The sequence below is a fragment of the Etheostoma cragini genome, chromosome 19 (genome assembly GCF_013103735.1).
Source record: "Etheostoma cragini isolate CJK2018 chromosome 19, CSU_Ecrag_1.0, whole genome shotgun sequence".
Classification (NCBI taxonomy): domain Eukaryota; kingdom Metazoa; phylum Chordata; class Actinopteri; order Perciformes; family Percidae; genus Etheostoma; species Etheostoma cragini.
The window spans coordinates 9179867-9291493 of record NC_048425.1 but is presented as its reverse complement, the minus strand read 5'-3'; the positions used below and the strand labels follow the sequence as shown (position 1 = coordinate 9291493).

The window sequence follows — 111627 nt, the reverse complement described above, 5'->3', positions numbered from 1 at the left end:
AAGGCAAAAGGGGGTCCAACCCGTTACTAGCATGGGGTACCTAATAAAGTGGCCGGTGAGTGTATATATATATATATGCTTTTAGTTCTTTTTTATTCTTTGACTGCTGTTTTTATGTTTCTTGTTTTGGTTCATGTGTTTTGCCTGCTATGTAAAGCATTTCTGTTTTTAATAAGTGCTATAAAAATAATGATATTATTTTGATCAGGTTGCCTGAAACTTTCCTCCAAACGATTGCTATTGTTGCTCCATGTTGGCTGGATGTGTAAATGATAAACTTTGTGCAAATATCAATTGTGTAAGGTTTGTTTCTCCTGCTCCCAAATGGCTTAAAAAATCATTAATGCAGGTTTGATTTCCTTCATTAAATCTGTTAACTTAAAGGTGAATTGTGCAAAAGAAGCCCAGAGTATATTTTATTTAAAACATATTTGTACATATTCCTATTCTTAAAAATGGTAATAAAGGTAACACTCTTTCGTCGTTTTGTCCAACACTTTAAGATCGCAACATCTCAACGACCATCGAAGGCCTCCCATACCACGCATTCCTTTCCCCTTAGAGTCACAGCAGCTATTTCTGTCAAACTGGAGGCATCTATCTGTCTGCTTTGAAGACTAAAGTCCTGTGTAAATCATACATGTAAATGATGAGCAGGCTTAAGGAATCAGGTAATATGCACTGGTTCCATCGAACAAAGTAGCCTAATAAACTGAACTAAACTCAACCTGTCAAGTGTGAAGTTGTTCGGATGAACGGTTGTTCGTAAAATTAAAGCACAGAAAGAGACAGACAGGCAGACAAGCAGGCAGACAGACAGACAGATGTCTTCCATTTCAGTTAAAAATGTTGTTAGGCTGTTGGAACCGTGCAAAATGAAAAATGTGGTTGAATTTCATTTAGATTCATCTCCTTAAAAGAGTTTTGTCTGTTAACCAGGCTCTGATCAAAGAGAGATACAAATAATCAAAAGAGTTTGAGCTCTGTCTGACCGGGAGCACTTTGTGGTGCTGTTGAAACTATCAGTGATCAATTCATTGCTGCAGAAGTGCAGACAGCAGACAGGTCAACAGAGGGCTGTTGTTATTTGCATTGGGAGCACATTCATGCCTGCACTGTGCTGATAACAGGCTCTCTGTGCAGAGACGCCAGCAGCATGATGTAATCCACGTTCTCCTACTTAACAGCCACTTGCCTGTGATGTAAGTAACGTTTGTGCACTGTACTGATGCAAACAGGCCTTCTCTTTGTGTTATCTCATATTCGCACGCACACGCACACACACACACACAGTAACACATGACAGGGAGATGTTCTTTATCGTCAGCAGCCCAAGAAAGTCATTCAGCACACACATTTACACATTGTCAGAGCAATAATCTTGACCTCAACCACCACCAGCTAGCACATGTCTGAATTCATTCAAAGCTCTTAGCACCCATAGAAATCCTTTAATGTTCCCCAAAGGTTTTCTCCCACTGGATGGGGTTTCAGCAGTTAGATGGACATTTAAAAATCCTGGACATCCTCTAGGATTTGGATCATTTATTATCGAGGGGAGATACTGTTGATCAATGGGGAAAATATTTTGAATCCAACAGCGGCTGTTTTGTGGGCGGTTTGGTGTGTGTTTGGCTTGAAAACTAACAGAACTGCACGAAACAAACCAGAGGAGCTGAAATTAAGTGGTAAACTTAATTAGGAAAACAAAAAAGAGACTAAAATAAATGTTTATGTTCACATTTCTATATCATGGATGCGTAGATGTATTCAGTGGCATTCATAATCTGTTTTATTTTATTAAAGAAGTTGTCTAGTGGAAAATCTGAATGCCTGGTAACTTTAGGAATGTACCATCCATGTTTCCTGGTGATTAAAAAAATTCATGTAAAGCCCTTACTGCATGTGTCTCAGGTGAATTAACAAAAAAACAAAAACAAACACATGAGCGGAAGTGTTCTAGAGGCCCTCCCCTTAACTGGCCCTTGTGCGCAAAAGCGGCCAAAATGGGATGTCAGCTTTGATTGACAGAGTAAAATCAGCTTATAAGGTTGTGTAAGGACACAGAGACAATGTAATAAGTAGGCGTGTACAGTACACCACATGTCTATAGTTATCTAGCTCGTGAGCTGTGTCTAATATAGGATTCACCTCAGTGACCCAGTCCGCGCATGATGACCAGCTTCCCCTCACACAGCACTGTGAACTCGCTGTTAAGGTGCATGAAAGCCCCACTAAAGCTTTGTGAGACACATTTCTCTTTCACAACCTTGCAGTGAAATCCCCCCACAGAGGCCTTTTACCCCATCCCTTCCTCAATCTCCCTAACCTCCTTTTCCTGGGACAGGATTACGGAGCATCTTTTAACTGTGCCAGCTGCTCCAAATTGACTTTCAGGTTAGCACTGGCAAACGGGAATGCTGTCAGCGCAAACAGCATTGCAGATTTAAGGTGCCGCTCTTGGCTGAGGTTCAGATGAGATCCTATCAGTCACAGGCTTAGACAGAAGATTTGTCCCCCCCCCAATATTTAGAAGAGGTAGATTTGTCCACCTCAAAAAATGTGAAAGACAGTCCATTCCCCAAAAAAGGTAAAAGCAACTGGTCAGGGACTTAAAACATGTATGGAAAACAAGTGTTTTCTTGTGCTAAATCGGTGGAGTTAAAGGACACACGACAGGAGTGTGAAAAAATAAAGGTGTGATTTCTTGTGATTTCATGTCTTTTAGGTAGATGTAAACCTGGGAGCTTATGGCTTGAACAAGGTATCTTATGTCATGTATTTATCTCATGTACTTTGTACATGATGTCTTCATGGCCATCCCATAACACATGTGATGTTTTGAAAATGAGAGAAAGTTTGGAACAATACAGAAGAATAGTTATCTGCTTTATCCTAAGAAAAAAGACATTTGCCCTTAACTTGATTCACAAAAGGCTCATGTTGTTGCATAAACAGTCACCATGAATGCAGAGAGTGAAGTGTTTGACTCTCCAAATTTTTGGAGGAAAGCCCCCAGACTACCCGGATAAAGCTGAATGTGTGCCTCCGCCTTCCAATCTTGAAACAAAACCTACGGTGTTACTCTCAGTAAAAGGATAATGGTGAAAAATGCAATTTTTGTCATTGATCAGGCCTCAGTGTTACTGAGGGTCATTTTGGGTTTGGCCTTGGCCTTCAGTGCTCTGGCTTCAGATAAAGATCACAAGCAGAACTCATAATTAGTCTACTGACTGGCCCTGAGGGACCCTGGGACCTGTAGTAAAATAATATGTAAATATAACATGTAAATATCTTTATAATAAATATAAAGATATTATATCAGGTCGGCTGTTAGATACACACTATGTCTCTCACTCACACTAAACGTACCCCCCCCCCCCCCCCCCCCCCCCCCCCACACACACACACACACACACACACATACTCCCTTTTCTTTTGGCTCTCACGTGCACAGCCTCAACACACATCAGGTCCTGACCTCTTTTGTTTTCTCCACACACACACACACAAACACACACACACTGCGATGCAAACAGCTGGCCAATAGGCCATAGGTCAGAGGGCCACACTTTGGACCCTTGATCGAGGCAGGTGGTAAGTCTAAATAAGTAGTACCACCCCCAACACACACACACACACACACACACACACACAGGGGTTAGTGACAACGTTGAGAGGTAGAAACAAGTGGCTGGTTAAAGTTACAGGATCTCACTCACTGTACAACTTTTGCTCTTGACGAGTAGTGGCACTACAAAAAGTAGGTCTACTAGTAATGATAACTGCCCAGTTGTAGTGATAAGGAGTTAATGGTACAGTTATAGGAGCAGTACTGATATTAGTGATGGGAATGTGTCTCTGTTTTAACCAAACACTGGCTCACAATAAAGAATACAAAGCCCTGTGATACTAAATTAGTCAAAACAAGCAATACCTTGGAAAGTGCATCTGCATCTTCCTGAACTATAACGGCAATGTAAATTAAAATAAAAACAAATCAATCTAAAATGGGTTTTGGTCACTTTGTCAAAACTATTACTGAACAAGGGGCATTTTCTAAAGAACAATAAGCAATAGCGGTTCATGCTGACTGGTCCCTTGTCTTGTGTCTGTTTCTGCATGTGTTGTTTTGTCTCCCTCTCTCCCGTTTTTCCTCTCTGTGTTTTTGTAGCCTCAGACACGTACCTATGTCCCAGTGTGCTGTTTGTAACTGTTTACAACTGTTTGTAAATGTTGTTTTGTGAATAAAAAAACGTTAAAATTTGATCACCAAAAAGTATTGGTTAATGCAAGAGTATTTTTTGCTGTTTTTAAATTTCTTATGTATGCCTGTATGGTGTCCTTGAGTGCAGAGAAAGGCGGCTTTAGATAAAATATATCATTATTATTATTATTATCATTATTATTATCTCAACACTATGTTCATTTAAATGGCGTTATTGCACAGAAATGTGATTCCTTGTTTGGTTTCTTTTATAATGTTGACTATGTTGATTAGGTGTGTGTAATAAAGCAAAATAAAAATTATATAAAAATACCATCATAAACATATTGTAGAGTAATTAATGACTGAATGAGTAAATAAACTGTTTTGATCAACTATAACGATATTATACCATAGGCTACCATAGTATTGTGTATATTGTGCCTCTTCCATAACATGCTACAAGAGTTTTTAAGTTGGTGTTTTTGTTTTTATTTCCTAATAATTCCTTAAACTTAAACCCAAAGGAGAAGAATGAGTCGCTTATTTATTTTTTTAGTTTTGAGCATTAATTTACTCAATGCCATTTATCATATGGCTTTAGTTTGAAGAGTACTATTTGGGCTTCTGATGCAATACCCTAGCGGAGGAATTAAACCTGAATAGGACAGGGGAGGTTTGCCTTGTTGCCTAGATACGAACGCGGATGGTGGCGTATTTAGGAGTCTTTCTCTGAATGAAACTGGCTTTTCGACAGCGGACATTGTGGTTCTGGATGTAACTGTCATCGAGGAATGACCTTCCTCCTGCTTGAGCCGGAATGTCGCTGTTTTCCTTGACGCCGTTGAAGAAGCACTGGATGTGAAAACAGCGCCATTTCTGTCGGCGTCCATGATACGCGATGCTACCGCAGCGGATTCCAGAGCTCGAGCTCGGAACGGCAGCGGAAGAGAAATAGCCGCTCCTCTTTCGCTGCTCCTCTTTACTTCAGCCCGCGGCAGGTTTGTAACTAACTGGGAGTTTTCTTGTTAACCTGTGGTGTTTTGTCCCTGTTAAGTGTTCCTTGTTCAGTCGGTTTACTCTTTCGCTGTATGACGATATGGCGTACATTTTGAAGGGAAAACGTCTGACAGTCCTCCGGTAGCCCGAGGGGGCAGCCGCTCCTCCTCCCCCTCGGTTCCAACAACAAACGTACGTGAAAGCTAACGTTAGTTTAAATCTGAATCTCTCATCATTGCAATATTGTGTTGACGTTTGGCCATTTTGGGTGCTACGTTTCCGACCGAAAGTTTAGACTTGGCCTAACGTTAGCGTGTTGCTGTTTGCTAATTAACTATTTAATGGAGAACCGTCAGTGATCTAATATCACTCTGCAGCCTCCGTTCACTGTCCGACATAAAACACCAACTTAACGTTAGCCAGGTAGCTAGTCTTCGCGGGACGGGGAGACCTCGTGATTAGCGTTAAAATCAATTAACGCTGGACTGCAATGTAACGTTCTTATCTCACCTGAATGATGCACGTTAGGTAAACGTAAAAATAATGAACTGCCTAATGACAGGAGACAAGCAGCTCTCGGTAGCTAACTTAGCCAGCTAGCTAGCTTATTGGCTAACGTTAAAGGTCGGTGATCCAGCTAACCTTGCCATTTGACTGCAAAATGACGCTAGTAAACCGATGTTAATACCAGAAGTCAGTACAACGCTACTTGACACCTCAGCCGTTACCATATCATCAGTGACATTAATGCGTCATCTTAAATATCGGTCCGGGTTGTTCTGTAGCTGGTTGCATTACCGCACTCGATAGCCGAGCAATGTAACATTAATGTCATTAAAGCGTAACGTTACACATCTGCGCAACGTTACAATGCACCCGAAGTAGGCTAAACTCGGTAACTCTGTAGTTAACACTGCACAAACTGCACTTATGTTATTTTCCATGTCAGAGAAATTGACATAAGAAATGTGTTGTAGGATAAAGTTGATTTGTGGGCAGGGCAGTCAAGAGCTAGCCGGCCGGGGCTGGTGTGCTTACAAGAAACAGCTGGGTTGTAGACACTGGTCAGCCATGTTTAGAAATGATCGATGAAGCTTGCTAACCTTTTAGCTGTTGTTTATCTGAATTTATTTATTTGAAAATGTTATTCCACGGAAAGGTAATGTCTATTGAAATAGTAGATCGCATATTATCTTGCCCTTTTGACGTATCTAATGGGTAAACCTATAATATCATACTCTTGAGTGACGACCAGGCCAGCCAATCAGATCGGCGCAACCTCCATTTGCTCCTCACGTCTGTCCCCTAATCCGCTGCTGCTTTATGAAACACATGCACTTGACAGCCACACAGTGACTCTAACTGGAATTTTACTTGTTTGTTATTGTCACAAGTTGAGGAGATATTTGGTTGTATTACTCACAATTCAAACTATACAGCTGTTATTTTGTGCTTGTAATGAAGGGAATAAAAAGCAAAGTGGTGCCTCCTATATTATAAGTTTTAGAAAGCCTTGTATGAGGTGGTTAAACAATACGTGGTCATGGCCATTTCTATTAGTTATTGTGTTACATCAAATTTCCTTAAAAGGCAGGTCATAAGGGGTCATTACACATACAAACTTGAAAAATTCTTTTAGAGGTACTTTCACATTAATGTGAGACTGAGGTCACTTTGTAATAAATGTTCTGTATTTTGAGGAAAATGCACACCTAACATGTTAATAATTTTAAATAGGTCTTATCACGATGTGTCATGATTGCGAGTGCTGTTTTGCATTATTTAAAGATCTCGTGCTCTCTCAGGAGCCTGTTAGCCTGCTAGAAATTCACAATCTCGCTACATCCTTTGGAAGAAGGACCACAACGTATGTGCTGTGTGGTATGATCTGTCATTTGTCTCACTGCTTCTTTCCCATTTTAAAATCCTTTTTTTTTTTTTCCAATTTGACTCAGTGCTGTGGTTATGTGTAAGGCCTTTGACTATGTCTTTGCCTGCATTCAATATTCAAAATATTTATGGAAAAGTGATACATGTTTTTTTTCTCTTTCAGGTTGTGCCGGTGAAGTAAGAAATAGCCCCAACATGGACCCCTCCAACTGACACGCAAACACATCGTGTGTTTTGCTCTGCAGCTGAGATCTATCAGCAGCATAAGCCATGCCTGACGAGTAAAATCCCCCGTTTGCTCAAAGCAATAATAAAAAAAAAAAATCTACATGCCTCCCCATGTAGAGCCCCTTCAGTGCGTCCTGCTGGAGTGACTGCCCTCTTGCCAAGGTTCTGCTTCGTCCTCACTCTGTACCCTTCTCAACCGACCACCCTACAGTAACTACCCATCACAATGCTGCTCCACCTGAGAATGGCCAACACCTGAGGTCCCATGCGTCCAGTGAGCACCGATTCAGACGGTCCTGCTCCTCCTGAAAACCTCTCTTGCCCCTTCCCCCTCGTGGGCCCCCTGCCTGCCTCAGAGATGTCCCTGCTCCAATCGCTGGGTCCAGTACAAAGCTGGCTCTGCCAGGAGCTTGAGAAGTGCGGGATTGATGCCATGATTTACACCCGCTACGTCCTCAGCCTTCTCCTGCATGACAGTTACAACTATGACCTGCAGGACCAGGTAAGCTTCCACAACCTTATAGAAATATTTCTAGTCAAAGTCAAAACACTTACAAATTTCTTTTTGTCATTGTTAGGGTTAGTATTTTGCATTGTCAAATAAGAAGGTAGTGGGCTTTCTTCAGGAAGGGAAGTTAGTGTGTAAATATAATGTCATAGTTAAAGGCAACCATCAGTGTGCCAGGAGAGGTGAACAATTGGGCTTTTCCTCCACATTATGGTACATTTACCACTGACTAATTCCTCCTTTGATGTCTATCATTTGTCGTTACATTCATTGATATTCAGTTTGCTGTGTCAGTGTGCTAATTTCTTCTATAGAAATGTTTTAGAGTGTAATGTAAATTTGTAATGTTTTTATGCTTTAAAAATGGGTTATCTTGTCTTTTTGAGTGACTTTTCTCATTATGTGTTAAAGGAAAATGACATCTTCTTAGGCTGGGAGAAGGGAACTGGGAAGAAATGGGGCAAGAGTAAGAAGAAAGGAGGGACCGACTTGAGTCTTGAGGAAATGAAGAAGCAAGCTGCTGTGCAATGCCTCCGCTCTGCATCTGATGAAGTAAGCAGCATTATCACTCAAGCTGACGGTTGGAATCCTGTGATTCTCATGGTTTATGAGGATGGTGTTAATCAAGTTATGCTTTATTTTTCTGTAGCGTAAAATGATAATTAACTTGAATGGCTCTGGCTTTGTAATAATAGTGCAAACAAGTTATTAGTAATGCATTGAAGCAGTAACTCTTTGACCTGCCTCATTTTATATGAAACTTTTGAATGAAAATTACTCTGAATACAGAAGGCATGTCAGAAATGAGTATATGTTAAGGTGCAGTCATGCAGATATCTATTGCAGAAATCACAGTGAATAGACACAGAATGAAGCTATGTTAACGTGGGAGGCTAAAGCATTGAACAAGGGAAGATCTTCTTTGTACATGCATTGTCAACTCATTTGCCTGGGTGGCCACACCTTCAGTTAGTCATCACTGAAAAGGTAGACTATATCCTTGACGTGAATAAGTGGTTATCCTTGTTTGTCTTCGTTGTCGGTCACTTTCTTTTTTGAATTTTAGTCCTCCTTCCTACTGTGTGGGTCTTTTCTTAGCGGTAAAATGACTGACTGAAACATTTTGTGGGCCCTTCTTCAGGTCTTCACTTGTTGCAGCAGTCGTCTTGTTTTTCAGGGCTGCTGTTATTCTTTTTTTGCGGCGACCTATAAGTCATCAACAAATGTCACCGAACTACACCATTTTGTAAACATAGCCATACTGAGAAATAAAGAGTTTTGTGGAGGTGATAGTCTTAGTTATATCAACTCATTTGACAATGGCTTGAATTCATTAAAATAAAAGAGTCTCCCACTGGAACTTTAAAGGGAGGCAAACAACTTAACAACTGAATTAGATGCAATAGAAAAATCCTCAACAAAACATTTAAATTGCATGAGAGCTATGGCGCTCACAGCAACAAGTAAGCAAAGCACCAGGACCCGATTTGTTCAGGTCCTATCCCTAAGCCATATAATGGCAGGGAGAGCCCTACCTTGATATAAAACAATGCGATCCTCATGACATTTAAAGGAGTGTCATTTGCATGTAAGCATATTCTTTTGATTCCATACCTATGACTCAAAAAAGCTATAGATAGATAGATTTAGGGATGTCATGAGAACCGATACTATTGACACGTTCTGGTTCTAAAATGACAAAATGACCGTGTCAATGACAGTGACCTCTTCCAGAACTGATGGGGGCAGTATACGCTTCAGAGTGTTCCAGTCAATACAGTCAGAAGAAGGCAGTCACTAACAATCGTGCGAAGTCTTGCCAAGCCCCCAGGAACAGCGCCATGTCTGAAAGCCACCATGTGCAATATACCTGTACATGTGTAATGACAATAAAGATGAATCTAATCTACTTAGCGGATAATGGCGGTTCTGCACGGCATGGCCCAGAAGACTTTTCACATAGACATTGCATGGCGAAAGAAACTTCTGTATTTCAGCGGATAATTTCTTGTGAGGTACATCAACTTACCAGCCCAAACACTTAAAGTGTCCTTGTTTAAAACGTCACGTTTTTAACATTTTAACATTCACTAGTAGTCAAATCCAGAGTTATTAAACTAGGCATGATGAACGTGCATAATAGACACAAGCAGTATTGGCAGCGACTACTGAACTTTTGCTATCATGACACCTATAAATGGATTGACATAAACTTTCTTCAATGGACTGCAGTAGTAAGGGAGGTGTGATTTAGTTGAATGACAAAAAAATGACAAAACCTTAAGCTGGAGCAAGGGTAGGGGGGAAGGGTCTGCAAGGCAAGAGGAGGAGTGTTGAGCTCCTCTATGGGGACAGGATTCTGCAGTCTATTTTTTAACCAGTACACACTGCACAGGATTGCAGCAGTGAACGGCAGAGTTGGTCGGCTGTCAGCTGACCGGCATTAGCACAATGATGCAAGAGGAAACACAGGGGAAGAGAAAACTTTGCTTTGCTTTTCATGAAGTGGCATGGTAAGGAACGTTATTTTCCGGCAGAGTAATCAGGAAATGAGAGAGCTGAAGTGTCTGACAGGACTGGTACTCAGGAGCCTATGTTGTGATTGTTTTGTTTTTGTTTTTTTAAAGCATTTGCTTCGACATTGCCTACCTGATCTTAGCTTGTGTTTCAACATGTTTTGTTTATGGCAAACACTTGTTTATATGTTTTTACACATCATATTGCTCAATGTGAGAAGGCAATAAGCAAAACAGGATATGTAGTAAATGTCCAGTGTCTTAGGAAATAGTGAGGTAATCACTTGTACTGTTGCTTAGCCCCTTTTTTATTTTTATTTTTCTGAAAGCATTTCTGCACCATAGCTAAATATAGAATTGTCCTGGCAGAGCATACCTAAGCTCAGCCGTCAGCTGGCTTGACTTGTGTCAACAACATGCCTTTCATTCTTTGTTTTGGGTCATATTAAGGGTCAATTTAGCTTTTAGAAACGTAGCATTCTTACATAAGACTAGTGGATCTTGTCAGTCATGTTGTTTTAAAGGTAGAAAAAGATATTATTGTCTTGTGTACATCACGGCTTGTTTTTATATCTTTTTGTCATGACAAAAAACATATTCTAAAGCAGGTATTCTGTGTTCCACTTAAAATACCTGGATAGTATTTTGTTAATAAGTTAACTAATCCCTATAATATATCACTACAATGTAGTTCCACTAGTACTCTAACATGATATTGACATTGTCACCAGTCATTCCTGTGTGCCATTTCATACAACTTTTGCAAACTATGTTTGTATGTTGAAATGGGCTCAGACAAATGAAACTATTGTTCAAGCTCATAGGTTCGTCACATACACAAGTATACAATACATCATGTTATGAAATTTATAACTGCTGTTCACAATATTTAATTTGAGTTCTAAAAAATCAGTTTCTGTTTGGTCTCATTTGTGCAGAACTCTGGAATTGAGAGCCTGGTTGAAGAGCTTTGCTCTAAACTAAAGGACATCCAAAACAAACAGAAAGGTTTGGTTGAAGACCGTTATTATCACTTTTTTATTACAAAAATAGAAAGAAGTTGAATAATAATTGCTCTAATAAATTATCTTAATGTGCTTTTTACAGAGGAAAAACAGATTCAAAAGAAATCTGATGGCTCTCAGTCCCCGGAGCGAGCTGAGTCCCCCTCTTCAAAAGACCAGGTGGAAATGTAAGCAATATTATTTATATTTTGGACCTATGAATATTCGTATTTCAAAAAGTGGATGCAGAACAGCTTTTTTTATTTTTTTGTTTATTTTAACTCTGCTGCTATGAATGGATTTAAATCAAGTTTTCTCTCGTTTTGTTTTGACTGCAGGTATTATGAAGCCTTTCCTCCTTTGTCAGAGAAACCTGTTTGTCTCCAAGAGATTATGACGGTGTGGAACAAAGCTAAGGCCTGCGCATATTCAAGTTCATCATCTGCAGCCCCACAGACCAGCACAGACACCTCTTCCCCAAAAGATTGCAACAGTGAAGGTGAGGCTGCGAAGGAGCAAAACCCCGAAGCATGTTCTACCATCACTACTGTGACCAACGAGAGAGGCCAGCAACGACGAAGCAAGAGGGAGAAAGAAAATCGATACCATGGCGGTGCAGCAGCAGAGGAGAAATCTACCGTCCACTCAAAAAGACAGACAAGACACAGACCTGAGGGCAAATACAGACCCAGATCCTGGTCTTCTGGCTCTAGTGAGGCGGGCTCCAGCTCAAGTGGGAACCAGGGTGACTTTAAGTCATTCAGAAGCAAGGCAGTTAGAATAAGGCACAAATCCAGGGAGGCTGCAAAGAATAAGAGAACACGCAACAGCGGGCAGGTGAAGCTACAGGTGAAGTTAATCGACAGAGAGGAGCGTAGAAACACAGGAGGGAGCAGTAGCAGTGCCACTGGAGGCGCTGCCAAACAACCACAGCTTTGCAAAAAGGGGAAGAGACCTCTGAAGGAGATTCGTAAAGATCCAGGCTGGAAGGAGGGGAAAGAGTCCGGAGTTGAGGCCAGAAACAAAAAGGAATACATGGAGGAGCCCCTTTGGTACACTGAGCCCATCACAGAGTATTTTGTACCTTTCAGCAGACAAAGCAAGCTGGAAACAAAATACCGAAACAAGGAAGACTCTCCTGATGGCTTTACTTTGTCAGCCGACATTGAGAGGCTGCCAGAGAGAATCCAGGGAATCTGCATTGCCAACGAGAGCTACCACAGAGCTTACCTAGCAGCAGGCTCCTTTGTAGATGGGCACTTTGTGGAAGGGCCTGGCGAAGCAGAAGATGAAACTGTTGAACTCACTGGGACCTTAAGCTGCCCTCAGCCAGAGGATAGTAGAGATTTAGATGACGAGCATCTGTCTGAATTTACTCACTTCTATGAAGTTGACATTTATCAATCCATATTGGATACTAGTGCCTCAGACTCTGTACAAGAAAGTCGGATCTTAAGCATGATTCGACAAAAAAGCAAAGAGCAAAGAGACGTTGAGGCAGAATGTTGTTTAGTGTTAGATGGCCTTGAGCAGCAAGGGAAAAGTGCAATACGGGCAGACTCACAGGACGTTTCGGGATCTATTGGATTCTTAATGGAGGATCTTGAAAACATGGCTCAAGTGTGGGGATGTTATTCGCCATCTACTTCAGAAGATATAGACGGAGAAAGCTTCGTAGGAGACTCTCCCATTCGACTCTCCCCCCTTTTCGATAGTGTTTCGTTTACTCTGAGCAAACTATCTGGAAATCTGGAGGAGCCACCTGTCCCTGAAGCCACCAGTGAACCGTCTGGTTTGAACTCATCCTGCTTTTCTCTTTTTGAGTTGCAGTATGACAGCCCCACTTTTCCTTTTCCCCGCGACTCACTCACCGTTGGTCATGAAAACAACACAGATTCTAGTAGCTGTCTTGACCCCCATCCTCATAAACAGTCTCGTTTGCTAATATGGACCAAAAATAGTGCCTTTGACGAAACTGAACAATGTTCTAACCTTTCAACGCGAACTTGCAGTCCGTGGTCCCATTCAGAGGAGACTCGTTCAGACAACGAGCAAGGTAATGTTCCAACAGAGGATGCTGCTCAAATTGGCAACGAAGAGATTGTTTGTATAATCCCTCCTCTCTCTGGTACATATCTGGAGGATGAAATCTTGGATTTTTTGCAAGAAGACCCAGGCCGTAAGTGTGAGGATGTCAGTATTAGTACAGCATCCAATCAGACCTTCACCAAAAAATCTAAATTGGAGTCCATTTGTGGTATAGCATTGGAAGAGGATAAGAGTGAACAGTACAGCACTGGCATGTTTTCGGACAACACAAACCAACACAGTGATGACTACAGCTCAGGGATAATAAAGGATATTTGGACTGCAATAGGAGATGACAAATCTGTAAAGTCAAAGCAAGGAGCAGAAAAACCAAGCGAGGGGCTATTCTCTGATGAGTCAGGTGGTTACTGCTGCAGCTGTCTGGAAGTGCAGGCAAAGGGAGTTCCAATTCAGGGGCCCCAGAAAAAAGCAGTGCAGCGCTCAGAGTATCACCTTTGGGAAGGCAAGAAAGAAGAACAGGACTTAGCCAAAAACAAACTCTCCAAGGTAGATGGTGCCGGGGATTACATGACTCCGTCCAAGCCCTGGGACTTGAACTCTGACAAGGAGAGTACATCATTCATCCTAGGAGGGGTGTATGGAGAGTTGAAGACACTAAGTGGTGATAAGAATTGGGCTGTTGTGCCGCCAAGTGACACCCAAGATAGCCTGCTACAGTGTGCCGCTGCAGCTGCATCTGCTTCCAGCTCAGATATGCTTACCATCACTGGCACAGATGTGTTCATGAACACTGGCAGCTGCTTTGCCCCTGGGCACAGGCCCCTGTGGAGGCCTCTTGTGTCCTTTGGGCAGAGTGACCAGGCCATTAAAGGAGGCGGAGATGGATTGAATAAGGGATTTTCTTTCATCTTCCATGAAGATTTGCTTGGATCTTATGGAGGCTTGCATGGTGAGGAGCAAGGTTTAGATTACCCGTTTGCATCCTTCAACCTGAACAATCCCTTCTCTCAAGTCCTCCATGTGGAGTGTTCTTTTGAGCCTGAGGACATGGCATCATTCAGTCCAGGGTTCAAGCCCAAATCTATTCTTTGCTCGGACTCTGAGAATGACGCCTTCCACCCACGAATTTATGGCATCAACCGGACGCAGTACAGGGCAATTCGCATTTCCCCCAGGACTCATTTTCGACCAATATCGGCCTCAGAGTTATCTCCTGGAGGAGTGAGTGATTCTGAGGCTGAAACTGACAAAGAGGAGATGAATTTTCCCGTCCTGGCGCCGGTGGACGTCTTTGATGATCCTCAGGCAGACCTCAAACCTCTGGAGGAGGATGCAGAATGTGAGGGCCCTTATTACGGGAAGTCAGAACTGGAATCTGGTAAATTCTTACCCAGATTAAAGAAGTCTGGCATGGAGAAGAGTGCCCAGACCTCTCTGGATTCACAGGAGGGTTCCAGTACCCTCCTGCCAATTACTGAGCAAGAGATATGCTTAGACTGCAAAACGGCAGCAGCTGCACCCACTGCAGGTGGACAAACCGACGTCTCAGTCGGCAAGATTCAAAAGAAGGAATCTTCTGGAGAAAAGCAGTCCTGCTTATCTGCACCAGCAGGTCAGATCCACAAGTATGGGGTTGCTTATGAGTTTGTTGGAGATGTGCCAGAGGTAAGGTTTTCTTAAAATGATCTCCTAAGAAATCAATATATTTTGTGCTTGAGTTTTTAACAAAAGTGTTGGCCTAACCACACAGAGTTTCATAATCTATTATCAGCTGTGAAATGGGTTCCACCTATGATGTCACAGGCAGCGGTTTGCTTAAACACACTAACCACTTCTCATTTGTCTTGTTCAGTTCCCTCTGTTAAATATAAGTGGACAGGGAGGAACTGGCAACCAGCAAGACGAGTGCTGGTGGCAGAGCACTCTCTGTTCCCCCCTTTTCCCTGGATCTCAGTGTACAGGTAAACCAGTTTTTGTACGACTTTAAACGTTTACCATTTTTATTCACACGTTTTTGCAACATGTCAAACTAGTGAATTTAAACATTAAATTAAATATTTCATTATTTTGTTTCAATTTGAGAGATGGAATTAGTTTGTTATAGACGAATGTGTGGGCAGCATCCAACTTATTAAACTCTTATCAACCAGACCTGAACTGCAACAACATGTACCTTACATATCTGCCCAGAGAGCAGTGGCTGAAAACTGGTTGTGAAAGTGAGAAATCTTGCACCATGCATTGATCAACTCATTTAACCCTCTGCAGCAGTGGCGGCTGCTGGTTTTTCAAAGAGGGGAAGCTCATTTTCGGCCTGCATCATAAACAGGGTCTATTTATTAATTATACATTATTTATTCATGTATTTATAATAATAATTTTAATTTATAATATCCATGGGATGGTTTCATCAAGAGGCATGGCCACCAATACCAGGAGAGCTGAAAAGACCTGTTACTTTGACCTTTCTTTTGCACTAAATCAATCTTAAGGGTTTATCTGTCCTGCTGCTTAATTTTGAGTTTATCCTCCTAAGTAAGACTTTCAAATGGCTTTGCAAAAAACAGGTCAACGATATTAGCATTGTCTACCAACGTGTGCAGTTTGCTAGCTGGATGGTTCACCCCTACAACACTAGCCTACTGTATGAATGAACATAAAATGTACGATGGAAATTGCCTAGCAGTTTTGCCAAGCAAATATTAAGATATAGGTTGCAGCAGTTTTTCTTTCAACTACACTTGGAATATTCGTAAACCAGGATGGGACTGAGCTTGTATAGCTTTGGCGACTTTTTATAGTACAGAATCGCTGTCAAACAGGACATGCAGCCTTCCAACAGACCCTCCGATCATCACGCTTATAGCAGCATCCAGGCCAGCCCACTCCTCCATTGACCCCCCCCCCCCAGAGATGCTGAGCGTCCGTGCGCGGGACATAAAATGCAGCTGAACAAACTCGATATTAACGCATTCTAACGCATTTTTTGTGAATAACGTTTTAACACAATAGCACACATAATATTTGACCATTATTTTAGGGGAAGCTGAGCTTCCCTTGCAGTCTTAAAGAAATTGTCTGTGCTCTGCAGACACTATTTATTATTGTTACTTATCATTACTATATAATATTTACATTGTCTAAATTGTATTCACAAGTAGGGCTAGGCCCTAATTCAATCTTGTCCAGTCCCCTCCCGCAAAATGGGATCAATTCACCACATCCGTGGTGAAAGGGCAGATGCTAAAAGATCAATTTGGGGATTTTATTAATTGATATCCAATCACACAAATAAAGATAGATTTTCCTAAAGCTTCCTCCCACAACAGATCCACACTGACACACCACTCTTCATAGATGTTAATAAGTGCTATAGCGCTATATAAGCCACATACTCAAATACTTTATGAAAGGTATTGCGGAAATTACACTAAAATATGTGACCTCCTGAGTATAATGACTCAAAATGAGTTTCTCATGGAGAAAAAGGACTGAAGGATTGACAAAATATTGACAAGATCCTAGAGATAGACCTGTACACTACTGACCACCAGCTCTTACTATAACAACCATCAAAATATGTGAACTGCCTAAATAATATCCCCATTTTTGGATACGGCGAGAGAAAAACATTGGAAGTGGCAATCAAGCTGAAATTCCTCATTGGGTCACAGAATCGAAACGGTCAGTTGGAAAATACAACAGATGCAGGCGGTAAAGAAATCCACCGTACAGTCAGCTACAGCATGGATATTCACGTGTGCAACAATCTAACCATTTTGCCTGACTTCTTTCTCCAGGGAGCAGCAACATTTGAATACTCCAGTTTTGCAGAGGAGACCTGTCATAGAGAGGAAACCTTCCTCTCCTTTTGTGACTGGACCTCCATCAGCAAAGATTCAGGGTCATCTCAGAGCTGGAAAAACCTAATGTAGGCTCATTTTCTGACACACACCCCTTCAAACAAACCCACACATAACCTTGCTGGTATTCATTTACTAACTTAAAAACCTTGTGTAATCAACAATCAGATCAACAAAAAAGCGAGAGAGAAATAGGAAAACTCCAAAAATATGTTTCTTTGAGTGATGCAATGTGCAGACATGAATTTTAGGCATTTTAGAATGTGTTTAATTTGATTCATCTGTACAATGGTCCTCATTCAAGTCTCACAGTTAGGTAGTAGGGACAATCTTTTGTTCTATTCTCGTCCGTTTTGTTCCCACCATTTTGCTTTTGAGCCAAGATACTGGTTGTTGGTGGTATCTGAATGGTTGTGCATGTATGTTCGTCCAGCCAGTCTCACTCCTCTTTTTCCTAGTTGAACATAATCTCGTGTGATACGACTGCTATCGCATCCTCTACTTTCCATCTTGTGTTCAGAAAGATAATATAAGGATGTTGAGATTTTTGAGTTGTGGAAGCATTTGAGCAGTTTAATTTATATAGTTGGTTTTGGAAGACTTTCTGAATGTGAAGTAGAGAATGTGTGCAGCTTTCTTCTTTCCATCCCAAAATTCCCCACGTGTGAAAAGTTATCATAAATGAGTCTGATTTTTGAATTGTTATAGTTATACAAAAGCTAATAGTAGAAATAGTATGGTTTGTGAGGCTAAAATTAAAAAAAAATCCTTTAAAAAAAAAAAACGGAAATCTAAAGTTTTGTTGGAAAGAATACTAATAATCTACTTGAAATGCAACGCTGTAAAAGAATTGGGGAATAAAAAGAAAAAAAAGTTTGTGTACTGGGTTGAAACATGAAAAAAAACGTAACTACAGCCATTTCTGCAGACACCTGTGTTGCAACTGAATGAAACTCTTTGTTTTAATTTTTTTTGTAATTTCTATGGTACAGACTATTGGTGCTATAAATATGTTCAAAACCCTTTTGAATTTGCAGTTCCACAATACGGCTGTGAGAAGTAGATGGCATAGCCTAGTTTTCTTTGTAGTCCAGACAGTCAGACTCATGAATATCTTTTTGCGAAAATTGTGAAAAGAAGAAAAAAAAGGTTAATGCTTAAGCTCTTGCTTAATGTGTCTTTTTTTTTTTTTTTTTAAGCTCTTAGTTGTCAGGCCTGTAACAACTGAAGCAGAAATGCGTGCAGATAATAAATCTCACGTTGTTACACATCTTTTCAGTTACTTGACCCCAAGCAAAAAGGACAAAAACCAGCACTGACTGATGGTTGTCCATGCTGCAACTAAACAAATGTCTAACAAAACAAGTGGCGGGGTGTTGGTCAAACCAAAAACATTTATTAATTACACTAAGGTACAAAATGTTTTTTTTCCTATATGAGGTGTGTTTTTATTTTTTGGGTTTACAATATATCTTGTTGAAATATTGAGTAATGTCTCACTGTTTGTGTGTTGGCAACAGAACTTGTGAAGGCACTGGTTCAGAATGAGTGTACTAGACCTTTATCTCAGATAAACGTGAATGTATGCAGAGACATGCAGTACATTCACTACAAATGCAAATGCATAAGTGCCCCCCTAAATTTGAAACCGCCTGGAAAAAATAGCTATAACACGATTTGAGGGATGGTTGGACTGGCCCTTCTTGTGACCTGTGCTTTGAAAATTAAATTAAGTCAAAGCATCTGCAGAGAAATGTATTGTGCATTTCTTACCTTTTCGATTAAACTTAAAAAAAATGTAAACCGGTTATGAGGACAATAGCAGGGTGACTTATTTTTCACATACCATAAAACTGAAGCACAGACAACTGAAATCATCTCTCCATTAATGGGCAAAGGAAACCGGTCAGCAGTGTGAGCAGACTCAGTAATGCACTGTCGCAGGTGAAGGTGTTTCTATTGCGCGCATGGCTTTGGAAAATTGCTTCCTCATTTACAAATGCAAAGATTGTATGGTTTGTTAAATCCAATGCCACTTCAGTTGAACCCCCCCCCCCCCCCCCCCCCAAGTAGCTGAATGAAAGGTACTCCAACTTCTGGGTCTTGTCACCTTTCTTTGACAGTCATCAGACACTCAGGAATTTTTTAATAGAAGCATACTGCATAATCTACACTCAGACCTGTGACAGTGCATTGATGCATCCATGTAAAAACCTTTCTTTGATTGTAGAGCAGAAATTATTGACATGAGTTCTTTTTAAGCAAACCACAGAGGTGACTGTCATTAATTTAGAGCTATAGCTTTAGGGGGAAAAAAAGAACTAAGCCATTGTAGATTGCATACGCAATGTGGAGGGGAACCCAAGAGCCCTGGGAGTCCTATGCAATACCTTGGCGCATGTAAACATTCAAGAATATATGGAGAGGCAGTCATTCAGTTAATTTTTGCATGTTTATTACTTTTGAGTGAGGGACGCCTGGGAGAAAACAAATGATTGACGGTCTCTAAAAATGCAGCATGCAAACATCACACTTGTTGTTTTTTTTTATGTTGGATTTGACAAAATCTTTTGGTTGAATTAAAAAAAATACAAGTGAGGTTAAGTTGACGATTGAAAGAATGTTGCGAGTGTGTGAATCTGTGAGTGAATGTGTGCAAGACGCTAAGTCACAAAAAGCACTTAACATGGGAGTTGAAAGGAGTGCATCCCACCTTTCTTCATTTAATTCTTCCATTGTGTTAGGCCATGTTGGGGAAAAAAAAAACACGTATGATGAGAAAAATGCATTCAGTGAGGGTATATGCATTTGGAACGACACTGACAGGGTAGAGTTTCATTTGCACTTTGGTCTGAAGAACATATCCAGCACTGAAAACTTGAGTTTTCCTCATCTTTTCATTCCTTCCCCCCCCCTCCCCCTCCCTCCTCCATGTTCCTGAATCCCTTCTATCCTGAGTAGCTGTGTTCTAATTTCATGTACACCCTGAGTAAATTTTGTTTCATTGTGGATTTTCTTAACATCTAATAAAGGAATAAACCAAACCTCAGCCTATGAATTTTCCTGTGATTATTTTTTGTTTTGAATTTAGTGTATTTTTAAGTGGTGACAAGTCAGGCAGAAAGCAAAAGCAGCTTAACATTTCAAATTCATGACCTGAAGCTAACACTAGAGGTCAGGGTGACGATGCTGTAGGAGGAATAGCCAGCTCACGTATCATTTCACATATGAGGCTTTAGTTACGATTGTCTGTTGATGCGTAATAATATTGTAATGGAAGCTTCAACCATTTTAGGACATATCAATATATTCTGTTGTTATGGTGGGTTGTCATTGAAGAAATTGTTCTAAATATTGTTTGTTCAATTCAAAAGGTTGTAATGAAATACTAACCTCACTTTCTTTTATCAGGCGATACTATTTTTGGCCACATTTTCTAGTATTTAAAATAGGGTTAGAAATTTGGTTATATATCAGATATATCATGATATACTCTGCTGACACTGGATATAAAATTCGATATATTTTAGGTTATCTGGCACTAATTGTTACATAAGTGAAAAAATAAATTAGTTAAAATCCGGAATGAAAATTCCTCGTCCCATTTGGTAGGCTATGCTTTATTTTTTATGTTTCAGTCACCAGTAAAACTAATTGAACTGCACAAAAGGCGTATACAATCTAGATTGGTGGACAAGTTTAATTTAATAGTATTAATTATTATAATAATTTTCTGCCCGATAAAGTAGGCCTACATTTAGGAAAAATATTCCCAATTTCGAAGAATACAACTATTTTGAATCCTTAAAATGGAAACCCAAAACTATTCAAATACAATATTTTAACATTAACGAGAGTTATAGCACATCCTCTCGTAACAGTTCTACTTCTGCGGAATCCACTTGACTGTCTAAAGTCTGTAGGTTCACAGGTTGCGAGGTCGATTATTAATGCCTTCAGTTCCAGACAGGTGAATCTATCGACGGTGGACATTCTTGACTCGATTACAACGCACTCAACGGTACAAGTTTGTTTTAAAATGGCGGCGGAAGCGTCAAAACAGGTATGAAATGTTAACGATACTGGATAAACTTGTGAAATGTCTCTGTTTAATTAGCAGCGGAGAAGCGGTTCTACTTCTGTAGTGATGCAGTGAGAGAGAGAGAAAAAAAATGTCTCTCGCATTTGAACTTCATTTGGCTGCATTTGAGGAAGCACTGCAAAAATCATCGAGTTGGCGTCCGCAGCAAGTGCACTTTACCAAGTGTGGTTTTTGTGGCGTTTCTTGTTTACGGTCTCTTGTCCCCTGAGCTGAATGTATGTGTTTTTCCCGACAAATTGGCTCACACTGGTGCTGTCTGTGTGCTCTAAGCTGCGTTGAGGAGAACGGGAGGTAGGGTGGTGCAGCAGCAGTCACCGCATCATCATGCACCGCTCCAGCCGGCGGCTACCTGCCACTCACCTGTAGCGTCAACCGGCAACATGGCGAACACGAGCCACTGTACCCAGGACCGCAGAGACAGCCGCTGTGGTAGGTAACCATGATGTGATGTATGTATCACTGTTTACATACGTAGCTACCACATGAACTCTGACCTGATACTGTATACACTGCCCCTGGTAACATTACAAGTCACGCCAAACTGCGTTTAAAAATGTTTTGGGTTAAATACGGCCTCGAAAGTTGTACATTAACACAGTTGATAAACCATGACGTAGCATTTTGTGATTTATTTAAGCCAGTCTTTTATTCGGCATACATTTTAATATGCCAAATATCTGTTATCTGAGATTAAATTTAAACTTTTAATAACATAGTTAAGAATATGTTGTGAATTGTCTAAGAACAGTCATTAATTCAGCCAGAAAATTGTATTCATTTTGGCATACATTTAAAGTTTACACCTTATAACCCTAAAGTTATGAAACAATGACTCTTTAGCTTTCTTTGAATTATTAAAGCAAGTCTTAATTTCGGCAAATAAAAACCAATACAAAAACCAAGCACTGCTCAAATACAGTGTCACCTTGTATCCACTAGGACTTCATTGTCTGCGTATCATCCTCCTGCAAGATTTACTCCTAGACTGTTTCTAGGAAGTAGTTCTGTACATAGAAAATGTAGATATTTAATTTTTGATGTGTCAAAAATTAAATAAAAATTACAAAAATGCAGCTCAATTGAAAAGAGTCATGTATGCTGGGGGGATAAAACGTGGACTTATCAAATAGTTTTTCATGTCATTCATGTGTCCTGTATTATACGAATCACACCGTGCATTTCAATCTTTGATTTAAGAAGTGCCACGTTGGTATTGTCCTAACCCAAACTGAGAAACACTTTTTTTTTAGAAAACCACTTAAGCATTTTTTTTACATTTTAGAATTTTTAATGGTTTTATTTTAACCTAGGTGTACCCTAAGTTGAAAGAGATTCTAGTGATAATAATATCAAGACTTGCAGAACAAGACTGGTGTGTGTACTCAACTGGGTGTTTCAATGAAACAGACAATAACAGCCACCTTTGCTTTATGACTTACTAAAACAAGAACATACATGTCTATGCTGGTGTGTCCCTCACAGTTCACTGCTTATGCATTTAAAGGTTGAGTGACATTGCATTTATATTTTAAATATAGATTTCAAACCATGCCCTTTTACTGCAGCATGTGGTACTAATATTAATGACTGTTTGTACAGATTGACCTCTGGTTGTAGATTAATTCCACAGTGGCACAGGACCAACCTGTTGCCATGTTTTGTGACAAAGTCTACCAGGCTCACATGACAACCTGCAGGTCAGGGTTTAGAGCTTGGCTAAGAATCTGGCTTTGTGTATATAAACCATTTGGAAAACATTAGGCCCAGCTGACGTTATTTATTCATTTATTTGTGTGTGTGTGTGTGTGCGTGTGTGCGTGTGCGTGCCTCATGCAAAGCATTTCATGTTAAAGAACAAAACACCTCTACATACATGTACAACATCTGTGATTGGGCGCCATCCGGGTGGTGCTGGTGCATTGGATGTAACCCATGCCTTTGGGAGATCTGGGTTTGATTCCCACGGTTATACATCAACCAGTGTCTGATGTACCAACCTGAGCAAGAGACTTAACCCCAAGTTGCTCCAGAGGTGTGCAACCTCTGCTATAAGGCAATTGTAAGTCACTTTGGATAAAAGTGTCAGCTAAATGACATGTAAAGTAATATCTTAAGTTATGGGGATTCATGAAATTCTCAGTGTGAAACCGTAGGGGTACAAATGGCTCTGTCCATGAGTGTCAGATGCCTAATGAATGCTGCCCGAGAGCCTGACACACTAGCTTTAGCTGTAGCTTTAGCTTCCCAGCTGGTGTTGAAGCACGATGTGGCTACTGGGGCCCCTGTTCACATTACAGTACAGACTCCAGTTACAGCCTGGCTACTCTGGGATTAGTTTTCATCTCTACAGGCTTCCACACACATCCTTTCTGATTCCTGCTCAATCAGAAGAAACCTTAAAATGCTGTAAACTAAGAATGCTTTCAAAAATATAAATGCCCGTTTATTTTTTTTATCAATTTGAAAAATGCAAAGAGTGATTGGACAAAAGAAAAATCTAAATCACATCAATGTTTGGCGTTGCTACCCCTTGCCTTCAAACCAACATCAATTATTCATTGGTATACTTGCAAAAAGTCGGGCAACGTTGTGGATCACAGACTCAGTCGTTGGCCTAGGAAACTTAGTGCAGCAGAGGAAACACACCAAGCTTATTTCCCTTTTGAAATTGGAAGATGTCCAGCAGTGACATCAGCTCAGAAGTGGCAGAAACCAGTAGGACCCCGGTACACCCATCTACTGTCCGGAGAAGTCTGGCCAGAAGTGGTCTAAACTATGTTTTCATGTGTAGTTGAGTCGCTTGGCCTTGTTTCCATGTCGGTTCCATAAGAATTTACACTGGTTTGATGGCAAAGGACAGTAATACCAAACACTGATGTTATTTAGATTTTTCTTTTGTCCACACAATTTGAATTTTGTAAACTGATTAAAAAAGACAATTCAATTTTATTTATAGTATCAATTCATAACAAAAGTTATCTCAAGACGCTTTACAGATCAGCTCTAGACCACACTCCAGAATTTACAAGGACCCAACAGTTCTAGTAGTTTCCTATCTACAATCTTTCTCTGCATTCTGTATATGTTATTTAGAAAGTACAATAAGTGTGTTTACTTGATAAAGCACATTTATTTAGGAGTAACCACCATTTAAGCAAAAAAAAATCTGAAACAGTAAAGAGTTTATATGTCAGTTGTAACTCAGAGGTGCCCTTGTATTACCTAATATTGCAGGTATCACCTGGTGTTGTGCTTATTTGGTGCAGACAATATTACCAAACAAATCAGCTATTCCTCAAAGGATTACAAACTTGATAGTCAGATGGTGAATCCCCCTGGTCCCGCTTTACCCAGTTGGTATTTTGCCTTGATCACAATTCCCCCCCAGAGTGTGGTGGTTAGAAACACCCCATGCCACCTGTGTTAATAAAAGCAGAGTAAAATCACTAAAAGATATTGTTGATTTATTCTTTTTTGAAAAACAAGAGAGAAAGGTAAGTTGATTTCCTTTTGGCACCCCACAGTTTAGGGAGTCTTGGCACACATTGGCAACGCTAGAAATAGTTCATTTATTAATTAAGCTGAGCTTTCACAATCCTAGAACTTCTACTCAGGGCTGCTTAAGTGGAGGAAAATATCTAATTGTGAATGTTTTGACTAATCTTGTGATATGATTCATGAGGATGATTGTATCATTATTTAATTTAAAAATAATAATATAATATATTATTATAATATTTTTTTGGAGAGGATCTGTAGGCCAGGGCCTCTTTACAGCATCACAATACTTTATTAAAAATGGTTTGACACATATTTGGCCTTTTATCAAGTATTTTGATAAAATTGCAATTAATTTTGCAGCCCTACTTTTACTTCTTTTGGTTAATAAAATACTGGTCAGGGAATATTGATCTGGGACTATATTGGGTGGAAGCAGACGGATTTGGGACTGTATTGGGGGGAAGCACAGCCGAAGCACGGCTACATGGCGCCGAGACGTCACGCAGCAACTCTGTGTGAGTACAGGTCTAAAATGTAAAACCTAAAAATCAAACTAATGGAATCGGATATTCTTTTTAAAGGTGTGTCTGGAGAGGCCACAGTGGAGAATGGCTGTGTAGTGACAGACCCGACTCCCTCTGACCTGCACAATCATACCAGCCACCCCGGCCATGAAGCCAGCATGAACCCCTACAGCCAGCCCGTTCTGCCCAGCTACAAGCCATCCTGCTCCTCTACCCCCATCTACTACTGCAGCCCCCAGAAGAGCTACTCCGACCGGAACCAGGACAGCAGCAGCTTGACGTCCCAGGACTCGGGCATCCCAACTCTGGAGATCAACCCTCCTGAGCCCATCCACCACGGCCACCAACGCCCAGGCGACAGAGGCCTCGTCCCGGACTCCAGTCACTACTCTCCTGCCACTTTGAGTCTGGATGAAGATCCCTCTAATGGCAACGCCATCCGCAAGTCCTCCACTTTCCCACGCAGCGGGTACGACTCCATACGGCTCTTCAGCCCCGCCCTCAGATCGTCTGCTACCACAGGGATGGGCCTGGGGGGCGGAGCTTTAAACCGCAGCGATGACATCTCTGTGTGCAGCGTGTCCAGCATGAGCACCGAGCTGTCGGCCTCCAACGAAGACATCTTGGATTTCACGGTCACGTCGAACTCCAGCGCCATTGTGAACTTGGAGACGGACGACAGTGGCGGCACTCATTTCTCAGACGTGACGTTGTCATCTTCGTCGTCGCCCGGAAACTCCAGACACTTCTGGAGTCCGGGGTCTGATGACACGCAACAGGAAGAGGATGGCAGGCAAAAGAAGCTGGGACCTCTAGCAATTTTATTCAACAGGTATGTTCAGAATGTCTTTAAAGGATGACTTTTATTGCAATTAGGCCGTTTTTTTTTAGTTTTAGCGTTTCAAACTTACTCCACACACTGCAGAGGTTTGTTAAAATAGCTCTCAGTCATGTATGGGAATTTATTTTCATTCTTAACAAAAAAAATCTTAAATGACCCTTCCATTGAGTCATACACACAAATATTTATAGTTTCTTACGTATCTACCGTTTCTAGCTATGACAAAAGTAATTGTTAGGGACAGCCCTGTCTTGCATTTGCATTGTTTAAATGCCTTTATATCTATCTTCACATTTCATCATTTGGATACAACAAGAAATAAGCATAGATTATCCTTCAAGTTTCAGTAGCCAAAAAAAGTATTGTGGTCAGCATCAGCAAGATAATTATACTATATGTACTTCCTCTCATCCCAGAGTCTTTGTCCAAGGCATAATTACGTGCTTGAAGAAGAAGGCATACCTTAAACTTGCTTTAAAGACCTTGCTTAGCCAAGACATCCCTCACCCCTCCCACCACTCGTGCAGATTGTAGCACATCGAGAATGTGACCCTCTTTACAACAGAATGCTGCATATTCTTGCTCCAGTATCACTCTTGTGAACTTCTCGCTAAGAAGTTTTCTTGAACAAAGGACAGGAAGACTAATAACTGAGACCAACACATGAACGCACCAGTGAAACCTGATGAGAAATTGACAAGAAAAAAGGAGGGGAAAAATAAGAATAATAGCTTGGCCTTTATACATTAGGGATTGCCCTTTAGGGCTGGGCTATATATTTATTAAATATACAGGGTATATGAGGCTATATATCCTCTTGAATTTTGGATATTGTTGTGTTGTCTTTTCCTGGTTTTAGAGACTGCATGACAGTAAAGTAATGTACTTTTCTGAGCTTACCAGACCCACTCGGTCATTTGTGTCTGCATTACTGATGATTATTTATCAAACATCTCACTGTGTTAATATTTAGTTAAAGCACCAATAGTCAACCCTACAATATTGCTGCAGTATCGATATCGAGGTATTTGGTAAAAAAAGTTTGATATTTGATTTTCCCCATAAAAGATTTACCCCAAACCCCCCCCCCCCCCCCCCCCTCGCCATGTTGGCTGAGGACGTTCCTCAGTGCAGTGCCGAGTCATACAGAGCCAATCAAATATCACAATAATTTGGACCAAAATATGTTTATCAATATTGTCACATAATATTTAAACATTTTTTTTGATAAATAACAATCAGTAATGTGAATATAATGACTAAGTGGGTAAAGGCAAATGATACAACACCTAGAATAGTCTCTTAAGTTCAGGAAATGACAACACTTGACTTTAATAAAGCCTTTTAGAACAGGAAAACACTTAAGCAATATTAAGATATTAAAAATCGAAGACAATATCTAGTCTTGTATCACGATATCGATAAAATATTGCTATATTGCCCAACCTGCATTGTAGCACTACACAATTTGCTTAGCAGATCCTGATTGGCCCCCTTCATCATTCTAGGGGACCAGACTGCTGCTCTGTTTGATAAGGGGACATTGTCATGCTGTTGCATGTAGTGCTACTTCTCCATTCTGTAGCTGTGGTGTTCCCTTCTCTTGAATAGCTACATGTACTGTATATTGCAGACAAAGCAATATAGTGCTGCGCCTTCACATCATCCTGTCTAATACTTTTGTGTTTTGGCCAGCTCTGGCCCAGCCATTGGCCACCCAGTGATTTAAAACACATCTACCAATAGGGTGTAACCACACTTGAATGAATTAGTCTTTCTTAGATTCTCCACTTGGTATCTTTAGTCTTTCCAAATTGTGTGTGGTGAAACTGTTAAGTCATTTAATGGATGAGACAACTATATTCTGTCAAAATAATATAAAGGGTTACAAAGAACATTAATAAATTTAGAGAAATTGGAAAGAAAAGTAAGCTCACCTAAAAGCAATCAACCAGGAGAGCAGAGCAGCGCATCAAGCTACTAGATCATAAGCCAAACTATTAAAAGTGATCAAACAAATCCAGAACAACTTGCAAGTTGCCATAAGATCCGTCATTAACAGTTTCCATTTACCGTGAAAGACTCTTCCTAGTATTAATTAGCAGCAGTTAATGCGCTTTGTTCTGGCTGTTGTGATGATGAATGTTGAGGACTGATGACTTTATAGTACCACCTATGAGTATTTCAAAATTGTATTGAAAATTCAGCGAAGTCAGTTTGAAGTTCCTCGAAGTGGTTCTAAAGTTGGTTTCACACTCACTGGCCTTGATCACGTCACATGTAGCCAATAATCACCCAGCAGGCCTTCCACTTCCTCCCACTGCTTTGCCACATTCCACTTTCTGTTGAGGCCCAGAGTTGCTTTGAATGAACAGTGAAGGAGCTTACACGGCAGTGTGTTTGTGCGTGTGTGTGTGCGTGTGTGTGTGTGTGTGCGCGTGTGTGTGCGTGCCTAACCACATATAGTACTGTATTGCAGAGCTGGATGGTAAAATGTTTACAGAAAACCAAACTATAGGATTCAATTATTACATATTACTCTCATAAATAAATACAATTTATAAAATGAGTAATATTTAATTGCATGCAGCAGTATCGGGGCACATAATGACGACCAGTCTGGGCACACTAGGAGTGTGACTCTATAGATTGCAATGTCAGTTTGTTGTTTCAACACTTGACCCAGATTGAAATATGCATTGAACAACAATATAATGTTTTTTTATCGCCATTGCAATATCAACTGGTGCAATAAACGCATTGCAAAAGGCTGGGACATATCGCTAAAGACACTCAGATTTTGTGTTGGGGAAAGAGAGTATCAGTAGGAAACTTTTATGTTCAGTGATTTTCTTTCATTTGTTTTATATTTAAAAAGCATTTTTTTGTATTTTAGCAGAATACTGAAAGCAGCAGAACGGAACTGAAGACACTTTAATATCTGTTCATTTTTTAAATGCTGGATTCTTTTTTCGGGGGCGGCATTTTAGGCCTTTATTTGTATAAGACAGCTGAAGACATGAAAGGGGAAAGAGCGGGAGAATGACATTCAGCAAAGGGCCGCAGGTCGGAGTCAAACCCTGGCCCCCTGTGTCAAGGAGTGAACCTCTATCTGTCTATCTATACCAGGTGAACTAACCAGGCGCCCAATGTCTGTTTATCGCAAGTAATATTGTTATAGCTATATTTGACATTACCCCAGCCCTAATACATATATCTATTATGCCCAAAGCATGAATGCTAATAACTTTGGGGATCCTCAGAATTTTCTTTTGCTGCCACCAGAAGGTTGAAGTTTGACTTTGTCCAATATCTTAATTTTCTAACCAAATACTTGCAAAACTAATATTAGTCTTCAGCTGGACTGTGTTTTAGTGCTAATGAGCGAATGCTACCATGCTAAAATGCTAAACAAAGATGGTGAACATTATACCTGCTAGAAATGAGCATGTTAACATTGTCAGTTTGAGTACAGCCTTACTGACCCTCTTGTATGTTTCCTCTGCATCTGATTTTAAATAAACAAACTACATTTAGTGTCCTACATCATGTGTTCAATAGCAGTACCTGCCTTTTCCATTCTGCCCACTTTTCTCTGTTATCCCTCTTACCTCACTTGGAGAAGTTACTCATTCCTTCAGTGCCCTTCAGACTCCTTCTCCTCACACCCATTCCTCCCCTCCCATTTGTTACGTCAGGCCTCTTTGCCTGTTCCTCCACAATCTCACTCTGCCTGAACATAGGGGCTGTGTGGGACTTTTTTCCTCCCTGTAACTGAAACTATGGAAGGTATGAGCCTGTATCTTGACTAAAGGAGAGCTTCGGTTTTTGCTCACCTTTTATTTACTTCTTTCTTCTCTGAGTGCTCAGCCTCCAGGTGCATTTTTTTGTTTTTTGGGTGAGGAAAATTTTAATTCAGTGTTTTGTGGCTGACGGAGCAGGATGGCAACCCCATCACTTCTTCTGTACATCGACAGGTAGGATAACAGCAGATGACATAAAAGTGTGTTTCAGGGTTGAGGTTTCTTCACCACGGTGGCGTGTAGTTGTTCATTTCTCTCTGTGTTTTGTATGAAAGCAAGCAACGAATATGTGATCAGAAGTTAATGTGGCTTCTAAATGAGATAGTTCTGTTGGACTAAAAGCACCCTGGTCTCTGGGTTGAGTGTTTGACTGTTATGGAAAAAGAGCCCTATAAAGAGTCCTATACACTGTTCTGTTTTTCTGGAAAATCTTACTGTATTTCTTCCTCTTCTTGTACAAGCCTGTTTGCTATTTCCACGCCAGGTGTGCACATAGGGTAACCATAGGGACACCTTATTACCTAATTTGCACACACCAAGACTGAACACTGTGTGTTGAATTCTAAAATTCCTTGGAGACGTAAAACAAGTGCTTTGCAATGCTTTCCGCTCGAGTTCAACAAACAAACAAACAAGCACCGCTGCCTTTTTCTTGCCGATCCACTTGAGCACTCGACCATAGCCGCAACCATTCAGCTGTCACGCTGAGGCATACTGGGCCTGGACCAAATGCAAATCATGTTCCTGATTTGTGAACATTTGTTTGGCGGCATAAACATGGCACAGAAAGCTGATGTATGAAGTACTGAAAGCTGAGTCTTTGCTTTGTAATGGTGGCACTCTGTTGTTTGAAGGCGGCTCACAGGTTTAATGAAGTTCACCACTCCCCATAGTTCAAGGCCTGCTTGCATTTTATTTCTTCCACTTCTCACAGTTAAACCCTGCTTTGCTGATGCTGATATGCTTGGATGATATGAAGTTCAATTTTTATTGCACACTTCGCTATTGACCTTGGAAATAATTCACTTTCGACCAGAAGGTCCAAAGTCTTCGTACAATGGTTCAGGCTTTTTCCAGAGCTTTCAACCGTGTCTAGTGGTCTTCTTTGGAAGATGGAGATGGTTAATCCCATAACATAAGTATCCATACATAAGAGCATGGGTCATGAACGTATCTCAACACCTATGAAGCCCCTTGAGAAGTGCAGTTTAAAACTCTGATAAATGCTAATAAGTGGACCTTGAGTTAAGATTTCTCTTGTTAATTTATTGGTGATCTCTTCTTCCTTCTGTCATCCTCTCTTTAGATGACATTTTCGGATCCAATTGATTCTCCCATTGCTTCTTTGTGAACCGAAATTTGTAAAGCCTTCGTTTTTAGAGTGAGTTTACTTTGGTTGCAACAGATATTCTCGTATTCAGATGTTGACTTCCAAATCAGCTCAACCAGTGGTGTAAAATGTTGCTCTGCAAGTGTCTAATCCCTTATGTCCTGCAGCATTTGTCTGTTATCTTTCTAAGAAAAAAACATTGTTACAAAGCTGCGAGATTCCGTTTGGTTTCTAATGTGTGCAGTTCTAAAAAACTACTTGAATAAGATAAGCCTTAATGTCACTGATAGAACACTGTCACTACATGTTGCACAGTGCTCACACTGTAACATAGCTTAAATATCTGTTATTCAAACTTCTTCCTTAAAGCCTTGAGTCATGCATAATGAAGAAATACAATCCACTTCTTGCATTATCTTTGTGTAATGCAGTATCGGTTAGCAGAGTGGAAATATGCAGCACTGATTTGAAACGTGCCAAGAGTGAGTTATCACTGAAGGCGGAGAGTAAATAAAGGTAAAGGAGATGTGCAGGCTCACACAGCCACGGGCCCGTTGACCGTGAATAACCTTTGGTGGAATTCAGATTTGGTCAAGGTTATTGTGGGACAGAAAAGACGAGGTTGTTGGCCACAGGGTTTTGTGGGAAACTTGACACATTACAGATAAACCGATGTGCTCACATACAGTAGTGGAATGTGGTTAATGTACATTTGTGGTTAGTCATCATTGTTGATCAGGATTATTGACTTTGACCCTCACACTGGAACGGGAGCCATTGGTTAATCCGCTTGTGTTTTTGGATAACTCGCAGCTAGATTATTTATTACTCCTGGTACTCCTGGCTTACTTAGGGCTGTTTTTCAAAAATTCAAAATAAGAGATATTATTGTTTACAATTTTTTTTTTTATTATTGAATATTTAGAAGATTTATTTATTGTGTTATTGACAACAATAATGCTCTGCATCTCTTGTGGCTTTAGCATTAATGCCCAATAATTGATTGATATCTCAGGTTTCAATACAAAATAAAGGCTAAAAACTTTTCAAAGGGGGGAAAAAATACAAACGGTTATTTTAGGAGTGATTGTATCTCTTTGTACGTTTTCTTTATTGTTTTGTAGCCATTTGTTCTGTGATGCTTGTTTATGACTACAAGTCTTTCTGGGCCCCGAGTGCATCCAGTCACCTGCAGTTTCACTGTGGCCCAGCTGCCAAAATGGTTACACAGCCTGGTGCTGTTCCTGTGGGATTGGTGCTGATTGTTCTGTAATGGGCGGTGGGGTTTTAAAGGTGGCTGCTTGGTGGAGCACTGACCAGAAAGCTGCGATTATTGGCAGGTAAGCACAATGGCCGTGCGTGGATTTGATGCAGCATCCCTAGCAAAACTATGATGACATGTTTCCATATCCACTGAAATATGCAGAATTTTAAGCCAATCATTACTTAAAGTGTCATAGTTAAACCAAACCAGTTGACAATCCATTTAACATATTGTCAAAATCTGATTCCAAGTTCATAGTAAGAAACCAATTGTACCCTTTTGTAATGTTCTCTGATTATCACTGCAGTGGTTATCATTATAGAATGTATCATGAAGAATAATTTTTCCCCACAAGTTATCTGTGAGCACAGCAGAAGGCCTCTCATGTCCTGATGGCAGCTGTCTCCAAAACAAACAAAACAAGCCTGCAGCAGACCGGGTCAGCTGCTGGTGAAGGAAGCTTCCAGCTTGTAGCTGTGGCAGCTCAGTGTTTGGAAGCCGGCTTCCTGTCCTCACTTCCCTGGAAGCAACCCAGAGAGGTCGACACACGCTGTGTAGCAGTCGGCGGCTAAAAGGGCAGCAAGGTCCAACTGAGACAAGTTGTGTAGTCAGACCTCCTTTCCACCTCTCCAGGGTCCACTAGGTTAGGCCTAAGGGGTGTCAACGCAACTTGTTTAGCCCAAAGGTTGATTGATCAATTACTAGAGCTGGAACACTTCCACATTTTGTTGTACAATCAATTGTCTCAGAAATAATTGCTATTAACTACATAACTGACTCTTTCAGTCAAATAAAAATATTAAAATATTAAATGTATTACTTTATTAAACAGATTAAAGTTTTCAACGAGTTCCAGGATACATCTTTTGGTCATGTCACTGTCATGTGACCCTAATAATAATAATAATAATAATAATAATAATAATAATCACAACACACAATAGCTGTTTATCATAAAACTTGTTTTCTGACTATCCACCCATGTCATTTTTGTTAAGAACGGGTATATGGTCAAGTGCGAAAAACAATTAAAATAATAATAAAAATGAATAGTCTGACCACTTATCTATAGATCACTTATATAATTACAATTTTGCACATTTTAAAGATACAGTTTTGGGGGGGGGGGACTGAGCACTGGACCTCTGCATCGAGGCATAAACCTCTCAGTATGTATGTGCGCTTGCCAACCTGGCCACTCGCACAATTTGGCATATTTAAACAAAATGAACAATTACCAGTAATACTCCTTAAGACCTTAGCTAATGTTGCAATTAATTGCGGTAAAACGCAGAAGCCACAATTTAATTTACAAAAACAATGGACAATTAAACAATGATGTAATAATTGTTACAGACCTAGTAGTCAGACATCCTTTCCACCTCTCCAGTGTCCATTGCGCTGGGGCCAAGAGGTATCAATGCAACTTGTTAATGCAAAAAGGTTGAATGATTACAAATGTTCAATATAGAAAATATGGCACTAATTGATGTGTAAAAAATCGTGAGGTAAGGCAGTTGCCTCACGATGAGACTCAACCTAGACAAACTGCAGGATTTGCACTCTTTGATCTCACAGCCCTTTATGTCAGCCCAGAATTGCCACGTGGCCTGGTCGGCAGAAGCTTTTTATTTGAACACTTTATTCATGTCTTTTCACAGCAGGCTCCATTCAGGCTTTTAATTAAAGCCACAGCTCTGCCACCACACCGCACTGATGGATCAGTGAAAGGAATAACTGGCTAAATGATCCACTACTGAAAAAGAGGAAGGCTTTTCAGCAGTTTTGCATGTGGTATTTAAACACCAGGTGGACGGAAGCTCTCTCTTCCATATAAGCATACAGGTGAATTTTAGTTTAGAGTGCAGAGCAAACAGTCCAGCGAGATTTTATACTTTAACTTTGAGGCAGTGCAAATTCAGCGATACTTAGGCATGATTAAGAGTCAAACACAGGGCTAAGTTAATGTTGTGATGAATTTCATTCATAACAGTCTTAAAAAAAGTCTTAAATTTGACTTGGTGAAACCTGCAGAAACCCTGTTATTTGAGGGAGAAAGTTCATATTCTTCAGTTAAAGCCACAATTATGACTTTTTATCACCTTTTTAGCAGCTAGAATGGTTGATTATTGCCACATGTATCATGCTGGCTTCTCCAAATGCTGCTGTGTCAAGTGTTCTATGTCTGGTTTTATTAGTCCTATGACCGTGACCAGCCTGCCAACTCACATGATGTCACAAGAGTTTTAAAAGTTTTTTTCTGTGTGGCCTCTTTTGTTCTTCAATCCACACATTCCTTTTGGGAGCATATCTCAGTAGGGAGGTTGAGTAGTTGCAAGGACGTACACCAGGCACATATTGCATCCCTGGGGGCTCCAACAGTGACCCAGTGTGGACTGTAATCTAGCTTGTGTTCTGCGTTTGGCTCTTGTGTTCTAATGGCCTAATATGTTACTCCCCTCTTTGCATTCGTCCTTCAGGAGCCTGTTTGCCAGGAGGGTGAAGGACAGTCGGCCAGGGGAGCAGAGGGATCCAGGCTGGAAGCTGTTTGGGAAAGTCCCACTGCGAGAAGGCCCCATTAAGGACCCTAAGAGAATACAGAAGGTAGAATCTTAATTTTGGGGATTACAGCATTGTTGCACGGTAAAGGTATACACAGTGTTTCCTGCATAAAGGACTTTTTGGTGCCCCCAAAGAGGTTTTAGCTACTACCAGTGCTAAAATTATAAGAATTCAGAAAAAAATAGCAAATATAATATGAGTGTGTTTTATCACCAGTTTACCCAACAGCTGTTGAACAAGCAGAACATGGACTTGAATAGAAGCCCTAATCTCAGTTTTATCTCCAGAGTTTGGCTGTACCAGACGCTCAATGATTTTAGCGGTAGTATTTAAATGTTTAAATTATTTTTTTAAGCAGTTTTGTTAATTGTGGCTTCACTTACTCAAGCATAACAAGCCTTTTTGGTTATCAAATTGTCAGGAAAAAAACATGGAAATGCATTTAGATTTTTTGTCAAAAAAGGTAACAGACTCATTGCCTCTGCTTTACAGAAACCAATCATGCATGCTGTTGTTTGTAGTAACCCCCTGTGGAAGAAACTTTAATTATTTCTGTTAGTCCCCCGACCCCTCCAGTCTTTCGCTTCTTTCATTTAGTATCTGTACATTTTATAAAGCAAATACATAAAGCTCCAGGATCTGCTTTAATTTTCACTCAACTTAAAAGATTTTCAACTTGTAAAGTTGCATCTGCGTGTCGGTTTGTGCTGCAATGGGCGAATAAGCATCTAATTACATCTTTCCAGTGACTTTGTATGCAATTGCATTGTGTCTGAAATTCACTCTGCGTTCTGTCTGAATACACAGTAAAGCTGCACTGGTCTCTTTCTCTTGTCTGTTATCTGATGCAGCTCAAGTGTGACTTATATTATAATTTCTCACCCAAGCAGTAATGTGTCCACCTAAATTTTAAAATCAGCCGCCCTCATAAGCATACTTTGTTCTGTTGTCTACATAGCAACATCTGAAGCTCTGCTCAGAGGCATTTTGTGTTCTGTCCTAGATTAGATATTAGTTGCGTGACCCAACAATAGGCTTGCTTTTTTCACAGAGCATGTGTTTGCTTTTCTGTGTATTCAGTTTGAGTTTATAGCGAACATGGCATTGCTGACTGATAGAACAGAGGAGTTTTCTCCTCTAGGCTGCTGATCCCCTCTGACTGGGGTTTAAAAGGAAACTATTAGATGGATCAAAATACTGGAAGAGAATGCAACTGTAAAGAAAATATAAGAAGCACCTTAAATTTCTTCTTTACTACCTTTTTCGATAACTCTTTTTTCTTTAAACATACACTTTGCATTATGAACACATCCCCTTGTCGTCATCACCACTCACCCAGACAAAAATCTAAAAAAGATGACAGTACCTGCAATCTTCAAGACCATTCAACAAAATAGTAAGTGAATAGACAATAAACCAAATGAACCTATTTTTTTTTCAAATGCCGCCACCCTAGCCATCTCACAAGTCCACCCCTGGACTGACGGCACCCCTTCATTCTTTCATCCCCTTAAAATAATCTGTCTGGCTATCCTTATATTAGTCTGGACCCATCTTATTATGTGCTTAACAACCCAGTTTAGGATTGACCCATCTCCAATTACAAATAATTTTGGGCTTAATGGAACTTGAGTCCATGTAATCTGACATAGGTTATCATGTATCCTGGTCCAAAATTCCCGGACCTTATCACAGGACCACAGGACATGAAGTAATTACTTTTCCTACAATTTGGAGTGTTTCCAGACCAATTCCAAACACTCTGGAGGATGTTCAATAATAGCAATGCATAATCTTGAACGGAATTAGGCGCACCCTTACATTGCGTGACGTAGTTTTAATATTCCTACAGATTCTGTCCCACTCCTCATCACCTGATAAAGTTCTCTTTTCATTAACATTGTTCCCACACTGTACGCCAGCCATCTTTTAAAAACCAGCCCTCCACGTGTATTATAATAATTGGATTTGCCTGGCCTTGTCAGCTGTGGTTTATGGTGCTGCAGGTGGCCCTGTGAGCTCAGGGTCAGGCAAAGATATACAGTTGCCGGTTCAATTAAATCACCTGCACTATGTTGAGAAACTGCATGAACAGCATTATAAACAGAAACATTAGCTCGGTAACGCAGGCTTCTATTTACATGGACAGCTTTTGGATAATGCAGTGGTTCTTTTATGATTTTACCACATTCATTAGATATCTTAAAATAGAAGGTTTAGGCTTTAATAGCTATTTAATTATTTATTATGAAGTGTTACATTTAACTTCCAACTAATTTAAAAGGTGTAACATGCAGCGCTTTCCTGTCTTCCTTTTCCATGTATAGACTAAAACAAAAGTAGTAACACTTATGACTCACTAGAAGTGTGTTTTGTATTCTGAATCTGCAGAGAGCCTGTCTTGTGCCTGTATTTTTTCTTCTTCCTTTTTTTAAGTGTGGGACGAGGGTCAGTAAAGTGCCTTTTGCTCCTGTGTGGGTGTGTTCTCCCCAGCCAATAAACCAACATATTCCATCTTTAAAGTGTAGTTGATTTAAACATTGGTCTTAGAACTCCATGGAAATGGCACTTCAGAGCTTATCACTGAACCATAGGACAACAAAAACCACAAAGTACAACATTATGACTTATGCTAACATATCAACTGATAGCTAAGACTCTGTCACGCAGTGGCTCTGTGGTCCAGGACTTCTAGAATATCAGGAACAAAGTGTAACTGAGTACAATCTCAGTGGTGTTCTTGAATCCCAAGAGCACAATGCCCTGAGCAACAACCCTCCCCAAAAGAGACCTTTAGGTTCTTTAGCTATTTTTAGAATGCTGCGTGCTAAATGGCAAACAACCACTCACAGTTCTTAGAAACGCAATGGAAAGGACAGGGCTGACTGTTTACTAAACCACAATGGGTCTTTGGAAAAATTGTACGTATTGTACCTAACTTTCCAATAAACACTTTATTAGTCAAGTCTTTAAGATTGTGGTGCTACACGTAGCTGGTAGCGATGCTAAATGCAGTGGTTCGTGTAGCTTTTTTTCACGTAGCCATTTTTTAAATAAATGTGAAGTTGTTTTCAAAGTCATTTAGCCGTTTTCAAAATTGTGTAGCTAAGAAGCTGCCTTTACAGAAGTCAGATATTTAGTCCACCATTTGTTTATTATGTTATTTACATCACGTTTCTTTTTGTGACAAAGTTGAAGTGTAATGTTGCTTTAGCTTGACAGCTACCATTGAAGAAAAGCTTGTAGCTCCGCTAGCTACTGTAGGCCTCTAACAATTATTCCATTCTTGTCTAATTGCAATTTTTGGACACAATTGCAGTTACTGTGTTTAATCGCAGTTAATTAATTACACAGGTTAGGAAAGGTGTGTGTATATATTGATGTATACCACATATTATATTCACATAACAGTGATATGACCAAAAGATGTATCCTGGAATTCATTCAAAACTTGCTTTTGTTTTGAAAAAGCAATGAAGATACATTTTTTTAATTACTGAAACAATAGATTGTACAGCAAAATTTGGAATTGGTATAGACCTTTTGAAGAATAATTGAAGAATAATTGTATGGCATACAAAACCACACAAAACCATCCAAATACAATCAAAATTGTATACTGTACTAGCTGATGGCTTTCTTTTCCAACATGCTATATAAATCTACTGTTTCTCTGTAGCAAACTCTAAGCTGAGTGTGGCTGTAACACTCCACGTGAATGTAATGCTGTGTTTGTGTTGCTCAGATACAGCAGCTAAAATTCAAAATGTCAAGGTCTTTGAGAGCACTTTGTAATAATAGTAATAGATAGCCAGCTGGGGACTGAACACTCTTATAATTTCCTACTGCCATTCACAAGGCAGTCTGGGAAGTGTCTCAGTGGCAATTAAAGAGCACATTATCTCCCTACTGGTAAAATTAACTGATGAACACAGTGGCAGATTATAGATAGATAGATAGATAGATAGATAGATAGATAATACTTTATTCATTCCACAACGAGGAAATTCACTTGCTACAGCAGCAGTTTTCCACAGTAAAAAGCAAAAAGTACTGAATAAATGGCATTATATAAAAGGTATTGTAAAGTGAGGTGGCCATAGTACAAAAATATTGCAATATGTAATGAAATAATATAGCAAAAGTAATTAACCATAGTATACAAAAATGATATTGAAGGGTAACCATAATATAAATAATATTGAAAAAGTAAGCACTCGTAATGAAAAAATATAAATACAGATAATAAAAATACACATAGAGCCATGGTGCATTGTAATTAGAGCCTGTTGTTGTGCTCACATTTACCCTGTTTAACACGTGGAAATGATCTCTTCTCTGCTCTTCGTGCTGTTCAAACCTGGTTGATAGACCTGTTAATGTGCAGTTCCTACAGTTCACATATCAGCCCTTTTAACAAGTCCCACTTTGGCTTTAAATAGCTTATGTTGACTATCTTTTTGTATTAGTTAGTAATTAGAACCCTAGGATTGACATGCTGTCTCCTACAAAATTACTGGTACACACATTTGCCCCCCCCCCCCCCCCCCCCCCCCCCCCCCCCCCTATGTGCCTCGTAGCTGAAGTCCATCTCATCTGTGGTTGTAACCCTATATTGAACCTTAGGAATCGGATAACAGGGGTACGTTTTCAAGCCTTTGTCCTGCCACTGGTGCTGCGCGCGCTCTCTCGCTCTCGGTCTTTATTTGCCATTGTTCAGTTGCTACGAGACACACTGTTCCAGCCAAATTTCCACCTGCAACATTTCCCCTCTGAGAACACTGTGAATTAAGTTTTATATACTACTTTACACCTCTTCAGTCTGGGGACCTCAGTAAATCTAAAGGCTTAAATACAATGTCTGGTCACAGTGAATTGTTGCCTGCTAAAAAAAAAAAAGAATAAGAAAGAAGTGATTTTAGAAAATGTTTTTTGCATGATAAAAATGAAAATAAGCTATCCAATCTATTTCCAAACTACTAATAAATTATTATTTTTTCCGCTTGTGGAGAACTACTTGACACATGAAACAATATTGACGAGAACTGTTGAGCTAAATCTTCCGTCCCAGAGTATACCAGGCAGACACACAGCTGACCACCTGAGGGTGGAGACGCTGGAGGCAGGCTCAGACATACACGCTGCGAGCCGTTGTGGATTTGTGTCAGTCCTGCAAACAGATTCAGGAAAGTGGCTGCATGTGTCCGACAATGCACATAATATCAACACCGGTACAAGCCTACAGCTGTCCAGACACGGAGGGCAGAAAGTGTGTTAGAGCCTCCCGGACAGGTGAACTGAGACTCCGAATCCCGCTTATCGGTCAACAGTTAATGATCGGTTAACATTTAATGTCATTGTGCTTTCTTTTGGAAGGCTGGTAGCCAAAATCCGCTACTTAACGCTAGCTATCAGTAAACAGAAGTTAGTGTTAATTTTGGACCCTGCACACACGGTACAATGTCTTTAAGTAGAAAGTAGGCCTATCAATGGAAATCAATTATCAACAAAAAAAAACTCCGCTATGGTGCCTTTACAGTATTTTCAAGGCTGCAAATGTAGTGCAAAAATCACCAGAGTGCAGATGCAGAAGACCTGGAAACGCTGGCCAATCAGAGCATCCCTCCCCTTTTCGGGAGGGATGCTTGAAGAGACAGGGGCTACAACAAAGCGTTTCAGACATAAGGTGAATACGGGTATATTTAGAAAGAACATTAAAGCATGTAAATATGTTCTTGAATGAACTTGAAAATGAGCATAATATGAGACGTTTATTTTATTGGAAAGTCATTTAAACCCATTCCAGACTTGAATAAATACAGGATTTTGCTAACCAATACTGATAGTTTTGCATAAATTGGGCTGATGCTTAATGAGTAAAAACATGTAATGCTTCTTGGGAAAGCTGTTCATCTCCTACAAGTCTGATTGCTGCGTTGGTAGGCATCATAAAATAAGCAGGAAACCGGGGGAAACATTCTCCCAGAGCACAAGATGTGTAACTTATATCACCACTTTAGCTAGACTTGTTTGGTCCTGACCGGATTAAAGGAGCAGAAGGCTGATTGGCTGAAACCTGATCCATTACTCCGGGATTGATTAGAGTGGCTGCCAGGGCACAGCAGAGCGCAGAGCTCCTTTCAGTGCAGCGATGGTGACTAATAACATACGGTCGGTGCTGATTTGCTGACACACACGCACAGCAGCAGCAACAGAACTGATGCAGAGCCGTACAGTGTAGCGTCACTGCTCAGAGAGAGAGAGAGAGAGAGAGACAGCGGGGGAGGAAAAAAGAGGGGTATCATGCTGCTGCTGCTGCATCGTTTCCAAGGCGGGGTGTGTCCCTCCATTGGCAGCTTGACTGTCCCTCTGCCCTCTTTTTTGATCTGCTCCTCCTCCTTGTCTTCTTGCTCCTGGGTGTCTTGTTGCCCGTAGTGATCCCCCAGGAGCCGCAATGACACTAGGCTAAGGTTTTGGAAATAAACCCCCACCGGAGGACTGGCCGCATGTAAGAAACAGCAGCGTTCATGGTGAGTGAGCATTTGCACTGCGAGGACAAGCGGGTGAGCTCGGTGACCCACTGTGTCTCTCTCCTTGTCTGGCAGAACCAGAGTGGATTGGTAGTCGGAGCGTGAAAGAGACGCAGCGGAGAAAGAGGATGGCTCGGGTTTCACATAATAGCCTCTTTCAGCTTGTCTAGCTCTGTGCTTTGTAGTGGGAAGCGGGCTGGCTGTCAGGATGTCTCTAGATAGATGAAAATGTTTAGTGTCCAGAATGTGTTGATAGATTGAATCTCCACCTAGGAGGGGACCCCTTTCATTGTATGTAACTCGACATGAAGCCTTCAACTTAGTACAACAAGAGCACGTGCGGCGGTGTGACAGTGCCGTCTTTTTATTTTGGCTTTATGGAGCATGTCGAGGGATATCCTCCTGCTGTTGTCACTGATGCAGTTAAAGAGACACAGAATCAGAATCTGCTTTAATGGCCAAGTAAGTGTGAACACATGTATGGAATCTGACTCCAGCTTTATGTTGCTCTCAGATTATTTGACAGCTGAATCAGTGGGAATCTGTTTATTTCCGCTTTCCAGTAAAACTGGCTCACATAAAAGAAGCACTGGATTGAATCTGAGCGTTTGGTACCAGTGCTCATGGTTCCATCTGTTTGTTTGGATATTGTACTTTTTCTTCAATTTGTCTCAGCCCAGCTAACAGATCATTGCAGCCTTACAGACTCCTCAGCTTTCTTGTGGTAACTACATTACCATTCAGTAGTCCATGTGTCTGCTGCTGTGTGCCGAGAATACTACAAATTAAATCAGTGTTTGAAATACATTTATGTATTACCTCAAAAATATTGTATTTGCTTTTGTCATTTGCAGTTTTCTGTTACTATAAATAACCAGATACAACAGTTTGACTAAAGCATTTGCACAGTCACAGTGGATTTAGTTTATTATGAAGTTCATTTCTCAAATGATATGTGTAAAGCAAAAAAGGGCATTGTAGTTGTACAAGTTGTAGTGATTGTTTATAAAATTTGACAGTGTCATAAGTCAAGGAGTAAAATCCCACGATGTGACTCCTACAATGATCCAAGTCAAGTAGTCAAAATCTGAGAGTTATTGTATTGTAACTTTTTAATGTAATTATCGGCAAAACGCAATCAATGGAAGTGATGCGTTGAATTTGAGCAATGGCTGTCATTAGTGAACCTGTAACCCATTGTTCTGTGTTTGATGGACTTTGGAACAAAACCTTTGGACTGTTTCAAGCAGTTTCCAGTTAAAATCTGTGTGTTTGTCTTGTAATGAAACCACAACAAGTGTGGCTTCCTAGCACCTATAGTTTGAAAGCATAAAGACCATTAGCAGCCAGCATGACAGCCTGTCAGTGCAGCCAGGGATGCAGAGAGTGCTTAACACCACTACCAGGAAATTGGAGGGCAACTGAAAGTACGTAGGGCTGTGCAATTAATCAAATGTTGTGCTTATGGGTTCAGTTCCTAACGTTTACAAAAACAGAGTATTCAAGAAAACTATTATTTTCGCTATGTCTTGTGTTCGGTATGAGGGGGGAAAAAAAAGTTCAAATGGGCAAAATATGTATGAACATTTCACAGTTAAAGGTGTTTCACTGCAATGTTTTTTTAAATTAAATAATTGCAGCATCTTTTTAAAAGTCAATGAGTTATCGTGTTCAATAATCATGATTGCAATATTGACTAAAAGAATCATGATTATGATTTTTTTTTCCATGATCTAGCAGCTCTAAAGCCAGCATGACAGCGCTGGTTGCCCTGGCGCCAGGTTATAGGATACAGTTGCTATTTCAGCAGCTAAAAGCTGTTTTGCAGAATATATGCATGCATTCATTCTCTCAAGTTTATCTGTCAGCTGCTGAATTAAAGTGAGAACTCCACCGATATTACAAATTAAAGTCAGTTTACAGGTCTTGGGAAGTACTAATGCATCGTGGGAAAAGGTGTAAACTATAAAGCCTCTTGTGGTTGTGGCTCCAGGAAACTGTGTGATAAACTGGTCATCTTAAGTGCTGATTCACCATTTGGACTAATTGTTAAGAGCTAGAGGAATGAGCAATAATGTGGTTAGCCCTTACTGGAGTTTGCTGTAGCACCATCATTAAATTATTATTTTATTAGTTATTATTTTAGCTAATAATTATGGGCAGTTTGTCACAGTCACGTAATACTTTTACAACACTCACTTTACTATTTGCACCATACGTTTTGTCACGTCACATTCACACGTACCTTCCCTTCCATACACACCACTCAGGACAGCTGCACAAGCATCCTGTCTTGTTTCACCTTGTTGGAAGCACCTGCATTGCTGCTGCACAGAGCCAAATTGCTCGTTCCCTCCCATCTACCTCACTCTTACTTTCCTCCTCCCTCTTTCTGCAGCCTCCATATATTCTCAGGGTCCAAAACTCCGGCTAACCCTTTTCATCGACCTGCAGTTGTTCCTTCGGGTACACACCGCAAGCAGCAGTACATGCATGTTACCTGTTCATTAAAGCACAAACCTAACCAAACATATACACATAAGGGAAATATTGTTTTGTGAATCAGTTTATTTTTTTACTTCAACTATAAATGAAAGGGTTTAGATCATCTGGTAAAACTACCTGAATGAGCCCAGTTTCACTAAAACTGACACAAATGTTGGACAAAACTACAAAAATAAGTGTTTAAATGTTGACCAAAACTGTCACCTATCAATTCTTATTCTTATATCATTACCATCCTTTCTCTCGTGAATAAACCGTGCATGCTTAGGGTCCTGTTAATAAACAACATGTTAGCTTTCTTACTAACTAACCTAACTGACCTTTAACAAATTAGCTAGAGGGCTATTGTGACTGACTGCTAGCATGTTCCCAGCTCGCTAGCTTGATAGAGGTTAGCTTATCAGCTACAGTAGTTAAACTACTGGCACCGAAAGTGGTCAGTTAGTCACAAAGCTTCTATGGGATTGAGAGAAGTATAGAGCAGTTGAAAAAGTGAGGATTTGGACATGCACATGAGAATACTGACTCAGCCTGTGTGTGGCGTGCTGCTCTCATCCCAATTCTGAGTGCCAATGAATCACCTCTGTAGTACTCATAACTTCGGACCTCACTCTTCCTCCATCATTGCCCTCATTTGTTTCAGTTTTCTGTGGTAACTGCTCTCCCTTAATTCCCAATTCTATAGAGATGTTTTTGCATTCTACTCAAAGGCTTTTTGATAGTCTAGCTTCGGTCTTCTTATGGCTTTCCTTTCATCTTATTTGGACCTGAGTAGCTTCGCTGCTGTGTGCAAATAAGAGAGTGCACTACCATTACTCTGAAATGTGGCCCCCTTTTTCTGGCGAGTTATCGCGAGAGAAGAGAAGTAAATACAATTGACTGCTACTTTGGGTTGACTCCCCCTTTTTACAGCTTGATTCTCTGCATTCTTCTTTGCTTACTTGTTTATGCTTCTTTGAAAGGTGTTGGGTGAGAAGCTCAATGTCACTCTCAGATCTCTGTTGTTAAATACAAAAAATGTCTTGCACATGCCCACCGTGAGGCCACAATTCGTTTTTAAACTTAGCTTTTTATACTGATTGAAAAACTGTTAATTAATAAGCTTAAGGTGTTGTTTTTCTTCCTTTGGACAGATTCAACCAGGCTAGCTGTTTTCCCCTTGCTTCCAGTTTTTTTACTAAGATACGCTTATTGTCTCCTAGCTTTATGGATTTTGGACTTTTAATGAACCACAAGTCTCAACCAGAAAAAAAATAAGTGATTGTTCTACATGTCAGACTATTCCTTAAAATTAAGATACCTGCTCAACATCAGAATGTTAGCACTGTCATTGTGAGCATGTTAGCGCACCGACGCTAACATTCTTCTCATAGTACCGTAGTGTCTAACTACTGCCTCACAGAGGTGCTGCTATGGCTGCAGACTTTTTTTTTTACTGCTTTTTGGAATTTCAATTAGTCTCATGAAGAACTTTTCTTTCTGGTAGACACTCAGTGAGTAAAGGTTATGGTTATTATTAGTTATTGATGGTGGCTATACATATTTGTTATGTTTCACCTCTTACTTTTACTCTCTGAATCTGACTCAATTACTTTTTACTTGTCCCACCAGGCTCTGGTACAATGGACAGGAACACAAAGACAGATTAATAACATGAGCTGCGTCACAAACAGTCAAGCATGCACATTCGCACACAATCGTATTGTAGGAATAGATTTTCCAATCTGTATTGTTGCCTTTGCTGATCAATGTTAACATCCCTCGGGCAGCACAGTGTTAAGATGATTGCTTGCCAGCCTCAGATTGCATTATTAACCACCCCATCGCACACTGCTGCGTGTGTGTGTTCGTTCTCATATTGCACTTGCTCTATTAACAGTAGCTTCCTAATTACCTAGTTAGACAATGTAGTATCTCCCAACAGTTCCCTCTGAAGGTCTTCCTTAAACTATTTGTGTTCTATCAGCTCCCTAATTCTGGATTTAAGCTCGGACTCGCTAACATACACATCACCTGGAAGTCAGCTGATAGCTGGGCTTGTGGTAAACTGCTCTTTGGCTGTAACAGACTGAGACATGGCCTTCTCTTTCTAAAGGCCTGTATCATACTCCCGGTGGTGGAGCAGAAACCGCAAACCCGTTAGACTCCAGCTGACAAATGCTCTGAGGCCAAAAGAGCATTGTCACACGGTTGTCAAGGCGATTCTCAGGGTGACTTAATGTGCACATAAAGTCCTGTGTCATTATTTTTCAACTCTTTTATTTTCTTCTACCCACCATTTAAAGCCTAGCAGTCTGTGAAGTGCCTGTGTCGTATTAGTATTGAGGTCAGCTGTGGCCATTTTTGGCACATTTCTTTGGAGCCGCGTTGAATTTAGTGCAACTAATCCACTTGTGTGTGTGAGAGTTTAAATGTTGCAGAACTTAAATGAAAAGCAAAAGAACTTGGTTTCCTTGTAACGTTGTTGTAATTTAAAACCAGTTTCTGTGTCTGAATGTGCATTTGTGTTGCCAGGAATATGAAACAAAGAGTGGCAGAGCTGGACCTGGCAACCCGACGTCTCCCAGGCACAGTGTGAGGAAGAACCTGGACTTTGAGCCCCTCTCCACCACCGCACTTATACTGGAGGACAGGCCTGCGTATGTAAACACACACACACACTGTCTTTGGGATGTTAGACTATCCCACATTTTTCGTTCTTTCTCACTGCCAGTGGGGTTTACTTATCAGACAATAAAGCAAGTCAGTTGTCATCCTATCTTCATCTTCCCCTCATTCCTTCTTTATCAGTACTCCTTCCTCTTGTCATTAGACTCCATTCAGTATTGTTCCAGCTCTCCCTGTGTTCCTGTTTGTATCACAAGCGGTGAAAGAGAAGTGCTGCTGAAAGTTTAATGGCATGCCTCAGACTGGCTCCATTACCCTGTATTTGTTGTTGTTTTTTTAGCAATTTTTCCATTATAATAACATGCAAACAGACTGACAGACATATGCTGGACAAGATTAACACTTCTGTTTTGAGAACATGCTGAATGAAAACAATAGTATAATTTAGCCTGATTTTCTGTGTTAAACACAAGGAAGTTAATTCACCATGAGTGGCAAAACTGAGCCTGCATGCAACCTCCCTCATCTTTTCCTTCTTTACTGTCACCCCCTACTGGTAAAGAAATAAATAAAAGAAACTAGAAATGTCCACATAGTTGATATTTAAAAGTAAGTGTTATTGGCATAGTCAAACTGCACCATGTATCTGTACTTGTAGAATAGAAGAAGAGTAGTTAATTTTAGTGTAATTAGCTTTGTAAAGAACAAACACTGGAATCATGTGTCATGTACGAATGACACATGAGACTTTAAAATCCCATGAACCTCTACTGACCCAATAAAACATTTCATTATAAGAAGAGTAAAGGTAGATCATATTGGCAGTAAATAAACAAGTACTAAAATGCCTTTCTGTCTCCTAAATTTAGAGACTGAGCATGTTATAAAATGACAAAGGCAAAGCTTTTCCTGCAGCTTTCAACCACATCCAGGAAAAGTTAGCGAACGCCTTTGAGCTAAACATTTTGTTTTACAAACTAGTCTTTCCATTTGACAAAGTTCTTTTTTGTTTTTTTTTAAGTAGCTGTTCTGGAGCTTTCACTCATGTGACATGATCTTTATCACCACACATAGCCCAGTTTTCTTAGAATGTGTATTATGTTCTGAGCACATTAGGGATGCAATATGAATAAAAGCTCCAGAAAAGGTACCAAGTGGACCTCGAGGACTGTCATAACACACAAGTTTGCTCAACATGAATAATGCATATAAAGCTCTTAGAACACATAGTTTCTAATCCATATCCTTTCGATGATGGATGTGTGTTCCAGCAATCTGCCCGCCAAGCCAGCCGAGGAGGCCCAGAAACACAGACAGCAGTATGAAGAGATGGTGGCCCAGGCCAAGAAGAGAGGTGAGGTCAATCGACAAAGTAATCTTGGTTCCTTACTGTCTTGTTCCAGAGCCTCTAAACTTGGCACACTAGTATAGGACTGAACCGACTGAATCTAAAGTCCCTTTCACACATGCACTGCAAACCTAAAATGATTTAAACATTACCCGGCAGAGCTGTATGCTGTATGTGAACATCAAGCCCTTTACCCTGCCAGCATCCTGGTCAAAAGTTGCGTGCGCCCATAGTGTGAAAATTCACAGCAAGCGAGTGGGCGTGTTTATTTTCTGACAGTTCATGCGCAAACATCCAAGGGTGAAGAAGACTGGTCGCTTGGTACGAAAACGCAAACAAAAATGTCTAACTGAAGAGTAACACTTTCTGTTGGTAAGGCTGAAGCCAAAATCTTCGGACAATGTCAAGAGACAGACAAGATACTCGGTTTTTGATGATCAAATTACAAAGTGTGAACCACGTCAGGTTATGCCACTTGGCTCCACCCAGAGCAAGCCCTCGGCACAACCAGCCAAAGTATTTCCAGTAGGTGAGAACGCATCTGACACAGACCATCTCCGCTACATGTGTCAAAGAGAAACGGCAGACTATGTCGGGACCTGATTCTGCTGGCATTGTCTGGAGTTTAAATTTGAAAATGACTAGCTACAGTCTTCAGCCTGCTTTCCATTGCCTCTTTTCACGTTCCCTCTATTTTGCACGTGACCAGCCCTCTCCACACTTCTGTCTTTAGAGTTGAAGGAGGCTCAGAAGAGAAAGAAGCAGCTGGAGGATCGGTGTAAGCTTGAGGAAAGCATTGGCACAGCCGCCCAGATCTGGAACCAAGAGATCTTACCTAACTGGAGTACAACGTGAGTACAAATGACTGAGTTTACAATGAAAGAAGTACTAACTTTCCAAGGATTTTTCTCTGGAAACTCTGTAATTGTAACTTGATTTTCAAAAGATGAGTGGATCAGAGAAGTCTGTAATTTTTTTGGCAAAAAAGATTCCTAACTGTTTTGTTTTTTTACACTGGACCTGTTTTTTTCCACTAAAATATCTAACTTAAATCATCACACTTGTCAATTACCTCTTGCAAGCGCAGTTTAATATATGAAATGAATGTTCAAGTGAATTGCCCTGAGCATAAGAGTAAGTCATATCTCAGTCATCCATTAATTCATCTGTAAAATGATCACCAAGATAGTAGGAGCTTATGGCCGGCGATGTCACAATCGACAGCACATTGGGAGCATTTACTGGACGCCTGCTGTAGACGAGCACTGCACAGAAAAGACATCATGTGCAAAGACATCATGTGCAAAAATAATGATTCATTATGGGATTAACAAAACACAACCGGTTTTATGAGCTCAGCTGGCAGCTCTGTCATGCAGCATTGCAATTATACAAGTATCACCACTCCTTCAGTACATGTGTAATACCTTGATCTAAGATTAGTGTTTATTTCCCTTATGTGAAATGTTGGGAGGTCTTTGTAAAGAGTGTAGGTTAATATGATGTTTCTTTATTATGGAGTGAACGTAAATGAGGAATAAAAGCATAACATTTCCGAGCACCTAAACCAGAGACATTTGGAAACCCTACTCTTCCCGTTTTGTTTTGAAAACTCTGGAGTTGCTTTGTAGTCTGGACAGACACAAACAGAGACCTTTGGAAACGCCGCCACACGTCGATCATTCTTACCGGTTAGGTGTCTTACATACCTTTCAGTAACCGTTCCAGCTCGTCGCCGGTCCACGCCAATAAATCCCTGCTCTTACTTTTCGCCACTGTTGTTCTTTCTCCAAAGTATTTTTTAACTTGTATTTACTCGATTTTTAACCTGAGAATAACATCAGACTCACATGCCCAGTGTATACAAACGGTCCTGTGATACAGTATGCATTGTCAGAGGCGTTATTATAGACATAGATTAGTTTTGCTACTGGAGCTAAAACGCCTTTGTGGCCTGAGATCATTTTTGTTTCAAAATGCAGTTAAAAAATGAAAACGTAGTAGTGTGTATGTAGCCTTTACGTAGAATCAGTGACGAGAGTAGTGGAAGAAATGTCTGCCACCTTGTGACTCTGCTCAGTAAATGATGGTTTCCTCTATGGAACACAATTATTAAGCAGCCTCTGGTGTCCTTTCAACATGTAACTTACATTTCACCTTCCACCAGGTGTACATCTCGACGAGTGAGAGACCTCTGGTGGCAGGGCATCCCCCCCAGTGTGAGAGGCAAAGTGTGGAGCCTGGCTGTGGGCAACGAGCTTAACATCACACACGGTACACTCAGAGTGTGTTATTGATGGCTCATTATTGCCATAACTGTTGTTAACCTGTCATGTTGTGTCATCATGTCCTGACTTTTCTGTGATCATCACTTAAAAATGCACCAGTATGTATGTGCGCGCACACACACACACACACACACACACACACATCACACACACACACACACACACAGACGGCAATAGCACTTTGTATCAGTGTTAATTGAATAAGTGGCAGTGAGATAGATAGAATAGGAAGGAAGAATGTGTCCATTAAGAAGGAGCATGGTCCAATAATTCTCCCAGTACAAGAGGGAGCAAGCAGCATTTCAATGAGTTTTTAAGTCTGGATGGAGATTACATGTGTACACACACACGCACACACACACACTGCAAATTCATTCTCTCCATGCTGCTTGGTGCTACAGGCTTCTCGGAGATAAGCGCTTCCTGACTGCTGAGCTCGTCCACTGTACTTTGTCCTACTCAGCCTTTTTAAATGGAGCGCAGTCCTGTGCCATATCATTCCACACACACACACACACACACACACACACACACAAAGCTCTGTCACCTTCAAAGATGTCCGTCTTTTTATAAGTAGCAGCTCAGTGAAGGTATCCCATTACTGCTGCTAATGCTTATACTAGCATCTCTACTGTTGCTAAGTCTGCTGCTTCTAAGGGTACTGTGGTTATTACTGCTAGTACTTCAATTACTGCTACAGTGCTGCCGGCCTACTATTGCCTCTACTACTTCTAATGCAACTGAATGGCTAAACTCTTGGATTTGACTGCTCGCTGGTGAGGACTATTACTACCTTTTGGGACAGAACTGTAACAAGTTAGGGGTGAATTCTAAACACATTATTTTAAATTCAGTGTGACTTGTGTAACTACTTCCTTTGGATGTCAACTCTATTGTCTCTGAATTAAATCGTTAAATTACACTGCTGTTCTCATCTTGCTCATTGCCAGTCTGTTAAACATGGCCTGTGGTTGCCATTTTCTACCGGCATTAAAGAAATCTGCCGCTGCTATGTCCTGTCAGGTCAGGGCCACCGGTGCAGAGCCACCATGTCATGTCTCAGAAAGCTCATCATATCGATCCACCATCTTGTCACTAGAGGGCAGCCACACATCAAAGCCCAGGCTGGGAGATTCAGTGAACCGCAACACTGTCTTCTGAAAATGGAGGGAGATTTCCTTACTGTAATCACCTTCAGTGTTACCGCTGGAGAGGAACATGAAGAGCCGAATCCTTTTTATCATCACCTGAAGTGGTTTCGGTCCAGTCATCATGTTCTCCACTCAGTGTTCTCTTATATTGATTGTGCTGTGCTGCCGTTATGTGTCCCTGCAGAGCTGTATAGCATCTGTCTGGCCCGGGCCAAAGAGAAGTGGAGGACCACGCCAGCACCTTCCTTAGAGACTGAAGCGGAAGGTACGTACAGAATAGTAAATCTTCAGGCCTTGTTTCTATATTGTTGGCTATATTGACTCACAAAACAATGTGACTGCAGTTATCTTGGCTGAACAAGTTACTGATTTCCTTTTGGGTTCCTAAATTGGCTTAATTTGTCTAAAAATAAAGTCGTAAAAGGATAGTGACACTGACTGTGATCACGAAAGGTAGCAGTAACATTGACTAATTAGTGTGAAGGTAGTCTCAAGTGGGTTAGGGATTAGGGTTTCATACAGAGAAAGACAGAGAAAGACAGACTCAAAGGGTAGCACTCTAAAGAAAAAGTGTGAATGTGTAGTGTCGAAAATAGACACGAAAGGCAGCACTAAATTGGCTTAATTAGTGTGAAGAAGAGCCCAAGGAGACAAAAGCCTCCTAAGAGTAACCTCTCTAAAAATAGTCGTGAAGGGTAGTGACACTGACGGTGATCACAAAAGGTAGCACTAACATTGACTAATTAGTGGGAAGGTAGTCTCAAGTTTACAATTGTGTTTTATCTTTTTTATGAATTGTTTTTGGTTTGTTTTTTTTCTGTTCAGATTTTGTGTAAAGCACTTTGAATTGCCCTGTTGTTAAAATGTGCTATACAAATAGAGCTGCCTTGCCTTGCCTTGCCTTAATGTTTTGCAATGTCTTCCAGATGCTGGTTCATCAAACCGGGAGTCAAGCCTCGATCTGATCAAGCTGGACATTTCAAGAACTTTCCCCCAACTGTGTATCTTCCAGCAGGTCAGCGAGAGAAGCTCAGCCAGACTTATGTGTGAATTGTACAAAACATGTTTTGTGTTTCATTATTTGAGAAAATGTCTCATTCAATTCATTCACCATTTTCTTCATGATTTCCTTGTCAATCATCAGGGCGGGCCATATCATGATGTGCTGCACAGCATTCTGGGAGCATACACTTGTTACCGGCCAGATGTTGGCTACGTAAGTCCTGCACACAAAACAACACAACATAACATCCTGCTGTGATACATAAGCACATTTGGTACTTTATCTTTTTATATGCACTTTGTCTACTGCAACTTCTAACAGTTGCTTAGCTTAACAATTGTATAAAGATTTTATAGGGTATTGTTTTGCGGGTCTACATGCATGTGTGACGCCTATGGCTCTTTTATACGTGATATACGTTTGGGGGGGGGGGCTGTCATTCTGTGAGTATATTCCACTGTTAATGTACATTTATTGCATTCAAAAAAGACTCAAAGGTAACATTTTAATTGTTCAATAGCGCTTGGAACATCACTCATAGCAGCAGCTTTCCACTGATGTCACAAAGATGGTTACTTTGACTTGTGTTTATACTTGTTGGTAGTTTCTTGATTTAAAATAGAAGACAAATTGTTGTGTTTCAGATGGGCCCGTGTGTAGACCAGCTTTACTATATATGGCTGTGAAACATTGTGATTGTAACAGTCTTAAACTTTGATCAACAAGCTGATTTTTGTATATGGAGTGTTTTAGTGTAGGGATGTTGCTTCATTGGCAGAGTTAGGTTTCATTAAATCCAATGTGGTCATGGTGTGATGTCATTTTAGCACTCATTTTTTATGATTACTGTTGTAATACCCATAATGGGGAATTATTTGGTCACAATAATGCAGCATATAAATGTGATACCTGCACAGACTGTAATAAATAAAACAGCTGTGATACAGGCCTAACTAGAATCCAAGGCACTAAAGATGCCCATATCTATATGCAGCTGGAGAATAGAGTAAATGTATGTGTGTCAAAGGGTTGACCCCCAGCACCCAGGCTCTGATCTAATCTAGAAGCAGAATAACACACAAGGGGCCTTTTTTATCTCTATCAGTATTTATGCTTAAATTAGATAATGTCTAGTATTCATCTTTAAGTGCTGTTAATAGTAACAACGCACATGCCCATGACTGAACTAGAGGAAGGTTAAACATTCGGTCAGTGACAGAAGTATAGTGATGGTTGTGGTCAGTTTCTCTTCCATGTTAGCCAGTGGCATGAAATGCATGTTCAATGTTTTTTGATGCCGTGTTCTGTCTTTTTAACCCGAGTTTGCACTACAGTCTAATTCTTTAAAGCCACATGGTGCTCACAGAGCAGAGGCTGCGGTTTGCTCCGCTCGCTGCTCCTCACTGCAGTCCCACGCTGTCTGTACATAGGTAGAAATGACTGTGACTTCCTGCACTGACCCCAACCCATCTCACACACACACACACACACACACACACACACACAGGTTTTTTGTTCTTTTGTCTGCGTCAGCACTTCATCACTCTTTCCATCTTAAATATCTAGACTGAAGCTCAACCATTTATGATTGTAAATTACAATATCGGATTAAATCAGAGTGCCTTGAATTTATCAACCGTGAAGCGTGCAGGGAAGAATTCAGCTTTAGCAGGTGTGAACTTGCCGCCTGTGTCTCTTCTCTGCCCTCGCTTTCAAAAATTGTCAGGGTTTACGCTTCATAATAACACTTTTTTTTCTGTTTTCTGTTTAGGTGCAGGGAATGTCGTTCATCGCAGCAGTGTTGATCCTGAACCTGGACACAGCTGATGCCTTCATAGCTTTTGCCAACCTGCTCAACAAGCCCTGTCAGATGGCCTTCTTTAGAGTTGACCACAGCCTTGTCAGTACACAGACACACACAGACAGACATACACACACACACACACACACACACACACACAGAAACACTTAATAGAGTGCCTGTAAGTACACGTTACACGTGTGGCTTTAGAATCGTTACAACTCGGTTAGATACCAGATCAGATTGTTTAGGTTTACTGTTTATATTTTACTTTTTGTGAGTGTGAAAGTTCATTGTTGAAATTTTAGAAGGAATATGTCTCAGCAGGGAGTTAGTTGTACACCCCCTCTTAAATTCAGGTATTTAACTAAGATTGTCTTTTGAATTAGGGCTGCAAGTAACGAATATTTTCATTATCCAATCCGTCAATTATTTTCTTGATATATTCCTCAAAATAATTAATCTATTATCAAGAAGAAGAAGACTTTTTCATTTAGGGCACCTTACACAGGAACATGTACAACAATAGCTCATTGAATTGTAGGTGTGAGTGTTGCTGTAATGAAAACCTTCCACACACACATTTCTGACACGTCGACACCACAGACATCACAGATGACTCGCTGCCTTGCTTCTTGAACACAATCCTGTGGTTCTTCTGTGTGTGCAACCCTCTAAGAACACCTTCTCCTCTCTCCGCAGATGTTAACTTACTTTGCTGCATTTGAAGTATTCTTTGAAGAAAACCTACCAAAGCTCTTTGCACATTTCCAGAAAAACAACCTGACCCCCGATATTTATTTAATCGACTGGTGAGTTTCTGTATTTTGCTGTGATAGCATGTGCCGTTGGACTTCTATCCGCCTGGATTCCTCCGGTACATGAACCTCACACGGGCACACGGGATAAAGAAGCTACAGACTAAAACATAATGCCATGCTTGAGAAGCAGTGGTGGAATGTATCTAAGTACATTTACTCAAGAACTGTCTTTAAGCACAAATGTTGAAGAGCTTACTTTATTAACTCTTTTCTCTTCCTGCTACTTTCTACTTCTACTCTGCTGCATTTCATCGAGAAATATTGTACTTTTATCTCCACTACATTCTACAGCTTTAGTCACTTTACACTTTAAGACTTTTGTACACAAAACACATGTAGTTTATAAAATCTGATGTTTCAGTATAAATTAAACTAGCCAACAATATAATGGCCTAAAAGTGCAGTTTAAATGATTAGACCATTAAACACACAACTGTTTGGATCCTTTACACTTTCTAAAATATGAGGGTTTTTCAGCATTGATTACTTTACTTTTAATACTTTCCGTACATTTTCCTGATGATACTTGCATACTTTTACTTAAGTAACATTTTCAATGCAGGCCTTTTTTTACAGTGTGATATTGGTACTTTTACTCAAGTAAAGGATCTGAATACTTCTTCCACCACTGTTGAGAAGAGGTGGAACTTGAAAAAGCTTTTGAAATACTTATTAATATGTAGAGATGCAGTTGCAAATGTATTCAGATACGTATGTACTTGTTTTTTCATCTGTTTGTATTGAGTGACCATATCATCTGTTTGTGCCCTTGTCCCGTGTCCAGGATCTTCACCCTGTACAGTAAGTCTCTGCCGTTGGACCTGGCGTGCCGGGTGTGGGACGTGTTCTGCAGAGACAACGAGGAGTTTCTGTTCCGCACGGGCCTAGGCCTGCTGCGCCTCTACCAGGATGTCCTGACCACCATGGACTTCATCCACATGGCTCAGTTCCTCACCCGCCTGCCCGACCTCATCCCCGCCGAGCAGCTCTTCCAGCACATCGCCGCGATCCACATGACCAGCCGCAACAGGAAGTGGGCGCAGGTATGGTGTTACCGCTTCCACAGGGCCGCGACAACGTGTTCTGTCCTGATTTGATTCTTTCACGATACATGTGTGCCGATTGGATTTGTGTTGCGATTTTCATTAATTGCTATTCTAGAATAATAGAGATTCGACAGCTGAGTGGTTTTTTTTCTGAGTTGAATAAAACACTTGTAGAGACGATATATCACAAGACATTACTAAACACTAGTTGTTTAAAAAAATCAGTCAGACTTTTTTTTTTTCATTTGTAGAGAAGAACATAACATGGATTTTCTGCTTTCACTCTGTTTGGCTGGGAACAGATAAGCTGTAGTTGCCGTTGGCAGTACCGTATAGATATATTTATATTTAGGGGGATCATTTGTTTAAAATAATATTTGTGTACTGTATAGCTACCCAGGAAAAGAATCCATTTTAAAAATCACGATGCATACATACGTGAATCTTTTTTTTTTTTTTTTCACCCCTACTGGTTCTTCCTTTTTTTAATCTTTTTAACCGTACCTCCCTCCGTCTGCTCAGGTCCTGCAGGCGTTACAGAAAGATCCGGAGCGAGGCAGCCCGGTGCTGAAGCACTGAGCTGAGATCAGAGGGAAACTGTATCATATTACCAGACTGGGGCAGTGACCCCTCCAGCCTCGGGGGCAGACCCATGGACCTGAGAAAGACGTTTCACTTTGACGGGACATATCAGGTCTTAGCTGCTGTGATAAACCTCTTCCCCAGAGCTGTGTCAGTGATTTAACTGGAACCAGCCCCCTGGACGGATGGATGGACGGACGGGGGGGATGTAAAGGAGTACGAGGCCTTATTTAACTCCCACCAGCTGTCCTCTACTCAGAGGCCCAGCACTGGATTAGAAAGTGTAGTTGGCAGAGGCGGAAGAATGTATCATACACTCCAACACACGGACCCACGGAAACCACAGAGATACCAATTTCTACCCAAATCCTCAACTAAGATTTGAAATTCTCTGCTGTCAACCTTCTTTCTAGCTACAGTTCTGCTTGTCTCTTTCTTTAAATGTGGCTATTTCTATGTCAAAAACAACACGTGTGAATCTCCAATCTATTAACAGTTGGGTCAGGGAGAGAAATAGTCAAGTCTTTAAAAGGCATCTCCGGAGTCAGAATCTGCTGATGTTTTGAAATATATTAGGCAAAATCTAAGCTTTGTTTCTGCACCTCTTTTTCCCCTCAAAACTTTAGTCATTCCTTCATTGTCCTCTGAGTTTGATTCTTTGTCCTCAGTGTGCTTTTTCATTTGTGTGTTTACCAGTTGGTACAGATTTGTCTCCTGAATCATTCATGAAGCCAATTCTCAGTCTTGAACATGCTTTTGAGTTAAACCTGACCATGACGTTCACGCTGAAGACATATTGGGTGTCTCTGAGAGCACCACATTGTTACATTTGTTCGGACCATCTGGATAGAGGTCATCCGCTGCCTGTAAAAAGAGTTTTACAGTATATTTATGTCGATGAAACTGGAGTAAATAATAAGCTGAACTGCTGTTAGACGCGCATGCACCAGACCGCGTCAGACATGGACTTCCTATGTCCTGAATGTCGGAGGTACATTTCAGCTGGTTAGTGTTCCACTTCTTGATGCGAATGTGTCGTCTTAAAAATAGTAGTATTTATTTAATATTTATCAAAAGGACACAAATGGGACTTGTTCGAGTCAAATGAAGGGTTGTTGCTGAGCCTCTCCCCACCCAAACTTGCTGTATACATACTCGATTTGAACACACATGCTAATGAAAACAGTAAGCAATAGTTTCAGCCTAAATAGCTCATGTTACTGTATTGTGTCAACAGTTTGCTTCATTTAATATTGTATGTGACGTTGTACTTTTATGCAGGGGGCAAATGTTCCACCAAAACAAGTTCCTTCCCGAGACTATTTAGCAGAGCCACCGTTTCTGCGTCCGGAGCTTAGCGCCGCCCAACACGAATGTGATTGGTTTAAAGAAATGCATTTTTTTCTCCTAGCCTGGAATGTAACTCGGGTGTAGCCGGACCTTCCTCCACAGCGCTGTGGCGATAGGTCTGGCAATGCGCTACTTGCTCACATACTTGCAGCCCTACACAGAGCTATCCATATTTGCATACAAGGGTGTTGTAAGAAGCAAGTAGAGTGAAGAGTGGGCACCCTATTCAAAGGCCTTGACACAGCAACGTGACAATCAGCTGTCGAGACCTGCAGGGGTTCTGTCATGTATCTGTGGCCAGCCTGTAGTTTGTGTGGCGTGTGCGTCTTTGAACTGCATCTGTCGGAGAGGTTGTGCAGCCTTTATCACAAGCAAGAGAGACTGATTGATTCACAGATTTACCGTGGTAGGAAAAGAGATGGCTCATGTGTTTTTCATTCCAAAGTGTTTGGATCGCGGAGTCTGATTTCCACGACTTGATGGGGATGTCAGTGGTCACCTGTCCCTCGGCTGCAACTCATCAGTTTCAACTTTGTGGCCGCTGTTCTGTGTCAGTGACACTGCTGCTACCGCTGTGGGTAATATGTGGCTTCATCCCGGGCAGTGGACGGGGCTAGCGTTTACCATGTGTTGGTTGGTTGTTGTTTTTTGCCCAGCCATGTTTTGATGAGTAGGCTAGACAGTGTTAATTTAGTACACAGCATTCCTCGATAATCCAGTAAAACATGTGAAGTACCATCTTCACTTCTCATGGTCTCATAAAGGAATGGTAAATATCTTCTTTTTTTTGTGCGTGGCCCGTTTTGCATAAACCGACTTGTTAATCAAATTAAATAAAAGTTAGTTGTTAGTTGTAGAAAAGTGCAGAAATCTCATCGGCTGTTAATGTCTGTGATAAGTTATTCGATGTGTGTTGTGCTGCTGGCTTCGTTTGGTGGACTTTACTTCCTTTTGTGCCCTGTTCTGTTATATTGGTGATGTGAATTTGCCTCTTGTACCCTCTGAAGCTAGACTACTGTCTTGTAAGCCGGGACCAAGTACAGCGCGTTAAAAACAGGATGCGCCTGTCATCCATAAGTTGTCATCATCTCGGCCAGCTTTTGCTGCCTGCTAAAAGACGCACTTTGCGTGTGTTTCAGTGTGTGCATCAGCTCAGCACCATGCAGCACACTTTCAAATCACTCTGCACCCCCCCTTCCCCCAACTCCCCCAGTGTGGTGACACACCGCAGAACTCTGCAATAAAGCTTTTTGCACATTCATGTAAAGCCTTTGAGTTGTGCCTCACATCATCACTTTATGTCACCATCCGAGGGGGGGGGGGTGTGTGTGTGTGTGTGTGTGTGTGTGTGTGTGTGTGTGTGTGTGTGTGTGTGTGTGTGTGTGTGTGTGTGCCCTCTGTTAGTTGTTACATTAAAGGCTGGTCTGTGTTTGAATTGGCCCTCCCAGCTCCCCAACACTATCTGCTCCCCTTCACAAAATGTGTGTGACATCACTGTATGATCCCACCAGAAACACAATTCATACGAAATATGAATAAAAAGTGTAATATGCTGGAATTTCTTGAGTTTTGTTTCTTTTTGCATTGTCTTATTTTCCTTCTTTGAGAGACCTGTTGTACTGTAGAGGACTGATGGACATACTGGAGACAGCAGAGGGTTACCATGCAATTTTGTCTCACTTGAACTGTATATAAATAATGGTTTTATTGAAATAAAGTGCTGTACATATTCAACCAGGAAGAGTTCAGTGTGTCTTTGTTAACATTTGATGGAAAAGGATGCATTAACAAACTGCAAATTGAATGAAAATGAATGCATACATTTCCTATGGTCAACTCTAATAAGCGGACAAACTAAAATGAGAGTCTTTAAAGGAGCATGCCACCATTTTGTCAATTTTGAAAACCTTTATACATTTAATATTTTCATCCAGTATTGTATTCGCGAATTCCAATAATGAAGTTCTTATTTGTATCTTCAGTAATCAAACATATAATCATCTTTGCACGCGGACACATTCATTCAGTCCCCCTCAGGGTCCCTTCCATAGCATGTATAACAGAAGTGGACATAGCCATGGTGACGTCACCCATTGGTTTGTGGACTCCCATTTTAAAGCCTCGGGTTTGACAGTTTGTTTTTTTTAGGTTGCTGTACTCTCTCGCTAAAGATTGAGAAAATAACCCTGATGATGTCATCGATCTTGGCTATATGGAAGAAACAAGCTTTAAAGAACCAGCGTGGATGACGCCGATGTAGCTGTTGTAAGCCGCCTTGCAACCTTAAATCAACATATTTCTTCGTCTCTGGTTTTAAAACGCGAGTTAGGCAAACTATTTTTACGACGGCTCCAGGTGTTGATTGGAAATGACACGGACCGAGAGATATGTCACTCAGTACTGCTGCAAATGATTCACACCTTAAACCAAACCCCCCCCCACCCACCCACCAGGAACACCTCTGTGCTGTTAGGGGGCATTGGCGGGAATGTCTGCTGCGGTATTTGCTCAACATTTCTTTCTTTTAAACATTATTTTTGATACATTACAGCCCTGAAATCTGTTTCTGTGACTTGTTCTGCTTCTTTATTTAATTTTTTCTAGAAATACACAAAGAGCACTTAGCATCGTAGCGATTGGTTTTTGCTTCAACTTCCCCATCTTCACCTTTGAGCGCCATCTCCGGGCTAACCGCGAGTGCATTTCCTGTAATCTACCTCAACCTTTTCAAAAGCCGAGTGGAAAGTTTCTGTTCTTCTGTCACCTTGAAAACCACAACTGCCCCCCCCCCCCCCCCCCCCCCCCCCCCCCCCCCACACCCCCTCCTCCTCCACAACAGTAACAACTTTTTTTTTTCTTAAATACATTTTTGATCTTGATAAACGTAACAACCGCACCACTTTTTGTTTAGAAGCCTGTCACTGCAGGTAAGGAGAAGTTGTGGTATTGATCTCCACCACCACCACATCCAGAAGGAATACCGAGCCATCATGGGAACCAGTCACATTCTGCTGCTCGGCATCCTGGGACTTGCATTGCTCTCCTCAGTGATCTGCAACAGTAAGATTTTAGAATTCCAACACAATGTTTGTCAGGGGTGTTACTCCTCAGAATATCCTGACAATACTTTTTCTTCTTCAGATGCAAGCGGTCCTGACGACTGCTGCTTCGTACTCTACCCGAGAAGAATGAACAAAAACCTCATCAGCTCGTATTACATGACTGATCACCGCTGCCCCAGGCTTGGAGCCATGTAAGTCCCCACAACTAAGTTTAGTTAAGTTCACCCGACTCATTTTTAGACTGCATAGACTGAAAAAAGTATAAAGAATATAACTCAGCGTGACCTTTACTTTGTAAATAAATTACCAGTTATTGATATTTTAAAGAACCAGGTGCACATTTTACACATCCTGCGCACAAATTTTCAGACCCAGCGGGGCTTTTCTGCTTGGGGTGGAATGTGTAAACTGTTTTTTATTTAAGTTTTTTAAATCTGCGGAGTATTATGCAGAAGTCTGCAAATGCAGATTCAGTATAGCCCCTGCTGCTAATCACCCTATGTTTTCATTTTCTCATTGGCAAACGCAAACAGAAACCTTTTTCTTTCTTTCTTTTTTTTTTTACAGTTTTCAGCAGTAATCGAGATGACATTTTTTAACATTTGTTTAAAATCTGTGGGTCCTGCTCATTAGATACACAGTATAATGCTTAATCTTTAATTTTTATAATTGATTTCCCATAATAAGTGAGCAGTTCCTTCAGCAGCAGACTGCTGCACCCTCAGTGCAAGAAGGAGCGCTGCCGCAGGTGTATATGTGTTTATATAAGGGTGTTTATCATGTAAATGTGTATTATTATTAGTAGTAGTAGTATTATCATAACTAATTCTATTTCTCATACTTAATTTATAGTTTTTCTCTTGTCTATTTAATATGTATTTTTGTTATTCTGAGATCTGTACATATTTTTCTTTTGAGCAGCTGTAGCACAGGAATTTCCCCACTGGTGAATTAATAAAGTCTATCTTATCTTATAAAATCATGATTTTGGTCCCCGTTTTCTACGCTGTATTTGGTTTCCTTTTGTTCTGCTAGTTCTGTCCTAATTGTCGACCATTATAATGTCACTTTCACCTTCTGTTTTTCAGTCTGGTTACTAAAAAGTCTCGTCACATCTGCGTGGATCCCAATCTCTCCTGGGTTGAGGGCATCATGAAAAGTTTGGACGAAAAATCCTTTTAAAGCAGCTGCCCGCTCCGCTTCTCTTTCTAGTCACTCTCTTTGAAGTCAGTGCGGCTTTTTGTTGCTTTATCAAATCGCAGACTATGAAAAGTGAAATTAATGTGAAAATCGGTTGTGAGTCTCCAAATGAAGTCATTTTCAGCCTGCATTGACCTTCTTATGCTGTGTTTCTGTCGTTTCTTTTAGATGCTTTTTAAAACTCACAATATCAAACAGTATAAACTTTACAAATAAAGTCTGTACACTTGGCTTTGTCTCTTCTCAATTCCTTCTTAGCATTTACCAAATGAACACATTTTGAAGTATTGAACAATACTCTTCATATGTGTTTTATGGTATGCCTATCCGTAGACTCATTGTACATTTTTCACTACTGAGCGATTTAATTGGAAATGTACTAATTGGACACTGTCTCTACTTTTCTTAGAATTACTGCCAAATTAGATAGATCCAGGCAACTTTGAGGGAAACTATCTCTCCCTTTACCTGCAGTTGTTAACTTACCAGAGGGTGTACAGTTGTATTTTTGAATTGGGCAAACAACTGCCTGCTGCAGCTCCAACCACAGCAGGTCCTCCAAGCCATACAGCCTTATGTGGGGTTTTTTGTACTACCCTCTAATACAACCACAGGATTGTTTCATAAGTGGGTTCCATAATACTGCCTACCTGTAGCTGGAGATCAACTTTATGAGGCTTTACTTAATATTCTCAATACACACTTTAGGTAATTGTTTAAAAGCTGAGATGTTGCAGAACAAATATTTACTGCTCTACTGTTTGAAAGCATGCTCCATTTAAATGGCAGCTGCATGCACTTATTTTAAGCCATATGATAATAGACAGCCTAAACATTTGTACATCAAATACAAATATAGTTGCGGGAGAAAAGAAAAATCTAGTAGAGCCTACTTCATGTTATGTATCTATTCTTCTTCAACTTTCTTCGTTCTGAAACCAGAACACAACAAATGTTGAAGATGATTCATTTCAACTCCTGAGGCAAAGATTGTCTGATGTTACTATTTTCAAGTTACATAATATAGGTAAGGTCGGAATTTGGGGTAAACAGTATTTTCTGATCTTGATTTGACAAAATAAATTGGCTGTATTTCATCCACTTTGCTCCAGGGAGTTGCCGCTCCAGTCAGAGAGACTGAGGGGAAATGACAAAGTTTTTAAGGTATTTTAAAAACGTAAAAGATTTTGGGCTTTTGAGAAACGATTCAAAGAAAAACACCAGGAATGCTTTACTTTCAAGTTGTAACATTGACATACAGTACGGTACAGACCAAATATTGAGCTCTTAAAGAAGAAAAGACTCACTTGTCTGTTGCTGAATCATAACGACAGCCCTTGCTTCCTACTGTATTTCGAGACCACAAATTTATCACTCAGAGCACAATTTGTTTGGGTTTTGTTGTGTGGAGTTTTTAATGCCAAAGCTTCCGATGATGTGCCATGGATGTATTATAAGACCTGGATGCAACGTTAATGGTGGAGCTCCTTTCATTTCTATGGAGGTTGCTCAGTGGTGTATCCGCCAAAACCGTTTCTAAGCTTCCGGGTTTACTGTTGTGATATGTGACCACTGACAATGAGCAGTAGTGTTTCTCCAGCTGGTCCCCTCTTAGCCCATATACTTTACATTGTGGTGCATTAGAAAGTTAAAATACAAAGAGTCTCGTTTGCAGTTGGACGCATTCTGGCAGCAGTTTTACACAAGTCTGGGCAAAATCAACAGAAAGGCTGAACCAGAGAATGTCTAATAAGGGGAGAACTTCCGCTCTCTCGAAACATCCGGCTTCTGAACTGGTTACAGTTCCACTCTGGTTCCATATGATGGCGCTCACAGATGAATGGAGGTCTATGGAGCTATACCCCTCAAAATCCTTTTTCTCTTTTTGGCCGGAATGAGCAAACGTTTGGAGAAGAAAGGGCACGGACTTTATTGAAAAGAACCTCTGTCCAACTGTTAAGCATGGGGGTGAATCAATCATGAGCTTCAAGAGGTAGTCACCTGAAATGGTTTCCCGGCAGTCTTGAAGGAGGTCCCATTTGTTGTGGCCCTTGTTGGCCCTTTTGCCTTCTCTCTACGGTCCTTACAAATCCTGGAGGTGTGTTTGGGGTCATTGTCCTGTTGAAAAATACATGATGGTCCAACTAAATGCAAACCGGATGGGATGGAATGTCGCTGCAGGCCCTGCTGGTTCAGCGTGCCTTCAGTCTCCTCTTAACAGTTGTTCTAGAGATGTGTCTGCTGCTAGAACTCTGTGTGGTATTCATCTGGTCTCTAATCTGAGCTGCTGTTAACTTGCGATTTCTGAGACCGGTGACTCAGATGAACTTATCCTCAGTAGCAGAGGTGACTCTTGGTCTTACTTTACTGAGGCGGTCCTCATGTGAGCCAGTTTCGTTGTAGCGCTTGATGGTTTTTGCGATTCTACTTGGAAACATATTCAAGGTTTTCGCAATTTTACTGACCTTCATTTCTTAAAGTAATAATGGCCACTCGTTTCTCTTTACTTAGCTGATTAGTTCTTGCCATAATGTGAATTCTAACAGTGGTCCAATAGGGCTGTCGGCTGTGTATCAACCTGACTTCTTTACAACACAACTGATGGTCCCAGCCCCATTAATAAGGCAAGAAATTCCACTATTTAACCCTGACAAGGAACACCTGTAAGTGAAAACCATTTCAGGTGACTACGTCAACGATGAAACTCATTGAGAGAACACCAAGGGTTTGCAGCAGTGTCAAAAAAGCAAAGGGTCGCTACTTATATATAAGACATGTTTTCAGTTATTTTACACTTTTTTGTTAAGTACATAATTTGACATGTGTTCATTCATAGTTTTGATGCCTTCAGTAATAATCTACAATGGAAATAGTCTTGAAAACAAAAGAAACACATTGAATGTGAAAGTGTAACAAAACTTTTGGCATGTACTGTGTATATAAATATGTAAAAAATGTTTATATGTTTACATTTCTTTGTCTTTTTTCAGACTTTTTGGGGCAGAGATTTACTGTACACAGCTTAAGCTACATGTGCTTTTGTCAGTAGGTTAATTCATCGTAAAAAAGCTAAAAAAATACAGAGTGCAAAAAATGGTGGTGGTATTGCATTCCTTCAGTAGAGAGAGAACAAGAAACATGGACGAGAGGGACTCCTGGTAGCCACCCCCTGCAAACATTTCAACCTCAATGTTTCCGATTTAGGCCGCACAATAGTCCAATTTTTATTATTTAAATATCATATTAACAGCTATAAATGTATTTCATTTCAATTTACTGATATGTTAATCAGCCTTCACAAATGGGGCTTCTTGTCTCATTCAAGACCCAAAAAGCTCAAACCCAATTTTCCCTTAGACCCAATAATCAACCCCCAGATTTTTTTTGTGAACCGCCAGACTACTCCCCAACTGTATGTAAAGTAGATCAAATCAGCTCCATCTCGACCAGCTACAGCAAAATACTGCTAGGATATTGATGCAGCAGGATTCTTGTTTATTATAGTCTAATAAGGAGTCACAAGGGCCCACTGTCTGCACAATTCCACAGAAAGAACAGTGTGTCAGATGTGAGAATGTGAGAACTCATATCCCCACGATAAAGGTGAAGTTTAAGTTGAACTCTTTCGCCTCCCAGTGGCAACTCCAGTTTGCATGCTCTCTGAAGCTGAATATCATCTGACATACAGTTTGTGTAATCATTTTCAAGGAGACCACTGTGGTCGTTCCATACAAAAAATGGCTGACAAAGGCTGTGGAAATGGTTGTGGACTCCTAGGTCTGTTCTTTTTCAAACATCTGTCTCCAATAAGTACTCCATGTAGTTAGTCAGTTAGTTAGTTAGTTAGTTATTTTGGTAGTTAGTCATTAACAAGTCCAAACACAATCTTTCCACAAATTTTGCGCGGATTTTAAACAATTTTAAACATTTCTGTTATTTTAAATGAACATTGTCTATCAAATTACAAGCAAAAAAACATTCCAGCAAATTCCCACAAGATTTTCATTCTGGATCACCAAAAATCGGCAGATTCCGTTTGGGCCCGGTCATAGGTTTGTTAGCACGTCAGGTATTTATATAGTCAGTTGGTCGGTCATCATTAGTTAGTAGTTATTTGCACCAAAACAAACAAACTTTTTCACTTTTTCCTCTACCACATTAATCTGACAGTTTTGGTTACTTTACAAATTAAGATTTTTGCACACAAAATACCCAACAATATAACTTCAAGTCCCGCTAAAATGACTAGTTTGGATCGTTTCCAGTTTCTAAAATGTGAGGATGTTTCTGCAATGAGTACTTTTTTATTTTTAAAACTTCAAAAGATATACAGATGGATCAAAATGATATGAACAAATTATATGAACACCAGTGACAACCAGCAGAGAAAAGCAGCTAATCACTGGAGAAGATGGGACCAGTCCGAAGAATGTCTGAAGAATCTAGCCCCCCTGAACTGAAAGCTTGATTGGAACCTTGACAAAGGTGATACTAAAAATAAGTACCTGTTAGCTAGTACCAGGTACTTTTGTTCATAATGGGAAAACAAAAAAGTAGAGTCAAAGTGAGTCGAGTAGGTACCATGTCATGAAAAAATGCCATTAATCGACTTCAACAAATCCAAATATTACAATATAACAGGGAATGCAAGACAATAGTATGTTTAATTGTACACAATTATAGGCCTATACTTTAGGCTGCAGAAATCAAGGAACAATTTTACAAAATATGACTCAATCTCACAAAAAAATATATTCAAAATAAAACGATTTTTTTTCACTTACTTTATTTAATCCACCAAAATAATTGCTCATAAATTGTATAAATGTGTTTTGCAGAAAACTGATGTTAGGGTTCGAAAAAGGAAAGGCTACCCATACATACATACATACATACATACTCTTTATGACGCCATTTCTGCGCGACGGACTTGTTGTAGTTGACATGAGAGCGAAAGATCTGCAGTGATCCGGCTCAGCGCATCTCTCGTTTTCCTACGAACCTTTTCAATTGAAATACATTTTTGCTGTAGATTGCACGTACATGTTGACTGTATTCTACAATTTATGTTAAGCGGTTTTTCTCTGAACCGGAAGACCTTAGAGAAATCAAAGTTCGCAAGGAGGTGACATCTGCCTGCTCCACACCTGACTTCATTGAATGAGGTTTAACACCAATTAGCATTTGTTTTGGTTAGTTACCTATACAAATTAAACACGCCCAACATTCAGTCGGAAGCAGCTGGACACATTCATATAAATCTGCAGGCTAACGGTAAGCATACAATTGCTAGCTAGCTATTAACGAATCCAGCGCACCGGGCGTTTTATTTTGCTGTAGCTAACATGGTGTGTGCCTACCTAACAGCTAGCTAGCTAGCTAGCTAACGACAACATAGCTAACGACAACATGGCTAATCAGCTAACGTGTTAGAACTGATAGAAAACGCATTGTCAAGAACTCTTGTTTATTTAAGATCGTCATTAATTATGGTGCATGGACTTCGGCTGTCCACAGTCTCAGAAAAAACAAGGTTTGCAATGAATGCGACTTTTATTGAGATTTTAAGCGGTGAAACTATGACGGTGATGCTGCTAGCGCGTATCGCGCACAAGCTAGCTGCTTGGTATGGACTATTTCCTGCAACGGAGAATGTAGTCATCATCATCATCATATAGCTAGCAGTTTCTCTGAAAGAATGTCTCCTACACAGGCCGCATCAAATTATTCATTATTATAAACGCCAATTCGCCCCGTTGCTTAGTTAACGTTCGTTATTGTCCTACTCTGTGTAGCTATCATGCTAAATTACATATCCGCTCTCCGACCAGATGCACATGGTAACTGGAGTCCCGGTGTTGTTAACAGAGCACTTATTCTGCCTGTAAAAGAACAGGTGCATGTATTCCAAATGAAAACGGGAAAATGTCAGCAAGCCTTTGGCTTTATAAACGTCTGAACTATGTCAGCATTAGCTGGTGGGACCAGAAGGCTTTATTTCCCATTAAAGCAACCCAATGGCTTTGTGAATTAACAAATATCAAAGTTCCGTTGAAAGGTCGTTGGTCATCAACGTGACTGCCTTTTGTGCATTTCGTGTAAAAGTGATGCTATTTTCCGCTAGTTGTACCAATTGCAGCACTGTCACCATAAGGCATGAGTGATTCTTTAATGAGGTGCTTTGTATACTGGAGTGTGTAATGTTAGCTCAGGGGGGTAGCAAGATTAGAGCCTACCTGATATTCAGCAGCGGTTTGCGTTTTGAAAGGGACTTTGACCTTCTCACAGTTGTTTTTCAGTCCACTTAAAATTCATCATTTTTGCACACTTGAGTCAAATTTTCTCTTCTGGTGTAAACCTATTGTCATTCTGGGCTGAGGTCAAGCTTCTTTCACATTACAATATACATATGTTGATGAAATCCACTGTAATAACAGGATAACAGGTTTAATATCAGGGTTCACATTTCCCCCTTAAGTTTTGCATTGGGAGCACTGTGTGACTGAATCACAGGCTGGGCAATATAGCCAAACTCTTCTGTCCTGATATTGGCTGCTTTGCTGACTTAAATATTGCCATAACAAAGTCCGGTTTTTCAACATCCCCATAAAAATGGTATGAAAATATGTACATATACAATAGACATTTTCATATTTTTTTGATGATACATATCGGCATATTGCCCTGCCCTAGATAGGGCAAGAACATTACCAGTGTCTGTGGGGGTTTTCCCCACTCCCTCACCCATACCATAAATTAATGCAGCTTGGATAATAGTTTACAAGATGCCAACTGAATTTAAATAATGTTCTTTTTAAATTAGGGATGTGATGATAAGTTGAACTATGTCTTATAAATTGACAATGTGACCTGAGTGGAGCACTGTGGAACCGCTATGTTCAAAATGTATCTCTCACTCAAGGATAACTAGCGAGCTGAATTTATATAGAAAGTAAAGTAGTTATAACACCCCCACTGCAAACTGTTGTTGTTGTTTGTAGGTGACGAGCTGGCGCAGGTCGTGGGTTGTCCGTGGATAATGCGAGACAGTGGCGGTAGCCTGGCCCAGAACCGCTGGCAGGGAGACCTGGGTCTGACCGCTGTGGGGCAAGACGACACAGGAGGAGGTAGGCCCTTTACTCCTGGTTAATATGTGTACATTCTAGTTAGGCTTGTATTATTATGAATAATGTCGTAGGCAAGGGAGCTATATTCGTAAAGCTCATTGTAGGCAACAGGGTAATCAAAGTACTTTGCACAGAACATCAAAGAAAAACGGCTATAAATATAAAAACTGATGAAATACGAGAATAAAAGTTACAGTGCAGTATAGGAAATGAACACTTATTTAAAGAAAGGTCTTCATCCTTGATTTAAAGGAAGAGTTGCTACTGAAGATTAAAGCATGGACAGGTTTTTCCAAATCATGTTGAGACATAAGTCCTTTAACCCTTGATATACTCTTTAGGTGATAAAAGGTTGACTTTGTAATAGTCTTAATGTGGCTATTGATATTCAGGTCTAAGTCCATGACTACACCAAGATTTCTGTCTTTGTTTTGTTTGAGCACTCACTTTTAATCGTTCCCTTTTTGCTCCAAAAACCACCACTTTAGTTTCTTTTTAATTTAAGAATGTTCTGGCTCATCCAGTCGTAAATTTTTTCAATGCCCTTACTCAGTTTATGTGTTGGACTATAGTCCCCTGGCGATAAGGTTATGTAAATTATGGATTTCAGTCCACTTTCAAGTGGGTTAGTTGGTGTTGGATAACATTTGATCAATTCAAAATCAAATCTGCTTATTTATTTCTGAATCCTTTTTAAAATTGTTATCAAATCTAATTAGTTTCAGCATGCAGAACTTTCAAGTAACGAAAGTAGAACTGCATTTTTATCTTGTATATTTTTATTTTTTAAAGATTATTTTTTCATTTCCCCCCCCCCCCTTTATTTGACAGAGGATAGACATGTGACAGGGGAGAGAGAGATGGGGGATAACACGCAGCAAAGGGCCACAGGCTAGACTCGAACCCCGGTCGTTGCAGGACTCAGCCATCATGGGGCGAGCGCACTTACTCAGTGAGCTATAGGCCGCCGCCTGCATTTTTATTTTTAAAGATTTTTAGGGGGCATTTTTTAGACCTTTTATTTGACAGGAAAGCTGAAAACATCAAACGGGAAAGAGAGAGGAGAATGACAAGCAGCAAAGGGCTGCAGGTCGAAGTCGCCGCCGCGTAAAGGCGTAAACCTCTATAAATGGGCAACCAGTAGGATTGAAATTTAATGGTTTAGTCCAGTGGTTGTCCAACTTTTTTTCAAAAAAGTACTCCCTTTTTTCCATCTAAGATACCCCCAGACCAACGCAAAACATTTGCCGTTGAAATAAAACGCCAAACTTAAGTTCAAATTGAGGTTAATACATAAATCCAGTCTTGTGCTGATGCTCTGACAAGCAAAAGCCCCACTGTCTATGTCCTGATAACTGTTTACAAAGCAGGTTTATAGTTTAGGGCGGCGGTTCTCAAAGTGGGCTGTTTGAAGGGGTTCCGGGGAACCCTAACAAAAAGAAGAATTTACTTTACAGTTATGAGGTGCCAAAATCCGTGTTGATATTTCGTCTGGTAGATAACGGGCATACAACTTCAACATAAGAGGAAAGTAGCACAATATGGATGTGAAAGCAGTTATAAATAGCCTATGTGACAAAATTTGTTTTGATTAAAAGCAACAAAAAATTGTGATAATTAATTGTGATCTCAATATTTATAAAAAATAATCGTAATGATCCTTTTGGCCATAATCGTGCAGCCCTAGTTTAGGGGTCCTCCTTGATATGAAAATGTGTGAGAACCACTGGTTTCTAGAACTCGCAAAAAAAAGCAAAAGTACGTTGTTCATTGATAAGCACCGGGCGCTGTTTGCCTAATGAAAAGTGTGATTCAATTCAACTCTTGCAGCGTGCGTGTGACAGGCACAAACCGTTTTACCTGACTGCTCCCGCTTGTCAGATTGGATGCGCAAGGCTTTTTATTATCGACCATTTTTGCAAATAATACCCTCTGCAGTTCTCCAAAGTACCCCAGGCAATTATTGATTATTTGTTTTACAAGCAGATAAAGCAAGCATTTCCTAGGACCAGTTCTTCAGTCATGGCGAGTCGCTGTTGGCATATCATTTATGAACGCTCTACTCTGTGACGTCAAAGCCCAACAGTCTGTCCATTCAGCACTACGTGTGTCAAGTGGAATGAACTCCAGTAGTATTTGGTTAAAATAAAAACCCTGAATGCTTCTGGGTCATGATGATGGCACATGATTGAACACAGCTGACGTAGTTAATCCCTGTTCCTGTTTGCGTTTAGGTGGGATCCCTGGAGACCACCTCATTGTCCCGGTGTCTGGCCACAGTGTACCCAGTCCCATGCACCTCAGACTGGGGCAGAAAGAGAAGGTGTGGACGGGCGAGTATGTTGAGGAGGACGAGGATGGGATGGGTACGATCAAGGCAATAGGTGATGAGGATGAAGAAAACAATCTGGAGGGGGAGGACGAGTTAGAGTTTGACGGCAAGGGTTGGGATAATAACAATGAAGAGGAAGAAGATGATGACGATGATGATGAGGAGGAGGAGGATGAGGTTGAAGATGAAGGAGAGGAAGAAGAGTTGGAGTGGGATATCCCAGAATTTCCCTCCCAGTCTACGCAGCACCCTCATTCACAGCAACACCACCAACACCACGCACCCCAACAGAAGGCAGAAGAGGACGATGTCCCGGGAGAGCCTGTGGTCTCCCAGGCCAAAGCCGGGGACGTGTTCAGGTCCCACCTTAGCAGGTACAGGGCTCTGCGGAGGCTTCGGCGCTGGCAGCGCTTGCGATCCCACGCCGGCCCTGGATTTCGGCTAACCAAGCACTGGAAGAGCTGGCGCCAGCGGGCGCAGTGGGTATACTCCCAAGGATGCCGGTACAGCCGAAGAGGTCAAAGGCACAATCTGTACAGCAAGCAGAGGAGGACAAGAAGGTATCGGCAATCACCATACACCGACGGAGAGGATGACATCAACAAAGAGCGGTTCACAGAGTCTGAGAGAGGTACGGACATACACCTAGGAGGGCTAGTTGAAGTATTGTATAGAATATATTTCAAATAGCATAGTTCTGTATTTTTTCTTATTAACAACAAATTGCAACATGAAATGCCAAAGAACAATGTTATCTGTTTCTTTGTATCCAAAATAAACACAAAGCTGACATTCAGTTGCAATAAAAGTGTGCCAAAATACCTACATTATGATGGCAATATACAAAAAGCCTAAATTCATGCTTTGTCAGTTCTTTCCGCAAGACGACAAGCGAACAAGTTTTTAAAATGAGAATAGTTCAGATTGCTGCAGGCTATGCCATGCAGGAGAATCTCAGGGCTGAGCAACACATTTCAGTTGGGTGGGTGTTTGTTCCGCTTTAAAGCAGGAAAACAATAGCAGCCGGGACAGTTAATGTAACGTGACAGTTTAATCTCAGTTTTGTGGACCTTGAGCATTGCCCTGGGCGCCATGGGTTTGTAATTCTTTCTTTTTTCTCTGTCAGATGAACAGATGAATGGCTGCTCTCCGGTCAAACAAGAGGACAGAGGGAGGCGGGAAGTGGCCGTCAAACCAGTGGAGCTGGCCCTTACTGAGGAACACATGGCTTTTGTGACTGGTAAGGATCAGAGACTCGGGCTGTTGGTTCACGTTCGCTGTCGGTCTGATTGTTTTAAAACAGATTTTTTTTCATTTGCTTAATTGCTAAAAACACAATTTCTCATGCCAAGGTTGCAGTTTTTGGTACCATTTGTTTGCTTGTTGGTATGTTTTCTAAATTATGAATTGAAAACAGTGATATTTTTTTTTTGGTGTGGATCCACATCGGGTGCAGATTGTGATAATAATAGTGATTTCTTAAAATCGTGAATACAGTAGTTTTCTTTTTGTCTTCGCTATATTGCACCTTGAAAATGTAGTGTTCTCATCTGGCAGATCACACGCCTATCTATCTATCTATCTATCTATCTATCTATCTATCTATCTATGTATCTATCTATCTCTGACCAGGTATTCTTGAAGAGTCTCTACAGCAGTATGGCAGCTTGATCCCCGTCCATGTGGATGACATTGTGGAGAAGCTTCAGGACATCTTCAGCGAGAGCTTCTCACAGCCACACAGGTCTGACACAGTGTTTGGGTACTTCTTCTGTGTGCAGTCAAACAGTGTTTAACTGCAGAGGAAATGGTTGGATAAAATGATTTACCAAAGTTTTGGAACTGTACCCGTTAGTGCTGCAAGGAATGTCCTCCTTGGTTCATTGACTCGAGACAAAGAAAAGGTGCTTTCAAAGGAAGTTACGCGTGTTTTAACGTTTGTTGTCACATTCAGCAGACATCTCCTCACTATCCGCGAGCTGCCTGTCCTCAGAACACACTGTAAAAACCGCTGTCTCTGAAAACAGCCCGGGGTCTGCAAATGGCAACAAAAATAAACTGCGCCCACCTGCACCATGAAGCATACACAAATGGCGTTCCAGCCAATAACCGACAAGAAGGATTTGGGAGTGGGGGTGCGCGGAAGCACAGAAGGGAGGGGACGGTAGGAAAGAGGTGCCAGCTAGTCTCGTTTTGTTTGAAAATATTTTGAACGTCAACACTAAGTAACGTCACCCATCATCTCTTAGAGCACCTTCCACTGTCAATCCTTGAGGTCTATTGTTTACTTGACTGTTTTGAAAGCCATATCAAATGCAGACAGAGTTAGTATCCAGGAAAATGTTTGACAAAAAGCATGTGAGTAAATAGGAATAGTTACAACCATAGAAATAAAATGGATAGAAAGGCCATTTTCATTCAAATCAACATAGCAAAATGGTAAAGCGACTCGCCATTTTTAAGTGTACCATTGCCATGGTAACGTATCAACGTCCATACAAGCCAACTTCCAGCAAGACGCGGGGTTGAGGTTTTGCAGTAACTGATAAATGAGGAGTGGAGTGCTAACGTTACGTGACAGAGAGCCAGTTGCTGAACGGGTCAAAGTAACTTCATGCTTAATCCACACAAAGCACGTTGCTATCGCCACACGTGAGCTCTATTCTGCTCGGTTTCTTGTTCCTGTGGCGAAAGGTAGCAAACTAAAGTTAGCCAACTAACAAGTTGTCCACCTGCTGGCTGGCTGGTTTTGCCATGCTTATGTGCTGCATTGGTTACAGAGAATGAGCTGGACACGGGCTGGGTCTAATAGCGGTCCGCTGACGTGTTGCCGCTGGGTCTAACTGTCCCTCCTCCTCACCCCCCCTCCCAGAGAGCGGCAACACAGTTTACAGCCCTACTGAGGTGAATTTTCACCGTGACAATTGCCAACAATTGCCATTCTTTGTTGTGTACCGATCAAATGACCACAGTAATCAGTTTGTGGCCTTTCTAATTATTTATTTATATGGTTAGAACCTTAGGCCTGGTCATTTGGCTCAGTCAGATTGTAGGTAAACAGGCAGCAGACTTCTAACATTTCACCTAATTGATGACGTTAAATAGGGCATCTGGAGGTTGATTAGACTAGCGGGCGCCATTTATTAGCTCTGAAGTAACACTATGTAGGTGCGTTGATTAAGTAAGTAACTTACTAATGCGTCACGTGTGTGAATTGTTCTTACTACTAGGAAAGCAGTGGTCCAGCACCTAATACAATCCTTCCAGCGGTCATCGGGATCGTCCCTGGCTAAAACATTCAGGGTCAATTACAAACGCCACGTTCTGACCATGGATGACCTGGGCACTCTGTACGGACAGAACTGGCTCAACGACCAGGTACAGCACTACACACTCTTAACACAATAGAACCTTTTCCTTGGTATTTTGACTTGTCCTTTGCAGGTGAAATTAAACCTGTCAATAATGGCTCAGTTCCATCAAGTGTCCAGTTATTTTAATTAGGGATGGACCATTGAATGGCCTGGCCGATCATCAGCGCTGATATTTGATCTGATGTTAACATTTACTGTTACATTTATTCACGTAAGACATATACTTGTATCAGAGTCTTTTTACACTGTGGCATTGCTAGTTTGTAAGATACCAAAATATTTGCACTGTTAATATCTGTTCCAAAATAATATTTATCAGTTTCTACTTATAATTGTCATTGGCCCTGAAAACCAGAATCTGTTAACCCCCTAATTTTGATGTTGCCAGTTACGTCAATGTAATTTTCCTGCTATGACAAGTGTAAAAAGGTCCATGACAAGGCATGACGGCTGCAGGAGTTTGCATTGTTAAGTTACACCAAGGATGAGCATAGAATAAATAAAGTGCCACCTGATCATCAGGGCTGTTAACAATGCGTCTCATGCTTGTCTGGAAAGTATCAAAGTGCCCAAAAATACTCTGTCAGCTCATTACAACCTTTTTCCTGAAATTGTGAAAGCTCAGTTCATAAAACACTTGCTTGGAATACAATACATGTGTGTCTTTCCTTTGGTGAGATTAAATTAAAAATGCCAAGGGTAATGAAAGTGGCGCACGTAGTACAAGATCAATACAATCGTCAGGCTTCTTGCTGAACTCAGCCAAAACATAGTTTACTCAGTCCCTACAGATACAGATGGTGGAAATGTAGTATTAACCAGTAAATGGACCAAATGTGTTAAATACCACCTTTTTTGTAGTCACTGATCAGAAAGGTTACAGTGCCTATTTTTGAGATTTTTCTTTATAATATAATGTTTCTGTTTTATTCAGATTATGAACATGTATGGTGACCTGGTCATGGACTCTGTGCCAGAGAAGGTAAGGAAATAAATACCAATGGGTTTTAAAAGTTGCAGTAGGTAGTTTTATAAAGAAATATTTTCTGTCCTATTTGCTGAAACTGTCACCATGTCCCGACAGAAGCACATGAGGCAGATTTTCTGTTAAAATAAAAATACTTTCCTACTTCCTGGCGTTCCTAATGGCAAGTTTCCACAGCCCAGAGGGAAAACGACTCGAGGAGTCTAACGCTGTGCCAAAGACTGCTCAGGAGCTGCAGTCAAACTAAACAATGCTGATCAGATATGAACCAAGTCAATATGAATCAATTGTGTTATTGCATTGTTCATTGCTCGGATGTTTTCAGAAACATGTTTTACTGTTTAGCTATAAAATAAGATTTTGTGACCCGGTTACCAAGGCAACATCAGCCAAAACCATGCCCTTCAGACTAGCCAAAATAGGCCAAAAATTTAGTTTGATCTGCCCTAACAGTGACTTTACTCTGTTCTCTCCCTCAGGTTCACTTTTTCAACAGTTTCTTTTATGATAAGCTAAGGACAAAAGGCTATGATGGAGTCAAACGGTGGACCAAAAATGTAAGTGTCATGTCATTTTATCAACTTAGAATTGAGAGAGAGAGAGAGAGAGAGAGAGAGAGAGATATATATATATATACATACATACATACGCACGCACGCACGCACGCACGCACGCACGCACGTGCCAAATCCCAAAGTGAGACTACAAGAGCAAAAGTGTCCCATCCCTATTAACTGAGGCCCCTCCTAAAAATCTGTCTATCAGTTGAAACTTGTAGCATTTTGTCATCCAGGCATTATAATTTCGGTGGAATCACACAACCATGATAGAAGCTTAGTCATGGGGTTACACTTTGACCGCTCTGTCATTCTCCCCGTATGCCACATGGTTTTCCAGGTATTATAAAAACACATGCGGTAGAAAGCTCTGTCCCACGGTTGCTACTGTGGTAATTTCATGTCTGTCTGTCTTTCTGTCTGTCTGTCTGTCTGTCTGTCTGTCTGTCTGTGAGTGACAATAAATAAATAAAATACCGGCATTGATAAAACAAATTGATAAGTTGGAAGGATGTGTTGTTCTCAACTGGATCTCGGTTCCCATCCCTAACAAAAGAGCTGCGAGATGAAATATTTACAGGAAGGTACTCATGACAAAGACAAAGTTCCCTGCTGAAATATTTGTCTGTTGTCCATTGTGTTAAATTCAGAACTTTTGATAAGGAGAAGGACGTGTGCTACTCTTCAGCCTAACACGGGTGTTACACTGTATTCTGGCACCCTACAGATCTGTGACCTGTAGCAGTGCAACAACCATTTTGCCATCATGTAACATGTCTTTCACGATGTAGGAGGCGGCCTGGAAGTAATTCTTCTAATGCAAACCATCCACTAGAAGACTTTGAAAAGACTTAAGTCTGACACCATCTGACGTCTAAAGACAATCATCTCACATTAAAGACTGTCATCATCATACAGTATGTAAAGACTGGAGATCATGCAGGGTCACAATTTGCACGACTACAACTAGATTTGTTTTAAAAACTGTAACCGAACTAGCATGCTAGCGTTAGCTGGAAAGTTAACGGACAGTTTGCAGATTTTCTGTTACGTGTTTTTCAGTGTCTGTTCCTACATGCAGATGAATGTCTCCAGTACCAGGTTGCCCGCAATTATGTCTGTAGCGCGGTGCCATAGCAACCATGAACACCACCAGCTGTTTGATGCTTCCTGTTTTGGTGCTGGAGGGAGCGTACCCATTGGTTGTTGAAAATGTTCACATACCGTTATAAAACTTCACTACCAAGACTTAAAAGTTACGATAACATCAAACACGTTTTTGTCATCAAACATGATTTTGTCGTAGCGTCCAGACGTCAAAAACACTGACTGGGACTGAGTTTTATGACCTCACGTGATTTCATCCAGATATTGGGGAATTAGTCTGCAATAGTACAACCGCCTGTAAAAGTCGTTTTGTGTAAGGTCGGCGTGACATAACAATATCCTATAGTATGGCTTGACAAAACTTTATTTACATTCAGTACCTCTCCCTTTTACTACTTTGTCAGGTTGACATCTTTCAGAAGGATCTGTTGTTGATCCCCATCCACTTGGAGGTCCACTGGTCACTGGTCAGTGTTGACATTCCTCGCCGAGCCATCACATACTTTGACTCTCAGCGGACTCTCAACAGACGCTGCCCAAAGGTATGACTAGACAGCAACACCAAGCTCTTACACCGGGAGATTAAAAGCCCTGAGAGGCCCTCAGTGACTGGCTGTAGATGGCCTTCACATGACTGCTACCTATCACCCTTTTGGTTCAACGTTGTGATTAACCGTTTATTAGGTAACAGACTGAACAGTGCTTTATTAGTGGAGTGTCACTTCTCCTAAATAGGATCAACATTTCGCATTTGGAAATGTCATCATTTAAACTATGTTTCGGTGCGTGTCATACCAGATGTGGACGAAGCTGTCGGCTATCAGGTCCCATCTTTGATTACAATAGTGTTTAAATTGAAATTGTCAAAACAGGGAGTTGGAAAATGGACAACACACCTACCAAGAATGGTTTGACAGTACAGAGGAAACGGCCTCTCAGTGAGACATGGAATCCATTTCAGTCTTAACCTCAAAATAGACAAAACCCTCTCTGAATGCTCTAGTTGATCTGTTTGATAGAGGATTGTTATGCATATGTGTGGAGTAATGCATAAATAAGCATGCTGTATAATCTCTGCAATGCCATATCATATAGTACATTTGAGTGGTCTTAAATATGAACCTTTTTAATCGTAGCATTCTGGAATTTTGATTGTAATGAAATCATTATTGTCATTATTTGTGACAATGCGTATGCTTTACCTCTGTAGTCTTTTCATAGAAGCTTTTTCTTGTATTTTCTCAGCACATTTTTAAGTATCTGCAAGCAGAGGCCATCAAGAAAGACCAACAGGACTTTTTGGCGGGATGGAAAGGCTTTTTCAAAATGGTGAGATGCTTTGTGTGTTTCTCTGCTTTTGACACACAGATTGAGGTAACTCATTCCTTAAAGCCCTCAAACCAGTCACACATTACTTTGGCCCGGTGATGCATTTCAGAAATTGGACTGCGTGTTACTGATGCTACTGTGGATTGTTTTTGTTGCAGAATGTGGGTCGTCAAAACAACGACAGTGACTGTGGGGCTTTTGTGCTACAGGTGAGTTTTGGTCAGGTCATGTCTTCTCATGCATCAAGATCTACAAACGCTCAACCATCCATTCACTGGCCCAACATCGTGTCTCAGCCAACCCTGATATGTTTTAAGGAAGTAGGCTGCCACGTTTCCACGTTTTCCAGTTTTTATGTTTATATCGGCCAGCCTGTTCCATTGACTAGCTATAAAGGCTGCCTTGACTTGTCACAAAGGAAGCATGTTGAGGATCCATCTTACAAGACTGTGTTCAGACCGGGAAACGGCATTCTGGCAATTTTCCGGCGGTGTGGGAGTGTCTCAAACGACCCATTTGTGTTCTTTAAACCCTCAATGTAGCACACGTAGACTTTATATTTCACCACTACTGCTGTTCCATCGGATCGTCTGTAGCTCTTGATGTTACTGACCGCACTGAAAGTGAGGGATTTGTTGTTGCACGAAACATTCAGCCATTACACAAACTCTGGGCAGTTCAGTGCTTGTTTTTTGATTTTTACCCTCATAGTGTTTTAAAGCTTTCTTGTGGCAGCGATAAAGGCAGTGAGGTTTCCTGTTTTTTGTACGGGATTCTCACACCACCTCAAAACACATTGAAAAGTCTGATTACCAGTTACATGATTGGCCACAGCCGCGTGACGCAGCATCTATTTTACTTAAATTTGTTTTTGGCATGGCTTTGCTCCAAACACCGCCGCAACCTAAACTCACTATCACAATTCAAATGAATGGAAAGACCGGCGTTTTTGCCGGAGCGTCTGACGGCCGACCCAGGTAACGTGAATGCAGGCCTAAAGCCGGTCGCTCAACACTGTATGACCACCTACTGACTTGTGTTGCATGTTGTTGTGACTCTGTTTGTCCGTGCGAGCCAATAACTTCTTTTCTCTCTATTTGCCCCTTCACCGTCCTGCAGTACTGCAAGTGTCTGGCACTAGGGCAGCCGTTCAGCTTTGGCCAGCTGGATATGCCCCGGCTGAGGAGGCAAATGTACAAAGAACTCTGTCACTGCAAGCTCTCCCTGTGACCCTTCACCCCCGGCCCGCCATTTCCACCTGCTCCTGCCCTTAAACTTAACAAGACGGAGGGACAATGCCATGACAAGAAGAGGGCACGGGGAGCAAACGATTGACTGAAAGAAGAGAAACTTTTCAGAAACTTTCTTTTTCTCTGCCAACATCCAGAGAAATCCTTATTCTATTGTAGGTGATGTCATTGTTTCACTTTTTGTCTCTCTTTGCTTCCCTCTCTTTCTCTCTCTCTCCACCCTTTTTGAAAACTCTTGATTTAATTTCCATGTCATGGTAATTCCTTTGTGGTTGACCGAGGCCCAGACTAGCTTCCGTTTTGGGAATGTGCTAATCTTCCATCCTATCATAGTCCACTTTTTTTGTTGTTGTTGGTTTTTCAGTCTGAATGGGAGCATGAAGATTATTTCTAAAGCATACAGTCCAGATGAAGGGTCGGACCACAGTTAGTCCAACCTCAGTACTACTTTCACTTTAGATGCCTGAACAGTGAGTGCAGAGGTATGGTGGGTGGACGGAAAAACCATTTGAACCAGTCTGTGTAAGCTTGTGGTTAAATGGTACTAGGGCTTGCACCTGCCCTCCATCCAGTCAGTCCATACAGTGGGTTGAAAGACGTTAGGGCATTCAACGTAAAATACACTTCTCCATGCTACAGCCAATGTTATGTTGGCGACTCTGTCAATCTAGTCGGCACATGATGTTTGCCACTGTAGCACGACGTGACATTTCCGATGTATATTTGTTAAAAGGATTTCCTACAAGGTGTTTAGAAGAATTTCAAGTGAAAATGGAGTTTGCTAGTTTATGCTGCCATATCGACGTCAGAAAACACACTTCCAGCATGTGAGGAGCCATTGTAGTGCTTTTTGTCTTTTAGGGGAATCAGAATTTAAATCCAAACACTTTCTCTGCCTCCATCACTATTCACCAAATAATCCATCGTTATGTGGGAGACTGGATCTGCATCAGTGGCTCACCGGCCAAACACACCAGGATGACATGTTAGCCCAATGAAGGGGTATCTTTACATTGCATTTTATCTTTTTCTGTGTTTTCTCTTGTCGGTAAATGTGTTGATATGCTTATTGCTTTAAACAAACGGTGTTACAAGGAGGACTACTAATATGTGTTTTTTTTTCGGAGTAAGTACAAAAGAGATCCTCTGGTGGTAGTATTTCTTAGAGGGTTTTGAGAGCCATTTTTGGTGAGGACCACGACAGCTACACAGCAGATCCAGTATGTTCGCAATGGAATTACAGCACCCTCCTCTTCTTTTTATAACGAAAAACAAATTTGTTGATAGCCGTGTGTTTGTTTGTTCTCTCTTTTTTTCCAAACAGGAGTTGATGCAACAGAGTTGAGTTTTATATATCTTCTACAATGCATTATGGTTGCTAAAAATAAAAAAAACAATATGCGGCAAACAAACGATGGTGCATTTTATTAATGCTACTGGATGGACATTAGCCGGGAATGCTGACGGGATCTACATGTTATCTTGTGTCCAGTGGTAGTGATGGTAACCAAGTAGACCCAAGCACTGTACTTAAGTATGAAAATTGAGGTAGTTCTCATACTTGACTTGAAAATCTCCTTTTCATGCCATTCATATGGAAAGGAGAACATTTTTCCAATGGCTACAAAGTAACTTTGCAAATTAACATTTTACATCAACAGGGTGGACTTAAAAAAAATGTGTCTTGTCATGGATTAAACTAGCCAACGATATATAAATATATTTAAATTAGGAAATGCTACAATATATTAATATAGGACTATTCAGAGAGTGGGGGATTTTATTCCACTTATTACCTCTGCTTTTCCCTACTTTACATTTTAGATTGGGATGTTTAAGGTCAGCTACACTAACCCTTGTAAACAGGCCATAAAAGTCCCAAATGCACCTCCTTAAAATCTTATGATCATATTTTTTTACTTTGACTTCTACGTTCAAAAAGCCAATTCCACTCTTTAAAATGGATCGGGCTAATGTGATCTTAGACTAACAATAAGAATGTCTTTTATTAGTTAGTTCCGAGCTTTTTGAAGCTTTTCCTAATTGTTCTTTAGGTTATACCACTGTACCGGGTAATGTAGGTATAATAGTTGTGACATTGAACTAATGATCTACACCTTTTTTGGGTCAGGGGCACTTCACTGAGAGCAAGATATTTTGTCATTCAAATGACATGACTGTTGACACCATGGGAAAGTTTATTCAATATGTTACGACTGAAATTGTTGAGTGAGGTAACTGACATAAAATAGAATTACACATAGAAGAAGGAGGGAAGCTATCTCCACCCAAATTCAACCACCATGTTGAAGAAAGACGTGACATGAGTAGTTAAAAGCCCTGGAGTGGACCTTAAATCAAGATTTTTTTATTTTTTATTTATACGGTATGAACCATATTCTACAGTGTGGAAAAATGATGTCTGACCCTTCCATTTTTTCTAAGAATGAAAAAAAATACAGTTCTAATCCGTTAGCAGCAGTTTGCCCATCTGTGTGGGGGGAAAAGGAATGCCTAAAAATGTGTACTGTTTCTTCTAATTGAAAGCTACGTTGATTGTTATTTACACACGGCAATTAAGACTAAATGTTATAGCAGTCACTGTAAGTTTTTTTTAATGAACATGGTCAGGGCTGTAGCCACTGATAACTTAGAACAGAAAGTTTTAGCTTCAGTATTCTGGAAAATTGGGGTTGTTTACTCATATTTCACTCAGATAGTTTGTGGTTTGAAGACATTGTTTTGCTTTTTTATTATGGCAAGGCCCTTGTTATGGGTGCTTTGAGCCCAGTATTTCTGAAATCCTGGCTCTGGCTGTGAACACAATTTATAGGCTGTTAATTACAACTGTTTCTTGGTTCATGTTCTATAAAATATTACTTTCATAATCCAAGCTTTCGTCGTGAACTATGTTAAAACATGCATCAGATGGCTACACTGTGACTCATCTCAACGTTTTATGTTGTGAAGCTGAAATGTGTCATTAATTAAACAATATGATTAAGAAGAAAACACAAATCTATCTCAGGGCCCTGTGTAAGGCCTTTTGTTCTCGTAGACGAATGGCTGAACTGAGCATAGGGGACCTACAAAATGTACCCCAGCGTAGCGCAAGTGAAAGGAGCTTGGATGGCTCTCATACGGATTGCTTATAAATGTAAACACCGCCCCTCTGGCGTGCTAACAGTGAAACAATCGTGCTTTGGTTTGGACGCTACGGTCCGCCTACTTATTTGTGACGTAAAAGTCAGCCAATCACAAGTCTATATGGGCGGGATTACAGCTAAATGACGGCGGTCTGTTGCAATGAGAAGACCTTTTTGTGTGTTGTCAACGTATATAACACATCTCTGCCGCAGTTTCTTTCTTTGGAATAATGTCGGCTGAATACGATAATAGGTAGGAAAAGATTTTATGTTTTTTTGGGCGTTTTGTGTTTGAGAATATTATTAAGTTGGCTACATCGGTGTGTTAGTTTTTGCTTTCGATGATACTTTTTGAAAGTAGACATTAAACGGAGCATCTAGTGGTTTCTATGCTCTACTAACGGTTAGGCCTGCCTCAGGCTAACGTAGGTCTTCACGGAAAGTCCCATAAAACTAACTATATGATGAACTCAGGTGTAGAAGGTGAATCTCCCTAAATTATAGAACACACGTCTGTTTGGCGGCACGAATGATGTCTGTCGCTGTTGGTCCTGAACGTAGGCTACCTGGAGCACATTAAATGGCACCGGCGCCTTGTAGCACGTGAATGCGCCTGGTCTAGGCCTTCTCAATTTTTATTTTATTTCGGATGCTCATGTCGTTATTAGTGGGTGAGTAAATAAAATAAAATGTTAGGACTGTACGTTATCGGCGTGTGATATAGTATAGGAACGTTTTCAAAGTTGGGGCCGCAAACCGTTACATTTATGTTATTTTTGTACGACGGGCGCACATGGCCGTGGTAGTGATAACCGAAGGGCTTGGACAATACCGGTAGCGTAGGCCGCTAAATGCTGTTGGGTGCGTTTAGTAGCGATGTCCTAGCGTGATGGTAACTTATGTGCTAGCTACTTTCGTTAAATAAATACGTGCTTTGCGTCAGTAGACGCATCATTAATGGGTTTCGCTAATTTGTCGAGTTTAATGAAAGGCCACATAAACTAGCAGGGCCGGTTGGCAGTAGCTAATTCGGGCCAGGGGGCTAACCTCAATGTTAACGGTTAGCTTTAGTAAGCCGAGCCTTTTTTAATTCTTACCTACGCACATTATGCTTCAGGGACTTGTCCTAAACCACCATTAATAACTTAGTTAGATATTTCGTGTTAAGTGAAATAACGTTCAACTAGTAAACTGTAACCGTATTCTACGTGACCAGGCCGCTATTCCTATCTAGCTACTCGCTTCCGACTTTTCATCTCCGAACAGAGAAACGACCATCTTGAATGTATATGCAGTAGAAATGGCGGACTCGTGAAAAGACATTTGCCAACAAGCACAAGAATTGAACGGCAAATAGATGTTTCAAGTCTCAATCCAACTGCACCGATGTTAGCTGTTTAGTAGGCGTGTTTGGGATCACGAATATTTCTATAACGTTACTATAGAAATAATTGCACAGGCGTCTTACAAACTGTAAAGGTTAACAATGTAAGTTATTCCGTCAATTAAAAGCGGAACAGCAGACGTTGACTATAAAAATAAAATTCCTGCAGTCAGATTGTTGTTAGTCGATCCTACAGAGAGGAAATGCAAGATCAATATTAATTACAGCTTGACGGGGCTAACGTTTGTCATGTTTTTTTTTTTCATGTGGAATTTCCATAAAACGATTTGGAATGTTGTGTGCTGATGTGGGATTGCTAATAACAACGTCTTTTTCTTATTCACAGAGACAATGGCCCAGAAGGCATGGAGCCAGATGGGATCATTGAGGTGAGTCCCTTTTTTTTTTTTAACAACTGTGGTACTCAAGATAATTTATAATCTTATTTCAACCATGAACTTGTCATGGGGTGTATGTACTAAAATTAAACGTAATGTGAGGATGTAGTAAGGAACTCATTACTGTTGTGAGCAAATTCAAGTACTTGACTTGTTTTGTTTTTGCCCCCTCCAGAGCAACTGGACTGAGATCACTGACAGTTTTGATGAGATGAACTTGCGCGAGGCTCTGCTAAGGGGAATTTATGCCTATGGTTTTGAGAAGCCCTCTGCTATCCAGCAGAGAGCTATTATGCCTTGTATCAAGGGTAAGTAAGACACACTTTTTTTTTTTTTTTCTAAAGATAAGGCCTGGGCAATATGAACCCAAATCATTTCAGTATTTACATTTTTTCTTTACATGTTGTAGATAGCTGTTTTCTACAAAGTTGGCCAAATGTTCAGCTTTAATTCAAAGCTGCAAGCGCTTTTATTTAATCAAACTTCATTCATCATTAAAATACAGAGACAGGATTTTCTTGCGGTAGAATAAAAAAAATTTCAATCTCAGGGTCTGCTCCTTAAGTTCTCTAACAATGGCGAATGTACAAAGTACAAAACAAGCTCCTGCTTAACAATTGGACCTTCACTGCACATTTATAACTGGACAACTTTACTGTTAAATCCCCCTTTTGCTCTTAAGCCAGCAGCCGTCTTTTCTAAATGCACCCACTGTCTCACCTGTGTTTTTCCACCAACTATGCTATGAATGGTCTTCTGTCTCGTCTTAGTGGGATTTTAAAATTTAAGATGTCAGGCTTTAAAAAAGGTTCACTGTTTTGGGGCATACCCAAATGTCTGGCTGCTCAAGAAACAGTATGTTACACTGGATGGCAGTATTGGAGGTGGTTCCCAGGCTTTCCATGAGTTTTGTTGTTGGATGAATTTTAGAGGTCACACTAGCACCCTTGTGGCTAAGCAAGTAATTTTACGAATATTACTTTTTAGTCGGTCACTATAAACATGTGTGAAGAAACTTGCATAGTCACGTGTCAAACAACCCATAGTACACTCTTTAGGTGACACTCCAAACAGGAAGTATCTGGTGTTGAACATAGCCCTGGAATAGTGTTCTTGTGCTCTCTGGGTACACTATAGTGGATTAATCTTTCTTTTTTGTGTGTTTTTAGGCTACGATGTGATTGCTCAGGCCCAGTCTGGCACTGGGAAGACTGCCACCTTTGCCATCTCCATCCTTCAGCAGATTGATGTGGAGATGAAAGCCACTCAAGCTCTGGTCCTGGCTCCCACAAGGGAGCTGGCTCAGCAGGTAGGCTTACTGTCGCATTGTACAAACTGTGGAAACGCTGCACTGTAATTGTACTTTTGAATAGTTTCTTGTTTTTGGAAGTCTTGTCTCACAAAGATTGAAACTGATTAAATGTAAAAAACACACACACAAACAAACTCAGTGGTAACTGGCAGCTTCAGCTGATAGTTTAATAATTTAGGGGCTGGGTGATCCGGTCACCATTATTTATTCTGTAGTCACTGTTAACATGTGGACAACATAAAGTTTCATAATGCATAATTTCAGTAAATTGTGCTTACTCTTCTGTTAAAAGAAGTTTAATCATGTATGACCTGAGTTGCCATAGAAACAAAAACCCTCAGACTATCCTGTCAGTGTCAAGTTGTATTTTCAACTTTGTTTTTACCGAAAGGTGAACCGATGTGGCAATCAACTGACTAAACAGTGTTCTGTCTTCAAACTTCCTCCCTAGTAGTTTCTCAGTATTGAAACTGAACAGAAAGCGGTCAAACTGGAAATTCTTAAACTTGTAACAAAAAATGGGAGACATGTTTTGCTATCTATAGCATCCATCTCTCCCAAATCATTGTCCAATGAGCAGTTTCCCGTATTTGGTTACGTCACAATGGAGTTTTAGCTCAGTAGATTTGGGAGAGCTGTGCGTCTTTACATCTACTTTTGTGTTAGACCATAGAAATAACGTGAATTTTGAAAATGGGTGTCGTTCCCCTTTATATAATGACATTTGGCCTGTGGTAAAAATTGGCTCAAATGGTGATTAAAAGTGTTCAGAAAAGTTAATGGGGAGATAAACTTAGATCGGTTTATCAAGCGATCAATTTCTTAATGTTAATACTAATACATGGTAGCAGCTAGAAGGAGACCTGCTGTATAATGATGAAACCCATGCGTGTCAGCTGACTCTGTACACCGCTGCTGTGTTGTTGCTCTGGTTGGCGTTTTGCTGGCTTGAGTTCTCGGCCCAGCAGGGTTCCAGAGACGTGATCATACATCACTTCTGAATACAGCACTCATTACGTGTGAGGGAATCATCAGCTAGAGTTGACATAGACGTGACCGCAGACGTCACTATGCATGAATCGACTGAGGGTGCTTAAGGGGAGGTAGTAACTAATTTAACATGTGCCCAATCTACAAACGTCTTGCACTCAATGTCTTGCTTTTTGAATGAAATCCACAATTCCATAATTAATCTTTTGTGCTGCGGATGGATAACTTGCTCACAACACTGGACAGTCATGACTACAGAATGATAACACTAATCAAAGCCATCATGAATATCAATCGATAAATATCAAAATTTAAGAAAATATCCAGCCTTGTATATTGATATATTGCCCAGTCCTAAAAGAAAGCATAGGTCTTATGGGGTGTGATAATAGACTTTGGTTGTATTTTTAAAAGGCTTCCACTGGGATCCTAAACTCAAAGTTTGTTTCTAATGACAACTGGTTTAACCTGAAGTTTTTGGTCATTAAACTGTATTGTTTCTCTTTCATCACTTCATTTTAAATTTAGATCCAGAAGGTGGTGCTGGCCCTGGGTGACTACATGGGAGCCAATTGCTATGCCTGTATCGGAGGGACCAGCATTCGCAGTGAAGTCCAGAAACTGCAGGCTGAATCCCCTCACATTGTGGTGGGAACCCCTGGCCGTGTCTTCGACATGTTGAATCGCAAAAACCTCTGTAAGTCACCATGGGAACCAGTTGTGTAAAAGTGCTGATATGGTAGCAGTCTATTCTATTGAAACAGTTTCTCAAATGAATTTCCTAAATATCGACTACCGTATTTTCCAGACTATAATTTGCTCCGGCGTATGTCAATCAGAATTAACTTTTAAAAATGGGTAATTTTATAAATGTAAAGTGGACAATCTTCTGGCCATGCAATTATAGAGGGGTCGCTTGTTGCATGCTCTACTTACTGGGGGGGTTGGGGTCAACTTGTAAAATTTGATTAGTTCACTACACAAGCAAAAATAAAAAGTTTTTGTCTGTAATGAATCAAACCATTCATGCAGTTTTTAGTTAATCAGGAGACCTGCTGTATAATGATGAAACCCATGCGTGTCAGCTGACTCTGTACACCGCTGCTGTGTTGTTGCTCTGGTTGGCGTTTTGCTGGCCGGAGTTCTCGGCACAGCAGGGTTCCAGAGACGTGATCATACATCACTTCTGAATACAGCACAGTGATGGACTAAACACACTTCTATTCTTGAATCACACCTTTACAGAAACCAAAGTGTATGACGACATTAGGAAAACCTGTGTTCTGGTTTAACTTTTAATATTTCTTACAGCTTCTAAGCACATCAAAATGTTTGTGCTGGACGAGGCGGACGAGATGCTTAGTAGAGGGTTCAAGGACCAGATCTATGAGATTTTCCAGAAACTGGCTAGCAGCACACAGGTAGGACGTCTTTATTTTTTTGTGTGCAAATGGCTGCCCAGCCTGTCTTAACAATAGTTTGGTTTGCTCCAAGCAGAGTGCTGTGTAGAGTCCAGGGTTCCCTCTCCTCCCATCTGCAGTGTTGGTGAAGGACTGAATGTTCCTTGGTAGAGAAGCCTATCTGCCCTCCACTGTAGCTGGGTTCAAGTCCTTGACTCACAACTAATTGGCGGATTACACTCAGTCTTGTCCTCCCAATTGTTTAGATTTTTATATTTAGCAATTTTGTGGGGACCTTTGACCGGTTATTATACTTGTATAAATCTACACATTTAGCGGAGTCTCAGATTTTTAACCCGCCCTACCTCTGCTGTGGTTTCAGGTTGTCCTTCTGTCGGCCACCATGCCAGCTGATGTCTTGGAGGTAACAAAGAAGTTCATGCGTGAACCCGTCAGAATCCTGGTAAAGAAGGAAGAGCTGACCCTTGAGGGTATTCGTCAGTTCTACATCAATGTGGAAAAAGAGGTGAAACATTTTCCAGTTGAGGAGTTTAGACGCAAAAACTTGGCGGGTATAGTTCAATTTTATTTAGTGATAAATCAAAACCAGAGTTACCTCAGGACACTTTACAGAGAGTAGGTATAGACCAAACTATAATTTACAAAGACCCATCAGTTCTCCCAAGATTGAGCATTTGGTGCGTCAGTGGTGCAGAAACCTCGGACAGACCCTGGCTCTTGGTGCTTGGCCATCTGACGCTGCCAGTTGGGACACAGACATTGATACCGATACTGCCTTTTCTATTGCACAGTTAATGTTTGGAGGATGAAGTTAGGGGTGCTGTTTAACTGTTCTGTGAATGGAGGTGTCACTTATATTATATACCCTTATAAGGGCAGGCAAAAAAAAAACTCGTGAAACACTACTTTTCATTGTTAAGCCAAGTGTACCAAATTCCAAATGGGCAGTTGAGTGTAATGTACCTTGAACTTCGAGGACATGCTGTGTACAGACAAAGTGAGCTTGCTTGAGCCTGCTGTGTGTCTGACCTGGTGATGGTCCTCAGGAGTGGAAGCTGGACACGCTGTGTGACTTGTACGAAACCCTGACCATCACACAAGCGGTCATCTTCATCAACACAAGGAGGAAAGTGGACTGGCTGACTGAGAAGATGCACGCCAGAGACTTCACCGTGTCTGCTCTGGTGAGCTATTTCTACTTAAACTGTGCAAATTTACCCAAGGGATTTCCATCATTTTAGAATTGATCTTTTTTTTTAACTTGTCGTTACAGTCTTGGGACACTGCCTTGAATGTTGACAAACAGATTTTGTGTGATGGTTGACTTGTTCTTTCCCCCCTGCAATGTATAATTTTTACATTATAATTGTATGTGCAAGATAGTGCTATGGCATATTTAAAAAGACCTGTACATATGATATGACCAATGCGACTGCGAGGTCACCGGTTCGTGTCTGTTTGGCTCTGTCTCAATGGTGTCCTCTGACCTGTCTTTCAGCATGGTGACATGGACCAGAAAGAGAGAGACTTGATCATGAGGGAGTTCCGCTCTGGCTCCAGTCGAGTCCTCATCACCACTGACCTGTTGGTATGTACAATAAGCGCCTTTCACACTACTAATTTCCTAGTATAGTTTGGTTTGCTCCAAGCAGAGTGCTGTGTAGCGTCCAGGGTTCCCTCTCCTCCCATCTGCAGTGTTGGTGAAGGACTGAATGTTCCTTGGTAGAGAAGCCTATCTGCCCTCCACTGTAGCTGGGTTCAAGTCCTTGACTCACAACTAATTGGCGGATTACACTCAGTCTTGTCCTCCAAATGTTTAGATTTAGCATTTTGGTGGGACTTTTGACTGGATACACTGTGTAGACGTCAGCCTGGAAGTCAACAGGGATTGTTTTTCTTTTCATAAATGTGTGCAGCTGCTTGTTCAGATGGATGTTTTGGCCAGAGTCGACCCAATAGTGACTCAGATTAAAGTGCTACTTTTTTTAGTAAAAATATCAATCCGGTGATGCCAAAGCAGTGTCAAGTTTAAGTAATTTTGTCCCCTTACATAAATTTAAATTAGGTTAATTTGTCATGGATGAGTACCTGAAACTGTAACAGAAAGTTGCCTTGACCTCAGTCATGTCTGCTCATCAGTTCTATTTAGATCCTGATTACTACATGTGATGTAATTGTCATTCCGTTCGTCCTCAGGCCAGAGGTATTGATGTCCAGCAGGTGTCTCTAGTCATCAACTACGACCTGCCGACCAATAGGGAAAACTACATCCACAGGTAAGAACCGGCCGGGAGTGCAAAGTATCAACTTACTAACTAGGTTGGAGGATGTCAGTGTTAAATCCATAAACCTTGTAAATGTTTTCCATCCTGAATGGTGTCAAAACAACTCTACCAAATACACAGTGCCTCTAGCTGCCACTGATTTATTTTATTTTCTTGCCAGGATTGGTCGGGGTGGTCGTTTCGGCAGAAAGGGAGTAGCCATCAACATGGTTACTGAGGATGACAAGCGAACCCTGAGGGACATTGAGACATTCTACAACACCACCGTTGAGGAGATGCCCATGAATGTGGCCGATCTTATCTAGGAGCTATCGTCCACCCCCTCCCTCACTTATTTTAGCAGTCAAATCTTGTTTCTTATACGATCTGAATTCTAAGATCTTTCTTTTGCTAAATTCCGCCATGACTTTATCCTCTACATACAAGGGAAGGAAGAATGTGGCCATTACTCCTTCCAACCTTTTGAAATAGTTTTTTGGCCGTTTTGGAAGGATGAATTACTGACCTGTTTCATCTGCTTGCCATAGTCCATTACCCCATATTGGCACCTAAATTCATCCTGCAGCTAATCCCTCTAACTCTTCAACCATTAATTTCAACATTTTGTTTTGCAAACTGAGGACTTAACATCAAACAAGTGCGTTTGTATCTGGATCCCACACTTGCAAAACATAACCATGTTTGCAAAAGCACATAAATAAAATAAAAACCCAGAAGTTGATGTTTTAAAAGGATTCTAGCGCACTGTAAGCCAACGCTCAACATTAAATTAATAGCTTGATAATTTAAAAACTGGTCTCAATTCATAACCAGCATGACGCTGACTCAAAGATCATTGAAGCTTCTGTGAAACGCGTCTGTGATTTGCACCTGCTTGCCGTCGGTAGGTGCCGCACATGCTCAGTGACCCATACATGAGTGGTTTAGACTGCAGTTCAGTTTTGACTCAAACAACGCAATGATCAATGGGAAGTGCTGCATTTGACCAGATCAGTATTTAAACAACCTTCAGTGTACTGGAAAAAGCCTTTAACTTACATCCATGATCATGTTAAGAGGTTTTGGGGTCTAGAGTACACAGGGCATATTCAATAAAAAGACCTATATAGTAAAATCCATCATGAATGAGTTGTTTACCGTTTTGATCCTTTACTGCTGTTTTTCATATATATATTTTTTAATTGCTATTGTACATACTGCTTGGCTGTACAGTCGTTTGTGCAGTAGCTTCAGTTGAAGACTGACTGGTGGCCACAGACGTTTGGAGGCAATAAACGGTGAGTGCTGTGGAGACGTTGCCTCTGGACCCTGACGTCCTGGTTGGGAATTTTTTTTATATATATATATATCTCTTGACATGTTTTTTTTTTTTTTTTTTTTTTTTTTTTGGAACATATTGGAGTTTTGATATGGTGGCGGTGTCTTTTTGTAACCTACCTCGCCAAAATGTTGGGAGGGGGGGCCATCTGAAATGAAAAGGACCAAATAGTAGATGAAGTATACACTCCAACCCCCCCCATTCCCAGTTTCTCGCTCTCATTAATATGCCTGTCGTCATAGGGTTTGGTATGTAGGAGAAACGTCATGTTTTGCGGTGTGTTAGTCAGTGCCATTTAAAAAGAAAAAAATGAATTTACGGAATTGTTAACTTTTTTTGGAGACAACCCGTTATCGAGTTTTCTACATTGGATTCTGTATAGTATTTATTTTAATGGTCTTTAAAAAAATAAATAAAGGTTTCTCCTATAACAGTGTAAACTGGCCTCTGCATTGTTGAATAGCATGGAAGCTGTAAGGCCAAACCCTTTCGTGGAAAGGCTAGACTTATTGGATATACTCCATCAGTATCCGTAAGATGACAGCTGTGAAGCACTGGTTCTAATGGACCGGCACACCTGTCGCTGATTGGCTGCTGAGAGCCTCGAGGTTTGGTCCGCCCACCGCCGTTGACAGAACTGCAAACATTATTTATTCCCGATGAGTTTTTTCTCTTTTCTTTCTCTGCTTACATTACTCTGGTTTGTCGACTATAGGTCTGAAGGAACCGCGACATAATACATGAATGCCCTTTATTTATCTCGTGATTCTTCACTCCTCTGCCATTTGAAGCTGCATCTTTTTAGTGTGGGGAGCAGTGTTTAGCCTGGACTTTATTAAGAAAATTTTAGCATGTAATTACTGATTGTCATTCCGCAATAAACATGTAATTGTATATCGGTGTCATGTCCATTCAGTCCCGTGTGCACATAACGTACAGAGTACCTGCGAACAAAACTCATCAGATAAACACCGATTTATAAAGCGGAGCTTTTCAACAGATAGAAGCTTGGCGTTACGTAAGACCTAGAATGCAGACCCCATATGAGACAATTGTAGAACTCTTGCTGGTGCGTTCAGCGCGAGTCTTTACTGGGGATAGATACCTACGTATTTTATGTAGAGCAATAAAAGTATAGTAGACGTGACACCGTATACTATTAGTTGATAAACAGTACAGGCTGTACGCTAATATGAAGACTGAAGACTGTAAAGCTCAGTGAATGTAGGCTCCTTATCGAGCTACAATAATAAAACAGGTAACCGTTGGAATACTGTTTCCCAGTATGAAGAAATAACTAATTTTAGAATTCATATCCCTCGTTGAAAACCAGGATATTGGGTCGTTAGGAGCACATTGACAAAGTAATGAAAAATAGGGATGATGGATAAAAGTCGGACCAATTTGTGGCCCCTAGGACTCTTAATCACCAGTTGAAATGGCACCCTCAGTCCACCAGAGGGAGGCATTGTTCTTTGGTCACTGGAGCAGACTTGTTAAGTGAACTGGCAGAATCCCAGTCTGAAAGCAGCTCAAACTGGAGGGAGGTTAAGAATCCCAAGTCCTATCAAATAGCATGCATTTAAATCGTATAGCTTTTATCCTTTAGTATCGTACGGCTGTCTTGCTGTGGTTGATGAGGCCTTTTTTCTTGGTTTTAGCAGACAAACGGCTCAGAGAGACACATTGAGAGTCGGGTAGAGGAGGAGCAGCATCATAAAAGCAAGTTTTAACTTGTTGCACAGGGAAATTAAAGCTGTGCATAACAAAGTGTATAAATACGTTCCACAACAAGATCAAGTGTATCGTTCAAGCAGTGACAGACAGACAAACTGGGAAATGTCTGTTACAGCAGCAGTATATCCATCCAGAATTACAAAATACCAGAGCAGCTTCTCAAAAAGTTAAGAAAAATCCTCATGGGACCAAATAATCAGGGCTGCAACTAACACTGATTTTCATCGTCGATTTATGCAATATCTTATTTTTATCATTAACCGATTCTTTGATCTAGAAAATGATGAAAAACGAGGATCAGTGTTCCCCAAAGCCCGAGATGACGTCCTCAAATGTCTTGTTTTGTCCACAACTCAAACATATTCAGTTTACTGTAACTGACGAGAGATGGTACTAGAAAAAATTCACATTTATGATGCTGCAATCAGAGAATTTTGACCTTTTTCTAAAATGAGTCAAAGCCATTAATTGATTATGAAATTAGTTGGCAATAAATGTAGTAGCTGACAACTAATCAATTAAGTGATTAATCTTTGCAGCTTTACATATAATAGTGATCATTTGAATTAGACCAAGAGAACAGTGACTGATAATGATAACACGACAGATAAGGACACACAATGTAGAAAAAGGCCGCCTGTTCGATCCCCACACTGACAGGATACACACCTCCCTCATTGCCACCACCACCGATGTGCCTTTGAGCAAAGCCTAATCTGCTGTAGTGGAGCTGCTCGGTACAGCCAACGCATCAACGTGTAGCTGAACTGGGACGCCCCACGCTGGGGATGAGGGCCACCCACTCAGTTCCAGACGGGACTGCTTTATGTCAGTCCCAGACGGATTCGGAATTCATTTCAGGTCATTTCAATTTTATTCATAGTGTCAAATCACAATGGGAGTTTTCTCAGGACACTTTACAGATAGACTAGGTCTGCTAGACCACATTCTATAATTTACAAAGACCAAACAATTCCCCACGAGCAGGCATTTGGTACAACAGTGGTGAGGAAATACATCCTTTTTACAGACAGAAACCTCACACAGACCCTGGCTCTTGGTAGGCGGCCATCTGTCACTGCCGGTTGGGAAACAGAGACAGATTCTGATATAGATATACAGAAAATACACATGCAGATATGGAGAAATATGATTGTTAATAATTACAGCAGTTGGTATGATGAACAGTGGCAGAGGCAATTATTCATCACTTTGTGTCAGTGGTTGAAGGATTTATTTCTTTGGATTTGTAGCCCACCCCACACACATTGGAACTCAGGCTGACTGGTAGTTGGAGGGCAGCGGGGGGGGGGGGGGGGGGGGGGGGGGGGGGGGGGGGGGGGGGGGGGGGTTCATGTACAGTACGCTGATGAATACTTGATACTTGCCCAGTATCTCAGGAAGGGCATCCATATTGGACAACTTCGCAGGTCACAGTTTACTTCCTGGAACCTGTCCTTCAACATATCTAGTGCAGAATATGATTTATTGTCATGTTGCTGCTGTTATTAGTGCCCTAATGTTGTATTCATGTGGTGGCGGCATAATCGGAAACAAAGACTTCCCGACTGGGAAAATTCACGTGAATGCCCCCTTTGGTCGGAAGAGAGAGTCTGCCAAGTTTTGGCTACAAGACCTGCCCAGTTGGCGTCATATTACATGGCGGACAAAAGTAAATGTTGGGTTAATGGTATGAAACTTTTTATTAATTCACATATTACATGTAGATCTTTTGCAGTAGGGTATGAGGTTGTTACATAATTTGCTGTCCACATAGAGCAACCTGGATTAGTTAGAGAAGTTATTTATCAGCAACAACCTGGATAACAAGTGAGGTAGAGCAATGTTTTGGTGGTTCAAGGCAATGTAACGGGTCTAGCCGCAACCAGTATGGAAATAAATCCTGAAAACAGTTGTTATTTTAAGCAACAACAGAATAATGCAACACGTCTTTGTAGCGTCCATGTTTTTTTCCACATTACAACTTAAAGCTCATAAACGCATGGAACTCGCAAAAATGACATGGGAAATAGGACCATCCGAGTAGCATGTGAATGCAGCATAACATTGATTTAACAAGGGAGTTTGTCATTGAGTCTAAATCCTGTCACTTTCAGTTCCTCTCCTGTGCCTTGAAACAGTTCCCCGGTTCAAGTTGTTAGCATTTGGCAATAATAATAGGAGCATTGGCGGAGGTTTTGGGGGAGGATGCAGGGGATTTGTCCCCCCCCACAATATTTAGAAGAGGTAGATTTGTCACCCTGAATAAAATACAAAAGACAGCCCACTCCCTAAAAGAGGTCCAAATAACTGTACAGTGGCTCAAAACATGAATGGTAAAACCAGAGCTGTGTCTACTTGTGCTACATCGAGGGGTTAAAGAACACAACGGGAGCGTGAAAAATAAATGTGTGATTTCATCTCTCATACGCGCAGATGTAAACTTATGGAGCTTCTGGCTTTAACAAGGTCTCATTCTCTTAAAGACATTTACATGATTCCTAGAAAAACTAAACAGTCTGAAACACGTGTGATATTTTGAATATTAGGAAAGATTTGAACAATACAAGTCGTCCAAGTGTTTGATGCTGAACATTTTATTGAGGAGGACCCCCAGACCCTGCGGTTATAATGTGTCGTGAATACTTGGCGTATGTATCAGTCAACTGCTTTTCATTTTAAAGAGTAACTTCACACCAGGCTCACTTGAAAGTTTCAGGAGTGCTTTATTTCTGGCCAACAGCCTGCATCACTGATGGCTGTGATTGGCTGAGGTCAGTGTAGGCGTGCTCTGTTACACCTGCGACCAACGGTGGTGTCGCCGGCTCATGGAGAACACCTGTCACATCCCTGAAGCACGTCAGCACTAACGAGATTCTTTATGGGGCTGTCCTTCAAAGAAACCTATCTTTCTTCAACAATTTGTATTGTTATGCATATTGTTTTTTTCCTCTAGGATTCAGAGAAAACCGGACACAGACGCACACAGACGCACACAGACACACACACACACACACACACACACACACACACACACATACATGCTTGTTTTTAACTACTTGTGAGGACCCTCACTACCATAAGGCAGTCCAGAGCCCCTAACCCTTCTATCACAACCAAATGCCAAACCCTAACCCTTACCCTAAAGTTAATTCTAACCTTAAAGGTACAGTTCACCCCAAAATCAAATATACATATTTTTCTTGTTGCCTGTGGTCTAAATCAATGACGTTTCACTTCCGGGATTGCTCTGGCGCTGCTAGAAATTCTGCTGGCTGAGGTCAGTGTAGTGGGGGTGAGGACGAGCCTGTCCTCATCCACTTCCTTCTGCACTGTGATAAATTAAAAGTAACAATTAGGCATGAGGTCTTCTGTTTAATTTGTGGGGTTTAGGCATGATTAGGTAAACAAACATGTTATTAGGTTCCGGTTTTGCGAACTTATCCAAAAATTGACGAGAGGACCCAACGCACCTCAACGTGCGTCAGGCACACAACACACAACGCAGGATGTCAGGCACTGCTCCTGGGTGAAATAACAAGTTGTCAGGAAGTCCCAATGGGTTTTTCAAATGTATTTTTTTGTCGCTTTGAGCACCACAAGCCTAATGCCATGCAAGTTCCAATTATATTAGAGAGAAGGCGGACATCTCTACGGCTGATATCTCCCCCACTGGGACACTCACACCAAAATAATGTAGACTGATAAATAGAAGGTAAGAGGAAAAATAGGTAACCTTAAAGCCAAGGCCTTCAAATATTCCTGAAGTAGTGAGGACCAACACACGAACACACACACACACACACACACACACACACACACACATCCTCCTCTGTATGTGACTCATGTATGCAGTATCCAAACACATGCATTGTCATGCACAGTGAATGTGAATATGCGCCCTGCACCAGCACGCACGAATAACATAAATAAAAACTGCGCTCCCTCCAGCTGTCATTGACTTGTAACTCCCCCGAACCAACACTTTTAATGGCACCCTGTCCCATTCGCCTAACACACACACACACACACACTCACACACACATTACATCCCAGGCAGGTTAACCTCTCCTAACCTCCCCGGTGTCCCAATATGACGTCCATGCAGCCTCAAAACATGTTACGTCTCTCTGCTTTTTTTTTGTGTGTGTCCCGCTCTCAGCCTAGGTGGCCCTTCTTCCAAAGGCACTTTGGCGAAAGATACCCCGTGCCCATCCCCCAATTGCCCCAACGCACATACACACTCCTGTTACCCACTCCACCCCCTGTTGGGTGCTGGATTGTGGGGCTGAGAGATGGTGGGGGGGATTATGCGAGTGTGAGGCTCGTAAAGGGCCTGCCATGGTCTTTCTGTTGTGTGACGGATGGCTGGGAGGCTGAACAGGCCTGCTTTGCATGAGAAGAGAAGCCAGCAGAGGGGAGAATAGAGGTCTATTCAATGAGGCCTGTCACCCAAAACCACCCTCCTGCACTGAACCCTCACACCCCACCCCTTCATCATCCATCCCTTCATCCTTTCGTCCCTCCTCCTCCTCCCTTGTTCTCAACCTTGCCATCTTGGTCTCCTTTTCTTCCTTCATTTTGTGGCTTTCATTTGCCCCGTCTTCACTGCTTCTTTCTCACCCTATAATCTACACCCCACCCCCACTCCGCTGCCCTCCTCACTTCTTGATTTCATCCCACTTAATTTCTGTTCATTCAGATTTTCCCTCCTTTCCATCAAGCTGTTTTTACTTCGCTGAGTCCCATAACATTTGAATCCTCTCATTACTTTGTTGGCATTGTGAATGAAAAGCTATAATGGAAATGTCATGGTCAAAGCTCTTTAACACTAAAAGAAGTCATGTGACTCGATGCTCTGACATGCTTAGTGAGTCCACGTTTGAGTCAGCAGGAGATATTATGGCATAATTAGGTCAAAACTGCAACTAATTCTTTTAAGCCACTAGGGAGCAGAAAAACACCAAAACAGACAGATATGCATTAATACATACATACATACATACATACATACATACTTACAGTATCTACACCTACAAGCCTGTCACGTTTTGTAAGGCTGATGTGACTAACAAATTATATGTCTATATTGACATCCAGCACACACAGGGCAATGTAAGCAGTCATTAGGAGTGGTGTCTGTGTCCAACAGTCACTCTCCTTTTTGCTCTGGTTTGGTCACCACTAGTCTAACATTGCCAGACACTAGACAAGATGCTTTCTGGGATAAGAGAAACATGCTCTAGGTTGTTTGCATTTCTTTAAATCAATCACAATCGTCTTGGGAGGCGCCCTAGACGCAGCGATGGTGGCTCTGCCAAATAGTTTCAGAAACATTTGGTGGAACATTTGCACCTCGCAAAAGAAAACAACACTATCCAGGTCGACCATTGGATAGAACATGGATCTTGCCTTAAATGTGCTTGTCCTCCTGCACAGGAGAGCTAATAGATTGTGGTAAACCAAAGACTTGACACCATTAGCGTCACACATTTCAAAATGCCTCCTGGCCAAAACCAAAGCCTCTTGCTGTCGGGCAGAAATCTCATATCACCAAATTTTTCTTTCATTAACATAAACATAAATATAAACATGAACAAATGTCATTGGTCACCCTATACGTCTTAAAGTCTGGAACGTTCAGTCAAAGTAAATTATCCTTACTCTGAACTACATCTCCCTCTTTGGTTCATGAAACGTTCTTTTGTAGGTTTCTGGAACATCAGCACTGCTTTCCTCAAATCCTAATTAAAACCTAGCACCGCAGTGACTCTCTGCACTTTACCCACAAAGCACTCCGTTTTGAAAACCTCTGGCTGACAGAATTGATGATGCTGACGATACTTATGGAATGATGGTTAAGATGAAAAAGTTGCTCTTCTCAAACTACTGCTGGCCGACATGGAGAAAATCAAATATCACGATATTTTTGACCGAATACCTCGATGTCGATACCGTAACGATATTGCAAGGTTGACTATTGGTGCTTTCAGAAAATATTTACACAATGAGATTTTTTATAAATAATCATCTGTAATGTGGATATAATGGTTAAGTGGTTAAAGGGAAAAAATAGAGCAGCTGCAACAGTCTGTGAAGTTAGTATATTATATAACTTTACTGTAATCCACCCTTTAAAACTAGGACAAGACACTACTTATGCAATATTACGATATCCAAAATCAAAGACGATATCTAGTCTCATCTCTTGTTGTCTATATAATATCGATGTATTGCCTAGCTCTATAAACCCACTACAAGGGACTTTTCATTTGTGTTGATTTTAGCGTGCCCTGTGGTTTCCATGAGCACCACCACCTCGTGGCGTAAAGATTTTTGTAATGGCTAGCCCGTGGATTTGTCTCGAGACGCAACTTATTTTCAATACTTCTTTTCTTTTTCAAACACAGCGGTTTACAGGATGCAAAGCAGTGAGGTAATGTATATATTTGTGGCTGTTTAAGATGAAAAACAACTGTAACATGCAACACATTCTCCCTCCCATCATTCCCCCTTAGGCGTTGTTACTGACGCCAAAACTCTCCATTAGCATCATATCTAAATACATTTGATCTAAACGCACTAGGTCGGGACTCTTGTCATCACTTTTGACGCAGGTAGGTTTAGGAAAAGATTGTGGGTGGGCTTATTAAAGGTACGTTTACGCGACACGCGGGACAAGAATGGAACAGTTGGGTTTAGGAAAAGAGAAACATGATGGTTGGGTTTAGGAAAAAGGAATGTGACAGTCAGGTTAAGGAAAAGATCGTGAGTGGGGTTATAAAATGAAAGTTTCTTCGACATGCGGGACCCAAACCCCGTTCTCCGGGATGAAAGTCCTCTGTTGTTTGACCCATCCACCATCCCAACATTTAACACTACGTGCATCCGTTGTTGCCCCTAATACTACGTCATCTTACAGTGCCGCGGAGCTGCTGCTCTGCCCGGTGTGTTCCACACACACACGCTGAGGGGAGCTTATTGCGTTGTATCTGACGCTAACAGCCAGTGACCGAGCATCCGTACTTTACCAGTTGGGAACAAAAACGGGTTGTAACATGTTAGTAGTGAACAAGGATTCCATATTACCACGTCTGACAACCCATTTCACATTAATATCCGCCTACACTGGGCATGCGCGTGCCGGTGTAAACGTTAATCTGTGGTTGTAAATCATGGATATAGAAGTTGAAAATACTTTGGAGAAAGAACAAAAATTGCGAAAACTAAGAGCAGGGATATATTAGCTTGGAGCGATGACTGATGCGCGTTGACATTCCCAAAAGTCTTTTGGAATCAATTCTGATTGTTCTGTTATTGCCCGTCGAGGTTACAAAGCAACCTCCGCGTTTTCAAACCAAAACAAGGGCAGAAGTGTTGCCAAACGTCTCCCAGAGTTCAGCGAACACACAGCATGTATGTAGCAAAATTGTTTTTTAAATCAAATTGTAGTGGCGTACATGTAACCTGAAAACTGCTGCTGTCTTCACTTCACTTGACTTCTTTTTGACAAGCAGGCAGAAAAAGAACATTTTAAAGCCGGCAAAAAAAACCGAGCGAGCCTAGCTTGGTGATGATGGAGAGAAAGGAGGACTGCCGTGTTGTGTCTGATGTGGCCTACAAAAAGCGTAAAAGTAAGAGTGTGTGAGAGGGCAGAAGAGAGCTGAAAAACTCCACTGCCATTCCATACCATGTGAAGCCACAGAAGTTGACAGATAGATGGAGAAAAGCTGAGAGAGTGAGAGTTGGTGAGTTGTTTTTTTGAAAGAGCACAGCCAGGGGAGCGGGGAGAAGGCGGAGGCCAAGGTTTGGAAGGGATTCCACACAAGGTTGTCATGGAGATGGAAACGGGAGACTGGAGCCTCACAATTCCCAATTAGTCACAAACACACGGTCACAAACACACACCTGCAGCATGCACACACACCTCGGCATAATACACTCTCCAATAAACTCTGGAAAACTCACTCTTTCACACACACACACACACACACACACACATTCATGCATTTGTCAGTCAAGTGCTGGGAAGCATCACCTGTCCCACCTATGCAGGCTGTTCTCATGAACTATCGGTACATATAGCTGTGAAAAGTAAAGCACTGATTCATTTGTATTCCACATATGTATTGCTGCATGCACCACATTGACTACTGCTGTATGAGAACATGAAGATGTGCATAGAGAGGTCGTTAGGGTGGATGCACGGTTCATAAAACACAGGGCTTTTTAAGCAGAGCGGAGCAGAGTGTGTACTTTGTTCATATGTTTATTGACTGGGATGACCATGCAGTTCGGTCAGAGATTCAGGTGCGTTATGCTAGTAGCGTCTAATCTAGCCTGGAGTCTCAAAGAGAGATGAGGAGCTACAGAGGTTTGGGAAACACACTTCTCTCTAACTCCACACAGAGTGAAGTGACATCGATTGAGGCATTTATCAGACTTCACACAGCTCCCTTTGGAGACACCCAGACCATGGGTGTCAAACTCAGTTTCACTATGGGCCACACTGGAAAATAGAACCACATCAACGGCCTGATTTAAGTTTAAAGACATGTTTTTACTTACCAAAGATGTCAAATATCTTTGACTGTAATATTGCATGTCTCATTTAGTCTTCTCACATACAGTTTGGTCGACATAAAGCCTTAAAAAAGTCATCAAAAAAGTTCCTCAGCTATCACAGAATTTAGCAAATGGGGAAAAACAATGAGTACATTTTAAAAAGCAGGCTACCACATGGCCAACTCACAACAACCTGTTTCACAGCCTGAATATGTAAACTCTCTGATTCTGAGAGAATTTCTGAGTCTGAAAGTTGGCAAATATGTCAAATTCTGCTTTGAGTGATGTATAATGACAACCAGTTTCCTGTCTTTTTGGTTTGGTGCACAACTAGTTGGGCTAAAATTTGTTGTGAACCTGAATCGATATGTGGGCAAGATTCAAAGTTTGTAAGGGGATCAGATTTGGCCTGCAGGCCTTAAGTTTGACACAAGTACACTTAAGGCTTTACACAACTTTTTTCACATTTGCAGTACTCCCCAAGACAATCAGTGGAGTTCCCCCTTAAGGCCGTTCACGGAGTCATTCTTCTGCTCTACACATAGCATAGACAGTTCCAATGTAAACGTTCTATTTGCCACAATCTCCTGTCTTTCCCAGTGGATGAATAAACACGACACGACCAGGAGTTTCCTATCTTCAGTAATGAGAGAGGGAAAAACAGAAGTTATCTGGATGTAATTGCACTTATTTAAGCATGCGCATAGTCCACCATCCCTCTATAGACTAGGGTTCAACATTAAGCATGGCCTGTGGCCACAGTAAGTAACTCTGTGGCCACTAAGTATCCCCAGGAGGTGGCCCACCAAGTCTGATCAGGTCTCTCTTAAGAATTTGACCAGAGGACGTAGCGTCACTTTTAGCTCATTGGCGCTGTCAGGAACATTGCTGGAGAAAATCCTGATGTTGCAGCAGTCCATTATCCATTCATGAGTGGTGATCCGCAGCTGCCAGAGATTGTACGTTGGCGAGGAAAATACTGTGTAGTGATAGCTGATACAGAGTTAGCTCTAGCCCAATGTCAGTCCTCCTCTCTTCCTCTGCCTTTGTTTTTACGATCTTAACCCTGTCTGTAGATCCTGTGAGTAGTACTCATTATGGTCAAGGAATCAACCACATTTTTATTAGGTGTGGTATCTGCCTCAGGCAAAGAGTGTAAACAGTCGTAGACAAGTCAGTGCCCGATAGGGATGGGGTTCCACAACATTATACTGAATCTGAATCCAGTTCCCTGATCAACAGTGGTGGAAGAAGAATCCTTTATCTAAGTAAAAGTACAAATACCACACTGTAAAAACACTCTGTTACAGGCAAAAGTCCTGCGTTAAATGTAATTTCATGGAAGTATGATCCGGAAAGTGTACTTCACATTGTAGAAACTAGAAACGATCCAAACAGTTATGTGTTTAATGGTCTAATCCTTTCAGCTGGGCAGGCCATTATATTGTTGGCTAGTTTAATTTAGAATGATACATTTTATTTTGTTTTGTTTGCAAAAAAATCTTCATTTGTAAAGTAACTAAAACTGTCTGATGAATGTAGTGGAGTTAAAAGTATAATATTTCTCTCTGAAATGTAGTGATAGTGAAGTAGAAGTGAAAGTGGCATGAAAAGAAAAGATTGAACTAAAGTACAAGTACCTCAAATTTGTACTTAAGTAGAGCACTTGTGTATATGTAATTTGTCACATCCTATCACTACCCATCAAATCTTTTTAGGTAGCTCCCCTGTGGCGATGATGCGCTTGGATCTCACGTGCACTGCGGTGTAAACATTTTGATGAAGACAACAGATGTATCTGCGGATACGCGATTGAAAGCTCCAAACAATTGCATGTAAGTGGATCTTTCAGCTGAGATTATTTGGGTGAATAGTTATGTTGATGTGTTAGGATCACATAAGCCCAGCTGCAGCTGAGCTGGTGATGTCAGCAACAATTCTTTTGTCCCAAAAACTAATTGAGTGTGTTGAGAGTTAAGACTCTCTGAGTTCCATCCACCCACCTATGCTGACAGTGCTTGCACTCACCAGAGGGCTTGATATAAAGAATATACACGGGAAACTGGTTTACTGATTTAATTGAAAAATCAGATTCTACTAAACTGATTCCTAATCCGTTTTGTACTCATGTCACATGTTCCTAAATTAACACGTTTGACCAAATGACCACTAATTCTAAAGGCTACTGCTTAAAATGCTTTTTGAGTTAACATGTCAGGCTAAATGGATGTATGTGTCTACCACATCCCTGGAGCCATCTTTGGAGGAAGTTGAGCAGACTCGGGAGACAGCATGGCCTTCGTAGTTTCAGGCAACACCGCTGTTAACAAAGACTCTGGAGGACAGCAAAAGAAGAGGTCTATTTTTCGCCCAACCAACAAAGATCTTCCTCATTCTCCTGCCGCTCTGAAGTAATTCTGTGTGCCATTGTAGCTGAATCAATACCCGTGTATAGGGACATGTCTTCAGCACAATCCTCTGAAAAGAGGGTCAGGCTTCTTAAAAGGGTGGCTTTAAAGAAGACACAACAAGCATTTCATCTGCAGTTAGCTTGACAAATAATAATGTTGTGGTTTTTTGATTGAGTCGGATGTGTTCACTCTTTAAATGGCAAAGTGATGTGTTTAGAAGGAGTTGAATAATAATAAAGTAAATAAAGTTTTGACAAAAGTTTAGAAAAACTTATGTCAGTGAACAAAAGGTAGATCATCTCCATTATGAACTAAAGATTTAGGCCTATAAACTAGATTAACAACCAGCACTGAGTCATTATATTATTATCTGTCATTTATTTGGTTTGCCCCAGTGACCTTTTGGATACAACCCAGGCAAAGTGGGCAAGTTCCCCCAAGGACCCAAATCCCAAATGGGGAGCAAAAGCAGCAAATATTTTCAGTGTAGGAGGTCACTGTGTCAAAGTCTACTTTTAAAACCTTGAAACTGTTTGGTTTCTGAGCCAGAAATATAATGAAGCTTCCATTTGTAGTCCACAGTCCCCACATTACCTGATTGGTACTTAAACACAACAGGATCCATACACACTGCGGAATGGGAGGAAGTGGGTCAACAGGGGCCCTAAAGGGGGTTAATCTAGCCTCAATTTGTGGTGGTCTACATTACATTAGATAGAGGATGTTTGTCTCCATGAATATAACATTTGTTACCTTTGTGCCAAATATACAATCACTGTTTGTTTTTTTACTTTTTTTATAAGGGAAACAGCCCCATAAACTATTCTGTCTCTGTGGTTTATCCAGCTTGCTTTCTATGGGAAGAGTTATGGAGACTTGTCCCAAAAACGTTTAATAATTTATGATGTTGCTTTTTTCCGCTTATTTCAATGTGATTTTATTAGTATAAGAAGTAATACTAAATGCTATGTTTTGTTGTTTTAGCTTGTTTTGTTTTGTTGTAAATGTATTTAGGCCTTTAAAATATAATTTGTGTGTTGTGTGTGTGTTTGTTGGACCTAAAGCAGTGATTTTTACACACTCTTCGTAGAGAGCTTTGATTTAATATTGTGTTTAAATGTTAATCTAATCAGATGGGCCTGGTTGATAATAATTGAATATTAAGACAGCGTACTTGTCTCCCTGGAATGCCACCCCTCTCCCTCTTTCCACCACCGTCATCAACAAGTGTCTCGCGCACCCTCGGAGCCTTTTCAGTTGCAAATGCTCGCGCGCGCACACTGAAGCTCTTCGCTCTCCCATTGGTCCACACCCGGCTGACTGCACGAGAATAAGGGAACTTTTGGAGTGAACAGGCAGATGAGTTCAGTGTGTGAGTTGGCCGTCTGACAACAAGTGGTTTTCCGACGAGAACTGTTTCACAGCACCGAAGAGAGGCAGCTGCTCGCTTTACAATAGCCTAAGTATCAAAGTAATGACTGCCACAACCTGACTTATCTTTTAAGAGAAACCTGCTCGTCCGTTGCGGTGTTTTGTGTCCCGGGTGCTTCGTGAGTAGGCTAGCCTAATTAGTTGATTCGCATCACCCGGCAACCCCGGTTCAATCTGCAGGAAAACCTGGCCAGAAGTCGCCAGGTGGACGGCGACAACGGCTCCTGTTTGTTCGGCGTTTCAACTCTTCCGTAACTCATCTTAACTTTACTACATCTGTCCCAACATGTACAGCATGATGGAACACGAGCTGAAGCCGAGCGGCCAGCCCCCTTCTCACCAGACATCCCAGGGAATGTCACCAATCACCGGCAACATGACCGGGAGCATGGGCGGCAATGGCAACTCTCACCCGGGCTCCAAAACGGCATGCGCGCCTGGAGTCGACCCCATGGATAAAGTCAAGCGGCCCATGAACGCCTTTATGGTCTGGTCCAGGGGACAGAGGCGCAAGATGGCCCAAGAAAACCCCAAAATGCACAACTCTGAGATCAGCAAGCGGCTGGGAGCCGAGTGGAAACTCCTGACGGACGCTGAGAAGCGGCCTTTCATCGACGAGGCCAAGCGGCTCCGGGCGGTCCACATGAAGGAGTACCCCGACTACAAGTACAAGCCCCGCCGCAAGACCAAGCCCCTGCTGAAAAAGGACACTCAGATGGGCAAGTACCCGCTGTCAGCAGGCAACCTGCTGGCGGCGGCGCAGGGCCAAGGTGGTAGTCCGAGGATGGACAGCTACGGCTGGGGCCCCGCCGGGGGTTACGCTGGCATGCAGGGCGAGGCGCTCGGCTACACACAGCAGCTCCACCGGTATGACCTGTCAGCTCTCCAGTACCCGCCTGGAATGACGGCAGCACAGACATACATGAACGGAGCCAACTCATATAGGTGAGTTGTCTGTTTCAAGGTTTTGCATGATAACTACTTTCGATTTAAAAACATTCGAACCCCTCTTTAAATCACTGCCGAGAAAGGGCAGTGACAGTATTCCAGAAGCCTCAACTTTCTCAAGAGTCACTTGTGATTTTGATCTTTAGATTTCATAGCCCTTTTTAACATTGCTATATGTGATTAATAAAATGACAAGGTTCCCCGGCTCCAGAGAGCCATCAAAAAAAGTCTCCAACATGTGCTGTAGGCCGGATCCACCTGCGTCAGTCAATATGGCGCAATTTCTTTCATTTATTTTTTTGAATAAGTTTCTTCCAAATGTACCAGTTCTCGATGCAGTCTACTGCAGGGCCTTGGCAGCCCTTTTTCACGTTAAGGACTCCTAAACTGACAAATTATACCACAGACCCCCATCTGGTTAAAGTTTTGTTCTTAAATGTTTAAAGACTGTGCATGAAGTAGGAAGCCATACATTCTGTCATTTTGTTAGTGATGTAGGACCTAATTATAGTCAAAATAAATTATTCCCCTTATTGCTGTGGGGTTCCCCACTTTGGAAACCAGTGGCCTACTAAACACAAGGCAAACTCCTTCTCATGGCACCTGTTGATGGCTTTTTCATCACATGGATCAAATTGTGTGAGTGTTTTAAAAATGACAATCAGTGGAGAAGAGTGGGCCTTTGCACAGAAGCACATCTTTGAATAGGTGGGAGAGCATGCGCAAGGAATCGTGGTGTTTAAATGCTTAAAAAAAGAATTTTGATTGAGCTTCTATCCTCATTAGTGGGTCAATGTGACTGCAGTTCTCCACTCACTACAGGACCTAGTGGCCTCCTCCATACACATTCCGATTTGTTTTCAGTTTTATCACAGATCTGACTTGTTGGTTATTAGACAAACTACATCCATTTCAAACCACTCCACCAACGACTAATATCCAGTTATAACCGCAGAAAGTAACATCTGAATCAAATCTTTTGCCCTGTACTGGGTTAAGTTTTAACTTAGCAGACATGTCGTTCTTAATAATTCACCTTTTTATAATTTCTCTTTATAACAATCTGAAGTTTGAATAAAGTTTAAAAACAAACACACGACAAATGGTCCAAAAAAATAAAATGCAGCTCCAATCTACAGAGTGCACCTGATGTCAGAAGGCACTTAAAGGTGCAACTTTAACCAGGTGTAAATGTTGAGACAAAGTACATTGAGTCACTGAGGAACCCTGGCTGCGGCGGAACAACAGGCTTCAGTCTGTTGCCTACTTGTTATGCGTGTGACGCTTGGCTCTGGGCTGGGTCCTGCCTGGAATGTTGATCAGGGTGACTTGACGGTAGGAAGGGCTGCTCTGTGTGTGGTCCTCTACCCACAATCCCCTACTCCTGCTCGACCATTGTCCCAGTTCCACTTCTGGGTCTTTGCCTCCTGCCTTATTAGCCCCCCCCCCCCCCCCCCCCAAATAAAAACAAAGTACAAAGACTGAATACTTTGACAAATGTCCTGGTGTGCGGACGGATGAGATTTTACACCAGTATCTGATCATCATTTGGTCCTTTTCTGAGCAAATGACTCAACGTCAGCGTTATCTTAGTAGACATGCTGGTTCTCAAACAGGTGAATCTGTGAAATGTGTTTTGATGGCCGTTATCGGTCACTCACGTGTCAGAAGCTTTGAGTCATGTTGGGAGCCAGACTTCCTGTCCCGAATCGCAGCAGACCAGAGCTGCAAAAAACTTAATCAGTTTGTCAACTTTTACATGAATTGCCAACTATATTGACAATAGATTCATTGGGTTGAGTCTTTTTTCTTATTTCCGCATGTGTTTTTTATTTTAATTTTTTAAAAAAGTAAAAATTCTGATCTTGTTTCGTCACTCCTATGGCAGTGATCTTAATATCTTTGAGTTGTGGACAAAACGATACATTTGACCATGTCATATTGGGTTTTGTAAAACTTTTTTTTTTTTTTTTCTAGATCAAACAATTCGGTTAATTGAGGAAATGAGTTAGTTGCAGCCCTACAGCAGCTAATATTTTCAGAAATCTTGTTAAAGTAGGAACAAGCTTTGTCAATACGACTTGTTGACCAATGTTGGATTTGGAGTTTAAGCTCATGACCAACAATACAACTGATCTTGAGAAAATAACAATAAATTAGATCCACTTTATTTAATGGCCCAGAGGCCATTAAGGAAATGAGTGGGAAGTTTGTCTGTTGGCAGGTGTCTCCACAGTGACACTTCAGTCTTCAGCATGTGCTGCACTCTCCCCCTCAGTCGTTTGGGAATCATTTAATCCTATTCTCCCATTGTGTCTCCTCTTATCCTGGTGCCTAGTTTTTTTTTTTTTTTTTTTTTTTTTTTTTTTTTTTTTTTTTTTTTTTTTTTTTTTTGCTGTCTGATTTTTCGAAATCTGTTCTGTTTTCAGTCCCAAATATGAGAATGCACCATGCAAATCCCAGAGCTCTTTTTTAATCTGAAGCATGTTTCCAGTAGAAATATCCATTCATATAGGAGTCTTATCCTGGTCTGAACTTCAGTGGTAGTAGAGAAGCTTCCATGTCCTGTTCCACCCTGCTGGTTTGTGTTCTAACATGAGAGGTTGCCTAACAGCTTACTTTTAATAAATGTATGTGTTGAACTTGAAGACTTATTAAAATGTTTTCAGTCAGCAAATAAAACCTGGCGTTAATGTGTACTTTTTTTTTTTTTTTTTTTTTTAAAGTAGCACAAATTGGAAATTGGGTTATGCACAAATCAGTCGTAATTGTAGATGCCACTTTCCTCAACTTCTGAAAGAAACCAACAAGAAGTTTGTGATTCAGTTGTGTGTGTTGTTGGTGTGAGATGGATGGGGTTTCACTGGAAAAATTAGCTTCTACATTGTGACGTTCAGATTCCATTACACTACACTATGTGTTTCAATCTATTGTTTTGGCAAAGTTCACTAGCTTTTATTGCTACCGATTTCGGACAATGGCTCCACATATTTGGTCTACGTTTTCAAGTTAATTTTTTTTTTTTCTTCTTCTTTTAAAAAAAATTGGATTTAAAAAAGATTCAGACTATCAAGTGTTAAAAGTTGGAAATGTATAAATTGTTACATGGTGAACCTGTGTGATTTTCAGCATCAATACCTGCAGCAGGTGTCTTCCTATTAAAGTGCAGGAAGAGCATCAGGATGACAGGAACCAGTAGCAGTGAATCCTTGTGTTAGGGCTATAACTAACAATTTGATGTTTATTTTTAATTTCTTTTGTTTTATTTTCTTTTATCAATTAGTTATTTAGTCTATATAAAATGGTGAATAATGAGGATCAGTGTTTCCCAAAGCCTAAGAAGATGTCCTTAAATGTCTTGTGTAGTCCACAACTCAAAGACATTAAGTATACTGTAACAGAGGAGAGAAGAAACTAATATATTCACATTTAACAAGCTGGTACCAGAATTTTTTTATATTTTTTAATTTTTTAGGGATGAGTAACCGGTTAATTGATAATCAGAATAGTTGGTGAATAATTTATTACTCTATTAATCGATTGATCTTTGCAGCTCTAGTCATTTTTGAAACTATGTGAGCAAAGTTGATTATTATATGGTCTGATTTCTCCCATTACATTATTTAAACTGTTTAATAACGTGTTAACCTGTATGGTCCTCTTCCCCCCCCCCCCCAGCCCCATGTCCTACAGCAGCAGTCCCCAGCAGCACAGCCCCGTCACCATGTCCATGGT

The 111627-nt window shown here is 41.0% G+C and overlaps 6 protein-coding genes, 1 long non-coding RNA gene and 2 other non-coding genes across 13 annotated transcripts in view; 8 read left to right on the top strand and 1 right to left on the bottom strand.

Annotated features, from left to right (window-relative positions):
- The first annotated feature begins 4872 nt into the window (after nt 1-4872).
- Nucleotides 4873-19844, top strand: kiaa0232 (KIAA0232 ortholog). 2 transcript variants are annotated; one of them, XM_034856696.1, is made up of 8 exons: nt 4873-5208; nt 7260-7826; nt 8244-8384; nt 11287-11356; nt 11456-11540; nt 11691-15066; nt 15254-15362; nt 17202-19844. In XM_034856696.1, exons 2-8 carry the CDS (start codon nt 7590-7592, stop codon nt 17216-17218), a joined length of 4035 nt encoding a protein of 1344 aa, XP_034712587.1. In that variant the 5' UTR covers nt 4873-5208; nt 7260-7589; the 3' UTR covers nt 17219-19844. The 2 variants fall into 2 exon arrangements, with proteins under 2 accessions (XP_034712587.1, XP_034712588.1); XM_034856697.1 differs by lacking the exon at nt 4873-5208 and adding an exon at nt 5378-5398.
- Nucleotides 19845-21225: 1381 nt separating this feature from the next.
- Nucleotides 21226-57746, top strand: tbc1d14 (TBC1 domain family, member 14). Of its 3 annotated transcripts, XM_034856731.1 has the most exons (15): nt 21226-21327; nt 21637-21795; nt 25449-26223; nt 35110-35233; nt 46741-46865; nt 48105-48187; nt 48915-49032; nt 50349-50455; nt 51805-51885; nt 52547-52635; nt 52765-52836; nt 54395-54523; nt 55127-55236; nt 56030-56288; nt 56814-57746. In XM_034856731.1, exons 2-15 carry the CDS (start codon nt 21747-21749, stop codon nt 56868-56870), a joined length of 2178 nt encoding a protein of 725 aa, XP_034712622.1. In that variant the 5' UTR covers nt 21226-21327; nt 21637-21746; the 3' UTR covers nt 56871-57746. The 3 variants fall into 3 exon arrangements, with proteins under 3 accessions (XP_034712622.1, XP_034712623.1, XP_034712624.1); XM_034856732.1 differs by lacking the exons at nt 21226-21327; nt 21637-21795; nt 25449-26223 and adding an exon at nt 29941-30209; XM_034856733.1 differs by lacking the exons at nt 21226-21327; nt 21637-21795; nt 25449-26223; nt 35110-35233 and adding an exon at nt 41338-41721.
- Nucleotides 57747-61096: 3350 nt separating this feature from the next.
- On the top strand, nt 61097-62721 carry LOC117934868 (C-C motif chemokine 4 homolog). Its single transcript, XM_034856915.1, has 3 exons — nt 61097-61283; nt 61365-61476; nt 62374-62721. Exons 1-3 carry the CDS (start codon nt 61214-61216, stop codon nt 62465-62467), a joined length of 276 nt encoding a protein of 91 aa, XP_034712806.1. The 5' UTR covers nt 61097-61213; the 3' UTR covers nt 62468-62721.
- A 2260-nt stretch (nt 62722-64981) lies between these two features.
- Nucleotides 64982-70517, bottom strand: LOC117934896. Its single transcript, XR_004654597.1, has 3 exons — nt 70442-70517; nt 69348-69355; nt 64982-64996 (listed from the first exon to the last, which is right to left on the bottom strand). It is a non-coding gene; the product is annotated as an uncharacterized LOC117934896 (long non-coding RNA).
- On the top strand, nt 67401-81958 carry senp3b (SUMO specific peptidase 3b). Of its 2 annotated transcripts, none has more exons than XM_034856766.1 (12): nt 67401-67759; nt 69487-69612; nt 71847-72575; nt 73071-73184; nt 73577-73688; nt 75175-75322; nt 76253-76300; nt 76783-76860; nt 78372-78509; nt 79213-79296; nt 79455-79505; nt 80416-81958. In XM_034856766.1, exons 2-12 carry the CDS (start codon nt 69525-69527, stop codon nt 80524-80526), a joined length of 1701 nt encoding a protein of 566 aa, XP_034712657.1. In that variant the 5' UTR covers nt 67401-67759; nt 69487-69524; the 3' UTR covers nt 80527-81958. The 2 variants fall into 2 exon arrangements, with proteins under 2 accessions (XP_034712657.1, XP_034712656.1); XM_034856765.1 differs by lacking the exon at nt 67401-67759 and adding an exon at nt 67811-68018.
- Nucleotides 81959-83742: 1784 nt separating this feature from the next.
- eif4a1a (eukaryotic translation initiation factor 4A1A) lies at nt 83743-92607 on the top strand. Its single transcript, XM_034856805.1, has 11 exons — nt 83743-83945; nt 85423-85465; nt 85650-85782; nt 86644-86783; nt 88305-88473; nt 89088-89197; nt 89559-89702; nt 90244-90381; nt 90696-90785; nt 91394-91473; nt 91643-92607. The coding sequence occupies exons 1-11, from the start codon at nt 83923-83925 to the stop codon at nt 91785-91787; spliced, it is 1215 nt and encodes a 404-aa protein (XP_034712696.1). The 5' UTR covers nt 83743-83922; the 3' UTR covers nt 91788-92607.
- Nucleotides 87654-87792, top strand: LOC117935273. Its single transcript, XR_004654724.1, has one exon. It is a non-coding gene; the product is annotated as a small nucleolar RNA SNORD10 (small nucleolar RNA).
- On the top strand, nt 88833-88971 carry LOC117935272. Its single transcript, XR_004654723.1, has one exon. It is a non-coding gene; the product is annotated as a small nucleolar RNA SNORD10 (small nucleolar RNA).
- Nucleotides 92608-106785: 14178 nt separating the features above from the next.
- The window catches only part of sox19b (SRY-box transcription factor 19b), a 5202-nt gene continuing 360 nt past the window's right edge, over nt 106786-111627 (top strand). Inside the window, exons 1-2 of the mRNA XM_034857364.1 lie at nt 106786-107889; nt 111571-111625. Of these exons, the coding sequence (XP_034713255.1) occupies nt 107231-107889; nt 111571-111625 (714 nt within the window). The 5' untranslated portion in view covers nt 106786-107230. The remainder of the gene's footprint in view (nt 107890-111570; nt 111626-111627) is intronic.

Excerpts from the sequence above, each read along its gene's own strand:
- kiaa0232 (XM_034856696.1), top strand. The coding sequence starts at position 7,590 with ATGCGTCCAGTGAGCACCGATTCAGACGGTCCTGCTCCTCCTGAAAAC. Across the intron at positions 11,357-11,455 it reads CATCCAAAACAAACAGAAAG|AGGAAAAACAGATTCAAAAG; the intron begins GTTTGGTTGAAG and ends TGCTTTTTACAG. Across the intron at positions 11,541-11,690 it reads TCAAAAGACCAGGTGGAAAT|GTATTATGAAGCCTTTCCTC; the intron begins GTAAGCAATATT and ends TTTTGACTGCAG.
- tbc1d14 (XM_034856731.1), top strand. The coding sequence starts at position 21,747 with ATGGCGAACACGAGCCACTGTACCCAGGACCGCAGAGACAGCCGCTGT. Across the intron at positions 48,188-48,914 it reads GGCCCAGGCCAAGAAGAGAG|AGTTGAAGGAGGCTCAGAAG; the intron begins GTGAGGTCAATC and ends TTCTGTCTTTAG. Across the intron at positions 55,237-56,029 it reads GATATTTATTTAATCGACTG|GATCTTCACCCTGTACAGTA; the intron begins GTGAGTTTCTGT and ends TCCCGTGTCCAG.
- LOC117934868 (XM_034856915.1), top strand. The coding sequence starts at position 61,214 with ATGGGAACCAGTCACATTCTGCTGCTCGGCATCCTGGGACTTGCATTG. Across the intron at positions 61,284-61,364 it reads CTCCTCAGTGATCTGCAACA|ATGCAAGCGGTCCTGACGAC; the intron begins GTAAGATTTTAG and ends TTTCTTCTTCAG. Across the intron at positions 61,477-62,373 it reads TGCCCCAGGCTTGGAGCCAT|TCTGGTTACTAAAAAGTCTC; the intron begins GTAAGTCCCCAC and ends TCTGTTTTTCAG.
- senp3b (XM_034856765.1), top strand. The coding sequence starts at position 67,982 with ATGGACTTCGGCTGTCCACAGTCTCAGAAAAAACAAG. Across the intron at positions 73,185-73,576 it reads ACACATGGCTTTTGTGACTG|GTATTCTTGAAGAGTCTCTA; the intron begins GTAAGGATCAGA and ends ATCTCTGACCAG. Across the intron at positions 76,861-78,371 it reads TCAAACGGTGGACCAAAAAT|GTTGACATCTTTCAGAAGGA; the intron begins GTAAGTGTCATG and ends CTACTTTGTCAG.
- eif4a1a (XM_034856805.1), top strand. The coding sequence starts at position 83,923 with ATGTCGGCTGAATACGATAATAG. Across the intron at positions 88,474-89,087 it reads GTTGAATCGCAAAAACCTCT|CTTCTAAGCACATCAAAATG; the intron begins GTAAGTCACCAT and ends TATTTCTTACAG. Across the intron at positions 90,786-91,393 it reads TCATCACCACTGACCTGTTG|GCCAGAGGTATTGATGTCCA; the intron begins GTATGTACAATA and ends GTTCGTCCTCAG.